The sequence below is a fragment of the Dermacentor variabilis genome, chromosome 8, assembly GCF_050947875.1.
Source record: "Dermacentor variabilis isolate Ectoservices chromosome 8, ASM5094787v1, whole genome shotgun sequence".
In the NCBI taxonomy this organism is placed as follows: domain Eukaryota; kingdom Metazoa; phylum Arthropoda; class Arachnida; order Ixodida; family Ixodidae; genus Dermacentor; species Dermacentor variabilis.
Genome location: NC_134575.1, coordinates 25,594,148 through 25,716,043, shown reverse-complemented (window position 1 = coordinate 25,716,043; position 121,896 = coordinate 25,594,148). Strand labels below are relative to the sequence as shown.

General features: G+C 44.9%; 1 protein-coding gene across 14 annotated transcripts; it reads left to right on the top strand.

Moving 5' to 3' along the window:
• The first annotated feature begins 2,978 nt into the window (after window positions 1-2,978).
• Window positions 2,979-115,730, top strand: LOC142589858 (uncharacterized). 14 transcript variants are annotated; one of them, XR_012829991.1, is made up of 20 exons: window positions 2,979-3,300; window positions 5,109-5,257; window positions 9,887-10,115; window positions 11,222-11,288; window positions 14,065-14,147; window positions 16,418-16,510; window positions 18,766-18,858; window positions 23,962-24,054; window positions 24,660-24,740; window positions 33,752-33,844; window positions 34,449-34,529; window positions 39,170-39,262; window positions 43,725-43,805; window positions 45,420-45,512; window positions 66,722-66,814; window positions 67,418-67,498; window positions 72,371-72,461; window positions 78,944-79,029; window positions 79,686-79,768; window positions 106,213-106,301. XR_012829991.1 is itself a non-coding variant. In XM_075701491.1 (19 exons), exons 5-18 carry the CDS (start codon window positions 14,091-14,093, stop codon window positions 114,213-114,215), a joined length of 1,239 nt encoding a protein of 412 aa, XP_075557606.1. In that variant the 5' UTR covers window positions 2,981-3,300; window positions 5,109-5,257; window positions 9,887-10,115; window positions 11,222-11,288; window positions 14,065-14,090; the 3' UTR covers window positions 114,216-114,257; window positions 115,644-115,730. The 14 variants fall into 14 exon arrangements, 4 of the variants coding, with proteins under 4 accessions (XP_075557606.1, XP_075557609.1, XP_075557608.1 ...); XR_012829988.1 differs by having other exon boundaries at window positions 2,980-3,300; window positions 78,944-79,036; XR_012829985.1 differs by lacking the exons at window positions 66,722-66,814; window positions 67,418-67,498; window positions 72,371-72,461; ... (1 more) ...; window positions 79,686-79,768; window positions 106,213-106,301 and adding exons at window positions 49,946-50,042; window positions 50,470-50,552; window positions 54,763-54,819; ... (1 more) ...; window positions 56,868-56,935; window positions 57,514-57,580 and having other exon boundaries at window positions 2,980-3,300.
• The last annotated feature ends 6,166 nt before the right edge of the window (window positions 115,731-121,896 follow it).

Here is a 121,896-nt window from a genome sequence, read left to right as displayed (position 1 = left end):
TCAGGCAAACACACGCATGCATCCAACAAGTGCAACCAGTCTGGCGGAGGTTCCTGCGCAGCGCACACACTTCTTACATAAGCAGCACTTTCGCGAAAGAAGGATTTTGTAGATCACGGGCTTTCGGCATGGTGATCACACAGTCTACTTCTCCATAGGCTATGTAAACCAAGTACTATGAACATGTCATAGGGAGGACCACCCGTAACCTTAAACGGTAGAAACCTAATTGAATATGGAGTCATGTCACTGCCCTCTTTAAGCGTCCGTTGGAGAATGTCCCAAAATATACAGCGTCCCTACAGACTATGAAACAGTAATCTATTGTTACGGCACGTGGACAGAGTCGACAGTTTGTTGACCACGGCACAAAGCAACCCCTCGAATTCGACCAAGTTTTAACAGAGACTGTTTCCGGATGTAATTTAAAGAAAAATGTTTTTACTCCAGTAGGTACACACATTTTTCGGACGCGCTTAAGTACGTCCTGATAAGGTCGGCTTAAATAATGTGCACGGTACAAATGATCTGGGAAAATAGAGTCCACCAGTGCCGCAGAAATTGCTTTTCGACTCGCAGTGAACACGTACTCCAGGCTGAATCTAACTTTCAAGAAAAAAAAATGGGTCAACAACCTCCTTGAGAAAGCCCCAAGGAGCCTGTGGGACATCTTTGGCATTTGATGACACTACTATATTAGGAACATAATGAACTAAACTGAGTTGCAATATTTCACGCAAAAACGGATGGTCACTGTCTCGCAAGAAAAACAGGCGAGAAACAATTTGCCTGACGAAGAGGTGGACTAATCCTAGACCACCATGTTCAAGGGTGAGGAACGCATTGTCGCGCCACATCGATTCACAACTCGAATTCCAAATAAATGTTGCAAATACGCGATGCAGTGCCTGAAGGTGAAGTCGTGAGCAGTGCAGTACTTGCAGCACATACATAAGAAGGGAAGCTAAGAACACGTTGCACACTTCAGCACGAATGAACATTGACAAATTCCACCCTCGCCGTGAAGTCACCTTACGTTGAATTTTGTCAACATCTCCCGACCAATGAGCGTTGGTATTTCTATACTGTGAGAGAGGCACACCTAAATAACGCAGATCTTTCCTTTGAATGTGAATTTCCAATGTGATGGCATTGTGGCCCATAATCCAAACCAAAAGCCTGAACTTTTTTCAAAGCTATCTCTTGCACCAGAAGCCGCACAAAATTCTTCTGTAATTACAAGAGCAGTGTTTACGCTCTTTTTATCGGTACAAAAAAGGCCACGTCGTCTGCATAAGCAAGAACCCGAACCTCATTAGTCAGTAATTTAAACCCTTGGAAATTTTATTCTTTAAGAATGCTTATTCAAAGTGGCTCTAAATACAATTAGAACAGAAGCGGTGACAAAGGGCATCCTTGTCGTACTGATGATACAAGCCTAATCGGATCGGAGAGAGATCCATTCACTATCGGCCTCGTTGAGCCATTAGCATAATATATCCTGACACCTCTAAGGAGCAGGGATCCAATATTTATATGCTCTATCGCAGTAAACAGGAATGAGTGACTCACCCTGTCGAACGCCTTAGCCAGATCTAGCTGTACCATTGCCACCTGTCCAATCCCCTCAGCTACACACTCTAGCACCGATCTGGCAACATGAATGTTCGTCTGAATGGACCGGCCCCTGATGCCACATGTTTGATGATCACCGGCCACTGATCCTATTACAACTTGCAAATGGTTAGCTAATACTTTAGCAAACTTTTTATAATACGCATTGCATAAGGATATAGTTCGATATCCGTCAACTTTTAGCAATTTAGTTTCATCATCGCTTTTGGCTATAAGCACGATGTGGCCCTTCGTACGTTGTGGCAGTTAGGTACCCTAGTTCCAAGGCCTCACGGTACAGCTGAAGTAAAATTGGTGATAATAGGGAACGACAACACGGATAAAATTCGGCAGTAAGGCCATTCGGGCCGGGTGTCTTGCCCTTCTCTAACGAATCGATGCATGCGATGATCTTATTAATATCAATGTTTTCATGTGTATAATCATAATGATCCTGACTTAGCTGGGGCAGCAACGATACATTTTTTTGGCAGCATCTGTATCCAATGGCTTATGGCCTCGAAATAGTTTTTGATAAATGTTCGAAAAATGCTTTAGTTATTAGAGTAGGCTCATTAACAATGATTCCCCATACTCTATATCTAGTATTTGTTTAGACAGCGCGTGTCGGCGCTCATCCCCAAGGGCCCTACTGCAAGGCTGTTCTTCCAGGAAACGCTTCTCTCACGCGCACACTAGTGCAGCTCTGTATATTTCTGCGTTCAAATTTTGTAACTGTGCCGTGACCTTATGAATATCGTCAATATATTGAACCGGATGTAGGCATTCAAGCTCATGCAATTCACTCAGAAGTCTATACAATGCTTTGTAATTATTTTTTTAAGAGGCCAACATTGATGATTCTTCGATAGCTATCATTTTAGCTTCCTGTTTGAATAATTCCCACACAGCAAAGAGTGGCAAGTCCTTACGGCATGACACATGAGCTATAAGCTCAGTAATACGATTTTAAAAACACTCAAACGAAATAATTGGTTATTAAACTTCCACGGCTCCCAGAACATACGCCGACTTCTGTACCGACGGCTGCCAAACGATGCTGAGCCTAGGCAATGTTCACTAAAGAATACAGGGTGCACAGTGTAAACATAAATAAGAGGTAGTGCGATAACTGGCATGAGCCTACAATGGCTCATACCTACGATGGGGAACTGTTTCACTGAATGTGATAAGAACTACACACTGCGAGTACCGACAAAAGGAAGAAACAATGCAAGAAAATCAAGGAACGAAAAAAAAAAACAGACACGTTGGGTAGTATGAGACAACAGAATTTAGATGCGACGTAGCTCACGAAGGATGAATGACATGAAGTTTTAATTCAGAGAAGGGGCTGCCCTACGTCGCGGAAAAAAAATTAATAAAAACAAACTGCAGATTTCCTGGAAAGGGAAGACGACGAAGTGACGACGCTGAGCTCGCGTCTCGGCGCGCGCCCGTGAGCGCGAGGAACGCTGTCGACGTGGCCATAGAACCGTCTGGAAAGGCGCAGCTGCCCGCAGAGCTGTCCTGACGTGGCATCGGACCAGTCGCGTAGTGGCTGGAACTGCGGGTCGGACGCCAGTTCTAGCTGGACCAAGGACTGCTGTCCGTGGCGCTGACCTAACACGGAAACATCGTCGAGAACACCAAGCCGATGCCGGATGCCAGACATTCTCGATTAAGGTATGCTGTTGCTTGCTGCAGTATTTACTCCGTCATCTCCTAGGCCTGCTGAGTGTTCACAAGTAGGGAGGAAGCTTTTGTTCTTGCCCCTGTAGGACTATATAAAGCGACTGTTCGTTTACACATGCTCTACTGCGATTCGGCTTTCAGAGGCAGCTTTTGGATAGCGCTTTTGGTCGCGTAGTAGGTCAGCGCATTGAAATGTTTCCTAGGCGACTGCTAAGCCTACTCAGTATTTGTCGGCTGCGTATTGAATTACTTTCCAGGAAATTGCTAAGCCTACTTAGTGTTCGCAAGTAGGAAGATTGTTTTTGTTCTTTTCGTGTATATGACTATTGACTGCTAATTTAAACGTGCTCTGCGATTTGGCTTTCAGAAGCAGCTTTTGGATAGCGCTTACGGCTGGTCACGTACGGGAGCGTATTGAATTATTTCCTAGGCCACTGCTAAGCCTACTCCGCGTTCGTCGGCTGCGTATTATGTTCCAGGACATTGCTAAGCCTACTTAGTGTTCGCAAGTAGAAAGATCGGTATTGTTGTTTCCTGTAGGACTAGCGACTATATATAAACATGTGCAATTCGGCTTTCAGAAGCAGCTTTTCAATAGTGCTTGCTAGCTTATTAGCAGCGTACCGAAATATCTCCCAGACCACCGCTAAGCCTACTTAGTGTTAGTCGCAGGAAGGTTAGTGTTCGTCGACATGAACGCACATCTTTTCTTTTTATTTTCTCTGCGTGGCATTCCCCCTTAGTTTTCTTTTTTCGGTAGACAGTTTTTTTTCCTATTTTCCCCTAGGATTTGTAACTATTACTAAATAGGTGGTTCGTCTTTCAAACGCTGCCTTGAACAGACATGCAGTCCACTGAACGCGCACACCATGGTGCTTTAGAAGTAGCGTAACCAAAATATTTATGGTACCCAAATATCCAAACACGGTCTTGGTTTTCTGACTGATTTTGGCTTCTTTTACGACTTTCGTCCCTCCGAACGGTCGATAGCGTCCCATAACTAATGTTTTGCTTTCAGAACTGCTCATTAAACCGCCGAATCAGTGTGTCGGTTAAAGGAACGTCAACCGACCGTATTAATTGTTCATTCTATTGCACACACTGAATGTGCATTGCATTACGACGAAGATAAGCAGTGGCAACATTATTCACGACCACGGTCTGCCGTCAGTGCTGTCGTCTACGACTAGCCAGACGCTCACGGCGTCTTCCTTGCTCGCGGCATATGTCCTCCGTTTGCCCTGCGCGTTCCAGCGAGCCACTATTCGCCGGGATTGAAAAAACGAAAAAAAAACGAAAATTGGCAGTTTCGTCTGAAACGCCACTTACCGGTAGCGATAGCAAGGTTAATAATTAGTGCTGCGATCGAGCTTCTCGAACGGCGTTCTAACAACGAGGGGGTCGCACGCTGGCCCAAACGCTGCGCTCCCGACTTGTGCTGCTGAAACAGCTTCAGACGCCCAGGCAGCTCTCAAGGCTGTGCTGATCAAGGAACGCCTGCGACGGCATTGCAGGCCGTCGCATCTCGTTCTCCCACTTCTCCGCGCTCCGTGCTGTGTATCCACCACGGCTCATTGCCGGCACGACCGTTGTTGTGGGCACACACTACCGTTCCTGTGGAGCAGCCGATGCGCGTTCCAAGGCAGAACGCGCTGCCCCGACTGCGCTGCAGATTTGATTGATTGATTGATTGATTGATTGATTGATTGATTGATTGATTGATTGATTGATTGATTGATTGATTGATTGATTGATTGATTGATTGATTGATTGATTGAAACACCTTTATTCCTCGAAAGGGTGAAGATTCTCGGAGACCTCCGTGGTTGGCACACCTGCTGGTCCAGGGCGCCAGCGGCTTCTGCTGCCCGGCGAGCTCGCTCGCTCGCTCGACCAGCTTGAGCTGATCGTCGACTTCAGAGCTGGACAGCGGAAGCGGAGCGGTAGGGTGAGTGTACTCCACTTCGTTCTTTTTTACAGCCAATTAAGCACACCGCGCGTCGTTCACGTGTCAATACATTCTGCCCTGGAGCCGCGTTCGAGCCGCGTTCGAGCCATCGATATACCATAGTAGCAAGGAGGAGAATGCGCCAGGATCGTCCGTAAAATTACTATTGCAATAGTGTAGCGTAGGCACGAGCAGTGTGACTACAAAAAAAAAGTAACAACGCTCACGGCGTCGACATTTGCAATGGCTGCGCTGGAAAGCAAGCAATGGTATACAGCGAGATTTACGGCGTCTAATACGGGTGTCACACGGCGCGCCTCTGATCCCGATCAAAAGCTCGATCCGCATCGAATTTCTCGGTCGCGATTGGTTTCCTCGCGCAAGCTGCGACAGGGAGCCAATCGCGGTCGAGCATTTCGATCCGCATCGGGCTCGATCGCGATCGAAAGTGGTCGTGTGACACCCGTGTTATAACAAGTGTTTCTGACGTCTGCTTCCGCGGTCTCGCAAGGCAGCGCCATTTGGGCTAGAAATGTGTACGAGGCCGTTCCGCGGGCGTCTACTTTCCACTTCGCTTGCTTTTTCAGGTCGGTGCTTCGTATAACGTTGTAAGGATGTGTTCGTTTTTGCCTTTTTCTCGCTTCGAGGCTGAATTTATCGGGAATCCTTTTTGCACGGTTGGCTTTAAACGGGTATACATAGTATGCACGTACGTCATTCAACGATACTCCGCGACTTCCGGTTTACGGCAGCGCCATCTTGTGGAACCTGTAGGCCTATGCGCGCGCCTGTTGATAAGGTACCCCAAGATGGCGGAAGGTAGCAGAAGCAGACGACAGCAGTGGATGTGACGTCACTTGCAAGCTTCCTATACATAGTATAGGAAGCTGCAAGCTTTCCAGGGCTAATCCAGGGCTAGCTACTACGGAGACGACCACCGCGCCCCACCCTATCCGAGGCTGTAATTTCCTTGCATGTCTGAAGCAGCACGCAAGAGCCCCGAACATGTGGTCGTAGTGCACGCCATAGACTGAATGATTACACGGACGGAATGTGCACCCTGTTCTTCGATCATAGAAGTGTTTGCTTGCGTTGTTCCTCGCCATACGCTGCCAGCGGTTGCCTCGGCCATGGCGGTGGACTTGGCAACCGCCTGTTAGGAAGACGTGAGAGCGGGCTAGATCGTATTCCGTTGTATTACCAGCGCGATAGTAGACAGGGAACACGAAAAGAAGCGACAAGCGCCGATTTCCAACTGGCGTTTATTTCAAAGAAGCATGAATATATAGCCTCGCGCACGTGATCACAGCCACATATCATAGTGCAAGTTAACGAGGCCACCAGAAATCAACAAAACTCTTGGCGTGCGCTCTTGTTGGTTTATGGTGGCCTTGTTAACCTGAAGAATTATATATATGTGGCTCTGATCGCGAGCGTGAGGTTATATGTTCATGCTTCTTTGAAATGAACGCCAGTTGGTAGTCAGCGCTTGTCGTTGTCGCTTCTTTTCGTGTTCCGTGTCAACCAGGTAATATCAGCTTGCTAGGAAACGAGTCGCGGTACTTGTGAGACGTCTTAGCGCGGTTTCGCAGTGCTGAGGTGGTGGAGCCGTAGAGTTTGCTATTGACATTACTGCAGGGAACCCTGGTGCTTCGTCGTTATGTCAACGATAATGGCGAGCAGCGTACAAGGCGTTGACACGAACCCGATTAAAAAAAGTCGCGAGTATGACTGTCGCGCTGAAAGATTTGGCTGCCGGACTCATGTGGACGTTAGCCGCTTGGACAGAAGTAACACCTTCTAGGACCATCCTAATTGGCTCTCGGAGGCCCGATTTCCGTGGCGAACTGTGGTAGTGAGGAGTTCACAAAGCTTTCCCACACACAGTGCATGCGACCTCGGCGGCCTGATTTCCGATGGAGCCGCAATGCGAAAACACCCGTGGACTTAGATACAGGTGCACGTGAAAGAAGCCCCGGGTTCCTCCAAATTTCCGCAGTCCCCACCTGCGGCGCGTTTCATAGTTAAAACTTGGTTTTTGGCACGTAAAACCCCATAATTTGTTAATAAAACATAAGCTCGCGAGTACAACAGAGAACATATGACGACGAGTGTCGCCCTATTGGTTGTGCACCCGACGTGATAAAGGCTCATGCACCCGACGATTTGCCCAAAGTAAACGAAGGAAAGCACGCACGGGTGTTTTTCACAAAGCCAAGCCAAGACAAGACACGCTGTGGTCCATGGAGTGCCTCAAGGAGGAGTTCTCAGCCCGACTCTTTTCAATGTTGCCCTTATTGGCCTTGCGGAAATAATTCCTGATACAGTACGCATCAGTACCTACGCAGACGACATATGCATATGGGCATCCGCAGTCACGCGACCGCAAATTCGTGCCAGGTTGCAGCGAGCTGTTTCTTTAACGTCTCAGTACCTGCAGTACCAAGGACTGCAACTGGCCCCAGACAAGTGCGCTGCGATAGCGTTCACACGGAAGCTTATGCATTGGTTTCCAATTATTATCAATGGAAATGCCATCCCATATGTCACCCACCACAAATACCTAGGCGTTGTCATTGACCGCGGTGTTTCATGGTCGAAACATGTGGCAATGTTAAGGAAAAAACTAACTGGGCTTGCTCAAGGTTTTCGCTTTCTTGCCGGTATGAAGTGGGGTCCATCTGAGCATTCGTTACTCCGGCTGTACCAGGCTCTCTACGTTGGATACATTCGGTATAGTCTGCCAGTTTTGTCAAGTATGAGCCCTTCATGTTTGCGTACGCTGGAAAGTGCCCAGGCACAGATGCTGAAAGCATGTCTCGGTGTTCCACGTTGCACCTCAACCCACGGAACAATTGAGGAGGCTGGCGTCACCCCTTTACCTCTCTATCTACGATGCGAGCCTCTTCGAGTATTCCTGCGACTGCTTTGCCGTCATGGAAGCCATCCCTTATCGACATTACCCGATATACGGCCGGACTCCACTTTTTCAAGAGCCGTTAAATGCCAAGAATCTGCGATACCAGCATACTTTGCCCCGGCTGACCTTCCACATATGCCCCCATGGGTAATGTCCAAAATACCGGTACGTCTATCCATTCCCGGAATTTCTAAAAAATCGCGAGTACCTACCGTCGGCCTCAGACATTTAACACTTGAATATGTGTTGAAAGAATATGGCTCCTCGGTGAGCGTGTATACAGACGGATCGGTCTCGTCGTATGCGTCTGGTACGGCTTTCGTCGTGCCTGCGCATCAAGTCATTCGACGGTTTCGTCTGTATAACAAGACGACTACAACATCTACAGAACTAGTGGCAATCAGAGAGGCCGTTCACTATATTTCGCGACAGCCTCCTCAAATATGGACAGTCTTCAGTGACGCAAAATCGGCTCTTCAACTACTTAGAGTGGTGTTGAAAGAAAGCGCTTACAGAGTGTTGGCTCTTCAAACTGCCGAGCTCTACACTTTAGCGCAAGAAAACGGTCACCACATCACATTTCAGTGGATTTTCAGTCACTGTGGTATACAAGGCAACGAGCTGGTTGACGCCGAAGCGAAGAAAGCACTCTGAACGAGAGTCACTGCTTTCAATTCCTTTTTCAAGAGCGGACGCCAACTGTCTCCTCTCCAGTGTCATCTGAAAATTGACAGCAAAGCACTCGGACAATCCGGATAATCGCCACAGACGACTCCAGAGATTGGAACCTACCATGAATTTTAGGCTACCACCGAAAATTCAACGAAGCTGTGCCTGTCTTCTGCACAGGCTAAGGCTGGGGGTAGCGTTTACGCGCGGATACGTGCACCTCATGCGACGCACCGAGTCTCCACACTGAGGTGTGCAATGTGACTGAGACTATAGGTCATGTGCTTTGTGACTGCCCTAAGTACGTGGAAGAGTGTGAAAGGTTGGACAACGACCTTAAGCGTCTGGACAGCGCACCGTTGTCGGAGGATGTTATTTTAGGCCCTTGGCCAGATGCTCAGTCGAGTTTGAAGGCCATCCAGGCATTACTGAATTTTTTAAAAATTACTGGCCTGGATTGCAGACTTTGAGCATGCCAAACTGCTTGCCATATCTTCTACATCTTCCTTCTATCGTCATCGTCACCCATCATGCACCTCTTTCTTCCCTTTTTCTTTCCCTCTTCCCCTTCCTCCAATGCCGAGTAGCTGTCTAGAGGAATATACCTCAGGCCGACCTCTCAGCATTTCGTATCATTAAACTTCTCTCTCTCTCTCTCTCTCTCTCTCTCTCACAGCGAGCTTTTTCATTCCAACTGGGAAGCTTTACTACTCAAAAAGAAAGGCTGCATTGTCTTCGTAATTTCATGTAACTGCAGTCGGGATTTCTCCGTTTAAGTACAACACGTAACGCGTACCGACTTCTACGCGCCCGGAATGCATCGTTCTCACGCTGCCAAATGAAAACAGTTACCCGTAGTTTGAACACTAATTCTATGGGCTGATAAGCACAAAGGTCGTCAATGAAGGACGTATAAACAACGTACGAGATTGACGCGTAATCAAAAAAAAAAAAAACTACACGGATCAGGTCACCGCAAGAACACGCTTGAAGTGCCTCACACAGGTTAAAAATTCTCCCCGCGCTTTTTTTTCTTCTAGGTCTCGATCACCTTTGTGGCGTCATCGGTCACCCGCAGAGCCATCATTCCAGGAGAGGCATCCGTGTCGGTCAATTAGTCACCAGGGACCCGGAATGCTTGCAGACTTCACATGGGCGGAGGTGTTCCCATTCGAACGGTGAACGACGCCATGCGCACAACCGACTGCATGCGCATGCGCATGCAGTCGGGTGCACGTCGGCCTTGCATTCCTCGGCGCGAACAACACCGTAAGATCATCGTGAATTTCATGCGACAAGCTGCAGTTTTGACTTACACGTGTCCCGTTTTTGTGCAACGCTCACGCGAGGCTGTAGTATATATGGTAATCGATGTTACTATACGATTGTCGGCATACGCTACAGTCTTTACAGTCTGGTTAGGTTATAGCGAAATAGAGTGACATTTGTCCTCGATAAAATGTCACAAGAAGCCGGGCCCTCATTCCGGTCTTCCCTTGGTTATTGAGCTTTTTTCGCATCCGTTCATTAAGACATCTCGTCTGCAGGATGCCACTTCACCCAGGTTATATACAGCGGATGTTTCTATTTATAGGTTAGGAGTAAAACGCCGTAAACGATTTACTCTTAAGGGCTATTAAGGGTGTAAATTGGTTTAAAACTCGAACCCTTACACCAGCCAGGGTAATAAGTAGCCGTGACTTATAAACGCAAATTGCCCTTAAGGGTATAAAATTCAGAACCGATTGATTTACACAGATCATATTTGCAGCATAAGCCCTTAAGAGTGGTAATCGTAGTTCACTCCTTTACACCCGTAAGGAACAAAACGTGTCAGTCATAAACAAAAAGCAGCCTTAAGGGCGTGAATCGGTTTACAGTGTAGCTTTGGCCTCTTATTGGTGTACGCCTTTGTATGTACCTGCCACGTGCGTAGTGTGACGTTAGATTGACCTTGTTAGTAGTGCAGTTGAAATAAATTTCGCCAGTGTTCGTTCTCCCCAACGCAGAGAATATTTAAAGCCAGGCATAGTTTCGTTTTTGGTTGCACTAGAAGGAACCCCGCTGCCACGTGTACTGCAGGTACAAGAAGTCAGCGCGAACATTATGGATTGCACGTGGATTTGTCTAAACGTTTCGCTTCAAGCATTCATCTGGCTTTACTTTCTTTTAAAGTAATTTGTTGTCGTAATTCCCTTGTACTGCAAGGATCAATCTCACGTAACCATTCTTACATTTATTATAATAACGTTCTTTATTTGGGTATATAATGTTGAAGTTTGACAGGAGTTATATTATTAAAACGATTGTCTATTCAAAATGTCTAGCCGCGCTCTTTTGCAACGAGTGCAGAGGAATCGTCTCGGCCTTTGCAGGAAGTACGCGCCGTTCTCGATGTGACCCGTGCTCCCTTCTGGTCTGCCGCTGACCATGCATCACGTGGTAAGTTCTTACTTGGTGCGCGTTGCTTAACGCGTTTACTGGCGAACCTGTGTTGCAGCACCACTTGAGATATTCGAAAACAAGACGAATGTAAATATTAGCGCACTAAAATTTACCTTTATCCAGCCAGAGAGAGAGGGGGAGAGATACAAGCTTCAGTGATACATCATCGTTACCCTAACACAGCATTCGTGATATGCGAACTACGTATAATGACATCCAAAAATGATTGAGCAACGGCAGATACACGTCTCTGCGTATAAGACTGCTAATGCCGAGTCTTCCAGGAACAGTCGTAAGTACTATCTTAAGAAAATACGATCGAGGTGGCAGCATCGAAGAAGTCTGCAACAAGGCAGGTTACTTTGTGGTCTAAGCAAGCAGAAGATATAGACGAGTCGTGTTGTGGAGGGCCGGTGGACGCCTAATGGGCATGGTTAACGACACCTAACCACTCTGTTGAAGGCCCGTAGACGTGACTAGTGTGTGAAACAGTAGAAAGTTGATTTTAGTCTAGAGAAAGAAAACATGCTTAGGAAGGTGACGTTCGAGAGTCTTAAAACTGTGTGGGACTGGCGTAGGTCGTCTGCACTGATGCGGACTAGAAAGCAATATAATACCAAATAAAAAAGTCTGTGAAATCCTTTCTTCTCTCTTATTTCCATTTTTTTTTGTATTTAAAGTCAGAATAAGTTACACAGGTGAATATCAACCATGTGCGTAAGGATGTATTAGTTAAGGTATTAGATTTCGTAGGCAAATTTAGGTTAGCTATGCTCGTTCTGAAGGTGAGGCCACATGAGCTTAGCTGCGTTTATCTGACTAACGCACGCATTAGGTTATGTTTAGGGTCATGAAGTCAACTAATTTATTGACAACTACTGCTCACTTGAGTTTGATTTTACGGCTTACAGCACCATTCATTCCGTTCTCAATGGTTATTATCTCAGCTAGAAGTAGGCGCACTCTACTGTGGCTTCCACGTTGCTGATGACGAACTATTCACGACAAAGACTTCGCGCCAGAAGGCACTGAAATTGAGAACGGGCCGCCGTATTGCTTTCCTGCAGGAGCGCCTGCCACACTCGTCTAGCAGCAGCAGTGTTCAGTATAGTTCTTTAACTCGCCTCGCAAGCTTGGCCAAATTCGTTTTAATAGTCCGTTATAGGGAGAGATGCTTTGAGGGATATTCAACTGCGGCTCGCCTCAGAAAAACAAGATCGATCGAAGCCCTGGTCGTCCCATTGATTGGTCCGTTGCTTTAAGTAAACAGCGTCTAATAATGCGAAGGCTTGAATATAATGTGTCAATACCATCATTATATATTCAAGGGCATATTGCGTTTCAAGACAATTTTGTACAATCCATTGGCACGCCATGAAAGCGAAGAAAAAATAATGTAACTACCGTGGTTGCTGGCTAAGAGCAGAATCTGAATACACTTGGACAAAGTACAACCTTCTCTTGGTGTTCGGATGTAACATCGTGTGTTGAGGTTGGGCCGTAGGGTCTGCTGGGTTTGAATATCAACCGCGGTATTCGTGGTAGACCTCCCTGGTACTTTTATTGGCCTGTGACGACAAACCAGTGCAGGTAAAATTAATGTCTATTTGATCGAACACTGACCGCGCGCTTACGACTAAACCACTTCGATGCGACTTCTGGCATCTGACTTGATGTTTGGAAGAACACTTAACGTAATCGTTTCGGAGTCCAGATGTACAAGATTACACAATAATAGCTACAAATCCAGTTTGCATTTTAGCCATTGCAAGCAACTCGCCGTGCACTTCCCATAAGCACGAAATAAGCGAAACGTTCTTTTAGCAGTGAGCTGTGTTAGAGACCGGGCCATTTCGCTAACTTAAAGAAGTGTGTTCATCCGAACACGGAAAGGTACACGGAAAGGCTTGCAAAGCCCACATCAAGGAATAAGATATTTAGTCGATACCATCACGAACGAAAATCAGAAATTAGACTGGTTTGGCGCAAGGCCACAGTCCATAGTAAAACCCCGCATAATTTTAGTAAAATGTATATAACCGTCCCACATACACACGGCGCATACACATAGTATCAAGGCTCTTTATCTCTCGTCACTTGCATGAAAACAATACAAAGAAATAACCGTAGAAGTGCCTGCAAGTGTGCGTTGTACTAGTGCGTAGGATGTTCGCCCTGCGCTAGCGTGTTATTGACGATGATAGCTTAACGGTAGTGGCATGTTTTCATTGTGGGCTTTGCACAAGTACACACAACTAATTCCAGCGGACGCTCCGCAGGTACTTACCGTAATCATTTCAAGCGGCTAAGCTCCCCAGACAAAATTCGCTAAAAGTTATTCCACTAACGTGAATTTCTCTTCCTTCACTATCGCCTATACATTTCGCGAAAGGCGAAGTAAGACTTCAGATCACCTAAGAAATGACGCAAGTGGCACATGGCATGAAAGCCTGGTGTGGAAAAAAGATTACCGAAATTATACCCAACGTTGTTTACATTCACATTTGGTGCGCCAAGGCCGATGCGCCACAAGGCCGCAGAAAATTAAATGTGCATGATCTTCAATACGTTTATGTGAATTGAACATCGTGCCCGGCTATGGCTGTTTGGTAACGTCGCACCGTGCTTCTTTTTTGCCGTTTGTCTGACTAGCATTGTGTATCTTCTTTGCCTTCGTGCAGTCGAATCAGATCACCGTGGGTTGACAGACACGTGACCGTTCCTTTTTTTCTGTTCTGTCCTTTTGTCTTAATCTTGCTTTCGATCTCTGCAGCACTCGGTGGCTACCGGGATTCCTCCATGTCACACCATGCCAGGAGGGGTTGCAGACCAGAACTATACGTGGTAAACCTAGTGGTAAGCTCTCACACAGTTCCTTACAGCGCTTCCTAATTAACCAATACGATGAAGTCGTTACATTACCCATTAGTACAAATCTTATCGATAGATTATGTTAAATTGCAACGAAAACCTATTATAACTAGAGGGCGTTACGAAATGAAGATACGAAATGTTTTGACAATGTAGAAGATGCCATAATTATTCGCTTTTGACACGATTGCGTTTACCACAGAGGCATGGTACCACAGAGGTACTAGACAAGTACTAATTATGAAACTGTATGACTGACTTTTAACTGCCAAGTAAAAACGATTGAACCTTAAAGCAAGACTTGAAGCTCCACATCCATGGAGTTCGCAAACCAGTTCTATACATGCAGCAATTCAACTAAGAAACCCAAGAACGAACCTCCGTACACTCTGTGACGTCTTCCATATATGCTGCACGAAGTGGAATGGATTCTTGCATTTTCTGTTTAGTTTAATTAGTTTTTTTTCTTTCATCAGTATTGCTAGCATGAATTTTACGCTTTACCTTTGCGTCGGAGCTTGGATGCCAGATAGCGAAGGGTGTCTAGGTGTGTTCGCATTCGAATACGCGAATTACTGCAGCTGGACGTCGAGTTAGTTTTGCTTGGTGAAACGAATTGGCAGGCACCCTTTATTGACAACACACGCGCGCTTTCTTGATTCTTGAATACGGAACGGTAAGAATTATTTTCTTTGTCAGCACATAAACCGTACCCTACGAACACATAATCGACAAATATAGACATGGAGGGAAGTTTTTTCGTCATGACAGGGACCCAACTGCTGAGCTGACCGCCGCTGACGCTCGCGGGAACGACACTTCAGGCCTTCTTGACAATTCTCCTTAGCTGCGTTTGTCCCAAGAAACTGCGTGAGCTGTAAAATATACACCATTAAATGTGAATCAGGGTGTAAATCGGTCTATACCTCGCAACTTTGCGCGAATAGGTCTAAATGTGGGAGTAATAGACCAGTTTGGTGCCCTTATTCCCTTCTTAAGGGTGTAAATCCTTTTACAGTCTGAGACGCAAAGGTTTAAGAACGAACGCAGTGTCACGGCAATTCTTTTTTTCTTTTTAGGCACCACCCACTTTTCAGTGGAAAAATTTTACGCTTCTTCACGCACAAATTGAGTAATGTTGCTCCCATATGGGAGCAATTAACTCATAAATTCCGGGCAGCGGAGCAAGAGACACTAAAAAAGTATACGCCATTTCGGAGGGTGTATCTTGTCCTGAAACAATGATTGTTGCCTGTCTCGCTTGCACCTTCCTTCTTGAAAGCTCTACGCGCGCGACCTTTCTGCGAAGAGGGCCGTGTCACGTGATAGCGCATGGCCGTTGCTTGAAAGGGAAGGAAGGCGCGCATTAATATAAATTATCGCTGCTGTCCCTCCGGAATCAGAACAGCCACGTTTGTACAATTGAACGAAGAGGCAAAAAGAAAACGAAACTTGCATCTGTGGTAAGGAATGAATTTCTAAGTCTCGCTTTGCAAAATGCGATGCAGAGGAAAAGCAGTCCGATAAATTAGTAGCGGGGATAGTGTACTCGAAAAGCCTCGACCCACCACACAAACAACGAAGCAACCAATTTCCGATCATTTCTTTTAGGCAGGCTCAATATCAAAATTTTGCCCCCTAGAGTTGGCACAATTTTACTTTTCTCTCTCTGAGGTTCAACAATTTCGTTCGCATCGCTTCCGCGGATTTCTCAGGGAACCATCTTTCCGCTTTGTATAGGCGGACTTTTCGTCTAAATTTCCGTAGTGTCCCCCATTACAGCGTGCCTGATAATCAAATCGTGGATTTGGCATGTAACGCGCCAAAAGTTATTTAGTATGCGGAATCACAAACAGCCCTGTTTCCTGTTAAACAGGCACCCTCATTCCTCGCTACCTTTCACAGCGCCTATTACTGTAGCATCCACGGCCGTCACGTGACCGCAATCCACCCGGACAGTGCGTAGTCGACGTGCAATCCCGTCCCGCTCAAGACGCGAGTTTCCCGTACACGCCGTCGGCGTCGCCTCTATCCATCGATGGTGGCGCCACCCTAGCGTTAGCGGCAGACGCGCGATCTCATTATAATTGTAGCCTCAGAAACACAATGTTTTCTCTTCAATTCAAGAAATTCCATTCACATTAGTCCAGGGGTTGTCTCATAACAAGGATTTCAGCGTTTCACGCGCATTTGAACACACGGAATTGCAGTTGGCCCCGAGTTAATGCTTCCTCTTTCGTGGTTGCGGTTCGCAGCGCGGTCTACTGTGGCATCCACGGCCGCCTTTGACCCAGACAGCCGGCGTCGTACGAAGGACCATACGCCGGCAGCGGGCCCTAATGTATGCGGTAAGAGCAGACGTCGAATTCACCTATAGCAGTGTTCAAACCAAATGAAAAGGAAATTTCATTACACACTAATATGAAAAGTGCGCACAAGGTTATTTGGTCCCATAGCCTAAAGCTGCTAGTGATGGCTCCTATAAAAAAAATGTATTGCAATTACTATACAAACAAAATCGTATACAAACAAAATAGCGAAAGTATCATACATAAGCCGTAAATACAATATATAATTACATGTGCGCTAAAAATGAAGAAAACAAAACAAAACTCAAGAACATGCTTGGTAAGAAGTTGCATTTGCATGTGTTGTCAAAATTTCTTCAGAGTTTTATTTCAAGAGGCAAATTATTCCACAGCCTGACACCAGGGAATTGAATTCATCTTTCGCCGCACACATTCGAACAGAAAGGGAGATTAAGATTACCGTTGCGTACATGCCGTGTGTTTAACGAAAGAAACGTGAAAATGGTACGCGGCAGAGCTGTGTTGGTGTTATTATTTTATTTACTAAGCAGGAAACCCTGTAGTCCCGTATGAGTAAACGAAAGTATACGAAGCCTCTGAAAGAGAGTATTTGAGGGATGACGCAGCGAGGAGAACGTAATCGCCCGAACAGCCCGTTATTGTAATCGCAATAACGGAGTAAGGTATGTTATGTACGTTTGGCCCCACGACTCACAACAATAGGTAAGGTGGCAGTGAAGTAGGGTTAAATATAATGTGCGTAGAAGTGTCGAATCAAAGTATTGAGGTGCCCGTATGAGAGTGTAGCAGTTGAATGACAACTTATTGCAAACGGTATTGATTTGGTCTCTCCAGTTAAAGTTACTGTCGAATATAATGCCTAGATATTTATTTGCCGGTATACATACAATGGTTCGATTCCTTAATGATATGCTAAGTGAAACGTAGTTGAGAGTTTTCATTCGTGAATGGAAAATACCGTATTTTGTTTTAGCGGCATTTAATAATAGTTAATTTTCACGAAACCACATTGCCACAGCTAGTAGTTTATTGGGTACAGTATATTGTAAGTTTTCAAGTGAACTACCTGTGAATAGAATTGCAGTATCATCCACATACAATAATGCTTTAGATGATTGCAGAATTCGCAATAAATCATTAAACGTATAAAGCGAATAAAATGGGACCCAATACGGATTCTTGCGGAGCACCACATGTGACATTCCTAGATTCGGATAGAAAACCATCAATTAGTACTTTCTGCTTTCGGGATGTGAGATAACTGGAAAAGAAGTCGTGAGTGTCATCGATAATACCATAGCGCTTCCATTTTTTCAGTAGCACCGAGTGACAAATGGTATCAAGCATCTTTCTTATGTCGATAAAAATTCCAATAACAATCTTTTAAAGGCTGAGCGCAGAGTTCAGTATTTGAAAAGTAAGCACAGCTGTTGATGTGGATTTCACTGGGATGAACCCATGCTGTTCCGGGCAAATGTTTTTTTTTCTCCGCCCACTCTTTCGTGGAGCATCCTTTCTCTTCTTCATGCTCAAATTGAGTAAACTTGCTCCCACTTGGGAGTAAAATAACTCCTAAACACTGAGCAGTGGTAGAATACACGCTCTAAAGAAGTATACACCGCTTGGGACGGTGTATCTTGTTCCGAAACAATGAGTGCTACCTGTCTCGCTTGCGGATTCTTTCTTGAAAGGTCTACGCTCCCGATTTTTCCCTAAAGAGTGTCATGTCACGCTGATAACACGCCACGCTTGTACGACTGAACGAAATGACAAAAAGAAAACAGAAGTGACATATACCATAACGGATAAGTTTTTTGCACTTGGGAGCCCAGAATACAATTTATTTTAATTTAGTATGCGCAATCGGAAGCAGCCCCGAGCAAAAGATTCCTTTTAAGCACGCAACTGCTTTCATCGCTACGTCTTGTACGCGGGTTACTGCGGCTTCCACGGTCGTCACGTGACCGCAATCCACCCGTACTATGCACAGTCGACGCACAACCCGGCCCCGGTCAACACGCGAGTTTCCCGTCAACGCCGTGCGCGGCGCTTCTAACCAGCGATGGTGGCGCCGCCCTAGAGTTAAAGGTGCAGGCACGCTCTCATTACTGTTGCTCCAAGAATAACGTTTTCTCTCAAATCCAAGAAATTTCATTCTAATTTGTCCACGGTTTCTCTCGTAAAAGCAGTTCTACCTCTTACATGTATTTCAACATGGGGAATCTCCGTTGTCCCCGAGCTAAACGCTCCTCTCTCCTGGTTACGGTTTGCAGCGCTGTCTACTCTGGCATCTACGACCCTCGCATAGCCGGACCTCCAACGTCGTACGAAGGCCCGTATGTCGGCAGCTGGCCCTAATGTATGCGGTAAGAGCAGACGTGGAATTCACCTATAACGGCCTTAATTAGAATTCAAAGACGAATAGTTAATTAGCCCTTAAAGAACAGCAAACTTCCGCCTTCACCCAAAGGGTTTTATGGTATTTTGTCAAGTACATGACTAATACTTGTTTGAAGACGAAACGGTCATGTTGCGCCGTTCCATCATCTCAACGCTCATCGACGCGTCGCGTTAACGATCTAATGTGGACTGGACGCGTTCCAAGCGCATTCTTCGATGCGCATTCGCGATTCCAGTTGAAACGTCTTCACGGTGCTCGACGCTACTTGTACTAGGCATTTACCGTAATTTTACCCAACGTTTCTTACATTCATTTCCTTAGTAGATGCGCCATGAGGGAACAATGAAATGTGCACGATCTTCGTACGTTTGTCAATTAAATATACGCGCATGTATATGACCATCTGGTAGCGTGGCTCTGTGCTTGTCTTCTGGAATTTGTCTTAATAGTGATGCAGATATAGATTTTCTTGTATTCGAATCAATAATGCAATCAGTTGCATACGCGGGACAGTTTCTTTTTTTCTCTGTTCTACCATTTTGTCTTAATCTCCCTTTTGATCTCTGCAGCACACGTGGAGCATCGGGATTAATCCATGTCACCGGCAACCTGGGTGACTGCCCAGCACAGCACGCTGTAGACCTTGTGGTAAGCTGTCGGTTTCCAGAAGCGTTTTACCGATGCAATGAAGTCGTTACGTTAACTATTAGCACAGATCTTATCGATATATTTCATTCAGTTATTGCCGCGAAAACTTGTTGTAATTACAGGGCGTTACGAAAAGCCTCATCGAATTGTCTTAATGTAGAAAATTCTACAATTACATGATTTCATCGCGTTTGCCTTTATGACAGGGATTCATATGGCTAATAAGACTAGAGGTACTAAACAGACAAGTACTGTTTATGAAATTCAGAGAATAATTTTTAAGCCCCAAGTCGGACGAGTGAACCTAATGCAAGATCTGAAATCTAACATCCGAGGTGTTCATAACCGGTTATAGACATGCAGAAAGCGCATGCTGCTGTACAATTTCTGCAGGGTAATAAATTCTCGCCAATTCAAAAAACCGCAAAATCCAAAAAGGACCACCGTACGCCCTGTCACGCATTTGGCATACGCCCGTGAGCAAAGCCACTGTTTTAGAATATTTGACTACTTCTAGATAGCTTAAGAGAACTGTAGCACATCCTTTCTTCTTAAAAAGTATACAACATTTGGGAGGGTGTATTTTGTTCTGAAAAAAAGATTGCTGCCTGTCTCGCTTGCACCTTCCTTCTTGAAAGCTCTACGCGCGCGACCTTTCTGCGAAGAGGGCCGTGTCACGTGATAGCGCATGGCCGTTGCTTGAAAGGGAAGGAAGGCCCGCATTAATATAAATGATCGCTGCTGTCCCTCCGGAATCAGAACAGCCACGTTTGTACAATTGAACGAAGAGGCAAAAAGAAAACGAAACTTGCATCTGTGGTAAGGAATGAATTTCTAAGTGTCGCTTTGCAAAATGCGATGCAGAGGAAAAGCAGTCCGATAAATTAGTAGCGGGGATAGTCTACTCGAAAAGCCTCGACCCACCAAATAAACAACGAAGCAACCAATTTTATCATATTTTTTTATTCAGGCTCAATATGAAAATTTTGCCCCCTAGAGTTAGCACAATTTTATTTTTCTCTCTGTCTGAAGTCCAACAATTTCGTTGGCATCGCTCCAGCGGTTTTCTCAGGGAGCCATCGTTGCGCTTTGTATAGGCGGACTTTCCGTCTGAATTTCCGTAGTGTCCCCCATTACAGCGTGCCTGATAATCAAATCTTGGATTTGGCATGTAACGCGCCAGAATTTATTTAGTATGCGGAATCACAAACAGCCCTGTTTCCTGTTAAACAGGCACCCTCATTCCTCGCTACCTTTTACAGCGCCTAATACCGTCGCATCCACGGCCGTCACGTGACCGCAATCCACCCGGACGGTGCGTAGTCGACGTGCAATCCGGCCCGTTCAAGACGCGAGTTTCCCGTCAACGCCGTCGGGTCCGCCTCTATCCATCGATGGTGGCACCGCCCTAGCGTTAGCGGCAGACGCGAGATCTTATTATAATTGTAGCCTCAGAAACACAATGTTTTCTCTTAAATTCAAGAAATTCCATTCACATTAGTCCAGGGGTTGTCTCATAACAAGTATTTCAGCGTTTCACGCGCATTTGAACAGATGGAATTGCAGTTGGCCCCGAGGTAATGCTTCCTCTTTGGTGCTTACGGTTTGCAGCGCGGTCTACTGTGGCGTCCACGGCTGCCTTTGACTCTGACAGCCGGCATCGTACGAAGGACCGTACGCCGGCAGCGGGCCCTAATGTATGCGGTAAGAGCAGTCGCCGAATTCACATATAGCAGTGTTCAAATCAAATGAAAAGGGAATTTCATTACACAATAATATGAAACGTGCGCACAAAGATATTTGGACCCATAGCCTAAAGCGGCTAGTGATGGCTCCTATACAAAAAATGTATTGCAATTATTATACAAACAAATCGTATACAAACAAAATAGCGAAAGTATCATACACAAGCTACATAAGCGGTAAATACATTAGAGTGTGACTGCGGTTATCGCTTTCCGTAAACTAGCGTGTGTTATGAAGATTAATTCATTAGACGCCGCTGATTCCGAATTAGAGTGTGAATTTTACGGCTCGTAGGCCTAACACGGCTAAGCTTGGCTGATGAAGGCACGTAAAGTTGGGTTTGTTGCTGAAAACTAAGCGCAACTTATTGTTTGCTGCTCGAAGAAAAACCTCTAAATTGTAATTAAACGCGAATACACGCAAGTCAAACTTACTATTCCTATCATAAAGCGGTATATTTTATTTATTTCAAATAGATTTCCTTAGACGCCGTAGTGGCGCTGTCAGCGCAAGACGCTATCCGCAAACGCAAAGCCCTATTCTAAATCTCTTCACTCCTGCGTGCCCCAAGGCCAACGCTCGCAAAGCTCTTTGGGGCCCCAAAATATTGGGGCCCCTATTCTAAATATCTCTCATATATAATCACATAACTGCGCTAAAAATGAAGAAAACAAAACAGGCTGAAGAACATGCTCGGTAAGATGTTGCATTTGCATGTAATGTCAAAATTTCTTCCGAGTTTTATTTCAAAAGGCAAATTATTCCACAGCTTGACACCAGAGATTTGAATTCATCTTGTGCCGAACACATTCGAACAGAAAGTGAGATTAAGATTACCGTTGCGTACATACCGTGTGTTTAACGAAAGAAACGTGAAAATCGTACGCGGCTGAGCTGTGTTGGTGTTTATTATTTTATTTACTAAGCAGGAAACCCTGTAGTCCCGTATGTCAGTAAACGGAAGTATACGAAGCCTCTGAAAGAGAGTATTTGAGGGATGACTGAGCGAGGAGTACGTAATCGCACGAACAGCCCGTCTTCGTAATCGCAATAACGGAGCAAGGTATGTTATGTACGCTTCGCCCCACGACTCGCCACAATAGCTAAGGTGGCAGAGAAGTAGGGTTAAATATAATGTGCGTAGAAGTGTCGAATCAAAGTATTGAGGTGCCCGTATGAGAGTGTAACAGTTGAATGACAACTTATTGCAAACGGTATTGATTTGGTGTCTCCAGTTAAGGTTACTGTCCAATATAATGCCTAGATATTTATTTGTCGGTATACATACAATGGTTCGATTCTTTAATGATATGCTAAGTGAAACGTAGTTCAGAGTTTTCATTCGTGAATGGAAAATACCATATTTTGTTTTAGCGGCATTTAATAATAGTTAATTGTCACGAAAACACATTGCCAGAGCTAGTAGTTTATTGGATACAGTATATTGTAAGTTTTCAAGTGAACTACCTGTGAATTAAATTACAGTATCGTCCATATACAATAATGCTTTAGATGATTGTAGAATTCGCGATAAATCATTAAACGTATAAAGCGAATAAAGTGGGACCCAATACGGATTTATGCGGTGCGCCACATGTGACATACCTAGATTCGGATAGAAAACCAACGATTAGTACATTCTGCTTTCGCGATGTGAGATAACTGAAAAAGAAGTCGTGAGCGCCATCGATAATACCATAGCGCTTCATTTTTTTAGTAGCACCGAGTGACAAATGGTATTAAGCACCTTTCTTATTTCGATAAAAATTCCAATAACAATCTTTTAATGGCTGAACGCAGAGTTCAGTATTTGAGATAAAGTAAGCAAAGCTGTTGATGTGGATTTCGCTTATATGAACCCATGCTGTTCCGGGCAAATATTTTTTTTCTCCGCCCACTCTTTCGTGGAGCATCTTTTCTCTTCTTCATGCACAAATTGAGTAAACTTGCTCCCACTTGTGAGTAAAATAACTCCTAAACACTGAGCAGTGGTAGAATAGACGCTCAAAAGAAGTACACACCGCTTGGGACGGTTTATCTTGTTCCGAAACAATGAGTGCTACCTGTCTCACTTGCGGATTCCTTCTTGAAAGGTCTACGCACCCGATTTTTCTCTAAAGAGTGTCATGTCACGCTGATAACACGCCACGTTTGTACGACTAAACGAAATGGCGAAAAAAAAACAGAAGTGACAAATGCCGTAACGGATAAGCTTTTTGCACTTGGGAGCACAGAATACAATTTATTTTAATTTAGTATGCGCAATCGGAAGCAGCCCGAGCAAAAGATTCCTGTTAAGCACGCATCTGCCTTCATCGCTACGTCTTGTACGCGGGTTACTGGGGCTTCCACGGTCGTCACGTGACCGCAATCCACCCGTACTATGCACAGTCGACGCACAACCCGGCCCCGGTCAACACGCGAGTTTCCCGTCAATGCCGTCGGCGGCGCTTCTAACCAGTGATGGTGGCGCCACTCTAGAGTTAAAGGTGCAGGCACGCTCTCATTACTGTTGCCCCAAGAATAACGTTTTCTCTCAAATCCAAGAAATTTCATTCTAATTTGTCCACGGTTTCTCTCGTAAAAGCAGTTCTACCTCTTACATGTATTTCAACATGGGGAATCTCCGTTGTCCCCGAGCTAAACGCTCCTCTCTCCTGGTTACGGTTTGCAGCGCGGTCTACTGTGGCATCCACGACCCTCGCATAGCCGGACCTCCAACGTCGTACGAAGGCCCGTATGTCGGCAGCTGGCCCTAATGTATGCGGTAAGAGCAGACGTCGAATTCACCTATAACGGCCTTAATTACAATTCAAAAATGAATAGTTCATTAGCGTTTAAAGAACAGCAAACTTCCGCCTTCACCCAAAGGGTTTTATGGTATTTTGCCAAGTACATGACTAATACTTGTTTGAAGACGAAACGGTCATGTTGCGCCGTTCCATCATCTCAACGCGCATCGACGCGTCGCGTTAACGATCAAATGTGGACTGGACGCGTTCCAAGCGCATTCTTCGATGCGCATTCGCGATTCCAGTTGAAACGTCTTCACGGTGCTCGACGCTACTTGTACTTGGCATTTACCGTAATTTTACCCAACGTTTCTTACATTCATTTCCTTAGTAGATGCCCCATGAGGGAACAATGAAATGTGCACGATCTTCGTACGTTTGTCAATTAAATATACGTGCATATATATGACCATCTGGTAGCGTGGCTCTGTGCTTGTCTTCTGGCATTTGTCTTAATAGCGATGCAGATATAGATTGTTTTCTTGTATTCGAATCAATAATGCAATCAGTTGGCATACGCGGGACAGTTTTTTTTCTCTGTTCTACCATTTTGTCTTAATCTCCCTTTTGATCTCTGCAGCACACGTGGAGCATCGGGATTAATCCATGTCACACCGGCAAGCTGGGTGACTGCCCAGCACAGCACGCTATAGACCTTGTGGTAAGCTATCGGTTTCCAGAAGCGTTGCCTAATTTACCGATGAAATGAAGTCGTTACGTTAACTATTAGCACAGATCTTATCGATATATTTCATTAAGTTATTGCCGCGAAAACTTGTTGTAATTACAGGGCGTTACGAAAAGCCTCATCGAAGTGTCTTAATGTAGGAAATTCTACAATTACATGATTTCATCGCGTTTGCCTTTATGACAGGGATTCATATGGCTAATGAGACTAGAGGTACTAAACAGACAAGTAATGTTTAAGAAATTCAGAGAATAATTTTTTAGCCCCAAGTCATACGAGTGAACCTAATGCAAGACCTGAAACCTAACATCCGAGGTGTTCATAAACGGTTATAAACATGCAGCAAGCGCATGCTGCTGTACAATTTCTGCAGGGTAATAAATTCTCGCCGATTTCCAAAAACCGCAAAATCCAAAAAGGACCACCGTACGCCCTGTCACGCATTTGGCATACGCCCGTGAGCAAAGTCACTGTTTTTGAATATTTGACAACTTCCAGATGGGTTAAGCGAACTGTAGCACATCCTTTCTTATTCTTAAAAAGTATACACCATTTGGGAGGGTGTATCTTGTCCTGAAACAATGATTGCTGCCTGTCTCGCTTGCACCTTCCTTCTTGAAAGCACTACGCGCGCGACTTTTCTGTGAAGAGGGCCGTGTCACGTGATAGCGCATGGCCGTCGCTTGAAAGGAAAGGAAGGCGCGCATTAATATTGCTACGGCACAATATGTGCGATCACGAAAGGCGAGCAGTGTGAAGACGACGACGACGATTAGAAGCTAGCGCGGGCTGTTGCCTCTTGGCCAAGCGCAGCGTATTGCCTTGTAGCCTTGTAAATATACTTGTAAATAGTTTTTCGTCGGTGTCTTCCTACGTAACATATCTGGTGGAGGTGGACGTTCCCTGTACGTCGTCACGGAGCTTCGCAGTGGACGGTACGTCGTGCCTTCCTTCATGGCTCCCGGCGACGACAACCCGACTCCGCCGGCTCCGACACCTGCTGCCACTTCGACGACCTACATTACTCTCCCCGCTCCCCGTGATCCTGGCGTATTGTCAGGCAAAGATGGGGAAGACGTCGATGACTGGATCAGCCTGTATGAACACGTCAGCCGCAATAACCGGTGGGACCCTACTATTATGCTCGCCAACGTAGTCTTTTACCTCGGTGGCACACCTCGAGTTTGGTACCGCACGCACGAAGATGAGCTCACCAGTTGGGATTCCCTTAAGACACAGCTTCGAGACTTGTTCGGCAACCCCTACGGTCACCAACTTGCCGCGCAGAAGGCACTTTCCGGCCGTGTGCAGACGTCAACAGAGCCCTATGTCACGTACATTCAGGACGTCTTGGCTCTGTGCCGCAAAGTTGACACCCACATGACTGAGTCAGACAAGGTTTCCCACATCCTCAAAGGCATTGCCGATGACGCCTTCAACTTGCTCGTGTGCAATAACGTAGCGACGGTGGATGCTGTTATAAAAGAGTGCCGCCGCCTGGAACTCGCCAAAAGCCGACGTATTGACCCGAAGTTTGCCCGTCTGCCCAACACCCCAGCGACATCTTCCTGTGCCGACGCTCCTCGTCCCAACAACACTGCTGATGTTACCAGGATCGTCCGGCGTGAGATCGAGGCCGCCTATCCGGCTGCCTTCGACTCCAGTCCCACTAACACATCTGCAGTCACGGTCTCACTGATCCAGGCAGTTGTCCGCCGGGAGTTCGAAAACATGGGTCTTCACTCCATCTGCTCGGCCCATCACCCTGATACCCGCCCGGCTTCTTCCATTCCGCCCCGTCCCGCATCTTCTTACCCTCCACGTTTCCGCAACCCATCTGAATGGCGCACTGCTGACGACAAGCCCATTTGTTTCTACTGCCATCGAATCGGGCACATTTCTCGGCACTGTCGCAGTCGCTGGAGTTCCCCGATCCGATCTACTTACACTGCCTCCTCTCGCTCCCCAGGTGGCCCTTCTCGTCCCTATGCCGTACCTTCCGATAATGCCGCCACTGATTCTCCTGCAACGAACCGCCCCTATTCTCGTTCGCCTTCGCCCCAACGACGACAATCTCGCTCTCCCCAGCCCCGTCGCTCCTATTCGCCAACTCCCTTCGGACGCCGCTCCCAGCCGGAAAACTAGACGATGCAGCGCCTCGAGGTGACGCTGCATTGCTCCCTACGCCGCCAAATCCTCTACTGACGTTGCCCACTCATCTGAACCTTCTTGACGTGCAAGTCGACTGTGTTTCTGTGTCTGCTCTCATAGACACTGGGGCGCATTTGTCCGTAATGAGCGCTGACCTTCGTAACCGACTCAAGAAAATTATCACGCCCGCCACGACGCCTGTTGTCCGTGTCGCCGATGGTGGAACAGCCCCCGTTATTGGTATGTGTACCGCCCGCGTCTCCTTCGCCGATCGCTCAACAATCGTGCTATTCACAGTCATCGCCCACTGTCCCCACGACATCATCCTCGGCTTAGACTTCCTCTCCGCACATTCTGCTCTCATCGATTGTTCCGCCAGTACTCTCCGCCTTGACCTGCCTGTTCTCGATCCTGCTGAACCACACCCCAGTCGCCTCAGTTCCGCCGACTTCGTTCGCTTGCCACCTTCGGCACTGACCTACGTTGACCTAGTGTCATCCCCACCAGTCCCCGACGGTCACTACATCGCGGCTCCTATGCAAGACGTCCTCCTTACACACGGGATCACAGTACCTCATACAGTTTTATCTATTACGGCGAATTGCGTCTGCCTGCCAGTGGTCAACTTTGGCTTGACGACACAAGTGCTGCCACGTGGGATGTCTCTGGCCCACATTTGCTCATTCGAGGATCACTCAGTAGCATCCATTGCAGTTGACGACACTTCATCCGATACTCCTCTACCATCGCAGTCGGCAAATTGTACCATCGCTGACTTCCAGAAAATGATTGCCCCCGACTTGCCGTCCGAGCACGCTCGTGAACTCTACCGCGTTCTGTTTTCCTACCACGATATTTTTACTTTAACGATCGTCCTTTGGCCCAAACTACAGCTGTCAAACATCGCATTAATACCGGCGATGCCCCTCCTATTCATCGCCGCCCGTATCGAGTGTCACCAGCTGAGCGTCAAGTTATTCACGCAGAAGTTCGCAAAATGCTTGCCAAGAACATTATTGAACCATCACATAGTCCATGGGCGTCACCTGTAGTACTGGTCAAAAAGGATGGCTCATGGCGCTTTTGCGTGGATTATCGGCACCTTAATAGGGTTACCAAAAAGGACGTGTATCCCCTACCTCGGATTGATGACGCCCTTGACTGCCTCCACGGTGCTCGCTATTTCTCCTCTATTGAACTTCGCTCCGGCTACTGGCACATTGCCGTGGACGATCTCGACCGCGAGAAGACTGCTTTTGTCACACCCGACGGTCTTTATCAATTCAAAGTGATGCCGTTCGGTCTATGTAACGCCCCTGCCACTTTTGAACGCATGATGGACTCCCTTCTTCACGGATTCAAATGGTCCATGTGCCTGTGCTACCTGGACGACGTTATCGTCTTCTCCCCAACGTTCGCTACGCACCTCGAGCGCCTCTCAGCAGTCCTGGACGTTTTTCGTCGAGCCGGTCTGCAACTCAACGCATCCAAGTGCCAATTCGGCCGTCGCCAGATTACCGTCCTTGGACATCTCGTTGACGCGAACGGAGTGCAACTGGACCCAGGCAAGATCCATGCTGTTGCGCACTTCCCTGTTCCAAAGTGTGTCAAGGATGTGCGCAGCTTCATCGGCCTTTGTTCGTACTTCCGCCGTTTCGTGAGAAATTTCGCCGCCATAGCACGACCACTAACCGAGCTTTTGAGAAAAGACGCCCCTTTCCAGTGGGGCGATAACGAGGCCTCTGCATTCTCACATCTAATCGACATTCTCACAACGCCTCCCGTTCTGGCCCATTTCGATCCTTCTGCGCCTACCGAAGTCCGTACTGATGCCAGCGGTCACGGAATTGGCGCGGTACTGGCACAACGCCAGCGTGGCCTCGACCGGGTTATCGCTTACGCCAGCAGGCTCCTCTCACCCGCGGAGCGCAACTATTCCATCACTGAGCGTGAGTGTCTGGCCCTAGTTTGGGCGGTTGCGAAATTCCGCCCATACTTATATGGCCGATCCTTTTCCATTGTCACAGACCATCACGCGCTTTGCTGGTTATGCTCACTGAAAGATCCTACAGGCAGACTTGGTCGCTGGGCCTTACGCCTCCAAGAATATTCGTATACTGTCACCTATAAATCTGGCCGACTACACAAGGACGCTGACTGCCTGTCTCGCTACCCGGTCGACGAGCCTGACGACGCCGACAGTAGTAGCGCCAACTGCATTTTCTCTGTGTCTGCCTTCGCTAACATCGCCGATGAGCAGTACCGAGACCTATCGCTGCGAGCACTTATCGAGCGTCTGCGTTCTACACCTACCGACGCATCCGTTCGCCGATATGTCCTCCAGGGCGGCATTCTGTATCGAAGGAACTTCCTCCCTGACGGCTCTGACCTTCTTCTTGTCGTGCCAAAACAGCTACCTCAGACTGTGCTCTTTGAGATGCATGACGCACCCACTGCAGGACATCTTGGGGTAACCCGCACGTACGACCGCGTCCGCCGCCGCTTCTATTGGCCTGGTCTCGCTCGCTCCGTTCGACGCTATGTTGCTGTCTGTGATCCCTGCCAGCGTCGGAAAACACCTCAGGTGCTACCTGCCGGTCATCTCCAGCCGATCACCATCCCTGTGGAACCGTTCTTTCGTGTTGGATTAGACCTACTCGGTCCCTTTCCCACGTCATCCTCTGGGAACAAATGGGTAGCCGTCGCGACTGATTACGCCACCCGATACGCTATCACTCGGGCTCTCCCTACCAGTTGCGCCACTGACGTCGCGGACTTTCTCTTGCGTGACATTATCTTGCTTCATGGCGCCCCGCGACAGCTCCTTACTGACCGTGGTCGAAACTTTCTCTCGAAAGTTATCGCTGACATTGTGCGTTCCTGCTCCATTCAACACAAACTGACTACCTCATACCATCCTCAAACCAATGGCCTGACAGGACGGTTAAACCGTACTCTTACCGATATGCTGGCCAAGTACGTTTCCAAGGACCACCACGACTGGGACATTGCCCTTCCTTACGTAACATTTGCGTACAATTCTTCCCGGCACGACACCGCTGGATTTTCTCCCTTTTATCTACTGTACGGTCGCGAACCTACCTTGCCCTTAGACACGGCACTTCCTCCTGCTTCGGTCTCAACAAGCGAGTATGCGCGCGACGCCATCGCCCTCGCCGACCATGCACGCCAGCTTGCCCGTGCTCGACTGACGGCCTCACAAACCACTCAGCAGTGCCAGTACAACGCCCGCCATCGTGACGTACAGTTTTCGCCTGGTGCGCTCGTGCTCCTGTGGTCGCCCACTCGTCACGTCGGACTCTCAGAGAAGCTCCTTTCGCGATACACAGGGCCCTACCGCGTGCTGCGCCAGGTGACGCCTGTGACTTACGAAATTGCTCCTGTGGGTTCAACCTCGTCCTCTCCTCTGGCATCTAGTGATGTCGTACACGTCAGTAGGCTCAAGGCCTACTACACTGCTTCCGAGTCCGATCTTTAGTCGCTCCGGGACGGCGCTTTTGCCGCCGGGGGTAGTGCTACGGCACAATATGTGCGATCACGAAAGGCGAGCAGTGTGAAGACGACGACGACGATTAGAAGCTAGCGCGGGCTGTTGCCTCCTGGCCAAGCGCAGCGTATTGCCTTGTAGCCTTGTAAATATACTTGTAAATAGCTTTTCGTCGGTGTCTTCCTATAAAATATAAATATAAATGATTGCTGCTGTTCCTCCGGAATCAGAACCGCCACGTTTGTACAATTGAAGAGGCAAAATGAAAACGAAACTTACATCTGTGGTAAGGAATGAATTTCTAAGTCTCGCTTTGCAAAATGCGATGCAGAGGAAAAGCAGTCCGGTAAAATTAGTCGCGGTGATAGTGCGCTCGAAAAGCCTCGACCTACCACACAAACAACGAAGCAACCAATTTTCGATCATCTTTTTTTATTCAGGCTCAATATGAAAATTTTGCCCCCTAGAGTTAGCACAATTTTACTTTTCTCTCTCTGAGGTTCCACAATTTCGTTCGCATCGCTCCAGCGGATTTCTCAGGGAACCATTTTTCCGCTTTGTATAGGCGGTCTTTTCGTCTAAATTTCCGTAGTGTCCCCCATTACAGCGTGCCTGATAATCAAATCGTGGATTTGGCATGTAACGCGCCAGAATTTATTTAGTATGCGGAATCACAAACAGCCCTGTTTCCTGTTAAACAGGCACCCTCATTCCTCGCTACCTTTTACAGCGCCTATTACCGTAGCATCCACGGCCGTCACGTGACCGCAATCCACCCGGACGGTGCGTAATCGACGTGCAATCCGGTCCCGTTCAAGACGCGAGTTTCCCGTCAACGCCGTCGGGGCCGCCTCTATCCATCGATGGTGCCGCCGCCCTAGCGTTAGCGGCAGAGGCGCGATCTCATTATAATTGTAGCCTCAGAAACACAATGTTTTCTCTTAAATTCAAGAAATTCCATTCACATTAGTCCAGGGGTTGTCTCATAACAAGGATTTCAGCGTTTCACGCGCATTTGAACAGACGGAATTGCAGTTGGCCCCGAGGTAATGCTTCCTCTTTGGTGCTTACGGTTTGCAGCGCGGTCTACTGTGACATCCACGGCCGCCTTTGACCCAGACAGCCGGCGTCGTACGAAGGACCGTACGCCCGCAGCTGGCCCTAGTGTATGCGGTAAGAGCAGACGCCGAATTCACCTATAGCCGTGTTCAAATCAAATGAAAAGGGAATTTCATTACACACTAATATGAAAAGTGCGCACAAGGTTATTTGGTCCCATAGCCTAAAGCTGCTAGTGATGGCTCCTATAAAAAAATGTATTGCAATTGCTATACAAACAAAATCGTATACAAACAAAATAGCGAAAGTATCATACATAAGCCGTAAATACAATATATAATTACATGTGCGCTAAAAATGAAGAAAACAAAACAAAACTCAAGAACATGCTTGGTAAGAAGTTGCATTTGCATGTGTTGTCAAAATTTCTTCAGAGTTTTATTTCAAGAGGCAAATTATTCCACAGCCTGACACCAGAGATTTGAATTAATCTTTCGCCGTACACACTCGAACAGAAAGGGAGATTTAGATTACCGTTGCGTACCTGCCGTGCATTTAACGAAAGAAACGTGAAAATCGTACGCGGCAGAGCTGTGTTGGTGTTTATTAACGTAATCGCCCGAACAGCCCGTTTTTGTAATCGCAATAACGGAGTAAGGTATGTTATGTACGTTTGGCCCCACGACTCACAATAGGTAAGGTGGCAGTGAAGTAGGGTTAAATATAATGTGCGTAGAAGTGTCGAATCAAAGTATTGAGGTGCCCGTATGAGAGTGTAGCAGTTGAATGACAACTTATTGCAAACGGTATTGATTTGGTCTCTCCAGTTAGTTACTGTCGAATATAATGCCTAGATATTTATTTGTCGGTATACATACAATGGTTCGATTCTTTAATGATATGCTAAGTGAAACGTAGTTGAGAGTTTTCATTCGTGAATGGAAAATACCGTATTTTGTTTTAGCGGCATTTAATAATAGTTAATTTTCACGAAACCACATTGCCACAGCTAGTAGTTTATTGGGTACAGTATATTGTAAGTTTTCAAGTGAACTACCTGTGAATAGAATAGCAGTATCATCCACATACAATAATTCTTTAGATGATTGCAGAATTCGCGATAAATCATTAAACGTATAAAAACAATAAAATGGGACCCAATACGGATTCTTGCGGTGCACCACATGTGACATTCCTAGATTCGGATAGAAAACCATCAATTAGGACTTTCTGCTTTCGCGATGTTAGATAACCACAAAAGAAGTCGTGAGCGCCATCGATAATACCATAGCGCTTCATTTTTTCAGTAGCACCGAGTGACAAATGGTATCCGGCACCTTTCTTATTTCGATAAATATTCCAATAACAATCTTTTAATGACTGAGCGCAGAATTCAGTATTTGAGATAAAGTAAGCACAGCTGTTGATGTGGATTTCACTGGGATGAACCAATGCTGTTCGGGGCAAATTTTTTTTTTCTCCGCCCACTCTTTCGTGGAGCATCCTTTCTCTTCTTCATGCTCAAATTGAGTAAACTTGCTCCCACTTGGGAGTAAAATAACTCATAAATAACTGAGCAGTGGTAGAATACACGCTCTAAAGAAGTATACACCGCTTGGGACGGTGTATCTTGTTCCGAAACAATGAGTGCTACCTGTCTCGCTTGCGGATTCTTTCTTGAAAGGTCTACGCTCCCGATTTTTCCCTAAAGAGTGTCATGTCACGCTGATAACACGCCACGCTTGTACGACTGAACGAAATGACAAAAAGAAAACAGAAGTGACATATACCATAACGGATAAGTTTTTTGCACTTGGGAGCCCAGAATACAATTTATTTTAATTTAGTATGCGCAATCGGAAGCAGCCCCGAGCAAAAGATTCCTTTTAAGCACGCAACTGCTTTCATCGCTACGTCTTGTACGCGGGTTACTGCGGCTTCCACGGTCGTCACGTGACCGCAATCCACCCGTACTATGCACAGTCGACGCACAACCCGGCCCCGGTCAACACCCGAGTTTCCCGTCAACGCCGTCGGCGGCGCTTCTATCCAGCGATGATGGCGCCACCCTAGAGTTAAAGGTGCAGGCACGCTCTCATTACTGTTGCCCCAAGAATAGCGTTTTCTCTCAAATCCAAGAAATTTCATTCTAGTTTGTCCACGGTTTCTCTCGTAAAAGCAGTTCTACCTCTTACATGTATTTGAACATGGGGAATCTCCGTTGTCCCCGAGCTAAACGCTCCTCTCTCCTGGTGACGGTTTGCAGCGCGGTCTACTGTGGTATCCACGACCCTCGCATAGCCGGACCTCCAACGTCGTACGAAGGCCCGTATGTCGGCAGCTGGCCCTAATGTATGCGGTAAGAGCAGACGTCGAATTCACCTATAACGGCCTTAATTAGAATTCAAAAACGAATAGTTAATTAGCCTTTAAAGAACAGCAAACTTCAGCCTTCACCCAAAGGGTTTTATGGTATTTTGCCAAGCACATGACTAATACTTGTTTGAAGACGAAACGGTCATGTTGCGCCGTTCCTTCATCTCAACGCGCATCGACGCGTCGCGTTAACGATCAAATGTGGACTGGACGCGTTCCAAGCGCATTCTTCGATGCGCATTCGCGATTCCAGTTGAAACGTCTTCACGGTGCTCGACGCTACTTGTACTTGGCATTTACCGTAATTTTACCCAACGTTTCTTACATTCATTTCCTTAGTTGATGCGCCATGAGGGAACAATGAAATGTGCACGATCTTCGTACGTTTGTCAATTAAATATACGTGCATGTATATGACCATCTGGTAGCGTGGCTCTGTGCTTGTCTTCTGGAATTTGTCTTAATAGTGATGCAGATATAGATTTTCTTGTATTCGAATCAATAATGCAATCAGTTGGCATACGCGGGACAGCTTTTTTTTTCTCTGTTCTACCATTTTGTCTTAATCTCCCTTTTGATCTCTGCAGCACACGTGGAGCATCGGGATTAATCCATGTCACACCGGCAAGCTGGGTGACTGCCCAGCACAGCACGCTGTAGACCTTGTGGTAAGCTATCGGTTTCCAGAAGCGTTGCCTAATTTACCGATGCAATGAAGTCGTTACGTTAACTATTAGCACAGATCTTATCGATATATTTGATTAAGTTATTGCCGCGAGAACTTGTTGTAATTGCAGGGCGTTACGAAAAGCCTCATCGAAGTGTCTTAATGTAGAAAATTCTACAATTACATGATTTCATCGCGTTTGCCTTTATGACAGGGATTCATATGGCTAATAAGACTAGAGGTACTAAACAGACAAGTACTGTTTTTGAAATTCAGAGAATAATTTTTAAGCCCCAAGTCGGACGAGTGAACCTAATGCAAGACCTGAAATCTAACATCCGAGGTGTTCATAACCGCTTATAGACATGCAGCAAGCGCATGCTGCTGTACAATTTCTGCAGGGTAATAAATTCTCGCCAATTCAAAAAACCGCAAAATCCAAAAAGGACCACCGTACGCCCTGTCACGCATTTGGCATACGCCCGTGAGCAAAGTCACTGTTTTAGAATATTTGACTACTTCTAGATAGCTTAAGAGAACTGTAGCACATCCTTTCTTCTTAAAAAGTATACACCATTTGGGAGGGTGTATATTGTTCTGAAAAAAAGATTGCTGCCTGTCTCGCTTGCACCTTCCTTCTTGAAAGCTCTACGCGCGCGACTTTTCTGTGAAGAGGGCCGGGTCACGTGATAGCGCATGGCCGTTGCTTGAAAGGGAAGGAAGGCGCGCATTAATATAAATGATCGCTGCTGTTCCTCCGGAATCAGAACCGCCACGTTTGTACAATTGAACGAAGAGGCAAAAAGAAAACGAAACTTGCATCTGTGGTAAGGAATGAATTTCTAAGTGTCGCTTTGCAAAATGCGATGGAGAGAAAAGCAGTCCGATAAATTAGTAGCGGGGATAGTCTACTCGAAAAGCCTCGAACCACCAAATAAACAACGAAGCAACCAATTTTGATCATTTTTTTTTATTCAGGCTCAATATGAAAATTTTGCCCCCTAGAGTTAGCACAATTTTATTTTTCTCTCTGTCTGAAGTCCAACAATTTCGTTGGCATCGCTCCAGCGGTTTTCTCAGGGAGCCATCGTTGCGCTTTGTATAGGCGGACTTTCCGTCTGAATTTCCGTAGTGTCCCCCATTACAGCGTGCCTCATAATCAAATCGTGGATTTGGCATGTAAAACGCCAGAATTTATTTAGTATGGGGAATCGCAAACAGCCCTGTTTCCTCTTAAGCAGGCACCCTCATTCCTCGCTACCTTTTACAGCGCCTAATACCGTAGCATCCACGGCCGTCACGTGACCGCAATCCACCCGGACGGTGCGTAGTCGACGTGCAATCCGGCCCGTTCAAGACGCGAGTTTCCCGTCAACGCCGTCGGGTCCGCCTCTATCCATCGATGGTGGCACCGCCCTAGCGTTAGCGGCAGACGCGAGATCTTATTATAATTGTAGCCTCAGAAACACAATGTTTTCTCTTAAATTCAAGAAATTCCATTCACATTAGTCCAGGGGTTGTCTCATAACAAGGATTTCAGCGTTTCACGCGCATTTGAACAGATGGAATTGCAGTTGGCCCCGAGGTAATGCTTCCTCTTTGGTGCTTACGGTTTGCAGCGCGGTCTACTGTGGCGTCCACGGCTGCCTTTGACTCTGACAGCCGGCATCGTACGAAGGACCGTACGGCGGCAGCGGGCCCTAATGTATGCGGTAAGAGCAGACGCCGAATTCACATATAGCAGTGTTCAAATCAAATGAAAAGGGAATTTCATTACACAATAATATGAAACGTGCGCACAAAGATATTTGGACCCAAAGCCTAAAGCGGCTAGTGATGGCTCCTATACAAAAAATGTATTGCAATTATTATACAAACAAATCGTATACAAACAAAATAGAGAAAGTATCATACACAAGCTACATAAGCGGTAAATACATTAGAGAGTGACTGCGGTTATCGCTTTCCGTCGACTAGCGTGTGTTATGAAGATTAATTCATTAGACGCCGCTGATTCCGAATTAGAGTGTGGATTTTACGGCTCCTAGGCCTAACACGGCTAAGCTTGGCTGGTGAAGGCACGTAAAGTTGGGTTTGTTGCTGAAAACTAAGCGCAACTTATTGTTTGCTGCTTGAAGAATAACCTCTAAATTGTAATTAAACGCGAATACACGCAAGTCAAACTTACTATTCCTATCATAAAGCGGTATATTTTATTTATTTCAAATAGATTTCCTTAGACGCCGTAGTGGCGCTGATAGCGCAAGACGCTATCCGCAAACGCAAAGCCCTATTCTAAATCTCTTCACTCCTGCGTGCCCCAACGCCAACGCTCGCAGAGCTCTTTGGGGCCCCAAAATATTGGGGCCCCTATTCTAAAGATCTCTCATATATAATCACATAACTGCGCTAAAAATGAAGAAAACAAAACAAGCTCAAGAACATGCTCGGTAAGATGTTGCATTTGCATGTAATGTCAAAATTTCTTCAGAGTTTTATTTCAAAAGGCAAATTATTCCACAGCTTGACACCAGGGAAATGAATTCATCTTTCGCCGCACACATTCGAACAGAAAGTGAGATTAAGATTACCGTTGCGTACATACCGTGTGTTTAACGAAAGAAACGTGAAAATCGTACGCGGCTGAGCTGTGTTGGTGTTTATTATTTACTAAGCAGGAAACCCTGTAGTCCCGTATGTCAGTAAACGGAAGTATACGAAGCCTCTGAAAGAGAGTATTTGAGGGATGACTGAGCGAGGAGTACGTAATCGCACGAACAGCCCGTCTTCGTAATCGCAATAACGGAGTAAGGTATGTTATGTACGCTTCGCCCCACGACTCGCCACAATAGCTAAGGTGGCAGTGAAGTAGGGTTAAATATAATGTGCGTAGAAGTGTCGAATCAAAGTATTGAGGTGCCCGTATGAGAGTGTAACAGTTGAATGACAACTTATTGCAAACGGTATTGATTTGGTGTCTCCAGTTAAGGTTACTGTCCAATATAATGCCTAGATATTTATTTGTCGGTATACATACAATGGTTCGATTCTTTAATGATATGCTAAGTGAAACGTAGTTCAGAGTTTTCATTCGTGAATGGAAAATACCATATTTTGTTTTAGCGGCATTTAATAATAGTTAATTGTCACGAAAACACATTGCCAGAGCTAGTAGTTTATTGGATACAGTATATTGTAAGTTTTCAAGTGAACTACCTGTGAATTAAATTACAGTATCGTCCATATACAATAATGCTTTAGATGATTGTAGAATTCGCGATAAATCATTAAACGTATAAAGCGAATAAAATGGGACCCAATACGGATTCTTGCGGTGCACCACATGTGACATACCTAGATTCCGATAGAAAACCATCAATTAGTACATTCTGCTTTCGCGATGTGAGATAACTGGAAAAATCGTGAGCGCCATCGATAATACCATAGCGCTTCATTTTTTTAGTAGCACCGAGTGACAAATTGTATTAAGCACCTTTCTTATTTCTATAAAAATTCCAATAACAATCTTTTAATGGCTGAACGCAGAGTTCAGTATTTGAGATAAAGTAAGCACAGCTGTTGATGTGGAATTCACTGGGATGAACCCATGCTGTTCCAGGCAATTTTTTTTTTCTCCGCCCACTCTTTCGTGGAGCATTCTTCTTCATGCTCAAATTGAGTAAACTTGCTCCCACTTGGGAGTAAAATAACTCAAACACTGAGCAGTGGCAGAATACACGCTCTAAAGAAGTATACACCGCTTGGGTCGGTGTATCTTGTTCCGAAACAATGAGTGCTACCTGTCTAGCTTGCGGATTCTTTCTTCAAAGGTCTACGCTCCCGATTTTTCCGGCAAAAAGAAAACGAAACTTAAATCTCTGGTAAGGAATGAATTTTCTAAGTCTCGCTTTGCAAAATGCGATGCAGAGGAAAAGCAGTCCGATAAATTAGTAGCGGGGATAGTCTACTCGAAAAGCCTCGACCCACCACACAAACAACGAAGCAACCAATTTTAGATCATTTTTTTTATTCAGGCTCCATATGAAAATTTTGCCCGCTAGAGTTAGCACAATTTTATTTTTCTTTCTCTGAAGTCCAACAATTTCGTTGGCATCGCTCCAGCGGTTTTCTGAGGGAGCCATCGTTGCGCTTTGTATAGGCGGACTTTCCGTCTGAATTTCCATAGTGTCCCACATTACAGCGTGCCTCATAATCAAATCGTGGATTTGGGATGTAAAACGCCAGAATTTATTTAGTATGGGGAATCGCAAACAGCCCTGTTTCCTGTTAAGCAGGCACCCTTATTCCTCGCTACCTTTTACAGCGCCTATTACTGTAGCATCCACGGCCGTCACGTGACCGCAGTCCGCCCGGACAATGCACAATCCACGTACAGCCAGCAGCCGGTCAAGAAGCGAGTTTCTCGTCAACGCCGTCGGCGTCGCTTCTATCCATCGATGGTGGCGCCGCCCTAGCGTTAGCGGCAGACGCGAGATCTCATTATAACTGCAGCCTCAAAAACATAATTTTTTCTCTTAAATTCAACAAATTTCATTCACATTAGTCCAGGGGGCATTTGAACAGAGGGAATTGCAGTTGGCCCCGAGCTAATGCCTCCTCTTTCGTGCTTACGGTTTGCAGCGCGGTCTACTGTGGCATCCACGGCCGCCTTTGACCCAGACAGCCGGCGTCGTACGAAGGACCGTACGCCGGCAGCTGGCCCTAATGTATGCGGTAAGAGCAGACGTCGAATTCACCTATAGCCGTGTTCAAATCAAATGAAAAGGGAATTTTATTACACAATAATATGAAAAGTGCGCACAAGGATATTTGGTCCCATAGCCCAAAGCGGCTAGTGATGGCTCCTATACAAAAAATGTATTGCAATTACTATACAAACAAAATCGTATACAAACAAAATAGCGAAAGTATCATACATAAGCTACATAAGCGGTAAATACAATAGAGAGTTTGAGTCTTGGGACCCCTAAGAAATAGCGTCGAAGCCACTGCGCATGCGCGAGACGGAAACTGCGTTTCGGTTTTGCGTTGGGAGCGCTATTTCACCGCTTTAGCGGGAGCCCGAATAGCGGTCCCAAAAGCTTTGCGTCAACAAACATGGCGGCACCCATCCAAGCGACGGCTCTAACCTAGCACCAAACTGGGTTTGAGTAGCGGTAACGCGGGAAGTTCGCAAGCTAGAAGTGACTGCGGTTATCGCTTTCTGTCAACTAGCGTGTGTTATGAAGATTGATTCATTAGACGCCGCTGATTCCGAATTCGAGTGTGGATTTTACGGCTCGTAGGCCTAACACGGCTAAGCTTGGCTGGTGAAGGCACGTAAAGTTGGGTTTGTTGCTGAAAACTAAGCGCAACTTATTGTTTGCTGCTTGAAGAATAACCTCTAAATTGTAATTAAACGAGAATACACCCAAGTCAAACTTACTATTCCTATCATAAAGTGGTATATTTTATTTAATTATTTCAAATAGCTTTCCTTAGACGCCGTAGTGGCGCTGTCAGCGCAAGACGCTATCCGCAAACGCAAAGCCCTATTCTAAAACTCTTCACTCCTGCGTGCCCCAAGGCCAACACTCGCAGAGATCTTTGGGGCCCCAAAATATTGGGGCCCCTATTCTAAAACTCTCTCGTATATAATCACATAACTGCGCTAAAAATGAAGAAAAACAAAAAAAGAAACCTCAAGAACATGCTTGGTAAGAAGTTGCATTTGCACGTGTTGTCTAAATTTCTTCAGAGTTTTATTTCAAGAGGCAAATTATTCCACAGCTTGACACCAGAGATTTGAATTCATCTTTCGCCGTACACATTCGAACAGAAAGGGAGATTAAGATTACCGTTGCGTACATGCCGTGTGTTTAACGAAAGAAACGTGAAAATGGTACGCGGCAGAGCTGCGTTGGTGTTTATTTTATTTACTCAGCAGGAAACCCTGTAGACCCTTATGTCAGTAAACGGAAGTATACGCAGCCTCTGAAAGAGAGTATTTGAGGGATGACGCAGCGAGGAGAACGTAATCGCACGAACAGCCCGTTTTTGTCATCGCAATATCGGAGTAAGGTATGTTTTGTACGTTTGGCCCCACGACTCGCCACAATAGGTAAGGTGGCAGTGAAGTAGGGTTAAATATAATGTGCGTAGAAGTGTCGAATCAAAGTATTCAGGTGCCCGTATGAGAGTGTAACAGTTGAATGACAACTTATTGCAAACGGTATTGATTTGGTCTCTCCAGTTAAGGTTACTGTCCAATATAATGCCTAGATATTTATTTGTCGGTATACATACAATGGTTCGATTGTTTAATGATATGCTAAGTGAAACGTAGTTCAGAGTTTTTATTCGTGAATGGAAAATAAGTATTTTGTTTTAGCGGCATTTAGTAATAGTTGATTTTCACGAAACCACATTGCAATAGCTACTAGTTCCTTGGATACAGTATATTGTAATGTTTCAAGTGAACTACCTGTGAATAAAATTAGGTTAACATACGCGTACATTGTTGCTTTAGATGATTCTACAATTCGCGGGAAATCATTAAACGTATAAAGCGAATAAAATGGGACCCAATACGGATTCTTGCGGTGCACCACATGTGACATTCCTAGTTTCGGATAGAAAACCATCAATTAGTACTTTCTGCTTTAGCGATGTGAGATAGCTGCAAAAGAAGTCGTGAGCGCCATCGATAATACCATAGCGCTTGATTTATTCAGTAGCACCGAGTGACAAATGGTATCAAGCATCTTTCTTATGTCGATAAAAATTCCAATAACAATCTTTTAATGGCTTAGCGCAGAGTTCAGTATTTGAGATAAAGTAAGCACAGCTGTCGATGTGGATTTCACTGGGATGAACCCATGCTGTTCCGGGCAATTTTTTTTCTCCGCCCACTCTTTCGTGGAGCATCTTTTCTCTTCTTCATGCACAAATTGAGTAAACTTGCTCCCACTTGTGAGTAAAATAACTCATAAACACTGAGCAGTGGTAGAATACACCCTCTAAAGAAGTATACACAGCTTGGGACGGTGTATCTTGTTCCGAAACAATGAGTGCTACCTGTCTCGCTTGCGGATTCTTTCTTGAAACTCTACGCTCCCGATTTTTCTCTAAAGAGTGTCATGTCACGCTGATAACACGCCACGTTTGTACTACTGAACGAAATGACGAAAAGAAAACAGAAGTGACATATGCCATAACGGATAAGTTTTTTGCACTTGGCAGCCCAGAATACAATTTATTTTAATTTAGTATGCGCAATCGGAAGCAGCCCCGAGCAAAAGATTCCTGTTAAGCATGCATCTGCCTTCATCGCTACGTCTTGTACGCGGGTTACCGCGGCTTCCACGGTCGTCACGTGACCGCAATCCACCCGTACTATGCACAGTCGACGCACAACCCGGCCCCGGTCAACACGCGAGTTTCCCGTCAACGCCGTCGGCAGCGCTTCTAACCAGCGATGGTGGCGCCACCCTAGAGTTAAAGGTGCAGGCACGCTGTCATTATTGTTGCCCCAAGAATAGCGTTTTCTCTCAAATCCAAGAAATTTCATTCTAATTTGTCCACGGTTTCTCTCGTAAAAGCAGTTCTACCTCTTACATGTATTTCAACATGGGGAATCTCCGTTGTCCCCGAGCTAAACGCTCCTCTCTCCTGGTTACGGTTTGCAGCGCGGTCTACTGTGGTATCCACGACCCCCGCATAGCCGGACCTCCAGTGATGCCCAAATGAACATCAGGAGGTACGCAGTGGCAATCGTCGACACGAAAGCACAGCAACAATTTACGGCTTCCGTTAGGGCAGGTACTCCCGCGGCTGCCGAAACTTTTGCCGTGGCAATGGCCCTCGCTCACGCGGAACGCACGCAAAAGAGCGTCACCATAATAAGATTCACAAGAAGCATGTCGCCTTTTTCTCAAGGGCCACGTGACCAAAACATGTCACTCAATAATACCGACGAAATTTGCCCATCATCACCGGATCCTATGGTGTCCAGGTCATACAGGCCTTGAGGGGAACGAACTGGCCGATTCGCTAGCCCGAGGTATTATTAACCGGGCCGACTCGACTGGGGCGCTCCCAAGTAGCCGCTGTAATGACTCCAATCCAACGAATGCCCGGGAGATTCTCGCTCATCAGCGTGCAACCAGAAAAAAGTACCCTCCCCCTCACCCACAACTCAGTGGAGAGGAAGCCGCCAGCTGGCGCAAAATTCAGACTGGGGTATTCCCCCACCTTAAATTGCAGAATGCCACGTTTCCCATTCGCTACAGGCCCGACTGCCCGTGGTGCGGAGGCATACCGACACTAAACACATTACTTGGGATTGTGAATCACACCCGTTTGATAAAACACACCACACAATGGAGCAATGGGAGGCACAGCTAACCAGCTCAGACCTGGCGGGACAACAGTCCTTCATAAGACAGGTCAAGCTGGCGGCCGAGGCCAGCGGGGCCTTGGACTAAAGGGTCTCCGACCACTGCACGTAAATAGTTTGTCAATAAAAGTTTCTCTCTCTCTCCAACGTCGTACGAAGGCCCGTATGTCGGCAGCTGGCCCTAATGTATGCGGTAAGAGCAGACGTCGAATTCACCTATAACGGCCTTAATTACAATTCAAAAACGAATAGTTAATTAGCCCTTAAAGAACAGCAAACTTCCGCCTTCACCCAAAGGGTTTTATGGTGTTTTGCCAAGTACATGACTAATACTTGTTTGAAGACGAAACGGTCATGTTCCGCCGTTCCATCATCTCAACGCGCATCGACGCGTCGCGTTAACGATCAAATGTGGACTCGACGCGTTCCAAGCGCATTCTTCGATGCGCATTCGCGATTCCAGTTGAAAAGTCTTCTCTGCGCTCGACGCTACTTGTACTTAGCATTTACCGTAATCTTACCCAACGTTTCTTACATTCATTTTTTTTAGTAGATGCGTCATGAGGGAACAATGAAATGTGCACGATCTTCGTACGTTTGTCACTTAAATATACGCGCATGTATATGACCATCTGGTAGCGTGGCTCTGTGCTTGTCTTCTGGAATTTGTCTTAATAGTGATGCAGATATAGATTCTTTTCTTGTATTCGAATCAATAATGCAATCAGTTGGCAAACGCGGGACAGTTTTTTTCTCTGTTCTACCATTTTGTCTTAATCTCCCTTTTGATCTCTGCAGCACACGTGGAGCATCGGGATTAATCCATGTCACATCGGCAACCTGGGTGACTGCCTAGCACAGCAGGCTGTAGACCTTGTGGTAAGCTGTCGGTTTCCAGAGGCGTTTTACCGATGCAATGAAGTCGTTACGTTAACTATTAGCACAGATCTTATCGATATATTTCATTCAGTTATTGCCGCGAAAACTTGTTGTAATTACAGGGCGTTACGAAAAGCCTCATCGAAGTGTCTTAATGTAGAAAATTCTACAATTACATGATTTCATCGCGTTTGCCTTTATGACAGGGATTCATATGGCTAGTAAGACTAGAGGTACTAAACAGACAAGCACTGTTTATGAAATTCAGAGAATAATTTTTTAGCCCCCAAGTCGGACGAGTGAACCTAATGCAAGACCTGAAATCTAACATCCGAGGTGTTCATAACCGGTTATAGACATGCAGAAAGCGCATGCTGCTGTACAATTTCTGCAGGGTAATAAATTCTCGCCGATATTCAAAAACCGCAAAATCCAAAAAGGACCACCGTACGCCCTGTCACGCATTTGGCATACGCCCGTTCCAAAGTCACTGTTTTAGAATATTTGACTACTTCCAGATAGGTTAAGCAAACTGTAGCACATCCTTTCTTCTTAAAAAGTATACAACATTTGGGAGGGTGTATATTGTTCTGAAAAAAAGATTTGCTGCCTGTCTCGCTTGCACCTTCCTTCTTGAAAGCTCTACGCGCGCGACTTTTCTGTGAAGAGGGCCGGGTCACGTGATAGCGCATGGCCGTTGCTTGAAAGGGAAGGAAGGCGCGCATTAATATAAATGATCGCTGCTGTTCCTCCGGAATCAGAACCGCCACGTTTGTACAATTGAACGAAGAGGCAAAAAGAAAACGAAACTTGCATCTGTGGTAAGGAATGAATTTCTAAGTGTCGCTTTGCAAAATGCGATGCAGAGGAAAAGCAGTCCGATAAATTAGTAGCGGGGATAGTCTACTCGCAAAGCCTCGACCCACCAAATAAACAACGAAGCAACCAATTTTGATCATTTTTTTTTATTCAGGCTCAATATGAAAATTTTGCCCCCTAGAGTTAGCACAATTTTATTTTTCTCTCTGTCTGAAGTCCAACAATTTCGTTGGCATCGCTCCAGCGGTTTTCTCAGGGAGCCATCGTTGCGCTTTGTATAGGCGGACTTTCCGTCTGAATTTCCGTAGTGTCCCCCATTACAGCGTGCCTGATAATCAAATCGTGGATTTGGCATGTAACGCGCCAGAATTTATTTAGTATGGGGAATCGCAAACAGCCCTGTTTCCTCTTAAGCAGGCACCCTCATTCCTCGCTACCTTTTACAGCGCCTAATACCGTAGCATCCACGGCCGTCGCGTGACCGCAATCCACCCGGACGGTGCGTAGTCGACGTGCAATCCGGCCCGTTCAAGACGCGAGCTTCCCGTCAACGCCGTCGGGTCCGCCTCTATCCATCGATGGTGGCACCGCCCTAGCGTTAGCGGCAGACGCGAGATCTTATTATAATTGTAGCCTCAGAAACACAATGTTTTCTCTTAAATTCAAGAAATTCCATTCACATTAGTCCAGGGGTTGTCTCATAACAAGGATTTCAGCGTTTCACGCGCATTTGAACTGATGGAATTGCAGTTGGCCCCGAGGTAATGCTTCCTCTTTGGTGCTTACGGTTTGCAGCGCGGTCTACTGTGGCGTCCACGGCTGCCTTTGACTCTGACAGCCGGCATCGTACGAAGGACCGTACGCCGGCAGCGGGCCCTAATGTATGCGGTAAGAGCAGACGCCGAATTCACCTATAGCAGTGTTCAAATCAAATGAAAAGGGAATTTCATTACACAATAATATGAAACGTGCGCACAAAGATATTTGGACCCATAGCCTAAAGCGGCTAGTGATGGCTCCTATACAAAAAATGTATTGCAATTATTATACAAACAAATCGTATACATACAAAATAGCGAAAGTATCATACACAAGCTACATAAGCGGTAAATACATTAGAGAGTGACTGCGGTTATCGCTTTCCGTCGACTAGCGTGTGTTATGAAGATTAGTTCATTAGACGCCGCTGATTCCGAATTCGAGTGTGGATTTTACGGCTCGTAGGCCTAACACGGCTAAGCTTGGCTGGTGAAGGCACGTAAAGTTGGGTTTGTTGCTGAAAACTAAGCGCAACTTATTGTTTGCTGCTTGAAGAATAACCTCTAAATTGTAATTAAACGCGAATACACGCAAGTCAAACTTACTATTCCTATCATAAAGCGGTATATTTTATTTATTTCAAATAGATTTCCTTAGACGCCGTAGTGGCGCTGTCAGCGCAAGACGCTATCCGCAAACGCAAAGCCCTATTCTAAATCTCTTCACTCCTGCGTGCCCCAACGCCAACGCTCGCAGAGCTCTTTGGGGCCCCAAAATATTGGGGCCCCTATTCTAAAGATCTCTCATATATAATAACATAACTGCGCTAAAAATGAAGAAAACAAAACAAGCTCAAGAACATGCTCGGTAAGATGTTGCATTTGCATGTAATGTCAAAATTTCTTCAGAGTTTTATTTCAAAAGGCAAATTATTCCACAGCTTGACACCAGAGATTTGAATTCATCTTTTGCCGAACACATTCGAACAGAAAGTGAGATTAAGATTACCGTTGCGTACATACCGTGTGTTTAACGAAAGAAACGTGAAAATCGTACGCGGCTGAGCTGTGTTGGTGTTTATTTTATTTACTAAGCAGGAAACCCTGTAGTCCCGTATGTCAGTAAACGGAAGTATACGAAGCCTCTGAAAGAGAGTATTTGAGGGATGACTGAGCGAGGAGTACGTAATCGCACGAACAGCCCGTTTTTGTAATCGCAATAACGGAGTAAGGTATGTTATGTACGCTTCGCCCCACGACTCGCCACAATAGCTAAGGTGGCAGAGAAGTAGGGTTAAATATAATGTGCGTAGAAGTGTCGAATCAAAGTATTGAGGTGCCCGTATGAGAGTGTAACAGTTGAATGACAACTTATTGCAAACGGTATTGCAAACGTAGTTCAGAGTTTTCATTCGTGACTGGAAAATACCGTATTTTGTTTTAGCGGCATTTAATGATAGTTAATCTTCACGAAACCACATTGCCACAGCTAGTAGTTTGTTGGGTACAGTATATTGTAAGTTTTCAAGTGAACTACCTGTGAATAAAATTACAGTATCGTCCATATACAATAATGCTTTAGATGATTGTAGAATTCGCGATATATCATTAAACGTATAAAGCGAATAAAATGGGACCCAATGCGGATTCTTGCGGTGCACCACACGTGACATTCCTAGATTCTGATAGAAAACCATCAATTAGTACTTTCTGCTTTCGCGATGTGAGATAACTGGAAAAAAAATCGTGAGCGCCATCGATAATAACATAGCACTTCAGTTTTTTTTTTTCAGTAGTGTCGAGTGACAAATGGTATCAAGCGCCTTTCTTATGTCGAAAAAAATTCCCATAACAATCTATTGAAGGTTGAGGGTAGAGTTCAGTATTTGAGATAAAGTAAGCGCAGCTGTTGATGTGAATTTCCTTGGGGCGTAACAATGCTGTTTCTGGGAAATTGTTATTCTTGCCACGGAAGTTCTTCGCCTGTTGAGCGATTTTTCAGATATTGTTCACTATACTCAATACGGATATCGGCCCGTAGTTGCTGGGCATAATAGCGTTGCCCATTTTGTATATTGGTACAACATTGGCCATTTTTAATACATCTGGATTGGAATTCGGATTTAATGAATGGTTAAATAAATTACAAAGTGGATCACTCAAAATATCTGGATTGCCTTTCAGTACCCTAGCTTGTATACCATCAGTTCCTGTGGCTTTGTTCAACTGTAGCTTTTTTAGAGCAGACGTCACCGGCTCTTCTGTTATGAAAGCTAAATCTGTTTTCACTTTTTTCAACATAAGTGGTGGGCCATGCCGTACTAAATTGTTTCGTAATCTTTTCACGAACCGTGGCAAAGTAATCATTAAAATCATTTGTAAGGCTTAATGAGAATGAAAAAAAAAACTTAATAGTTCATCATCATCAGCAGCAGCAGCCTAGTTACGCCCACTGCAGGGCAAAGGCCTCTCCCATACTTCTCCAACTACCCCGGTCATGTACTAATTGTGGCCATGTTGTCCCTGCAAACGTCTTAATGTCATCCGCCCACCTAACTTTCTGCCGCCCCCTGCTACGCTTCCCTTCCCTTGGAATCCAGTCCGTAACCCTTAATGACCATCGGTTATCTTCCCTCCTCATTACATGTCCGGCCCATGCCCATTTCTTTTTCTTGATTTCAAATAAGATGTCATTTACCCGCGTTTGTTGCCTCACCCAATCTGCTCTTTTCTTATCCCTTAACGTTACACCCAGCATTCTTCTTTCCATAGCTCGTTGCGTCGTCCTCAATTTCAGCAGAACCCTTTTCGTAAGCCTCCAGGTTTCTGCACCATATGTGAGTACTGGTAACACACAGCTGTTATACACTTTCCTTTTGAGGGATAGTGGCAACCTGCTGTTCATGATTTGAGAATGCCTGCCAAACGCCCCCCGACCCATTCTTATTCTTCTGGTTATTTCAGTCTCATGATCCGGATCCGTGGTCACTACCTGCCCTAAGTAGATGTATTCCCTTACCAGTTCCAGTGCCTCGCTACCTATCGTAAACTGCTGTTCTCTTCCGAGACTGTTAAACATTACTTTAGTTTTCTGCAGATTAATTTTCAGACCCACCGTTCTGCTTTGCCTCTCCAGGTCAGTGAGCATCCATTGCAATTGGTCTCCTGTGTTACTAAGCAAGGCAATATCACCAGCGAATCGCAAGTTGCTAAGGTATTCTCCATCAACTTTTATCCCCAATTCTTCCCACTTCAGGTCTCTGAATACCTCCTGTAAACATGCTGTGAATAGCATTGGAGAGATCGTATTTCCCTGTCTGACGCCTTTCTTTATTGGGATTTTGTTGCTTTCTTTGTGGAGGACTACGGTGGCTGTGGAGCCGCTATAGATATCTTCCAGTATTTTTACATATGGCTCATCTACACCCTGATTCCGTAATGTCTCCATGGCTGCTGAGGTTTCGACTGAATCAAACGCTTTCTCGTAGTCAATGAAAGCTATATATAAGGGTTGGTTATATTCTGCACATTTCTCTATCACTTGATTGATAGTGTGAATATGGTTTATTGTTGAGTAGCCTTTACGGAATCCTGTCTGGTCCTTTGGTTGACAGAAGTCTAAGGTGTTCCTGATTCTATTTGCGATTACCTTAGTAAATACTTTGTAGGCAACGGACAGTAAGCTGATCGGTCTATAATTTTTCAAGTCTTTGGCGTCCCCTTTCTTATGGATTAGGATTATGTTAGCGTTCTTCCAAGATTCCGGTACGCTCGAGGTTATGAGGCATTGCGTATACAGGGTGGCCAGTTTCTCTAGAACAATCTGACCACCATCCTTCAACAAATCTGCTGTTACCTGATCCTCCCCAGCTGCCTTCCCCCTTTGCATAGCTCCTAAGGCTTTCTTTACTTCTTCTAGCGTTACCTGTGGGATTTCGAATTCCTCTAGGCTATTCTCTCTTCTACTATCGTCGTAGGTGCCACTGGTACTGTATAAATCTCTAATAGAACTCCTCAGCCACTTGAACTATCTCATCCATATTAGTAACGATATTGCCAGCTTTGTCTCTTAACGCACACGTCTGATTCTTGCCTATTCCTAGTTTCTTCTTCACTGTTTTTAGGCTTCCTCCGTTCCTGAGAGCCTATTCAATTCTATCCATATTATAGTTCCTGATGTCCGCTGTCTTACGCTTGTTGATTAACTTAGAAAGTTCTGCCAGTCCTATTCTAGCTGTAGGGTTAGAGGCTTTCATAGATTGGCGTTTCTTGATCAGATCTTTCGTCTCCTGCGATAGCTTACTGGTTTACTGTCTAACGGCGTTACCACCGACTTCTATTGCGCACTCCTTAATGATGCCCATGAGATTGTCGTTCATTGCTTCAACACTAACGTCCTCTTCCTGAGTTAAAGCCGAATACCTGTCCTGTAGCTTGATCCGGAATTCCTCTAGTTTCCCTCTTACCGCTAACTCATTGATTGGCTTCTTGTGTACCAGTTTCTTCCGTTCCCTCCTCAAGTCAAGCCTAATTCGAGTTCTTACCATCCTATGGTCACTGCAGCGTACCTTGCCGAGCACGTCTACATCTTGTATGATGCCAGGGTTCCTGTCACTTGCTGCCACTTCTACCTGCCACTTCTACCCAACTCGCTTCCAAGGTATTTTGCCCAGTACATCTCCGGCACTTCTTCGCATTGGACACGGTCATGTTCCGCCGCTTCCTCATAGCTATGAGTAACGACGCGTTCCAAGCCTGTTTTCGTTGTGTATTCCAAGCTACTTAGCGTTTACAGTAATTCTACCCAACGTTGTCAATATACATCTTCCTTAGATGCGCCATCAGGGCATAGATCATGAAATGTGTATGATCTTCATACGTCTATGTGAATTAAACATCGTGCATGCATATGACCGTTTGGTAACGTGGCACTGTGCTGGCCTTCTGCCACTAGTCTAACTAGCAGAGTATATGCAGATCCCTTTCGTGTAGTCAAATCAGAATGCAGTCACTTGGCACATACGGGAGAGTTCTTTCTTTCTTTCTTTTCTGCGCTTTTGTCCCAATCTCATTTTCGATCTCTGCAGCACACGTGGGCTGTCGGGATTGTTCCATGTCTCACCATGCCATGCTGGCCGACAGCCCGGCATTGCGCGTGGTCAACTTCATGGTAAGCTCTCACGCAGTTTCCTGCAGCCTTGCCTAATTTAGCGATACGATGAAATCGTTACATTAACTATTAGCACGAATTTCATCGATAGATATCGGTTAATTATTGACACGACAACTTGTTATTATCCGAGCGCGTTAAGAAAGGCTATACGAAATGCCTTAACAATGCAGAATATAATATAACTGTTTACTTTCGTCATGATTGCCTTTACCACAGAGGCATGAATAATACTACATGGCTAGAGGTAGTAAACGGACAAGTACTAATTATGAAACTTGGAACAATATCTTTGAAAAAAAAAAACGCCGGACGATTGAACCGCAATGCAAGACGTGAAACTCGACATCCGGGAAGTTCGCAACCAATTCTAGAAATGCAACATTCTCACGCTGCTATAAAACTTCTGCAGCGTAATAAATCCTCGCCGATTTCTAAGAGAAAACCAAAAATGAACTGTCGTATACGCTAGCACGCCTTTGGCATACGCCCATCAGCGAGGTCACTGTTTTAGACGATTTAACTTTTTCCAGATATCTTACATTTTCTTCTTAGTTTTATAGTATATTCTCACGAATATTACTGGCGTGAATTTTACGGTTTACCTTTACATCGGAGCCTGGATGCCAGATAGCGAACGGTGTCTAGGTGTGTTCGTATTCCAATGCGCGAACAAATGCAGTAAAACGCCCAAGTTACACAGCTTTTCTTGGTGAAACGAATTTGAAGGAACCCTTTATTGACAAAACATTCACGCTTCGTTGTTACTTGTTATCGGAAGCGTAATACTAACATTTCTTTCTTAGCACACAGGTGATGTCCAACGAACATATAGACATTGTCAAATAGAAAAAATTCTAGGCTTTGTTTTTTCGTCGTGACAGTTATCTAGCTCCTAAGGTGACCGCCGCTGACGTTCCGCAATGACACCTCAGGCCTTCTTGACAATCCTCCTTAGGAGTCTTGTGTCCCATCTCACTGCGTGAGCTGTAGATTACACAACCTTAAAAGTGGGTAAGGTGCCAAATTGCTCTATAATTCATACACAGGTGTAAGTGTGCGAGTGGAATGTCCGGTTTACACCGTTATTCACTGCTATGGTGTAAATTATTTTGCAGATTAAAACGCAAACACTTAAGAACTGACGCAGTGCCACGACAACCTTTTTTTCACCGCCTACTTTCTCGTGGAGAATGTTTTCTCTTCTTTATGCACAAATTGAGTAAAGCTGCTCCCACTTGGGAGTGAAATAACCCATAAACACAGTGGTGCAATATACGCTCTAAAGAAGTATACTCCATTTCGGAGGGTGTATCTTGTTCCGAAACAATGAGTGCTACCTGTCTCGCTTGCAGATTCTTTTTGAAAGCTCTACGCTACCGATTTTTCCCTAAAGGGTGTCATGTCACGCTGATAATAAACCACATTTCTCTTCGTGGCCGGAATTTCCCGGGCATATGGCTTTAAAAAAAAGGGACGGTATGCATTATAGTGGTTGTATGTCCCGAATCTGAACCGCCACGTTTGTGCGATTGAACGAAATTACGAAAGGGAAACAAGTCACATCTGCAGTAAGGGATAAATTTCTCGTGCAATATACGATGCAGAGGAAAAGCGGTCCAATAAACAGGTGGCTGGAATATTCCAAAAGTATTCGACCCTTTATACACGCAACGCTGCAACCAATTTTCGATAATCTTTATATATTTCAGGCCTAAAATGAAAATTTCGCTTGCTAGAGTCAGTGCAATTTTGCTGTCTCAGGTACGACAATGTCATTCCGATTTCAATGCGGTTTTCTCAGGGAATAATTTCTGAATTTTGTATGCGCTTAAGTAAGCGAAATTTCGGTCTAAACTTCCGGAGTCCCCCAGTGAGCCGTACCTCATAATGAAATCGTGGTTCTTGCACTTGGGAGCACAGAATATAATTTATTACGCGGATTTGGAAACAGCCCCGAACTAAAGATTCCTGTTAAACACTGCTTCCATTGCTACGTTATATACGCGGGTTACTGTGCTTTCCTCGGTCCTCACGTGACCGCAATTCGCCCGCGCAATGCACTGCCGACGCACAACCAGGCCCCGGTCAACACGCGAGTTTCCCGTCAACGCCGTCAGCGGCGCTTCTAACCAGCGATGTTTTATTAGAATGTGAAGACGTCTACCCAGCGGTCGATTCAGGCACCACCGGCCTCCTTCAAGCCCTTGGGTTCAGCGGGAGCAGTGGTAAAGCAAACATGTCCGCAATAAGCATTAGTAATAGGCAATTGGAGCATTGGTGGAAGAAAAGTAGGGAAACGACAAAAAAACGGAGACGTACAAAAGCACGGTTCGCATTCGTGGTTCAGAAAATTTGGGCGTGGTAGTTCATAGCGTATTTTTTCCTTTTTCATAGTTTAACCTAGGGTAGGGCATTAGGCAGTATAATAGCAAGAGTTTGGTGACGCAACCCACCGCCCCGTTCCAAAGGGGACGCTCATAACAACCACCCATCCATCCGGTGGCGCCACCCTAGAATTAAAGGTGCACAAACGCTCTCATTATTGTTGCCCCCAAGAATAGCTTTTTTTCTCTCAAATTCAAGAAATTTCGTTAAATTGGTCCAGCGTTTCTCTCGTATATTTGAACACGGGGAATCGCAGTTGGTTCCGAGCTAAATCTTCTCTTGCCTGGTTACGGTTTGCAGCGTGGTCTACTGTGGCATCCACGGCCCTCACTTGACCGAACCGTCCGACGTCTTTATACTCCTTTAAGGGTGTAAATTTAGTCTGGGACGCCATGACTGAAGAACCAAAGCACTGCCACAGCCCTTTTTCTTAAACTTCCTCGTACACTACCGTGGAGAAAGTTTAGCCTTGTTTATGCACGTGCTGCTCCTTCCATTTGGGGAGTAAGATATAACTCGGGAAGTATACGCGCAGTGACGGAAACGTGCACCACTTGAGTGAGTGTAGCTTGTTCCCAAACAGTGATTGCCGTCGGTCTCGCTTGCGTTTCAGAAGGTAATAGGTTTTGACATGTTGTATAATGGAACCCGTGGTGCAATATAAGAACAAAGAACAGGTCGAGACATGACAAGCGTTCGTTCTGTCTCGACACGTGCTTTGTTCTTGCTGCGCTAGCTATTCTGTACATCGCTTGCGTTTCCTGTCTTGTAAGCTCTGCGCTCGCTACCTGACTTTCGAGAGTGCTGTGTCACGCCTGTATACGTGCGGGCCGTTCGTGCTCGGAATGTTTTTGGGCGTAGGGCTTCACAGCAAAGGCGAGGCAGCACGCTGAGTACATATGCGTTGTTTGAGGCGAACCAGAACCGCATCGTTCCTTATAGGACCGAGCGAAGCGAGAAAGAGAAAACGGAAGTAACACGTAAAGTATGAATTTCAAAGTCTTACTTTGTAAGATACGATGGAGAGGAAATGCGGTCAGATAAAAGCGCGCCAGGCATGTTTATTCGAGAAGCCTCTCACCCTTCACATATATAACGGGCCGACTTACCAATTTTCGTAAAGTGTTGTAAGGGCTTCAGGCCCTTAATGAAAAATTTGCTTGGTATATTAGTCCCAAGAAATTAACTTACTCAGCCAAGTTTCCATTCACACCGGTTCAGCAGTTTTCTCAGTCAAGCATGCTTGCCTTTTGTATGCGTTTAAGTAGAAGGAATCGCAAACAGCGCCGAGCTAAACACTCCTGTTAAGCAAGCGCCTGCTTTCCTCGCTACGATTTACAGCGTATGTTACCGTGCCATCCACAGTCGTCACGTGGCCGCAATCCAGCCGGACAATGCACAGTCGGCGTACAGCTAGCCCCCGGTCAAGTCGCCAATTTCCCGTCAACGCCGTCGGCACCGCTTCTATCCAGCAATGGTGTCGCCGCTCTAGCGTTAGCGGTGCGCGTATGATAGTAAATTATTATAGTCCCAAGAATATAAATGTTTCTCCCGAATTCAAGAAATTTCATTAACATTAGTGCAGGGATTGACTCATGAAAAATATCTCTATTGCAAATGAATTTAAACAGGCGGAATCGAAGTTGATAGTAAATTACTGTAGTCCCAAGAATATAAATGTTTCTCCCGAATTCAAGAAATTTCATTAACATTAGTGCAGGGATTTACTCATGAAAAGATCTGTATTGCAAATGAATTTAAACAGGCGGAATCGAAGTTGGTCCCTAGATAAAGATTATTCTTTCCTGGTTGCGGTTTGCAGTGCGGTCTGCTGTGGCATCCACTGTGTCAGCGGACTCGCCGCCGGTGTCGTACAAAGGTCCGTATGCCGGCAGCTGGCCCTAGCCTATGCGGTAAGATTCGACGTTGTATTCACGTATACCGGCCTCAACTATATTTTAAGAATCAAACTAATAGCTAACAATCCTTAAAAAAACAGTAAGCTTCTACTTTTGCACAAATTGGCTTCAAAGTGTTCTGCCCTGTACACATATAGTACTTGTTTGCACTCGACACGGTGATGTTCCGCCGTTACGTCATCGCTACACCTATCGGGCATCTTGTTAACCATCAATACTGTACTCGACGCGTTTCAAGCCAGTTTTCGGTGTGCGTTCCCGCTTGTAGTGGAATCTCGGTCCTCGATGCTACTTAGCGTTTACTTCAATTCTTCCCAACGTTGTATATATTCATTTTTTTTTAGATGTGCCATCTGGCCACAGATAGCTAAATGTGCATGATCTTCATACGTTTATCTGAACTGAACATCGTACATGCATATGACTATTTAGTTATGTGGCACTGTGCTTGTATTCTGCTATTTGTCCAACTAGCAATGTATATATAGATTCCTTTCGAGTAGTCTAATCAGAATGCCGTCGGTTGACATGCGTGGGATGGTTTGTTTGTTTGTTTGTTTGTTTGTTTGTTTGTTTGTTTGTTTGTTTGTTTGTTTGTTTGTTTGTTTGTCTGTTTGTTCTGCCCTTTTCGTCGTGATCTCGCTTTCGACCGCTGCAGCTCACGTGGGCTGTCGGAACACTTCCATGTTACACCGGCCTGATCGTTGACTGCCAAACCTTTCACCTGGTCCCCCATCGTGGTAAGCTGACACGCTGTTTCCAGCAGCGTTGCCTAATGTACAGATACCAGAAGTCGTTGCGTTAATTATTAGTACAAATATCAAGAGATCTCGTAAAATTATTGTCGCGTAAATTTGTTATAATAAAATGCACTACGAAAAAATGTCTTCCAAATGCCTTAACAATGGAGAAGATGATATAACGGTTTGATTTCGTCGCGCTTGCCTTTACCAGAGAGGCATGCATATGACTACACGACTAGCGGTAGTAAACAGATAAGTAGTAATTTTTAACCCACAAGTTGGACGATTGGACCAAAATACAAGACTTGAAACTTTACATACGAGGAGTCCATAACCAAATGTAGACATGCAACAGTTTCGGGCGGCTATGTATATCCTTGCAGCGTAATACTGGTCTAAAATCACCAGAAACAAAATAAATGAGCTACTGCATGCGCTGTCTCGTCCTTGGCATACGCCCTTCATACAAATATCACTGTTTCAGACTATTTAGCTATTTCCACATTGTTTACACGAACTGGAATAGATTCGCGAAAACGTGCCAATTCCAAAGCAGAAGCCATAAGTGTGGAACAAATATCATTGGTCGTCTACTTTTCCTTCAGTATTGTTACTCATACAACACAAGTTAAAAATGGCCTGCAAATTTATAGAACCATCCAAATGGCACCAGGTCTGCTGTAGAGTTGGCGTGTTCGACAGGTGAATTTGTTGTGAAATAAAACAAAACAAATAAAATCTCATATATCCGCTCAGTGCTTGCCGCCTACAACGTAGTATGCGACAAAAGATACTTTCTTTTAATGCCTACGTGACTGTCAAAAATGCAGGAAAAGGGGTTTTCTTAGTGTCATGAACACGCTGTTTCCAAAGAGCGGACCAAAGGGCCTAGAGCTTCCTTTGTCTTACGACCTAGTCGCGTTCCACACACGTTTCGCCGACATAGTGCAAACTGCAAAAAAAAAAAATGTGTTCCACGATGCGCGAATGTATACGCATTCCCGTCGGGACACCCACCCGTAGTGCGATCCTTGACGTGGTCTAATTACTCTACCTTGACTCGCACTAAGGCGTGCGCCTCTATGGTCTTCAAAACAACCTTGAAAAATTCATCCTATTCCCTTATGGCCCATTCCCTCCTATATTAATATGAAAATTTTGCCCGCTAGAGTCAGTACAATTTTAAATTTCTCTCTGATGTTCAACAATTTCATTCGCATTGCTCCAGCGCTTTTCTTAGGGAAACATTTTTGCGTTTTGTATAGGCGGACTTGCGGCATAAATCTCAGGAGTACCCCACTACAGCATGCCTCATAATCAAATCGTGGATTTGGTAAGTAAAACCGAGAATTGAATTTTATTTATTTAGTATGCGGAATCGTAAACAGCTCTGTTAAAGTTTCCTGTTAAGCACGCACCCCTTTTCCTCGCTACGTTTTACACCGCGTATTACTGCAGCATCCACGCCTGTCACGTGACCGCAATCCACCCGGACAGGTTTCAGTAAATTATTGCCCCAACTTGCTACTAGAGCGCGTTACAAAAAGACTATACTTAACAATGCATAGTTTCGTTTTTCGTTGTACTAGAAGGAACCCCGGAGCCACGTGTACCACAGCTCCAGGAACGCAGCGCGAAAATTAAGAATTGCACGTGGATTTGTATAAACTCTTGGCTTCAAGCATTCATCTGGCATTTTTTTTTCTTCTGACGTAATTTGTTGTCGTAGTTCCCTCGTACTGCAAGGATCACTCGCACGTTCCCATAATTATATTTATCACAATAACATTCTTTATTTGGGTATATAAAGCTGAACTTTGACTAGCTATATCATTGAAATGATCATCTATTCAAAATGTCCACCCGCAGTCTTTTGCAACGAGTACACAGGAATCGTCTCGGCCTTTGCAGGAAGTACGCGCCGTTCTCGATGTGACCGGTGCTCCCCTCTGGGCTGCCACTGACCATGCATCACATGGTAAGTTCATACTTGGTGCGCGTTATTTAACCCGTTTACTGGAAAATCAGTGTTGCAGACACACTTAACAAGATCTTCGAAAACAAGAGAAATGTAAATATTAGCGCACTAAAATTTACCTTTATCCAGCGAGAGAGAGAGAGAAAAGGGGGAGATACAAGCTTTAGTGATATGCTGGAGAATATTGCCGTTACCCCAACATGGTATTCGGGATAGACAAACTACTTATAATGATATTCAAAAATTATTGAGCACCAGCCGATACACTTCTCTGCGTATAAGACAGCTACTTCCGCGTCTTCGAGGAACAGCCGTTAGTAGTATCTTAAAAGGAGAAAATATGGTCGAAGTGGCAGCATCGAACAAGTCTGCAACAGGGCAGGTCTGAGCAAGCAGAGGATACAGACTAGTGGTGTTGTGGAGGGCCGCTGAATATCTAATGGGCGTGGTTAACGACACTTAACGACTCTGTTGAAGGCCCGTAGACGTGACTAGCTTCTGAAACCGTAAACAGTTACTTAATGCATACTTAGGAAAGTGACGTTTGCGAGTCACAAAACTGTCAGACTGTCATAGGTCGTCTGCACTGACACTGGCTGGGAAGCACTATGATACCAAATCAAAAAGTCTGTGCAATCCTTTCTTCTCTTTTCTTTCAAATTTTTTTTAAAAGTCAGAATAGGTTACACAGGTGAATATCAACCATGTACGTAAGGCTGTATTGGTTAAGGCAATAGATTCCGTAGGGAAACTTCGGTTAGCTGTGCTTGTCCTGAAGGTGAGGTCACATAAGCTTACCTGCGCTTATCTGACTAGCGTACGCATTAGGTTATGTTTAGGGTCATGAAGTCAACTAATTTATTGACAACTACTGCTCACTTGAGTTTGATTTTACGGCTTACAGCACCATTCATTCCGTTCTGAATGGTTATCGCAGCTAGAAGTAGGCGCACTCTACTGTGGCTTCCACGATGCTGACGACGAACCATTCACGACAAGGACTTCGCGCCAGAAGGCACTGAAATTGAGAACGGGCCGCCGTAGTGCTTTCCTGCAGAAGCGCCTGCCACACTCGTCTAGCAGTAGCAGTGTTCAGTATAGTTCTTAAACTTGCGAGCTTTGCCAAATTCGTTTTAATAGTCCGTTATAGGGAGAGATGCTTTGAGGGATATTCAACTGTGGCTCGCCGCAGAAAAACAAGATCGATTGAAGCCCTGGTCATCCCATTGATCAGTCTATTGCTTCAAGTAATCAGCGTATAATAACGCGAAGTTTTGAATAGAATGCGTCAATACCATCATTAGATATTCAAGGTCGTATTGCGTTTCAAGTCAATTTTGTACAATCCATTGGCACGCCACGAAAGTGAAAAACAAAAAAAAAACGACGAATACAGTTTACCCTTTAGTCATTGATAACAACTCGCCGTGCACTTCACACTAGCACGAAATAAGCGAAACTTTCTTTTAGCTGCGTGAGAGACCGAGCCATTTCGCTAAATTATAAAAGTGCGCTCATGCGAACATGGATAGGTACAGGATAAGGATTGAAAAGCTCACATCAAGGAATACGATATTTAGTCGATCCCATCACGAACGAAAATAAGAAAATAGACTGGTTTGGCGCAAGGCCACAGTCCATAGTAAAACACCGTATAAGAATTTATTCAGTAAAATGTATACAACCGTCTCACATACACACGGCGGGTACAGATAAAGCTCTTTATCTCCTATCACTTGCATGAAAAGAATACAAAGAAATAACCGTAAAAGTGCCTACAAGTGTACGCCGTACTAGTGCGTGTTATTGATGTGCGCTTAACGGTAGCGGCAAGTTTTCATTGTGGGTTTTGTACACGTGCACATAGCTAATTCAAGCGGCGCTGGTACTTACTGCAATCATTTCAAGCGACCAAGCTACCCAGACAAATTTCGCTAAAAATTATTCCACTTACGTGAATTTCTCTTCGTACACTATGGCCTAGACATATCGCGAGAGGCGAAGTAAGACTTCAGATCAGCTAAGAAATGACGCAAGTGGGACATGGCATGAAAGCGTGGTGCGAAAGAAAAATCACTGTAATTATACCCAACGTTGTTTGCATTCACATTTGGTATATGCGCCACAAGGCCGCAGAAAGTTAGATGTGCACGATCTTCAACACGTTTATGTGAATTGAACATCTTGCCCGCCTATGACGATTTGGTAACCGGGCACCGTGGTTGTCTTCTGCCGTTTGTCTGACTAGCATTGTATATATAGTTTCCCTTCGTACAGTCGAGTCAGATCATCGTGGGTTCACAGACACGTGACCGTTCCTTCTTTTTTTTTCTCTTGTGTCCTTTTGTCTTAACCTCGCTTTCGATCTCTGCAGCACTCGGTGGCGACCGGTATTTCTCCATGTCACACCATGGCACGCTGGGTTACAAACCAGCACTATACGTGGCAAAGCTCGCGGTAAGCTCTCACGCAGTTTCTTGCAACGTTGCCTAATTTACCAATACGATGAAGTCGTTACACTACCCATTATTACAGATCTTATCAATAGATTAATTTGTATTGCCACGAAAGCTTATTAAAATTAGAGGGCGTTACAAAATGTATATTCGAAATGCCTTAACAATGTAGACGATGGTATAATTATTCGCTTTTGTCACGATTGCCTTTACCACAGAGGCATCGATATGAACTACACGGCTAGAGGTGGTAGACAAGTACTAATTATGAAACTATATGAACTATATTAAACCCTAACGCAAGACTTGAAACTCGACATCCGGGGAGTTGTAACCTGTTCTAGACATGCAGCAATTCAGCTAAGAAACCCAAGAATGAACTTCCATACACTCTGTCACGTCTTTCGATAAACGAAGTCGCGGTTTTAGATTATTCAACTACTTCCATGTGCGTTACACGAAGTCAAACTGATGCTTGCACGTTCTTTTTAGTTTAATGAGTTTCCTCATGAATATTGCCAGAATGAATTTTACGACTTAGCTTTCGTCGGAGCTTAAATGCCCGATAGCGAACAGTGTCAAGGTGTGTTCGCACCCGAATACACGAAATATCGCAGTTGGACGTCGAGTTAGTTTGCTTGGTGAAACGGTTCGGAAGGCAGCCTTTATTGACAAAACGCGGACGCTTTGTTGTTTCTTGTTCTGGGAAAGGTAAGAATTAATATTTGGCACAGAGGTCATGCGTTACGAACACATAAGAGATTGAAAACGGAGAAATGGTAGGTGGTTTTTTCGTCATGACAGTGACTCAGCTGCTCAAGTGACCGCCCCTGGCGCTCGGCAACGACACTTCAGGCCTTCTTGACAATTTGGTCAAGCTGTAAAATATATACCGTTAAAAGTGAATAAAGGTTTAAATCGGTCTACAACTTGCACCTTAGCAGGTGTAAATATGGGCGTAATAAACGGTTCGGGCACGCTTATTCAGTTCTAAGGGTGTAAATTATTTTACAGTCCGGGACGCAAAAGTTTCATACCGAGCGCAGTGTCACAGTAACTTCTTTTTCTTCTTAGGCTACTCTCCCGTTTAGCAAGTTTACTCTCCTTTGTGCACAAGTTGCGTAAGCTCACCCATTCGGCAGTAAAATAACTCAACTTCCTGGCAGTGGTCCAACAGACACCTTACAGAAGTATACACCTTTTGGGAGGGTGTATCTTTTTCCGAAACAGTGATTGCTGCCTGTCTCGCTTGCACCTGCCTTCTTGGAAGCTCTGCGCGCGTGACTTTTCTTTGAAGAATGCCGAGTCACGTGATAACGCGCATGGCAGTTTGTGACCGGAATGTCCAGGCGGTGCAGCTTTAAAGGAAAGGGAAGGCGCGCAATATATGTAAATGATTGTTCTTGCTTGTCCCGAATCAGAACCGCCACGTTTGTACAATTGATCGAAGTGTCAAAGAAAACGGAAATTACATTTGTGGTAAGGGATGATTTCTAGCTCTCGCCTCGCAAGATGCGATGCAGGGGAAAAGCAGTCCGATAAATAAGTAGCGGGGATAGTGTGCTCGAAAAGCGTCGACTTTTTTCGAAAAGCTTGGACTGGGATTTTACTTTTCTCTCGTCGAAGTTCAACAACTTCATTCGCATCGCTCCAGCGGTTTTCTCAAGGAAGCATTTTTGAGTTTTCTGTTGGCTGACTTTCGGTCTCAATTTCCGGAGTCCCCCACTACAGCCGGCCTCGTAATCAAATCGTGCATTTGGCACGTAATACCACAGAATTTAATTTTATTTTATTTAGTATGCGGAATCCCAAACAGCCTTGTTATTGTTTCCTGTTAAGCATGCACCAGCTTTCTTCGCTACCTTTTACAGCGCCTATTACTGTAGCATCCACGGCTGTCACGTGACCGCTATCCACCCGGACAAGACGCGAGTTTCCCGTGAACGCCATCGGCCTCGCCTCTATCCATCGATGGTGGCGCCGCCCTAGCGTTAGCGGCTGATGCGCGATCTCGTTATGATTGTAGCCTCAGAAACATAATTTTTCAACAAGGTTCATTTACATTAGTCCAGGGGTTGTGTTATACAAAGATTTCAGTGTTTCACCCGTATTTGAACAGGCGTAATTGCAGTTGGCCCCGAGCTAAAGCTTCCTCTTTTGTGGTTACGGTTTGCAGCGCGCTCTACTGTGGCATCCACGACCGTCCCTTGCGCAGACTACCGGCGTCGTACGAAGGACCGTACGCTGACATCTGACATCTGGTAAGAGCAGACGTCGAGTTCGCCTATAGCGATCTTAATTAGAATGAAAAAGAAACTAATAGTTCACTAGACTTTAAAAATAAACCTGCCACTTTTACCCAACTCGGTTTCAAGGTATTTTGCCCAGTACATGTTTAGCACTTCTTTGCATTAGACGGGGTTATGTTCCGCCTTTACTTCATCAGTATCCATTACGACTCATCGAGTTGACCATAAAGGTGCAGTCGACGCGTTCCAAGCCAGTTTTCGGTGTGTATTCGCGCTTCTAGGTGAAAGTCTATCTCGAAGCTCGATGCTACTTATTAGCGTTTACCGTATTTCTAGATGAGATTGTATAGATACATTTTCGTAGATGCGGCATCAGGGCATAGATTGTGAAGTGTGCATGATCTTCAAACGTTTATGTGAATTAAACATCTTGCATGCATGTGACTATTTGGTAACCGAGCACTGTGCTTGCCTTCTGCTATTTGTCTAACTAGCAGTGTATATACACATCCCTTTTCTTTTCGGCCCTATTGTCATAATCTCGCTTTCGATCTCTGCAGCACACGTGGGCTCTCGGGATTGTTCCATGTCACACCATGGCATGCTGGCTGGTATCCCAGCATTGAGCATGGTCAACTTCGTGGTAAGCTCTCACGCAGTTTCCTGCAGCCTTGCCTAATTTACCGGTACGATGAAATTGTTATATTAACTATTAGTACAAATCTTATCGATAAAAAATTAAATAATTGGTTTGTACGTGATAAAACCACTTTCTGATTATGAGGCACGGCGTAGTGGAGGACTCCGGAAATTTCGACCACCTGGGGTTCTTCAACGTGCTCCTAAATCTGAGTACACGGCTGCTTTCGCATTTCGCCCCCATCGAAATGCGGCCGCCGTGGAAATCTTATCGATAGACTTTGTTAAATTATTGCAACGAAAATTTGTTAGTATTAGAGTGCGACAGAAAAACTATAAGAAATGTCTGAACAATGCAAAAGATGCTATAACTATTTTCTTTCGTCACGACTGCCTTTACCACAGAGGCATGAATATGACTACATGGCTAGAGGTATTAAACGGATAATTACTAGTCACGAAACTTGGAAGAATATTTTTTGGAAAACAAGTCGGACCATTGAACCGTAATGCAAGACGTGAAACTCGACATCCGGGAAGTTCGTAACCAGTTCTAGAAATGCAACATTCTCACGCTGCTATACAATTTCTGCAGCGTAATAAATCCTCGTCTATTTCTACAAGAAAAGCAAGAATGAACAGTCGTACACGAGGTCACGACTGTTCGTAGCGTAGTCACTGTTTTAGACTATTTAACTACTTCCGGGTATCTCGCATTTACTTTTTGGTTTAATATATTTTCTCACAAATATTCCTGGCATCACTTTTACGGTTTACCCTTTAGTTGGAGCTTGGTTGCCAGTTAGCGGAAGATCTCTAGGTGAGTTCGTATTCCAATGCGCGAACAAGAGCAGTTAGACGTCCATGTTACACGGCTTTTCTTGGTAAAACGAATTTTAAGGAACCCTTTATTGACAAAACATGCACGCTTCGTTGTTGCTACTTGTTATCGGAAGGGTAATATTTACTTTTCTTTTGTTAGCACAGAGGTGGTGCCCAACGAACACATAGACATCGCAAATTACAAAAAAAAAATTCTAGGCTTTGTTTTTTCGTCGTGACAGCGACAGAGTTCCTAAGGTGACCACACCCGACGCTCGTCGCATTTACTTTTTGGTTTAATATATTTTCTCACAAATATTCCTGGCATCACTTTTACGGTTTACCCTTTAGTCGGAGCTTGGTTGCCAGTTAGCGGAAGATCTCTAGGTGTGTTCGTATTCCAATGCGCGAACAAGAGCAGTTAGACGTCCATGTTACACGGCTTTTCTTGGTAAAACGAATTTTAAGGAACCCTTTATTGACAAAACATGCACGCTTCGTTGTTGCTACTTGTTATCGGAAGGGTAATATTTACTTTTCTTTTGTTAGCACAGAGGTGGTGCCCAACGAACACATAGACATCGCAAAATACAAAAAAAAAATTCTAGGCTTTGTTTTTTCGTCGTGACAGCGACAGAGTTCCTAAGGTGACCACACCCGACGCTCGGCAATGACACCTCAGGCCTTCTTAACAATCTTTTATGACTATGTGCCCCATCTATCTGCGTGAGCTGTAATATATACCCCTTTAAAGTGAGTAAGGCGGTAAGTCGCGCTATAATTCATACAAGGGTGTAAGTGTGGAAGTGAAAAGTCCGATTTACACCCTTATTCACTTCTAACGGCGTAAATTATTTTGCAGACTAAGATGCATAGACTTAAGAACGAATGCAGTGCCACGGCAAGTTTTTTTTTTTCACTGCCTACACTCTCGTGCAGCATGTTTTCACTTCTTTATGCACAAATTGGGTAAAGTTGCTCCCACCTGGGAGTAAAATAACACATGAATCCCGAGCAGTGCTGGAATATACGCTCTAAAGAAGTATACACCATTTGGGAGGGTGCATCTTGTTGCGAAACAATGAGTGCTGGCTGTTCCACTTGCGGATTCTTCTTTGACAAGTCTACGCTCCCAATTTTTATCTAAAGTGTGTCATGTGTCATGCCACGCTTATAACCCGCCCATCTGTTCGTGGCAGGGATTTCCCGAGCATATAGCTTTAAAGGAAAGGGAAGGCAAGCATATTATATATATATATATATATATATATATATATATATATATATATATATATATTGTTGTGGTTGGATGTCCCGAATCTGAACCGCCACGTTTGTACGATTGAACGAAATGACTAAAAGAACAGGGAAGTGACATGTGCAGTAAGGGATAAAGCTCTAAGTCTCGCCTTGCGAACTACGATGCAGAGGAAAAGCGGTCGCATAAAGCAGTGGCGGGAATATTGTATTCGAAAAGTCTCCGGCCCTTCATACACGCAATGCTCCAACAAATTTACGATAATTTTTATATAGTTAAGGCCTAAAATGAAAATTTCGCTTCTAGAGTCAGTAAAGTTTTACTTTTCTCTCTCAATTTGTCAGAGGCCAGCGGTGGTACAAGCCGTAGAAGCCATGGACATGCTCGGCTACACCAAATTTCAGTATGCATGCAAGTGCACTATTTCTAGTTTGGTGAACTTGCTAAAACTTTATCTACAGGGTGCGTTTATCGAATATGATGACACCTGACGATTATTTGGTGTGCATAAAAGAAAACCAGAACGAACCAGGAAGCGTAGAAACTGTCATCAGCACGTTCAAGAAAGCGCATGAAGGTCTAGAATTCACGTACGACACTTCCACCGAAGGTGCATTGCAGTCCCTTGACATGAACATTACTGGACTTACTGGTACTAAGCATTACTGAAACATTACAAATTTGGAGGAGTAGAAATCCCGAGGTATGACTCTTGCCATTCTAAAATCATAAAAAGGGGCATCGCCAAGGTTTGCATCAGTCAAGCAGTTGAAAAGTCATGCTACCATGCTGTGAGGGAGAGCATCGATTTGCAAATAAGCCGTTTAAGAAACAGTGGGTACCAAAACAGTAAGGTGGTGCAAATCTGAAAAAAATTTGCCCCATATCAGAGCCAACAGGAAAAGGCAAAAAACTGATTAAAGAATTTACAAAAACGCGTGGTGCTATTTAAAAAAAGACGCGTGGTACTGCCTTACATCCATGGCTTGTCACATAGGATAAAAAAGGCAGCCCAACGCTATGATGTAAAGTACTGTTCTCCGCTTCGCAAAAACTAAAAAGCATTTGCAAGAGGGTGAACGCAGGATCCAAAGAGGGCAATCCAAGTGCTACGGTCTGTCAGACTAAGGACGTGAAAAAGTACGTGGAATGTTCTACTCCAGTGGTTTACCGAATCCCACTAGATTGCTGGAAAGTGTACACTGAGCAAACTGGACATTGTCTAAATGATAGGTTACGGCAGCACAAATACACGTGCCAAATTTTGACAGCACCTAGCAACTTGGCTGCACATTGCGAACAATGCAAGTGCTCTCGGCTACTAGAAAGCACCACATTCATTGGCACATCAAAAATAAAAACGGAGCGAGAAATATGGGAGGCGCTTGTCATATATTTTCATATCTCCCCCCCCCCCGCGCCATATCTCCTTGTATACAAGCGCTTTCTTTAACAGTATTAAACAGTTTTTAATTTGCGCTACGTACTACCACGTGCTGTCCTTCGCTTAATCGTCAGTGTAACACAAAGCGCAATATAATCATGAGCTCGTTATTGTTTCCCCAAGAATAAAATTTTCTCTAAAATTCAAGAAGTGTAATTCAAGTTAGTCCACGGTTTCTCTCGTAAAAGCACTTCTACCTCTTACATGTATTTGAGCATGGGGAATCCCAGTTGCCACGAGCTAAAGCTTCTCTTTCCTGGTTACGGCTTGCAGCGCGGTCTACTGTGGCATCCACCGCCCTCGCTTGGCCGGACCGTCGACGTCGTACGAAGGCCCGTATGCCTGCAGCCGGCCCTGATGTATGCGGTAAGAGCAGACGTCGAATTCACCTTACTCAGAATTCAAAAACTAATAGTTAACTCGCTTTTACAAAAAACCTTTACCGAAAAGCCACCTTTACCGAAAGGAGTTTTATGGTATTTTGCCAAGTACATGACTAATACTTCTTTGAACTCGACACGGTCATGTTCCGCCTTTTTCACGTCCCGACTCTCGTCCACGCGTCGCGTTAACGGTCGAATGTGCACTAGACGCGTTCCAAGCCAGTCTTCGATGCGCATTCGCGCTTCCAGGGGAAACGTCTTCTCGGTGCTCGGCGCTACTTATACTCAGCGTTTGCAGTAATGCTACCCAACATTTCTCATATTAATTCTTAGTAGATGCGCCATGAGGGAACAGACAATGAAATGTTCACGATCTTCTTACTGTTGTCAGTTAAACATCGTGCATGTATATGACCATGTGGCAACCTGGCACTGTGCTTGTCATCTCGGATTTGCATAACTGGCGATGCATGTACAGATTCCTTTCGTGTAGTCGAACAAAATGCAATAGGTTAGCACACGCGAGACGGTTTATTTTTTTCTTTGTTCTACCATTTTGTCTTAATCTAACTTTCGATCTCTGCAGCACACGTGGGGCATCGGGATTATTTCATGTCACAACGGCAGGCTGGGTGACTGCCGAGCACAGCACGCTGAAGACCTTGTGGTAAGCACTCAGTCTGTTTCCAGCAGCATTGCCTAAGTTACCGACGCGATGAAGTCGTTACGTTAACTATTAGCACTAATGTGATCGATAAATATCATTAAGCTATTGCCGCGAAAACTTGTTGTAATTACAAGGCGTTACGAAAAGCTTCGTCGAAGTGTCTTAATGTAGAAAATGCTACAATTACATGACTTCATCGCGATTGCCTTTACTGCTTAATAAGACTAGAGATAGTAAACAGAGAAGTACTGATTGTAAAATTGAGAGAATAATTATTAAACCCCAAGTCGGACCAGTGAACCCTAATGCAAGCCCTAAACCTACATCCCAGGTGTTCATAACCAGTTCTGGACAAGGAGCAATCTCATGCTGTTGTACAATCTCTTCAGGGTAATAAATTCTCGCCGATTTCTACCGCGAAATCCCCCCTGTCACGCATTTGGCCTACGCCCGTGAGCAAAGTCACTGTTTTAGACTATTGACTTGCAGATAGGCTAAGCGAAGTGTAGCACATCCGTCTAAAATTTTCGATTTTGCCCATTTTTAAAAAAAATTGACGACTTCATTTAACAATTCGAAACCAACAGTCACTAGATCTTAAGTTTTTCTTTCAAACGCAACAAACCTCGTCAGATTTGGTGCACTGGTTGCCGAGAAAAACGGAATTCTCTTTTGACATATACTTAAAAGCACCCGCGCTAAAGCTTCCTGTTAATCCCTTTTTCGATCTCTGCAGCACACGTGGGCTGTCGCGATTGTTCCATGACACACCACGGCATGCTGGGTTACTGCCCAGCACTATACGGGGTCATCTTCGTGCTAAGCTCTCAACGCAGTTTCCTACAGCATTGCTTAATTTACCGATATGATGAAGTCGTTAGGTTAACTATTAGTACAACTGTTATCGACATATTTTGTTTAATAATTGTCAAGCAAGCTCATTAGCATTTGATTTCCTCGCAATTATCTTTATAGCAGATGCATGCATATGACTGTATGACACCCGTGTACTTAGAATAAGGTGCAGATAAAAGAAACTAAGGTGGTCCAAATTTCCAGACTCCCTCTCTACGGCGTGCCTCATTATCAGGTCGAGGTTTCGGCACGTAACCCAACATAATTTATTATGAAATTGAGATAACTGTTAACCCAGAAATCGCTCAATTTCACCCAAATGCAAGACGAGCAATCGTAAGAAATTGAGGCCTATTTCAACCAGGAAAACAAGAATAAACTGTTGTACGCGCCTTCATACCTTTGGCATACGCACATTCCTAAATTCACTGTTCTAGTCTGACTACTTCTAGATAAGTTACACGAAGTGGAACAGATTTGCAAAAAAAAAAAGCATTCCACTTGCAAAGCAGAACCCGAAGTCAGAAACAAATGTCCTTGGTCGCCAGCCCTTCCTTCTTTATCGCCACTCTTACTGTTTCTCAAAATGTTGTTTTAGTTAGGTTTCTCAAAGTAAATGGAACATCTTAAACACGTGTTCCGCCGACTTAGTGTAACTTAACTGCAAAAATCTTCCACGAGATGCGAATGATCTCCTCGCCATCGGTAGACCGTACGATACCTTATGTCGATGAGGGTTTTTCTCGATTACCTCTTCCAGCTTAAAAGCCGCTCTAATTACGATGACATCTCTAATCACTACGCGGATTCACATTGTACGCATCCATGGTAAAAGCAATTTCGAAAAATTCCCTTCATTCTTGTACTTTCCATAATAATGAAGAAATCGGCCTCGCTTCCGGAAACGCCCCCTACACCGCAAGGCCTGATTAGACGCCAGGAAGTAGAGCTGATAACAGGGGACCTTTCCGGAATGCACATCGGGTGTCGCACGTTAATATCTCGTTGTAGCGATGGTGACACACCAAACACAGCTAAACATTATAAAGGCAAAAAAGAAGGGAAAAAAACCTGATCTGTATTTCTCAAACACGAAGAGACTACCAGAAAACTCACTGCCACCAAAAATAAACGGTCATACTAAACACAGGGGAGTGTTTACCGCCCGGAGATACTGCAGGTGTGAGATTTACCTAGCTCAAACAAAAATCTGAACCAAGGTAAAAAAGGACAAAGGACATGACGCCAGACTTCAACTGAATCTTTAGCCAACTACAACACAGAATTCGAGGCATGAGCAGAACTCTGGCGCAAAATAAAAGTAACCGTGACTTTTTGCACTATATATAAGAGCTTCATGTCTGGAAAAGGCTACAAACAACCCTTCTCCAATTTAAGCATTCGCAGCTTTAGCTCGGGCCCAACTCCGACGCGGCCTATTCAAATACATGTAAAACGCAAAAACATTTTTCTGAGATAACACCTGCACCGATCCTAATGAAATCTGTTGCAATTGAGGGAGAAAGTTAAATTCTAGTGACTGCTGGAAGCGGAATGTTGAATTAGGCCCTGAATGTTGTTAAAAAATTTTTCGAATTCGGAAAGGTTGAAAAAGACTTGGAACCACAAAATTTACAAATTAATAGCTCTGAATCAAGAACAGATATCGCGGTTCTGTATCCACTAGACCGCTCAAAGCGGACAAATTTGATATGTCGATTTATATATTACGTGAATTTGTTACGTTGTGTACAAGGGTTATGCAAACGCTGTATTTCCATATTACTAAAATTTCATTAAATTCATGTGTAACATATCAATTTTGTCCGCTTTAGAGGTACTATTAGTTGCAATTCACATAATTGTGATGTCACTTTCCATTGTCGAGTTACTGAGTTGTAAACCTCATAGTTTCGTTTCCTGAAAGTTTTGGATTTTTGCAATATTTAATAAAAAATTGCCGACCTAAATAAAAATTTAAATCCAACAGTCACTACATTTTAAGTTTTTTCCTTTAAACGCAACAAACGTCGCAAAATTTGGTGCAGTGGTTGCCGACAAAAAAGAGAATTCTTTTAAAAGCATTTAGGTAGGAGCACCGAGCTTAAGAGGAAGCTTTAGCTCTGGCCCAACTCCGACGCGGCCTATTCAAATACATGTAAAACGCAAAAACGTTTTTATGGGATCACCCCTGTACCGATTTTGATGAAATTCGTCGCATTTGAAAGAGAAAGTTAAATTCTAGTGACTGTTGGAAGCGGAATTTCGATTTAGGGCTTGAATTTTCTTAAAACGATTTTCAAATATTTGACCGTTAGAAAAAAATAGAATCACGAAGTTTACAAATTCATAGCTTTGCATCAAGAACTGATATCGCGGTTCTGTAAACGGCATTCATTAGATCATTCAAAGCGGACAAATTCAATATGTCATTTTACATCTTACGTGAATTTGTTACGTTGGTTACAACGGTTTTGCAAAAGTTGTATTTCCCTATGATTAAATTTTTTATATTCATTTGTAACATATCAATTTTGTCCGCTTTAGATGTACTATTAGATGCAATTCACAGAATTGTATTATCATTTTTAGTGGTTAAGTTACAGAGTTGTAAACTTGATAGTTTCGTTTTTTGAAAATTTGATTTTTGCCAATCTTTAATAAAAAATTGACGACCTAACTCAAAAATTCGACACCAACAGTCACTAGATTTTAAGTTTGTCTTTTAAATGCAACAAACGTCGTCAAATTTGGTGCAGTGGTTGCCGAGAAAAACGAATTCTCCTTTTACATGTATTTAGATAGGAGCACTCGAGCTAAAGCTTCCTCTTAAGCTTCCTCTCAATGGCTACGCACGGAAGCAGGGATATCATGTCTTTCATCAGTAAGAATGAACATGGCCCCACTCGTCGATACATGACTACTGCTTTTGGTCTACAATGGATGAATTAAGATAAGCGTCAGGCATGTCAAATTTAATGACAAATTTAAGTTTCAATTTCTACGATTTCTTTCAATTTTCTACGAGTTCGTCATTGACAGCAAGCCATTCAGAAGCACTGTTTGAAAAATTGGCGAATTACAATTAATTACCTACTGAAAGGCTTCAGCAAATCAATTACTGGCGTCTGCTCTACTCGACTATGTACAATATCCAAAATTTGATTATCCCTGCGTAGAATGTCCCGTGTGTTTTTTTTATAAAAACGCGATGGTGACAGCTATTATTTCGATCCGTTTACTTGCCTTAATGAACAGATTTATTTTAACGAAATGCGCCAAGAATGTATATGTTCTATTTACGTTTTCTTTTTGTATATGTATTATTTAAAAGTTTCGAATATGACTTTTGATTCACGACCTGGAAGAATGTTCATATGTTTATGTGAACTGAATAGCGCGCTTGCTTGTTCTTTAACGTTGCACTGCTTTTGGGATCTCGTTGTTTGTCTAACTACGAACGTTTACACATTTTCTTGTGCGTTTATCGGAGATAACCATCGCTTAAGATGCATGTACCGTTTCTTCTTTTTCATGTGCTTTTGTTTTAATTTCGCTGCCGTTTTCTGCAGGAGCGTGGGCTGTTCGGGTGTTTCCATGTCGTACCGCCAGTAGTGCGATCGCCGAACACCAGACGTCGCCAAAGTCGAAAGTTCGCGCGTTCTTAGGCCGTGCGTTCTTACGAAACCTTAAAACCTGTTATTAGCATTCATTTTCTTGCGTGAGCATAACATTACATAACAACTGCAGACAAAAGATCTGTTAATGGCAATCTACGAACATCTAGTGGCAATGCGTTCCAATGTTGACGCTCCAAATTCACTTTTACAATGTTCACAGAGGTTCGAAATTATCGGTTAGATTTGTCCCTGTCGAAAACAAGGTTGGGTAAGTTGTACGTGAGCAATTAAGAGTATATTTCTTTTTGTTGGAAACAGATTCCTGTCGCTGAAGGCAATATAATGATACCCGAGACTTATTCACATATCGATTTCGCTTGTCTGTCCATTAATGCAGGAATTCTGCGCAGTTTCGGATGTCGTGACCCTTCGGAACGATCGGGAGGAACGGCAACTGGTGGTCTGGTTTTCATTTCAGGAACTTCGGGGTAAGCTGATACAGCTAGTTGTATAGGATGTCTAAAATATATATTCTTGAAAAAGATGGACCATGGCAGGTTGTGCAATCCTAGTCTTGAACCGGATTACCCCGAGGGGTTTCCATTGAGAAATGAACTGAATTGTGTACATCAACCGATTTCGCTATTATGCTAACGACTGATGTAACTTTAGGACACACGTTGACATTTGGGAAATTATGCAGCGCTCTCGACCGCTCGTCCGAGCGTCGCTTATCGGGGACGACGGCGCTTGCTTTCCGTGTGCCACCGCCAAAGATGCTGACTCAATGCCAAGCCGACGCCCAGAGCCGCGACCGCTCGCTTCGCCACGGTCCGCGCGCCCGGTTCTTTCGCGCGAAGCGAGGTTCAGAACCCTGCGATACGATAGCCCAGGAACGTAGTCACATGGCTATATTTCGTATTTCGATGGCTTTCCTTAAACGCAAAAAAAGTAACCGCGCAGCCAAGACAGCTTCGTGTTGTCCCTTTCTTCGAGCCCCGTGTTTTCTTGCGGTAACTCCCCAAAATCATGGAATGACCAACTGGCCTACACCCACACTCTGCCATGCAGCGTTTACGCTTCCACAAAAAGTTGGATCGGTTGTCTCAGAATCCCCTCTACAACGCAACGAAAAGCAATCGACCCTTAAAGGGCCCCTGAAACGGTTCGGACAAATTTTGTAGACGCGTAGGGTACAGCTTAAGTAGAACATTCGCACCACAATTTAAGTGAAGCGTTACGTATTACTGGAGCTACAAGCGATTAGAAGTTACCCTCCTCCCCATCCACGCTTTTCCTCCTCAACTCGTTCGCCGAGCGAGCGGGGCGATGCTCCGCCTTCACTAGTCCTGCGTCACGATGCTACGTCACATCGTCCACTTCCGGTTGTTTTGGAGCCCGCCCCCGCCCGTGCGAGACCTCTCCGATCGAAGCAGCGTGCGTTGCGAGCATTCTGTCGTAGCGCCGAACGTGTCTGGTATTCCGTTAACCACAGGCAAGCTGGTCATTTCGGCAAATCACTGGAGGCATAAACTCAAGCTGATGAAGGAACTTTGGCGTAGACGTACGTGAGCGGCCTGATCGGTCTACACGGTTCAGACACTTGTTGGCGCAGCGCTTAACCAGCCAAACAAAGCGCTAATATTGCTCTAACCAAGTGTAAAACATTTTAAATATTTATAAAAACAACGTGTCGATGATTACACACCTGCGAAAAATACGCACCAGCAGCAAAGAAGAATACGCTTCGTTGCTGCTACTGTGTATGGTTGCGCTTTATGCCACCAGGTAGCTGCACCGTGCAGACCATTCACATTTGCCCTTCTGCTCATCTCGGCTCATCCCGTTACGGCACAGTCAAGCGGCCAGACCCTGTCCCCTTGCGCTTACGTTTGCCCTAATACGGGACTCGCGAAACGCTGTTCCGTTAGTAATCGTCCGGTGTAAAGTGACGGCCACAAACGCGCAAATCCTGGCGCCGATCGGATAGCGGTAGTCCGATGCGCAGCAGCCAGTTCGCTCGTACGCTGCCTTGCAGAGGGACACGATGTCGCAGCTTGACATATTGCCAGTCGCTACGTTTGCAGTCCACAAGGCAACAAAGTCGAATCATGGTGCTCGCGAAAAGACTGAGACCAACTGTGAGCGCGGAGCTCTCGTCAAAATGGAGTACGTTGTAACACAAGCAGACGACACTTGCTGTGTGCCGGAAGTGCTTAATGTACTGAAAAATTGTTCTTGGGCATTCTCTTTATGCTACTTTCTTTTCATAAAAACAAATTAACTAGTACATTCCAACTATTACGAAGATCATTTGTTTACCATAAAGTTGGAAAAATTATCGATCACGCGCCCTGGTCAGCCAATCGCATAGCTCGCCCCACTGACGTAATATGGGTGATTTTGGTCATATGGGTAGGGGCGGCTTAAAATTCCGCCGAGCAGTGCGCTGCGATCGGCAGCGATGTGCATTTTTAAAACCTTATAATAAATTAGACGCTTTACGCAGAGCACTTAGATGTGTAAATTAATGATCAGAAGGACCTACTCTAACGACTCAGTACGTTTGTAGAAAATCGTCAAAAGCGTTTCAGGGTCCCTTTAAGTTAATATAGAAATGTTTCTATAATTCATCTTAGTTAATTGACTAATTAGGCGGAATATAAACAAATATACTCTAACAACGAGCGCCACATGATGGCAAACCATATGCCGTTGGTTTCAAATAGCTGCGGCTAATTTCTTAAGTCCTTGGTTCAAGTTACGTGAAGCAACCTGTATTTTAATCTCATCAAATCCGTTCCTTTATAGGTATACGAACACCCATGCGTAACAAAATCAATGCCAACAATAACAAACGTAAAGAATAACACTGTTAGCTGCAGTCTCCCGCAGATACAACTCGTGAAGCGGTATTTAGCATGTGCCTTTGCTCTGTTGCCCTTACGTCACGAGTATTCGCCTCCACCTCCTCCGAAAGCAAGCGCCGTTCTCAATGTAACTCGTGGTTCCTCCCCGGCGGGAACTGGAATTCGGCGTGGGGTGGTGAGCTTGTTTCTCCGCACTGCTCGTTAATCAAATAGTCAGTGCACGACAACAAGCTCTTGGTTTTCCCACAACTTTCGTTACTCTCTCGTTGAACACTCTTGCACTTGGTTACGCACAAGTGGAGTGAACGTGCTCTTAAATAAAAGCTCCGTGGGAGCTTTACACTGAACTGCGTGGTAACCACAACAGCGACGCTATCTCTATTATTAAACGTGGGTGGCAGAGGGCAAGTCGGAAGAGGCTTCACAAATTTTTACACGCCTAAAGACGTACTTCAGAGAAATTGCAACGCGCTTAAGAAAATTGTCTTGGTCTCACCTCACCACATGCTGCGCTTGCAAATTTCCGTCAAGTCCTTGCTCACATGGTAACACCGACCAATCAGCTAGGACACAAAGTGATCCTGCGATATTTACATCGCTCGGTGAGCTCGGCAGCGACGGGTTCCTGAAGCAGGGCCAACCGTGGGGGTGTTGCATAAGGACAACGCGCGAATTACGTCGCAATGCTATCAGCAACTGGTCCACAGGGATGTAGCCGTCCTGTTTTCCAGATTATGTGTATACTGAACATACTTTTACTCCCCGAGCGTAAGGCGCTTATCAGGAGTGACCGTTCTGAAGGTTTGGTTGCTGTCAAAAGGGCCGTAACGAACCCCCCCCCCCTTCTTCCGGATAAATCCATCCAGCAATGACGGGGAATTACTTTCAAGGTAATCGATACTCATGAGGTAGTTTGTGAGTCAAGAGGTTGAAGAAGCGCACTTGAATTACGCTTCCACGCACACTTAAAATGTGTGTGTCCTCCTTGATGTCTGTGTGAACGTGTATAATATTATATACACGTTCACACAGACGTTATATAACGTATATAGGTTATACGTTATGTAGTATATAGAGTTACTGACGAGGAAGCACGCTTCCTCGTCAGTAACTTCAAGGGGGCGCAATCTAGTTTCCAGTCGACACCAGCCCACCTAGATTTTAAGACTCCTATATCTCTTATTTTGGCGCAGTACAAAAGCACAAATACTTGTAAAAATTGACATTCAACGATGGGTGACATGAAAGTGGTCATTCACGTAATTAACAAGCACGCGAAATATTAAGAACGTGCCTTTACCACAGCCATCCAATTTCCCCTAGCTGTCTCTACAAATCTTCAAGGTTCGCACGACCTAATCCTCGGTATTACTGGGAATGTTCTCGCGATCCCGAAAACTGCCTGTACCAGTTGGCTGGCAACTTGGCTGCTTGTGACGAGATTGTAACGAGATTCCACGAGATAGTGGCGAGATCATAAATTTCCTGATGCAGGCAGTGCAATTATATTTGGCTCACATGTTCACAAAGGCCTCATCTACAGATCAGCAACTTTTGCTATTATGTTCAAGAAAGTGTTTCAGGGCCCCTTTAAGCGGCAGCAGCAGTTGCATGAACAAAAAGGCAGCCGTGAAAACATCGTGTTTGGCTTGTCGAATGTCGAACTTAAAAAGCGACCTCCGAGATATGTTCATGAGTTTTCTATTCTGGGAATCGCTAAGCTTTTGCCAGTTGTATTACACAAAAAATGTTCTACACAATATAACCACGCCTGTTACACAGACCCGCTAATGGCATGATCTGACATATAACGGACCATTTTTATCACTTCTAATTGTATTATCACGAGGTGCTTTTAAATGGATGCAGACGTGAGGATCTTTTGCCTTATTCTTTTGCTTCAAACGAAGGTTCAATACTTCTAAACGGCTGTGAAAACTATTAAGCCTCGCCTCGCCCATAATAACCTAGGATAATAGCTTCTAAAATTGGTCGAGATTATTTGGTCGTGCATATAGGTTGATGGCTCAGTTCTAGTAACATTTCGTATGAACAAAAGAAAGGTTCACCTATATTCGAGTAAATACGGCAGCTTCGAAACTATCGCGTACGGCGCTCCAAAAACAACCCGTGACGATCGCGAAAGGCGTAGTTTTGATAACGCTTTATTTCTCACCCCCCCCTCCCCGTATCGATTCCCGGAAAAGAAAAAAAAATATATAGGCTGCTATTCGCGGCGTCCGAAAGTGCACGATGCAGCCGAGCCGTTTCACCTGCAGTGCGGTCCAGCATCACTGCCGTGCCCAGCACAACCACCAGCTCCACGTAGGAGCCAACGGGAGCGGCGGCCACCGAACCGCCTGTCATATGAATAATCAGCAACTTCATCAATGCAGGCTGAATGGACCGACCAGCAGGTGAACGGGACCGTCTCGTTTTCTGAAAATTCTCGATTTTTTGCTTTCTTCAATTGACAATTAATTGACGACGAAATCGATAATTCGAAACCTACAGTCACTAGATCTCAAGTTTTTTTTTTTTTAATGCAACAAAGCAAGTCAATCTGGGTGCACTGATTCCAGGGAAAAACAAATTCCCCTTTTAAATGTACTTAGATAGGTGCACCCGAGCTAAAGCTTCCTCTTCATTGACAAAACGTAGTTGAATTTATTTACACAGATGTGGTGCCTTACGAACACGATCATTTTTATGCAGGGAAATGATAGGCTGTTTTCTCGTCGTGACAGTGACCAAGCTCATGAAGGGAACGCCTCCGACGCTCGGCAACGACACCTCAGGCCTTCTTAACAATCCTCCTTAGGTGTGTGTGTCCCCCTCTGACTGCGTGAACTGTAATATGTACGCCCATAAGAAATAACGGTGTAAAGCGTTCTAAACCTTACATTTACGCAACAAAGGTGTAAATTTGTGGGTAATACTACGCCTTAAACTCTTTTTCGCTTCTAAGGATGTCAATTATTTTGCAGTGTAAGACTGGAAGATTTAAGAACGAACGTAGTGCCACGGCAACATTTCTTTTTTTCACCGTCCACTCTCCAGGGGAGCAAGCTCGCTCTTATTTATGCACAAATTTAGTAAAGTTCCTCCCATATGGGAGTAAAGTAATTGATAAATTCCCAGAAGTGGTGAAATACACGCTCTAAAGAAGTATACCCGAATTGGGAGGATGTATCTTTCGCATGAAACGTTTGACTCCTGCCTGTCTCGCTTGCGCCTCCTTTCTTGAATACTCTGCACGCGCGGCTTTTCTGTGAATTGTGCCGTGTCACGTGATAACGCGCATGGGCGTTTGCGGCCGGAATGTCCCCGCTAGGCAGCTTTACAGATTTTAACGGTAAAAAGAAGGGAAGGCACGCAATATATATATATATATATATATATATATATATATATATATATATATATATATATATATATATATATATATATATATATATATATTGGCGGGAATATCGTATATTCTCAAAGCCTCTGACCCTTCATATACACAACGCGCAAACCAGTTTTCGAGAATTAAAGTTTTCATGCCTTAAATGAAAATATTCATTCATTTTTCATAGTCAGTACGATTTAACTTGCTCTCTCAACGAGAATTTCATTCGTATAGGTCCTGTGGTTTTCTCAATGAAGCATTTCTCCCTTTTCTATGCATTAAAGTAGGCGGAATGGAAAACCGCCCAAGTTGAAGTTTCCTGTTTAGCACGAACCTGGGCTTTCATCTCTGCGTTTTACAGCGCGAGGTCTTTTGGAATCTATGGCCGTCACGTGACCGCAATCTAACCCGGACAATGTGCAGTCAACGTGCAAACAGGCTCCGGTCAAGACGAGGCTTTTCCCCTCGACGCCGTCTGCGGCGCCTCTAACCAGCGATGGTGGCGCCGCCCTAGCGTTAGCTGTGCGCGCACGATCTCGTTACTACAGCCCCAAGAATATAACTTCTCTCAAATTCCACAAATTTCATACAAATAAGTCCCGCAGCTATCTCGTAAAAGGCGTACTGCTTTTTACATGTATTTGAACAGGCAGAATATCAGTTGGCTAAGAGCTAAGCCTTCCTCTCTCCTGCTTACGTTTTGCAGCGCGACCTACTCTGGCATCCACGGCCGTCACGTGACCGGTCCTAAGGCGTCGTACGAGGGTCCATATGCCGGCAGCTGGCCCTAATGTACGCGGTAAGAGCAGACGTCGAATTCAAGTATAGCGGCCTTAACTATAATTAAAGAACAAACTAATAGTTAACTAACCCTTCATAAAACAGAAAACTGCCATTTTTACACAAGTCGGTTAAAGGTATTTTACCCGGTACGTGTTTTGCACTTGTTTGCACTCGACAATGTCATGTTCCGCCATGACGTCATCACTATATGTATCGACGCGTCGCGTTCACCATCAAATATGCACCAGTCGCGTTCCAAGCCAGTCTTCGGTGTGCACTCCCGCTTGCAATGGAAACCCGATCTCGGTGATCGATGCTACTTAACGCTTACCGTAATTCTACGCAACGTTGTTTATCCTCCTTTCTCGAAGACAAAACATCATGACAGATATCCTGAAATGTGCATGATCTTCAGTACGTTTATGTGAATTGACAGATATCCTGAAATGTGCATGATCTTCAGTACGTTTATGTGAATTGAACAAGGTGCTTGCATATATGACTATTTGGTAACGTAACACTGTGCTTGTCTTCCGCCATTGGTCTAGCCGGGTAATATAGGTCCCTTTCGTGTAGTCGAATCAGAATGCAATCGGTTGGCATACGCGGGACGGTTTTTTTTCTTTTCTGCCCTTTCATCTTAATCCCGCCTTCGATCTCTGCAGCACACGTGGGCTGTCGGGATTCCTCCATGTCACATCATGACAGGGTCGCTTTCAGCACCGCTCTGTACGTGGTCAACTTCGTGGTAAGCTCTCGCGCAGTTTCCAGCAGCGTTGTCTAATGTACAGAGACGATGACGCCGTTACATTAACTATTTGTACAACTCTTATCCACAGCTTTCGTGAAATCATTGTTACGAAAGCTTACGGTAATGACAGGAGGTTTCAAAAAGTATCATCGAAATGTCTTAACAATGTAGATGCTATAATTATTCCATGTCGTCGTGATTGCCGTTATCACAGAGACGTGCGTATGACTATAATTAAACCCTGATGCAAGACCTCAAACCTGACATTCGAAGAGTTCATGACGAGTTTCAGGCATGAAACAATTTCGCACTGCTATACAATTTCTGCAGCGTAATAAATCCTCGCCGAATTCGACAAAAAAAAAACAATACTGAACTGCCGTACACGGTGTCAGACCTTTGGCATAAAGTCACTGTTTTTGGCTATTCAACTACTTCCAGATAGGTTACTCGAAGTGGAACTGATTCTTTCATATTGTTTGCAGTTTAGGGAGTTTTGCCGTAAATATTGCTGGCATGAACTTTACGGTTTACGGTTGCGTCAGAGCATGAATGCTGGACAGAGAGCGGTGTTCCGGTGTGTTCGTATTCCAATGCGCGAATTAGTGCAGTTTAACGGCCAAATTGGAAAGCTTTGCTTGGTAATACGGAGTGGAAGGCACCCTTAATTGACAAAACATACATTCTTTTTTTTTTGTTCTTGTTCTCGGAAATGCAAAAATTGTTTGCACAGAGGTACTGCCTTACGAACACATACTCATTGTCAAATAGAGGAGTGCTAGACTGTTTTTTTCGTTATGGCGGTGGTCCAGCTCCGGTGGTGATTGCCCCTGATGCTCGGCAACGACAAATCGGGCCTCCTTCACACGAGAATGGTTTGGCAAGGCCACAGTCAATAGTAAAACACGGTATGATAACGAACAACTATTTCAATATGTATTCAACGGCCCCACGTACACACGGCGGGTACACATACTAGCAAGGCTCTTTATCTCTCGACACTCGCGATAGCTGGCGAACTCGGTAACACGTGGTTTCTGTGATGATCCATGGACTGCTGCATTGTAAACCTACGCGTTTCTTCGCTAGAAAGCGGGCACCTTTCATGTAGTGCATGATTGCCGATGTTTGTTTGAAAAAGAAGGGGGTAACGTTAAATGAGCGATGAGCAGCCATGTTAAATGTGTTGTCTAAGTGGAGTAGCTTTGCGTGAAAGTATGCATATAAGTGCGCAGGACGTTCGCTTGACGCCATGGGCTAGCGTGTTATTGACGATGTGCGCTTAACGGTGGCGGCATGTTTTCATTGTGGGCTTTCTACACGTGCATATAGCTAATTCAAGCGGCAGCTCCGCAGCAACTTACTGCAAGCATTTCAAGCGACTAAGCTACCCAGATAAGTTCTATCATTACAAATTTCGCTGAAAAATACTTTATTTACGCGTATTTCCCTTTGTTTACTATGGCCTATACATTTCGGGAAAGGTGAAGTATAGTTGAAATCGCCTAAGTATTGACGCAAGTGGCACATGACATGAAAGCGGGGTGCGAAAATAATTTCCGTAATTCTACCCAACGTTGTTTACGTTCGCATGTGGTAGATTCGCAATAAAGCTGCAGAAAATAAAATGTGCGTGATCTTCAATACGTTGATGCGAATTGAAAAACGTGCCTACCTACGACTATTTGGTAACGTGGCACTGTGCTTGTCTTCTCCCATTTGTCTGACTAGCATTGTATACTTTCCTTTCGTGTAGTCGAATCGGTTCACCGTGGGTTAAGACACGTGACCGCTCCTTTTTTCGGTTCTGTCCTTTTGTCTTAATCTCGCTTTCAATCTCTGCAGCACTCGGTGGCTACCGGGATTCCTCCATGTCACACCATGGCAGGCTGGGTTACAAACCAGCACTATACGTGGTAAGGCTCGTGGTAAGCTCCCGCGCAGTTTCTTTCAGCGTTGCCTAATTTACCAATAAGATGAAGTCGTTACATTACCCATTAGTACAAATATTATCCGTAGAATATGTTAAATTGCCACGAAAAGTTATTTAATTAGAGGGCATAACAAAATGTCTGTACAAAATGCCTTAACAATGTAGACGATGTTATAATTATTTGCTTTCGCCACGATCGCCTTTACCACAGAGGCATGAATATGACCACACGGCTAGAGGTAGTAGACAAGTACTAATTATGAAACTATATGAACTATATTAAACACTAACGCAAGACTTGCAAGACGACATCCGGGGAGTTTGTAACCAGTTCTAAGCATGCAGTAATTCAGCTAAGAAACTCAAGAATGAACTTCCGTACACTCTGTCACGCATTTCGATCAGCGAAGTCACTGTTTTAGGTTATATTCAACTACTTCCATATATGTTACACGAAGTGCAACAGATACTTGCATTTTCTCTTTAGTTTAATGACTTTTCTCATCAATATTGCTAGAATGAATTTTGCGGTTTAGCTTTCGTCGGAGCGTGGATGCCAATTGTCGAACGGTGCTTAGGTGTGTTCGCATTCGAATACGCGAAATATTGCAGTTGGACGTCGAGTTAGTTTTGCTTGGTGAAACGGGCTGGTAGGCACCCTTTATTGACAAAACGCGCAGCTTTGTTGTTTCGTGTTCTCAGAACGGTAAAAATTATTTTCTTTGTTAGCACAGTGGTCATACGTTATGAACACAGATATTGACAAATAGAGAAATGGCAGGTTATTTTTTCGTCATGACAGTGACCCAGCTGCTGGGACGACCGCCCCTGACGCTCGGCGACGACACTTCAGGCCTTCTTAACAGCCCCGCTTATCTGTGCGTGTCCCCTCAAACGGCGTGAGGTGTAAAATATACTCCCTTAAAAGCGAATAAGGGTGTAAGTCGGTTTATAACTAACACTTTTTGCGCAAATAGGTGTAAGTGCGGGAGTAACAGACGTGTTTACACCTTTAACTTGTAAAGGTGTAAATCATTCTACAGTACGCAACGCAAATGATTAAGAACGAACGCAGTGTCACGGCAACATTTTTTTTCTTTTTAGTCATCACCTACTCTCCCAGCTATGGAAAGAAGAATGATAGGTGTAACGTTAATGGATAAGAAAAGAGCAGATTGGGTGAGGGAACAAACGCGAGTTAATGACATCTTAGTTCAAATCAAGAAAAAGAAATGGGCATGGGCAGGACATGTAATCAGGAGGGAAGATAACCGATGGTCATTAAGGGTTACGGACTGGATCCCAAGGGAAGGGAAGTGTAGCAGGGGGCGGCAGAAAGTTAGGTGGGCGGATGAGATTAAGAAGTTTGCAGGGACGGCATGGCCACAATTAGTACATGACCGGGTTGTTGGAGAAGTATGGGAGAGGCCTTTGCCCTGCAGTGGGCGTAACCAGGCTGATGATGATGATGACTCTCCCATTGAGCAATTTCACGCTCCTTTGCGCACAACTTGAGTAAACTCGCCCATATCGGAGTAAAGTAACATAAATTCCGGGCAGTGGTGCAATAGACACCTTACAGAAGTATACACCTTTTGGGAGGATGTATCTTTTTCCGAAACATTGACTGCTGCCTGTCTTGCTTCCACGTGCCTTCTTGAAAGCTCGGCGCGCGCGACTTTGAAGAGTTCCGTGTCACGTGATAAGGCCCATGGCGGTTTGTGCCGGAATGTACATGCGGTGTAGCTTTAAAGGGAAGGGAAGGCACGCAATGTATGTATATGATTGTTGTTTTGTCCGGAATCAGAACGGTCACGTTTCTACGATTGAACGAAGTGGCAAAAAGAAAACTGAAGTTACATTTGTGGCAAGGGATTAACTTTCGTCTCACGTTTGGAAGATACGATGCAGAGTAAAAGCCGTCCGATAAAAAAAGTGGCGCAGATAGTGTCCTCGAAAAGCCTCGACCCACCACACAAGCGATGCGCCAACCAATTTTCGATAATTATTTTTATTATTTCAGGCTCAAAATGAAAATTTTGCCCGCTAGAGCCAGCACCATTTTACTTTCTCTCTCTCTGAAGTTCAACGATTTCATCATGCATTCGCTGTTTTCTCAGGGAACCATTTTTGCGCTTTGTATTGGCAGACTTCTGGTCTAAATTTTCGGAGTCCCCCATTACAGCGTGCCTCGTAATCAAATCGTGGAGTTCGCATGTAAAACGCCAGAATTTAATTTATTTGGTATGCGGGATCGCAAACCGCCCTGTTTCCTGTTAAGCACGAACCCGCATTCCTCGCTGCTTTTTACAGCGCGTATTACTGTAGCATCCACGGCCGTCACGTGACCGCAATCCACCCGGACAGTGCACAGTTGACGTGCAACCCGGTCCCCGTCAAGACGCGAGTTTCCCGTCAGCGCCGTAGGCGTCGCTTCTATCCGTCGATAGTGGCGCCGCCCTAGCGTTAGCGGCAGACGCGCTATCTCATTAAAATTGTAGTCTCAGAAACATAACTTTTTCTCTTAAATTCAACAAAGTTCATTCACATTAGCCAAGGGGTTGTCTCATACAAGGATTTCAGCGTTTCACGTGCATTTGAACAGGCGGAATCGCAGTTGGCCCCGAGCTAAAGCTTCCTCTTTCGTGGTTACGTTTCGCAGCGCGATGTATTGTGGCATCCAAGGCCGTCCCTTGCACAAAGGGCCGGCGTCGTACGAAGGACCGTACGTCGGAAGTTGGCCCTAATGTATGCGGTAAGAGCAGACGTCGAATTCACCTATAGCGATCCTAATCAGAATGAAAAAAAAACTAATAGTTAAGGACAGATCCCTTTTGTGACGTCGAATTAGAATGCAGTCGGTTGGCTTACGCGCGACAGTTTTTTGTCCTACCATTTTATCTTAATCTCGCTTTCGATCTCTGCAGCACACATGGGCAGTCGGGATTGTTCGATGTCACACCATGGCATGCTGACCGACAGCCCAGCATTGCGCGTGGTCTACTTCGTGGGAAGCGCTCACGCAGTTTCCTGTAGCGTTGTCTAATATACCCATAAGATGAAGTCGTTACATTTACTATTAGTACAAATGTTATTGATACTTTTCAATAAATTATTGCCACGAAAACTTGTTATTATTAGAGCGCGTTACAAAAAGACTATACGAAACGTCTTAACAATGGAGAAGATGCTATAAATATTAGCTTTCGTCACTATTGCCTTTACCACAGAGCCATGGATATGACTGCATGGCTAGAGGTAGTAAACGGACAAGTACTTATTATGAAACTTGCAAGAATATTTTTGAAAAACAAGTCGGACGATTGAACCCTAATGCAAGACGTGAAACTCAACATACGGGCAGCTCGTAACCAGTTCTAGAAATGTAACATTCTACGCTGCTATACAATTTCTGCAAGAATGAATGGTCGTACACGCTGTCACGCCTTTGACGCACGCCAATCAGCGATGTCACTGTTTTAGACTATTTAACTACTTCGAGATATCTTGCATTTTCTTTTCAGTTTAAGGACTGCACGAATATTGCTGGCATGAATTTCACGGTTTAGCTTTTCGTTGGACCTTGGATGCCAGATAGCGAACGGTGTCTAGGTGTGTTCGCAGCCCAATTCACGAATTAGTGCTGTTAGACGTCCAAGTCACACAGCTTTTCTTGGTAAATCGAATTTGAAGAAACCCTTTATTGACAACACATTCGCACTTCGTTGTTACTTGTTATCGGAAGGGTGAGATTTACTTTTTGTTAGCACAGAGGTGATGCCCAGCGAAGACAGAGGCATTGTAATATACAATAAATTATAGGCATTGTTTTTTCGTCGCGACAGTGACCTAGCTCCTAAGGTGATCGCCCCTGACGCTCGGCAATGACACCTCAGGCCTTCTTGACAATCCTTCTTAGGAGTATGTGTCGCATCTAGCTGCGTGAGCTGTAATATATACACCGTAATATATATATATATATATATATATATATATATATATATATATATATATATATATCATCATCATCATCATCATCAGCCTAGTTACGCCCACTGCAGGGCAAAGGCCTCTCCCATACTTCTCCAACTACCCCGGTCATGTACTAATTGTGGCCATGTTGTCCCTGCAAACGTCTTAATGTCATCCGCCCACCTAACTTTCTGCCGCCCCCTGCTACGCATCCCTTCCCTTGGAATCCAGTCCGTAACCCTTAGTGACCATCGGTTATCTTCCCTCCTCATTACATGTCCGGCCCATGCCCATTTCTTTTTCTTGATTTCAACTAAGATGTCGTTTACCCGCGTTTGTTGCCTCACCCAATCTGCTCTTTTCTTATCCCTTAACGTCACACCCATCATTCTTCTTTCCATAGCTCGTTGCGTCGTCCTCAATTTCAGCAGAACCCTTTTCGTAAGTCTCCAGGTTTCTGCCCCATATGTGAGTACTGGTAACACACAGCTGTTATACACTTTCCTTTTGAGGGATAGTGGCAACCTGCTGTTCATGATTTGAGAATGCCTCCCAAACGCACCCCAGCCCATTCTTATTCTTCTGGTTATTTCAGTCTCATGATCCGGATCCGTGGTCACTACCTGCCCTAAGTAGATGTAGTCCCTTACCCCTTCCAGTGCTTCGCTACCTATCGTAAACTGCTGTTCTCTTCCGAGCCTGTTAAACAATACTTTAGTTTTCTGCAGATTAATTTTCAGACCCACCCTTCTGCTTTGCCTCTCCAGGTCAGTGAGCATGCATTGCAATTGGTCTCCTGAGTTACTAAGCAAGGCAATATCATCAGCGAATCGCAAGTTGCTAAGGTATTCTCCATCAACTTTTATCCCCAATTCTTCCCACTCCAGGCCTCTGAATACCTCCTGTAAACATGCTGTGAATAGCATTGGAGATATCGTATCTCCCTGTCTAACGCCTTTCTTTATAGGGATTTTGTTGCTTTCTTTGTGGAGGACTACGGTGGCTGTGGAGCCGCTATAGATATCTTCCAGTATCTTTACATATGGCTCATCTACACCCTGATTCCGTAATGCCTCCATGACTGCTGAGGTTTCGACTGAATCAAACGCTTTCTCGTAATCAATGAAAGCTATATATAAGGGTTGGTTATATTCTGCACATTTCTCTATCAGTTGATTGATAGTGTGAATATGGTCTATTGTTGAGTAGCCTTTACGGAATCCTGCCTGGTCCTTTGGTTGACAGAAGTCTAAGGTGTTCCTGATTCTATTTGCGACTACCTTAGTAAATACTTTGTAGGCAACGGACAGTAAGCTGATCGGTCTATAATTTTTCAAGTCTTTGGCGTCCCCTTTCTTATGGATTAGGATTATGTTAGCGTTCTTCCAAGATTCCGGTACGCTCGAGGTTATGAGGCATTGCGTATACAGGGTGGCCAGTTTCTCTAGAACAATCTGACCACCATCCTTCAACAAATCTGCTGTTACCTGATCCTCCCCGGCTGCCTTCCCCCTTTGCATAGCTCCTAAGGCTTTCTTTACTTCTTCTGGCGTTACCTGTGGGATTTCGAATTCCTCTAGGCTATTCTCTCTTCCACTATCGTCGTGGGTGCCACTGGTACTGTATAAATCTCTATAGAACTCCTCAGCCACTTGAACTATCTCATCCATATTAGTAACGATATTGCCGGCTTTGTCTCTTAACGCACACATCTGATTCTTGCCTATTCCTAGTTTCTTCTTCACTGTTTTTAGGCTTCCTCCGTTCCTGAGAGCCTGTTCAATTCTATCCATATTATAGTTCCTGATGTCCGCTATCTTACGCTTGTTGATTAACTTAGAAAGTTCTGCCAGTTCTATTCTAGCTGTAGGGTTAGAGGCTTTCATACATTGGCGTTTCTTGATCAGATCTTTCGTCTCCTGCGATAGCTTACTGGTTTCCTGTCTAACGGAGTTACCACCGACTTCTATTGCGCACTCCTTAATGGTTCCCATGAGATAGTCGTTCATTGCTTCAACACTAAGGTCTTCTTCCTGAGTTAAAGCCGAATACCTGTTCTGTAGCTTGATCCGGAATTCCTCTAGTTTCCCTCTTACCGCTAATTCATTGATTGGCTTCTTGTGTACCAGTTTCTTCCGTTCCCTCCTCAAGTCTAGGCTAATTCGAGTTCTTACCAACCTATGGTCACTGCAGCGTACCTTGCCGAGTACGTCTACATCTTGTATGATGCCAGGGTTCGCGCAGAGTATGAAGTCGATTTCATTTCTAGTCTCACCATTCGGGCTCCTCCAAGTCCACTATCGACTAACCCGCTTGCGGAAAAAGGTGTTCATTATCCGCATATTATTCTGTTCTGCAAACTCTACTAATAATTCTCCTCTGCTATTCCTAGAGCCTATGCCATATTCCCCCACTGACTTGTCTCCAGCCTGCTTCTTGCCTACCCTGGCATTGAAGTCGCCCATCAGTATAGTGTATTTTGTTTTGACTTTACCCATCGCCGATTCCACGTCTTCATAAAAGCTTTCGACTTCCTGGTCATCATGACTGCATGTAGGGGCATAGGCTTGTACCACCTTCAATTTGTACCTCTTATTAAGTTTCACAACAAGACCTGCCACCCTCTCGTTAATGCTATAGAATTCCTGTATGTTACCAGCTATTTCCTTATTAATCAGGAATCCGACTCCTAGTTCTCGCCTCTCCGCTAAGCCCCGGTAACACAGTACATGCCCGCTTTTTAGCACTGTATATGCTTCTTTTGTCCTCCTAACCTCACTGAGCCCTATTATATCCCATTTACTACCCTCTAATTCCTCCAATAATACTGCTAGACTCGCCTCACTAGATAGCGTTCTAACGTTAAACGTTGCCAGGTTCAGATTCCAATGGCGGCCTGTCCGGAGCCAGGTATTCTTAGCACCCTCTGCAGCGTTACAGATCTGACCGCCGCCGTGGTCAGTTGCTTCGCGGCTGCTGGGGACTGAGGGCCGGGGTTTGATTGTTGTATTCATATAGGAGGTTGTGGCCAAGTACTGCACCAGGGTGGCCAATCCTGCTCTGGTGAGAGAGTGCGTTACCGGTTCTGGTCACCGGGATCAGGCCGCACTCCAGGCCTGTTTGTGCAATTTCTCAACACATGGTTTTTTTTTTTTTTGTATTTCCCGGAGGAGAATTGCGCGGCACCGGGATTTGAATCACGGTCCCCTTGCACTGGAGACGGATACTCTACCGTCCCCGCAGGAGTTAAATTAAAATTTGAATTATGGTGTTTTGCGTGACAAAAACCACTTTCTGATTATGCACGCCGTAGTGGAGGACTCCGAAAATTTCGACCACCTGGGGTTCTTTAACGTGCACCTAATTCTAAGTACACGGGTGTTTTCGCATTTCGCCCCCATCGAAATGCGGCCGCCGTGGCCGGGGTCCGATCCCGCGACCTCGTGCTCAGCAGTCTAACACCATGACCACTGAGCAACCACGGCGGGTCCCGCAGGAGTTGTACGCCTCATTTAACCTACAGTGGCGCCCTATTTGATCAGTCAAGGTGGACCAATCTGAGCTCGGTTATACCGCATGGATGGCACTCGGCTAGAGAACCTGGTATTTATGACCTGCACATGTGTGGCCACACATAATTGAGGATATATAATTTTTTTTTTTAGGAGGGTTTCCGTACAGTGATAAAAGGAAGGAAAATACATTAAAAGGAAAAAAAAAAGGAAAAAAAAGGAACATAACATGTGATTTGAACTCGTGATCCTTCAATGTTGCCCGGAAAGGTAGCTCAGTCGGTTGGTTCGTCAAGCCAGCGGTTACTTTCAAGCGCTATAGCTCCTGCTCCGAGCCTCATACTTATGTGGAAAGGGGCTGGTGTTGTCCGCGACAGTCGATTTTTGCTGATTCTGAGTGGTTGGAAGGCATTATTTCTTGGAAAAATGGCCGCCAGAGGAGCTGCGTGAACTCGAGCGGCTTTAGAGACTAGGAAAACTGCCTTACAATATTTAGACTTGAGGGGAAGCTTCGTTAACAAACTATAACACGGCAATGAGCACTCGAATACGACGAGAGAAATAATTGAGACGTGGAAAATTCCCTCGAAATAAATCTGGTTTGCGAGACAAAAGCTTGTATGTATTGAATCTCTTAAAAGATGAGGGGGGAAATATGCGCTCACCGAGAGGGCATCGTCCGCACGAGACCACCGCCAGGCTCCTTACGGGGATGTGGAGAGCTTCGCGGCCGGAACGAAGCCCCCCCTCTCCGCCGACCAGGCGTGGAAAACGCGCTTTCCGATCGCTCAAGGTTGCGTAGGAATGGTATAGTTCTAGCGTCTAGGGAAAGTTTTAACAGGTGCGAGGACGGCACGCATAGCGTGGGAAGCTAGCCGCCGGAATAGCTATCTTCGAGAGCTATTCTATATTATATTATATTATACTTCGAGAGCTATGACTGATGCTTTTCTATATATATGTATTCATCTCATCTATGCGATCGCATGCGCGTGCTGTTTCTTTGTCTCTGCGTGTAGTAGTTAAGAGAGTCAGTTTAAGGGCGGAGAAGAGGGAAGGAAAGGAAAGCAAACTTGCAGCGCCGTGGTTTTAAAGCGCAACCGTGGTAGAGAAACGGAAAGGCGATATAAGCATTCGTGGCCATGATACGCACACGACAAACTGCCTTAAGGTATTTAGAATTGAGGGGTAGTTTCGTTAACGAACTATAACACGGCAATCAGCACTCGAATATAATTATAACCCTAATAATAATTGTAAATATTCATCTCATCTATAGTATCTAAAGCGCGCGTTGTTTCTTGCCTCTGCGTGTAGTAGTTAAGAGAGCCAGTGTAAGGGCGGAGAAGAGGGAAGGAAAAGAAAGCAAACTTGCAGCGCCGTGGTTTTAAGGCGCAGCCGTGGTAGAGAAACGGAAAGGCGATATAAGCATGCGTGGCCATGATACGCACACGACAAACTGCCTTAAGGTATTTCGAATTGAGGGGTAGTTTCGTTAACAAACTATAACACGGCAATCAGCACTCGAATATAATTATAACCCTAATAATAATTGTAAATATTCATCTCATCTATAGTATCTAAAGCGCGCGTTGTTTCTTGCCTCTGCGTGTAGTAGTTAAGAGAGCCAGTGTAAGGGCGGAGAAGAGGGAAGGAAAAGAAAGCAAACTTGCAGCGCCGTGGTTTTAAGGCGCAACCGTGGTAGAGAAACGGAAAGGCGATATAAGCATGCGTGGCCATGATACGCACACGACAAACTGCCTTACAATATTTAGACTTGAGGGGAAGCTTCGTTAACAAACTATAACACGGCAATGAGCACTCGAATACGACGAGAGAAATAATTGAGACGTGGAAAATTCCCTCGAAATAAATCTGGTTTGCGAGACAAAAGCTTGTATGTATTGAATCTCTTAAAAGATGAGGGGGGAAATATGCGCTCACCGAGAGGGCATCGTCCGCACGAGACCACCGCCAGGCTCCTTACGGGGATGTGGAGAGCTTCGCGGCCGGAACGAAGCCCCCCCTCTCCGCCGACCAGGCGTGGAAAACGCGCTTTCCGATCGCTCAAGGTTGCGTAGGAATGGTATAGTTCTAGCGTCTAGGGAAAGTTTTAACAGGTGCGAGGACGGCACGCATAGCGTGGGAAGCTAGCCGCCGGAATAGCTATCTTCGAGAGCTATTCTATATTATATTATATTATACTTCGAGAGCTATGACTGATGCTTTTCTATATATATGTATTCATCTCATCTATGCGATCGCATGCGCGTGCTGTTTCTTTGTCTCTGCGTGTAGTAGTTAAGAGAGTCAGTTTAAGGGCGGAGAAGAGGGAAGGAAAGGAAAGCAAACTTGCAGCGCCGTGGTTTTAAAGCGCAACCGTGGTAGAGAAACGGAAAGGCGATATAAGCATTCGTGGCCATGATACGCACACGACAAACTGCCTTAAGGTATTTAGAATTGAGGGGTAGTTTCGTTAACGAACTATAACACGGCAATCAGCACTCGAATATAATTATAACCCTAATAATAATTGTAAATATTCATCTCATCTATAGTATCTAAAGCGCGCGTTGTTTCTTGCCTCTGCGTGTAGTAGTTAAGAGAGCCAGTGTAAGGGCGGAGAAGAGGGAAGGAAAAGAAAGCAAACTTGCAGCGCCGTGGTTTTAAGGCGCAGCCGTGGTAGAGAAACGGAAAGGCGATATAAGCATGCGTGGCCATGATACGCACACGACAAACTGCCTTAAGGTATTTCGAATTGAGGGGTAGTTTCGTTAACAAACTATAACACGGCAATCAGCACTCGAATATAATTATAACCCTAATAATAATTGTAAATATTCATCTCATCTATAGTATCTAAAGCGCGCGTTGTTTCTTGCCTCTGCGTGTAGTAGTTAAGAGAGCCAGTGTAAGGGCGGAGAAGAGGGAAGGAAAAGAAAGCAAACTTGCAGCGCCGTGGTTTTAAGGCGCAACCGTGGTAGAGAAACGGAAAGGCGATATAAGCATGCGTGGCCATGATACGCACACGACAAACTGCCTTACAATATTTAGACTTGAGGGGAAGCTTCGTTAACAAACTATAACACGGCAATGAGCACTCGAATACGACGAGAGAAATAATTGAGACGTGGAAAATTCCCTCGAAATAAATCTGGTTTGCGAGACAAAAGCTTGTATGTATTGAATCTCTTAAAAGATGAGGGGGGAAATATGCGCTCACCGAGAGGGCATCGTCCGCACGAGACCACCGCCAGGCTCCTTACGGGGATGTGGAGAGCTTCGCGGCCGGAACGAAGCCCCCCCTCTCCGCCGACCAGGCGTGGAAAACGCGCTTTCCGATCGCTCAAGGTTGCGTAGGAATGGTATAGTTCTAGCGTCTAGGGAAAGTTTTAACAGGTGCGAGGACGGCACGCATAGCGTGGGAAGCTAGCCGCCGGAATAGCTATCTTCGAGAGCTATTCTATATTATATTATATTATACTTCGAGAGCTATGACTGATGCTTTTCTATATATATGTATTCATCTCATCTATGCGATCGCATGCGCGTGCTGTTTCTTTGTCTCTGCGTGTAGTAGTTAAGAGAGTCAGTTTAAGGGCGGAGAAGAGGGAAGGAAAGGAAAGCAAACTTGCAGCGCCGTGGTTTTAAAGCGCAACCGTGGTAGAGAAACGGAAAGGCGATATAAGCATTCGTGGCCATGATACGCACACGACAAACTGCCTTAAGGTATTTAGAATTGAGGGGTAGTTTCGTTAACGAACTATAACACGGCAATCAGCACTCGAATATAATTATAACCCTAATAATAATTGTAAATATTCATCTCATCTATAGTATCTAAAGCGCGCGTTGTTTCTTGCCTCTGCGTGTAGTAGTTAAGAGAGCCAGTGTAAGGGCGGAGAAGAGGGAAGGAAAAGAAAGCAAACTTGCAGCGCCGTGGTTTTAAGGCGCAGCCGTGGTAGAGAAACGGAAAGGCGATATAAGCATGCGTGGCCATGATACGCACACGACAAACTGCCTTAAGGTATTTCGAATTGAGGGGTAGTTTCGTTAACAAACTATAACACGGCAATCAGCACTCGAATATAATTATAACCCTAATAATAATTGTAAATATTCATCTCATCTATAGTATCTAAAGCGCGCGTTGTTTCTTGCCTCTGCGTGTAGTAGTTAAGAGAGCCAGTGTAAGGGCGGAGAAGAGGGAAGGAAAAGAAAGCAAACTTGCAGCGCCGTGGTTTTAAGGCGCAACCGTGGTAGAGAAACGGAAAGGCGATATAAGCATGCGTGGCCATGATACGCACACGACAAACTGCCTTACAATATTTAGACTTGAGGGGAAGCTTCGTTAACAAACTATAACACGGCAATGAGCACTCGAATACGACGAGAGAAATAATTGAGACGTGGAAAATTCCCTCGAAATAAATCTGGTTTGCGAGACAAAAGCTTGTATGTATTGAATCTCTTAAAAGATGAGGGGGGAAATATGCGCTCACCGAGAGGGCATCGTCCGCACGAGACCACCGCCAGGCTCCTTACGGGGATGTGGAGAGCTTCGCGGCCGGAACGAAGCCCCCCCTCTCCGCCGACCAGGCGTGGAAAACGCGCTTTCCGATCGCTCAAGGTTGCGTAGGAATGGTATAGTTCTAGCGTCTAGGGAAAGTTTTAACAGGTGCGAGGACGGCACGCATAGCGTGGGAAGCTAGCCGCCGGAATAGCTATCTTCGAGAGCTATTCTATATTATATTATATTATACTTCGAGAGCTATGACTGATGCTTTTCTATATATATGTATTCATCTCATCTATGCGATCGCATGCGCGTGCTGTTTCTTTGTCTCTGCGTGTAGTAGTTAAGAGAGTCAGTTTAAGGGCGGAGAAGAGGGAAGGAAAGGAAAGCAAACTTGCAGCGCCGTGGTTTTAAAGCGCAACCGTGGTAGAGAAACGGAAAGGCGATATAAGCATTCGTGGCCATGATACGCACACGACAAACTGCCTTAAGGTATTTAGAATTGAGGGGTAGTTTCGTTAACGAACTATAACACGGCAATCAGCACTCGAATATAATTATAACCCTAATAATAATTGTAAATATTCATCTCATCTATAGTATCTAAAGCGCGCGTTGTTTCTTGCCTCTGCGTGTAGTAGTTAAGAGAGCCAGTGTAAGGGCGGAGAAGAGGGAAGGAAAAGAAAGCAAACTTGCAGCGCCGTGGTTTTAAGGCGCAGCCGTGGTAGAGAAACGGAAAGGCGATATAAGCATGCGTGGCCATGATACGCACACGACAAACTGCCTTAAGGTATTTCGAATTGAGGGGTAGTTTCGTTAACAAACTATAACACGGCAATCAGCACTCGAATATAATTATAACCCTAATAATAATTGTAAATATTCATCTCATCTATAGTATCTAAAGCGCGCGTTGTTTCTTGCCTCTGCGTGTAGTAGTTAAGAGAGCCAGTGTAAGGGCGGAGAAGAGGGAAGGAAAAGAAAGCAAACTTGCAGCGCCGTGGTTTTAAGGCGCAACCGTGGTAGAGAAACGGAAAGGCGATATAAGCATGCGTGGCCATGATACGCACACGACAAACTGCCTTACAATATTTAGACTTGAGGGGAAGCTTCGTTAACAAACTATAACACGGCAATGAGCACTCGAATACGACGAGAGAAATAATTGAGACGTGGAAAATTCCCTCGAAATAAATCTGGTTTGCGAGACAAAAGCTTGTATGTATTGAATCTCTTAAAAGATGAGGGGGGAAATATGCGCTCACCGAGAGGGCATCGTCCGCACGAGACCACCGCCAGGCTCCTTACGGGGATGTGGAGAGCTTCGCGGCCGGAACGAAGCCCCCCCTCTCCGCCGACCAGGCGTGGAAAACGCGCTTTCCGATCGCTCAAGGTTGCGTAGGAATGGTATAGTTCTAGCGTCTAGGGAAAGTTTTAACAGGTGCGAGGACGGCACGCATAGCGTGGGAAGCTAGCCGCCGGAATAGCTATCTTCGAGAGCTATTCTATATTATATTATATTATACTTCGAGAGCTATGACTGATGCTTTTCTATATATATGTATTCATCTCATCTATGCGATCGCATGCGCGTGCTGTTTCTTTGTCTCTGCGTGTAGTAGTTAAGAGAGTCAGTTTAAGGGCGGAGAAGAGGGAAGGAAAGGAAAGCAAACTTGCAGCGCCGTGGTTTTAAAGCGCAACCGTGGTAGAGAAACGGAAAGGCGATATAAGCATTCGTGGCCATGATACGCACACGACAAACTGCCTTAAGGTATTTAGAATTGAGGGGTAGTTTCGTTAACGAACTATAACACGGCAATCAGCACTCGAATATAATTATAACCCTAATAATAATTGTAAATATTCATCTCATCTATAGTATCTAAAGCGCGCGTTGTTTCTTGCCTCTGCGTGTAGTAGTTAAGAGAGCCAGTGTAAGGGCGGAGAAGAGGGAAGGAAAAGAAAGCAAACTTGCAGCGCCGTGGTTTTAAGGCGCAGCCGTGGTAGAGAAACGGAAAGGCGATATAAGCATGCGTGGCCATGATACGCACACGACAAACTGCCTTAAGGTATTTCGAATTGAGGGGTAGTTTCGTTAACAAACTATAACACGGCAATCAGCACTCGAATATAATTATAACCCTAATAATAATTGTAAATATTCATCTCATCTATAGTATCTAAAGCGCGCGTTGTTTCTTGCCTCTGCGTGTAGTAGTTAAGAGAGCCAGTGTAAGGGCGGAGAAGAGGGAAGGAAAAGAAAGCAAACTTGCAGCGCCGTGGTTTTAAGGCGCAACCGTGGTAGAGAAACGGAAAGGCGATATAAGCATGCGTGGCCATGATACGCACACGACAAACTGCCTTACAATATTTAGACTTGAGGGGAAGCTTCGTTAACAAACTATAACACGGCAATGAGCACTCGAATACGACGAGAGAAATAATTGAGACGTGGAAAATTCCCTCGAAATAAATCTGGTTTGCGAGACAAAAGCTTGTATGTATTGAATCTCTTAAAAGATGAGGGGGGAAATATGCGCTCACCGAGAGGGCATCGTCCGCACGAGACCACCGCCAGGCTCCTTACGGGGATGTGGAGAGCTTCGCGGCCGGAACGAAGCCCCCCCTCTCCGCCGACCAGGCGTGGAAAACGCGCTTTCCGATCGCTCAAGGTTGCGTAGGAATGGTATAGTTCTAGCGTCTAGGGAAAGTTTTAACAGGTGCGAGGACGGCACGCATAGCGTGGGAAGCTAGCCGCCGGAATAGCTATCTTCGAGAGCTATTCTATATTATATTATATTATACTTCGAGAGCTATGACTGATGCTTTTCTATATATATGTATTCATCTCATCTATGCGATCGCATGCGCGTGCTGTTTCTTTGTCTCTGCGTGTAGTAGTTAAGAGAGTCAGTTTAAGGGCGGAGAAGAGGGAAGGAAAGGAAAGCAAACTTGCAGCGCCGTGGTTTTAAAGCGCAACCGTGGTAGAGAAACGGAAAGGCGATATAAGCATTCGTGGCCATGATACGCACACGACAAACTGCCTTAAGGTATTTAGAATTGAGGGGTAGTTTCGTTAACGAACTATAACACGGCAATCAGCACTCGAATATAATTATAACCCTAATAATAATTGTAAATATTCATCTCATCTATAGTATCTAAAGCGCGCGTTGTTTCTTGCCTCTGCGTGTAGTAGTTAAGAGAGCCAGTGTAAGGGCGGAGAAGAGGGAAGGAAAAGAAAGCAAACTTGCAGCGCCGTGGTTTTAAGGCGCAGCCGTGGTAGAGAAACGGAAAGGCGATATAAGCATGCGTGGCCATGATACGCACACGACAAACTGCCTTAAGGTATTTCGAATTGAGGGGTAGTTTCGTTAACAAACTATAACACGGCAATCAGCACTCGAATATAATTATAACCCTAATAATAATTGTAAATATTCATCTCATCTATAGTATCTAAAGCGCGCGTTGTTTCTTGCCTCTGCGTGTAGTAGTTAAGAGAGCCAGTGTAAGGGCGGAGAAGAGGGAAGGAAAAGAAAGCAAACTTGCAGCGCCGTGGTTTTAAGGCGCAACCGTGGTAGAGAAACGGAAAGGCGATATAAGCATGCGTGGCCATGATACGCACACGACAAACTGCCTTACAATATTTAGACTTGAGGGGAAGCTTCGTTAACAAACTATAACACGGCAATGAGCACTCGAATACGACGAGAGAAATAATTGAGACGTGGAAAATTCCCTCGAAATAAATCTGGTTTGCGAGACAAAAGCTTGTATGTATTGAATCTCTTAAAAGATGAGGGGGGAAATATGCGCTCACCGAGAGGGCATCGTCCGCACGAGACCACCGCCAGGCTCCTTACGGGGATGTGGAGAGCTTCGCGGCCGGAACGAAGCCCCCCCTCTCCGCCGACCAGGCGTGGAAAACGCGCTTTCCGATCGCTCAAGGTTGCGTAGGAATGGTATAGTTCTAGCGTCTAGGGAAAGTTTTAACAGGTGCGAGGACGGCACGCATAGCGTGGGAAGCTAGCCGCCGGAATAGCTATCTTCGAGAGCTATTCTATATTATATTATATTATACTTCGAGAGCTATGACTGATGCTTTTCTATATATATGTATTCATCTCATCTATGCGATCGCATGCGCGTGCTGTTTCTTTGTCTCTGCGTGTAGTAGTTAAGAGAGTCAGTTTAAGGGCGGAGAAGAGGGAAGGAAAGGAAAGCAAACTTGCAGCGCCGTGGTTTTAAAGCGCAACCGTGGTAGAGAAACGGAAAGGCGATATAAGCATTCGTGGCCATGATACGCACACGACAAACTGCCTTAAGGTATTTAGAATTGAGGGGTAGTTTCGTTAACGAACTATAACACGGCAATCAGCACTCGAATATAATTATAACCCTAATAATAATTGTAAATATTCATCTCATCTATAGTATCTAAAGCGCGCGTTGTTTCTTGCCTCTGCGTGTAGTAGTTAAGAGAGCCAGTGTAAGGGCGGAGAAGAGGGAAGGAAAAGAAAGCAAACTTGCAGCGCCGTGGTTTTAAGGCGCAGCCGTGGTAGAGAAACGGAAAGGCGATATAAGCATGCGTGGCCATGATACGCACACGACAAACTGCCTTAAGGTATTTCGAATTGAGGGGTAGTTTCGTTAACAAACTATAACACGGCAATCAGCACTCGAATATAATTATAACCCTAATAATAATTGTAAATATTCATCTCATCTATAGTATCTAAAGCGCGCGTTGTTTCTTGCCTCTGCGTGTAGTAGTTAAGAGAGCCAGTGTAAGGGCGGAGAAGAGGGAAGGAAAAGAAAGCAAACTTGCAGCGCCGTGGTTTTAAGGCGCAACCGTGGTAGAGAAACGGAAAGGCGATATAAGCATGCGTGGCCATGATACGCACACGACAAACTGCCTTACAATATTTAGACTTGAGGGGAAGCTTCGTTAACAAACTATAACACGGCAATGAGCACTCGAATACGACGAGAGAAATAATTGAGACGTGGAAAATTCCCTCGAAATAAATCTGGTTTGCGAGACAAAAGCTTGTATGTATTGAATCTCTTAAAAGATGAGGGGGGAAATATGCGCTCACCGAGAGGGCATCGTCCGCACGAGACCACCGCCAGGCTCCTTACGGGGATGTGGAGAGCTTCGCGGCCGGAACGAAGCCCCCCCTCTCCGCCGACCAGGCGTGGAAAACGCGCTTTCCGATCGCTCAAGGTTGCGTAGGAATGGTATAGTTCTAGCGTCTAGGGAAAGTTTTAACAGGTGCGAGGACGGCACGCATAGCGTGGGAAGCTAGCCGCCGGAATAGCTATCTTCGAGAGCTATTCTATATTATATTATATTATACTTCGAGAGCTATGACTGATGCTTTTCTATATATATGTATTCATCTCATCTATGCGATCGCATGCGCGTGCTGTTTCTTTGTCTCTGCGTGTAGTAGTTAAGAGAGTCAGTTTAAGGGCGGAGAAGAGGGAAGGAAAGGAAAGCAAACTTGCAGCGCCGTGGTTTTAAAGCGCAACCGTGGTAGAGAAACGGAAAGGCGATATAAGCATTCGTGGCCATGATACGCACACGACAAACTGCCTTAAGGTATTTAGAATTGAGGGGTAGTTTCGTTAACGAACTATAACACGGCAATCAGCACTCGAATATAATTATAACCCTAATAATAATTGTAAATATTCATCTCATCTATAGTATCTAAAGCGCGCGTTGTTTCTTGCCTCTGCGTGTAGTAGTTAAGAGAGCCAGTGTAAGGGCGGAGAAGAGGGAAGGAAAAGAAAGCAAACTTGCAGCGCCGTGGTTTTAAGGCGCAGCCGTGGTAGAGAAACGGAAAGGCGATATAAGCATGCGTGGCCATGATACGCACACGACAAACTGCCTTAAGGTATTTCGAATTGAGGGGTAGTTTCGTTAACAAACTATAACACGGCAATCAGCACTCGAATATAATTATAACCCTAATAATAATTGTAAATATTCATCTCATCTATAGTATCTAAAGCGCGCGTTGTTTCTTGCCTCTGCGTGTAGTAGTTAAGAGAGCCAGTGTAAGGGCGGAGAAGAGGGAAGGAAAAGAAAGCAAACTTGCAGCGCCGTGGTTTTAAGGCGCAACCGTGGTAGAGAAACGGAAAGGCGATATAAGCATGCGTGGCCATGATACGCACACGACAAACTGCCTTACAATATTTAGACTTGAGGGGAAGCTTCGTTAACAAACTATAACACGGCAATGAGCACTCGAATACGACGAGAGAAATAATTGAGACGTGGAAAATTCCCTCGAAATAAATCTGGTTTGCGAGACAAAAGCTTGTATGTATTGAATCTCTTAAAAGATGAGGGGGGAAATATGCGCTCACCGAGAGGGCATCGTCCGCACGAGACCACCGCCAGGCTCCTTACGGGGATGTGGAGAGCTTCGCGGCCGGAACGAAGCCCCCCCTCTCCGCCGACCAGGCGTGGAAAACGCGCTTTCCGATCGCTCAAGGTTGCGTAGGAATGGTATAGTTCTAGCGTCTAGGGAAAGTTTTAACAGGTGCGAGGACGGCACGCATAGCGTGGGAAGCTAGCCGCCGGAATAGCTATCTTCGAGAGCTATTCTATATTATATTATATTATACTTCGAGAGCTATGACTGATGCTTTTCTATATATATGTATTCATCTCATCTATGCGATCGCATGCGCGTGCTGTTTCTTTGTCTCTGCGTGTAGTAGTTAAGAGAGTCAGTTTAAGGGCGGAGAAGAGGGAAGGAAAGGAAAGCAAACTTGCAGCGCCGTGGTTTTAAAGCGCAACCGTGGTAGAGAAACGGAAAGGCGATATAAGCATTCGTGGCCATGATACGCACACGACAAACTGCCTTAAGGTATTTAGAATTGAGGGGTAGTTTCGTTAACGAACTATAACACGGCAATCAGCACTCGAATATAATTATAACCCTAATAATAATTGTAAATATTCATCTCATCTATAGTATCTAAAGCGCGCGTTGTTTCTTGCCTCTGCGTGTAGTAGTTAAGAGAGCCAGTGTAAGGGCGGAGAAGAGGGAAGGAAAAGAAAGCAAACTTGCAGCGCCGTGGTTTTAAGGCGCAGCCGTGGTAGAGAAACGGAAAGGCGATATAAGCATGCGTGGCCATGATACGCACACGACAAACTGCCTTAAGGTATTTCGAATTGAGGGGTAGTTTCGTTAACAAACTATAACACGGCAATCAGCACTCGAATATAATTATAACCCTAATAATAATTGTAAATATTCATCTCATCTATAGTATCTAAAGCGCGCGTTGTTTCTTGCCTCTGCGTGTAGTAGTTAAGAGAGCCAGTGTAAGGGCGGAGAAGAGGGAAGGAAAAGAAAGCAAACTTGCAGCGCCGTGGTTTTAAGGCGCAACCGTGGTAGAGAAACGGAAAGGCGATATAAGCATGCGTGGCCATGATACGCACACGACAAACTGCCTTACAATATTTAGACTTGAGGGGAAGCTTCGTTAACAAACTATAACACGGCAATGAGCACTCGAATACGACGAGAGAAATAATTGAGACGTGGAAAATTCCCTCGAAATAAATCTGGTTTGCGAGACAAAAGCTTGTATGTATTGAATCTCTTAAAAGATGAGGGGGGAAATATGCGCTCACCGAGAGGGCATCGTCCGCACGAGACCACCGCCAGGCTCCTTACGGGGATGTGGAGAGCTTCGCGGCCGGAACGAAGCCCCCCCTCTCCGCCGACCAGGCGTGGAAAACGCGCTTTCCGATCGCTCAAGGTTGCGTAGGAATGGTATAGTTCTAGCGTCTAGGGAAAGTTTTAACAGGTGCGAGGACGGCACGCATAGCGTGGGAAGCTAGCCGCCGGAATAGCTATCTTCGAGAGCTATTCTATATTATATTATATTATACTTCGAGAGCTATGACTGATGCTTTTCTATATATATGTATTCATCTCATCTATGCGATCGCATGCGCGTGCTGTTTCTTTGTCTCTGCGTGTAGTAGTTAAGAGAGTCAGTTTAAGGGCGGAGAAGAGGGAAGGAAAGGAAAGCAAACTTGCAGCGCCGTGGTTTTAAAGCGCAACCGTGGTAGAGAAACGGAAAGGCGATATAAGCATTCGTGGCCATGATACGCACACGACAAACTGCCTTAAGGTATTTAGAATTGAGGGGTAGTTTCGTTAACGAACTATAACACGGCAATCAGCACTCGAATATAATTATAACCCTAATAATAATTGTAAATATTCATCTCATCTATAGTATCTAAAGCGCGCGTTGTTTCTTGCCTCTGCGTGTAGTAGTTAAGAGAGCCAGTGTAAGGGCGGAGAAGAGGGAAGGAAAAGAAAGCAAACTTGCAGCGCCGTGGTTTTAAGGCGCAGCCGTGGTAGAGAAACGGAAAGGCGATATAAGCATGCGTGGCCATGATACGCACACGACAAACTGCCTTAAGGTATTTCGAATTGAGGGGTAGTTTCGTTAACAAACTATAACACGGCAATCAGCACTCGAATATAATTATAACCCTAATAATAATTGTAAATATTCATCTCATCTATAGTATCTAAAGCGCGCGTTGTTTCTTGCCTCTGCGTGTAGTAGTTAAGAGAGCCAGTGTAAGGGCGGAGAAGAGGGAAGGAAAAGAAAGCAAACTTGCAGCGCCGTGGTTTTAAGGCGCAACCGTGGTAGAGAAACGGAAAGGCGATATAAGCATGCGTGGCCATGATACGCACACGACAAACTGCCTTACAATATTTAGACTTGAGGGGAAGCTTCGTTAACAAACTATAACACGGCAATGAGCACTCGAATACGACGAGAGAAATAATTGAGACGTGGAAAATTCCCTCGAAATAAATCTGGTTTGCGAGACAAAAGCTTGTATGTATTGAATCTCTTAAAAGATGAGGGGGGAAATATGCGCTCACCGAGAGGGCATCGTCCGCACGAGACCACCGCCAGGCTCCTTACGGGGATGTGGAGAGCTTCGCGGCCGGAACGAAGCCCCCCCTCTCCGCCGACCAGGCGTGGAAAACGCGCTTTCCGATCGCTCAAGGTTGCGTAGGAATGGTATAGTTCTAGCGTCTAGGGAAAGTTTTAACAGGTGCGAGGACGGCACGCATAGCGTGGGAAGCTAGCCGCCGGAATAGCTATCTTCGAGAGCTATTCTATATTATATTATATTATACTTCGAGAGCTATGACTGATGCTTTTCTATATATATGTATTCATCTCATCTATGCGATCGCATGCGCGTGCTGTTTCTTTGTCTCTGCGTGTAGTAGTTAAGAGAGTCAGTTTAAGGGCGGAGAAGAGGGAAGGAAAGGAAAGCAAACTTGCAGCGCCGTGGTTTTAAAGCGCAACCGTGGTAGAGAAACGGAAAGGCGATATAAGCATTCGTGGCCATGATACGCACACGACAAACTGCCTTAAGGTATTTAGAATTGAGGGGTAGTTTCGTTAACGAACTATAACACGGCAATCAGCACTCGAATATAATTATAACCCTAATAATAATTGTAAATATTCATCTCATCTATAGTATCTAAAGCGCGCGTTGTTTCTTGCCTCTGCGTGTAGTAGTTAAGAGAGCCAGTGTAAGGGCGGAGAAGAGGGAAGGAAAAGAAAGCAAACTTGCAGCGCCGTGGTTTTAAGGCGCAGCCGTGGTAGAGAAACGGAAAGGCGATATAAGCATGCGTGGCCATGATACGCACACGACAAACTGCCTTAAGGTATTTCGAATTGAGGGGTAGTTTCGTTAACAAACTATAACACGGCAATCAGCACTCGAATATAATTATAACCCTAATAATAATTGTAAATATTCATCTCATCTATAGTATCTAAAGCGCGCGTTGTTTCTTGCCTCTGCGTGTAGTAGTTAAGAGAGCCAGTGTAAGGGCGGAGAAGAGGGAAGGAAAAGAAAGCAAACTTGCAGCGCCGTGGTTTTAAGGCGCAACCGTGGTAGAGAAACGGAAAGGCGATATAAGCATGCGTGGCCATGATACGCACACGACAAACTGCCTTACAATATTTAGACTTGAGGGGAAGCTTCGTTAACAAACTATAACACGGCAATGAGCACTCGAATACGACGAGAGAAATAATTGAGACGTGGAAAATTCCCTCGAAATAAATCTGGTTTGCGAGACAAAAGCTTGTATGTATTGAATCTCTTAAAAGATGAGGGGGGAAATATGCGCTCACCGAGAGGGCATCGTCCGCACGAGACCACCGCCAGGCTCCTTACGGGGATGTGGAGAGCTTCGCGGCCGGAACGAAGCCCCCCCTCTCCGCCGACCAGGCGTGGAAAACGCGCTTTCCGATCGCTCAAGGTTGCGTAGGAATGGTATAGTTCTAGCGTCTAGGGAAAGTTTTAACAGGTGCGAGGACGGCACGCATAGCGTGGGAAGCTAGCCGCCGGAATAGCTATCTTCGAGAGCTATTCTATATTATATTATATTATACTTCGAGAGCTATGACTGATGCTTTTCTATATATATGTATTCATCTCATCTATGCGATCGCATGCGCGTGCTGTTTCTTTGTCTCTGCGTGTAGTAGTTAAGAGAGTCAGTTTAAGGGCGGAGAAGAGGGAAGGAAAGGAAAGCAAACTTGCAGCGCCGTGGTTTTAAAGCGCAACCGTGGTAGAGAAACGGAAAGGCGATATAAGCATTCGTGGCCATGATACGCACACGACAAACTGCCTTAAGGTATTTAGAATTGAGGGGTAGTTTCGTTAACGAACTATAACACGGCAATCAGCACTCGAATATAATTATAACCCTAATAATAATTGTAAATATTCATCTCATCTATAGTATCTAAAGCGCGCGTTGTTTCTTGCCTCTGCGTGTAGTAGTTAAGAGAGCCAGTGTAAGGGCGGAGAAGAGGGAAGGAAAAGAAAGCAAACTTGCAGCGCCGTGGTTTTAAGGCGCAGCCGTGGTAGAGAAACGGAAAGGCGATATAAGCATGCGTGGCCATGATACGCACACGACAAACTGCCTTAAGGTATTTCGAATTGAGGGGTAGTTTCGTTAACAAACTATAACACGGCAATCAGCACTCGAATATAATATATAATATATATATATATAATATAATATATATATATATATATACAGACATTTCAGGGCCGAAAGGGTCAAGTGTGTAAGGCGCTAAATTGCTCTATAATTCATACACAGGTGTAAGTGTGGGAGTAAGACAAGCTTATACCCTTATTCACTTCTATGGGTGTAAATTACTTTGCAGAATAATACGCAAATACTTATGAACGAACGCAGTGCCACGGAAACATTTTTTTTTTCATCGACTACTCTCTCGTGTTCTCTCTTCTTTATGTACAGATTGAGTAAAGCTGCTCCCGCTTGGGAGTAAAATAACTCATAAACAATGAGCAGTGGTAGAATATACGCTCTAAAGAAGTATACACCATTTGGGAGGGTGTATCTTGTTTCGAAACAATGAGTGCTGCCTGTCTCGCTTGCGGTTATTTTCTTGAAACCTGTACGCTCGTCATTTTTCTCTGAAGAGTGCCATGTCTCGCGGATAACCCACATGTCTGTTCGCGGCCGGATATTCCCGGCCATATAGCTTTAAAGGAAAGGGAAAGCACGCAATATATATATATATATATATATATATATATATATATATATATATATATATATATATATATATATATATATTCAGAACCGCCACGTTTGTACGATTGAACGAAATGACGAAAAGAAAACAAGTCACATCTGCAGTCAGGGATAAAGTTCTGTCTCGCTTTGCAAAATACGATGCAGAGGAAAAGCGCTCCGATAAACAGGTGGCTGGAATGTTTGAAAAGTATTCGACCCATCATACACGCAACGCTCCCACCAATTTTCAATAATTTTTATATATTTCAGGCCTAAAATGAAAATTTCGCTTGCTAGAGTCGATGCAATTTTGCTGTCTCAAGTACAACAATGTCTTTCCAATTTCAATGCGGTTTTCTCAGGGAAGAATTTCTGAATTTTATATGCACTTAAGTAAGCGGACTTTCGGTCTAAACTTCCGGAGCCCCCCCCCACTGAGGCGCGCCTCATAATGAAATCTTGGGTCTTGCACTTGGGAGCACAGAATATTATTTAATTTATTACGCGGAATTGGAAACAGCCCCGAGCTAGAGATTCCTGTTAAAAGACGCACCTGCTTCCATTGCTACGTTGTATACGCGGGTTACTGTGCTTTCCACGATCGTCACGTGACCGCAATCCACCCACACAACTCACAGTCGACGCACAACCAGGCCCCGGTCAACAGGCGAGTTTCCCGCCAACGCCGTCGGCGGCGCTTCTATCCAGCGATAGTGGCGCCGCCCTAGCGTTAGCTGTGTGCGCACGATCTCATTACTACAGCCCAATGAATATAACTGCTTCGCTCAAATTGCCCAAATTTCATACAAATAAGTCCAGTAGCTATCTCATAACAGCATTGCTGCCTTTTGCATGTATTTGAACAGGCGGAATTGCAGTATGCAGCGGTTTGCAGCGCTGCCTACTGCGGCATCCACGGCCGTCACTTGACCGGACCTCCGACGTCGTACGAAGGACCGTACGCCGGCAGCTGGCCCTAATGTATGCGGTAAGAGCAGACGTCGAATTCACCTGTAGCGGCCTTAATTACAATTCAAGAACTAATTGTTAACAAGCCTTTTAAAAACAGAAAACTTCCCCCTTTCCCCAAAAGGGTTTTATGGTATTTTGCCAAGTACATGACTAATACTTGTTTGAACTCGACACAGTCGAGTTCCGCCGTTCGCTCGTCTCAATATATATATATATATATATTTAGAAGATGCGCCATGAGGGAACATACAATGAAATGTGCACGTTCTTCGTACGTTTGTCAGTTAAGCATCGTGCATGTATATGACCACCTGGTAACGTGGCACTGGGCTTCCTTTCTGGCGTTTGTCTAACTAGCGATGTATACATAGATTCCTTTCGTGTAGTCCAGTCAGATAACTGTTGGTTGAGACACGCGACCGTTCTTTTTTTTTTCTGTTCTGCCCTTTTCTCTAACTCTTCGCTTTCGATCTCTGCAGCGCACGTGAAGCATCGGGATTTCTCCATGTCACACCGGCAGGCTGGGTGAATGCCCAGCACAGCATGTCGTAGATTTTCTGGTAAGCTCAGTTTGTTTCAAGCAGCGTCGCCTAATTTACTGATGCGATAATATCGTTACGTTAACTATTACAACTCTTATCGATATATTTCATTATTGCCGCGGAAACTTGTAATAATTACAGGGTGTTACGAAAAGCCCCATCGAAGTGTCTTAATGATTCTACACTTACATGATTTCATCGCGATTCCTTTTATGACAGAGGCATTCATATGGCTGATAAGACTAAAGGTAGTAATCAGACAAGTGCTGATTATAAAATTGAGAGAATAATTTTTAAGCCCGAAGTCGGACAAGTGAACCCTAATGCAAGACCTGAAACCTAACTTCCGAGGTGTTCATGACCAGTTCTAGACATGCAACAATCGCATGCTGCTGTACAATTTCTGCAGGGTAATAAATTCTCGCCGATTTCAACCGCAATATCCAAAAAGGACCACCGAACACCCTGTCACACATTTGGCATACGCCCAAGAGCAAAGACACTGTTTTGGACTATTTGACTACCGCTAGATTCCCTTTATTGTAATGAGTTTCCTAATGTCTATTGCTGACATGAATTTAACGGTTTACCTTTGCATCAGAACATAAATGCCGTATGCTAACGGTATCCAGGTGCGTTTGTATTCCAATGCACGAATTAGTGCAGCTAAACGTCCAAGTTAGAAAGCTTTGCTTGGTAAAAGGAATAAGAAGGCATCCTTATTTTGTTGACAAAACGCGCATTCTTCGTTGTTCCCGATTCTCGGAACTGTAAACATTGCTTGCATAGAGGTGGTGCTTCACGAACGGATAGTCATTGTCAAATTGAGATATTGTAGGCAATGCTTTTTTCGTCATGACAGTCACCCAGCCCCTGAGGTGACCGTTCCTTCGGGCCTTCTAAACAGGCCTCCTTAGTTTTATGGGTGCCATCGTACTAAGTGAGCTGTAAAATTTAGACATTTATAGGGGAATAAGGGTGTCAATTGGTCTAAACTCACACCCTTACAAAACAAGGATATATCTGTGAGACTAATAAAGCGATGGTGCAACGATGGCGTACAGAGAGCATCTGCCTCGCGTGCAAGAGGTCCGTGGTTCGAATCCCGGTGCTGCGCAATTTTCCAACGGAATAAATTTTTTTTTAAGTCGGCGTGATGATAAAATTGCATAAACAGGCCTGGAGTGCGGCCTGGTCCCGGTGACCAGAACCAGTAACGCACTCCCTCACCGGAGCAGGATTGGCCACCCTGGTGCAGTACTTGGCCACAACCTCCTATATGAACACAACACTAAACCCCGGCGCACAGTCCCCAGCAGCTGCGAAGCAACTGATCACGGCGGTGGTCAGACCTGCGACGCAGCAGAGGGTGCTAAGAATCCCTGGTTCCGGACAGGCCGCCACTGGAATCTGAACCTGGCAACGTTTAACGCTAGAACGTTATCTAGTGACGCGAGTCTAGCAGTGCTATTGGAGGAATTCGAGGGCAGTAAATGGAATATAACAGGGCTCAGTGAAGTTAGGAGGACAGAAGAAGCATATACAGTGCTAAAAAGCGGGCACGTTCTGTGGTACCGGTGCTTAGCGGAGAGACGAGAACTAGGAGTCGGATTCCTGATTAATAAGGATATAGCTGGTAACATACAGGAATTCTGTAGCATTAACGATGGGGTGGCAGGTCTTGTGGTGAAACTTAATAAGAGGTACAAATTGAAGGCCGTACAGGTCTACGCCCCCACATCCAGTCATGATGACCAGGGCGTCGAAGGCATCTACGAAGCCGTGGAATCGGCGATGGGTAAAGTCAAAACAAAATACATTATACTGATGGGTGACTTCTATGCCAGGGTAGGTAAGAAGCAGGCTGGAGACAAGTCAGTGGGGGAATATGGCATAGGTTCTAGGAATAGCAGGGGAGAGTGATTAGTAGAGTTTGCAGAACGGAATAATATGCGGATAATGAAAACTTCTTCAGCAAGCGGGATAGCCGAAAGTAGACGTGGAGGAGCTCCAATAGCAAGACTAGAAATGACATAGACCTCATACTCTGCGCTAAACCTGGCATCATACAAGATGTGGACGCGCTCGGCAAGGTGCGCTGGAGTGAGCATAGGATGGTAAGAACTCGAAGAACGGAAGAAACTATATAATCAGATGCATATTGCACTTTTTTCTTTTCGTTATTTCGTTCAATCGTACAAACGTGGCGGTTGTGAATCGGGCCAAAGAACATCAAAGATATATATATATATATCTTTGGCCCGATTCACAACCGCCACGTTGTACGATTGAACGAAATAACGAAAAGAAAACAAGCGCAATATGCATCTGATTATCATTGCGTAGAATGGCCCGCATTTTTTAAAAAACGCGACGGATGACACCCTACTATTTCCAGACGTTTACTTGCCTTCATGAATAGATTTATTTTAACGAAATGCGCCAAGAATGTATATGTTAATTTACGTTTTCTTTTTGGATATGTTTTATTTACGATTTTCGAACAAGACTTTTTATTCACGAACTAGAAGAATGTTCATGTGTTGATGTGAATTCAATAGCGCGCGCTCGTTTATTCTTTAACATCGCACTGCGTTTGGCATCTCGTTATTTGTCTAACTACGAAAGTTTATTGATATTCTTGTGCGTTTGCCGTACACAACCATCAGTTAAGATGCGTGTACAGTTTCTTTTTTTCACGAGCTTTTTTTTTTAATTTCGCTCTCCTTTTCTGCAGGAGCGTGGGCTGTTTGGATGCTTCCATGTCATACTGCCAGCAGTGCGATCGCCGAACACCAGATGTCGCCAATGTCATGGTAAGCTCGCACATTCTTAGGCCGTGCTTAGAGCGTGAAACCTTAAAACCCGCCAGTGGGATTCATTTCATTGCGTTAGCATAACATTACATATCAATTACATACAAAAGATCTATTAATTGCAATCTACGAACATCTCGTGGCAATGTGTTTTAATGTTGACGCTCCAATTCGCTTTTACAATGTTCACAGAAGTTCGAAATTTTCAATTAGATTTGTCTTTGCCAATAACAAGGTTGGAGAAGTTATACGTGGGCAATTAAGAGTATATTTCTTTTTGTTGGCATCAGATTCCTGTCAATGGAAGCAATATAATACCTTGCCTTGGGCTCATGTCGATGTCGCTTGTCTGTCCATTATTGCAGGAATTCTGCGCAGTTTCGGATGTCGTGACCCTTCCAAACGATCGGGAAGAACGCCACTGGTGGTCGTGTCTTCATTTCAGGAACTTCGGGGTAAGCTGATACAGCTGGTTGTATAGGATATCTAAAATTCTTGAAAAAAATGGACCATGGCAGGTTGCGCAGTCCTAGTCTAGTAACCGGATTACTAGCAGGGGTTTCGCTTGAGAAATAAACTGAATTGTGCACATTATATCAACCTATTTCGCTATTATGCTAACGACTGATGTAACTTTAGGACGCACGTTGACATTCGGGAATTTATGTAGCGCTCTGACCGCTCGTCCAGCCTATCGCTTATCGGGGACGACGGCGCTTGCTTTCCGCGTGCCACCGCCAAAGATGCTGACTCACTGCCAAAGATGCTGACTCACTGCCAAAGATGCTGACTCACTGCCAAAGATGCTGACTCACTGCCAAAGATGCTCACTCACTCCCAAAGATGCTCACTCACTGCCAAAGATGCAGACTCACTGCCAAAGATGCTCACTCACTGCCAAAGATGCAGACTCACTGCCAAAGATGCTCACTCACTGCCAAAGATGCTCACTCACTGCCAAAGATGCTCACTCACTGCCAAAGATGCTCACTCACTGCCAAAGATGCTCACTCACTGCCAAAGATGCTCACTCACTGCCAAAGATGCAGACTCACTGCCAAAGATGCAGACTCACTGCCAAAAGATGCTGACTCACTGCCAAAAGATGCTGACTCACTGCCAAAAGATGCTGACTCACTGCCAAAGATGCTCACTCACTGCCAAAGATGCTCACTCACTGCCAAAGATGCTCACTCACTGCCAAAGATGCTCACTCACTGCCAAAGATGCTCACTCACTGCCAAAGATGCTCACTCACTGCCAAAGATGCTCACTCACTGCCAAAGATGCTCACTCACTGCCAAAGATGCTCACTCACTGCCAAAGATGCTCACTCACTGCCAAAGATGCAGACTCACTGCCAAAGATGCAGACTCACTGCCAAAGATGCTGACTCACTGCCAAAGATGCTGACTCACTGCCAAAGATGCTGACTCACTGCCAAAAGATGCTGACTCACTGCCAAAAGATGCTGACTCACTGCCAAAAGATGCTGACTCACTGCCAAAGATGCTGACTCACTGCCAAAGATGCTCACTCACTGCCAAAGATGCTCACTCACTGCCAAAGATGCTCACTCACTGCCAAAGATGCTCACTCACTGCCAAAGATGCTCACTCACTGCCAAAGATGCTCACTCACTGCCAAAGATGCTCACTCACTGCCAAAGATGCTCACTCACTGCCAAAGATGCTCACTCACTGCCAAAGATGCTCACTCACTGCCAAAGATGCTCACTCACTGCCAAAGATGCTCACTCACTCCCAAAGATGCTCACTCACTCCCAAAGATGCTCACTCACTGCCAAAGATGCTCACTCACTGCCAAAGATGCTCACTCACTGCCAAAGATGCAGACTCACTGCCAAAGATGCAGACTCACTGCCAAAGATGCTCACTCACTGCCAAAGATGCTCACTCACTGCCAAAGATGCTCACTCACTGCCAAAGATGCTCACTCACTGCCAAAGATGCTCACTCACTCCCAAAGATGCAGACTCACTCCCAAAGATGCTCACTCACTGCCAAAGATGCTCACTCACTGCCAAAGATGCTCACTCACCGCCAAAGATGCTGACTCACTGCCAAGCGGACGGCCAGAGCCGCGGCCGCTGACTTAACCACGGTCCGCGCACACGGTTCTTTCGCGCGAAGCGAGGTTCAGAACCCTGCGATACGAATAGCCCAGGAACGTAGTCACATGGCTATATTTCGTATTTCGATGGCTTTCCTTAAACGCAAAAAAAAAATAACCGCGCATCAAGAATGCTTCATGCTGTCCCTTTTTTGAAGTCCCGTGTTTTCTTGCGGTAACTGCCCAAAATCATGGAATGACCAACTGGCCTACACCCATACTCTGCTATGCAGCGTTTACGCTTCCACAAAAGGTTGGATCGGTTGTCTCAGAATCCCCTCTACAACGCAACGAAACGCAATCGACCATTAAGTTAATATAGAAATGTTTCTATAATTCATCTTAGTTAATTGACTAATTAGGCGGAATATAAACAAATATACTCTAACAACGAGCGCCACATGATGGCAAACCATATGCCGTTGGTTTCAAATAGCTGCGGCTAACCACTTTTCTTAAGTCCTTGGTTCAAGTTACGTGAAGCAACCTGTATTTTAATCTCATCAAATTCGTTTCTTTATAGGTATACGAACACCCATGCGTAACAAAATCAATGCCAACAATAACAAACGTAAAGAATAACACTGTTAGCTGCGGTCTCCCGCAGATACAACTCGTGAAGCGGTATTTAGCATGTGCCTTTGCTCTGTTGCCATTACGTCACGAGTATTCGCCTCCACCTTCTCCGAAAGCAAGCGCCGTTCTCAATGCAACTCGTGGTTCCTCCCCGACGGGAACTGGAATTCGGCGTGGGGTGGCGAGCTTTTTTCTCCGCACTGCTTGTTAATCAAATAGTCAGTGCGCGACAACAAGCTGTTGGTTTTCCCACAACTTTCGTTACTGTCCCGTTGAACACTATTGCACTTGGTTACGCACAAGTGGAGTGAACGTGCTCTTAAACCAAACTCTTCAATAAAAGCTGCGCGGGAGCTTTACACTGAACTGCGTGGTAACCACAACAGCGACGCTATCTCTGTTATTAAACGTGGGTGGCATAGGGGAAGTCGGAAGAGGCTTCACAAATTTTTACAGGCGTAAGAAATGTACTTCAGAGAAATTACGTGATTATACTCCGTAATAGAGAAAATTCTGGCTTGGTATCAGCTCACCACATCCACATGTTTGCGAATTTCGCGGTTCACATGGTCAGACCGACCACTCAGCTAGGATACAGACAGATCCTGCTACGTTTAGATCGCTCGGTGAGCCAGCAGAGACGGGTCCCTGTAGCAAGGCAAACCGTGGCTGGTGCATAAGGACAACGCACCAATAACGTCGCAATGCTATCAGCACGGTCCACAGAGATGTAGCCGTCCTGTCATCCCGATTCTGATTATGCTGAGTATTCTTTTACTCCCCGAGCTTTAGGGGCTTATCAGGAGTGCCAGTTTTGAAGGCGTCGTAGCTATCCAAACGACCGTAACAACGCCCCCGCCCCCACCCCCGCCCCTCTCCAGATGAATCCGTCCAGCAGTGCATCTAGTCGTGGCGTAGGAAGACGCAAAAGTGTCACAACGGAGGGGAATTACTTTCGAGGTAGTCGCTACCCGTGGGGTAGTTTGTGAGTCATGACGTTGTAGCAGCACACTTTAATTAGACACATTTACGCACGCATGAAATGTACGTGTCCTCCTCCTGATTTGCGTGAACGTGTCTATTTCAAGCACCCTTCCTCGTCAGTAACTTTAAAGGGCTTTAAGAAGGGACATTCAACGATTATGTTCAAAAGAGTGTTCCATAGCCCCTTTCAGTTGCAGCAGCAGTTGCATGAACGAAAAGGCAGCTGTGGAAACTTCGTCTTTGGCTTTGCTAAGGTGGTGCCAGTTGTATTTTAGAAATATATTCTTTATACAATAAAAGTACGCCCGTTACAACAGACCCGCATATCGCATAAGTTGGGATATAACCGACCATTTTTCTTCTACCTGTATTACCGCTACAATAATTTCTGCTTCTAAAAGGGTGCAGACATGATATTTTTGTCTGATCTTTTGCTTCAAACGAAAGCTCAGTACCTCTAAACAGCTACTGTTAATCCTCGCAGCGCCCGTAATAATTTATTAGAATAGCTTTTAAATACAGGTCGAGAGTATTTGGTCGTGCATATAGGTTGATGGCTCATTTTTGGTAACACTTCTTCTCAACAAAATCAAGGTTTGCCTATATTCGAATAAATGCGGTAGCTTCGAAACTATAGCGTACGCGGCGCTTCAAAAACAACCCGAGACAATCGCAAAATGCGTAGTTTTGATGACGCTTTATTTCTCATCGTATCGATTGCACGATGCAGCCGAGCCGTTTCACGTGCTGTGCGGTGCAGCGTCACTGCCGTGTCCGGCACAACCACCAGCTCCTCGAAGAAGCAAACGGGAGCGGCGGCCACCGAACCGCCTGACTTATAAATAATCGGCAACTTCATCAATGCAGGCTGAGATGACCGACCAGCAGGTGAATGGGACAGTTTCGTTTTCTGAATATTCTCGATTGTTGTCAATCTTTGATAAACAATTGACGACCTAGATAAAAAAATTCCCTACCAACAGTCGCTAGATTTAAGTTTTCCTTATAAATGCAACCAACACGTCCAATTTAGTGCAGGGGTTGCCGAGAAAAACTAATTGCCGTTTTACATGTCTTTAGATATGAGCACCCGAGCTAAAGCTTCCCCTTAATGGACAAAACGTGCAGGCTTCGTTGTTATTTGTTACCAGAAGGATAAAAATCTTTCTTTGCACAGAGGTGGTGCCTTACGAACACACAGTGCTTTTTTACATAGAGAAATGTTAGGCTGTTTTTTTTTTTCGTAATTAGTGACCACGCTTCTGAGGTGACCGCCTCTGACGCTCGGCAATGACGCCTCAGGCCTTCTTAACAATCCTCCTTCGGTGTGTGTGTCCCGTCTAACTTCGTGACCTGTAGAATGTATACCCATAAAAAATAAGGGTGTAAACCGTTCTACACCTCACCCGTTTACGCAAAAAAGGTGTAAATGTGCGGGTCATACTACGCTTTACTCTTTCTCACTTCTAAGGATGTCAATTATTTGGCAGAACAGGCAGAAGATTTAAGAACGAACGCAGTGCCACGGCAACATTTTTTTTTTTTGCACGGTATACTCTCCCGGGGAGCAAGCTTACTCTTCTTTATGCATAAATTTAGTAATGTTGCTGCCATATCGGAGTAAAATAATTCATAAATTCCGAGAAGGGGTGGAATACACGCACTAAATACCCAAATTCGGTGGGTGTATCTTGTCCCGAAACATTGACTGCTGCCTGTCTCGCTTGCACCTCGTTTCTTGAAAGCTCACATCAATACAATTTCATGAACAACGGTCCATTGGTTTCTCAATGAACAATTTCTGCCTTTTCTATGCATTCATGTAGGTGGAATCGGAAACAGCCCCGAGCTGCAGTTTTCTGTTGCGCACGAACCTACTTTAATCGCTACGTTATATAGCGCGGCCTACGGTGGCGTCCATGGTCGTCATGTGACCGCAATCCCCCCCCCCCCCCGACAACGCGCAGTCAACGTACAAACAGGCTCCGGTCAAGACGAGAGTTTTCCCGTCAACGCCGTCGGCGGCGCTTCTAACCAGCGATGGTGGCGCCGCCCTGGCGTAGATCATCTAGGGGCTCTAGTTAGCTGTGCGCTCAAGATCTCATTATTACAGCCCCAAGAATATTACTTTTTCTCTCAAATTCGACAAATTTCCTACAAACAAGTCCGGCAGCTCTCTCATAAAAAAGATTTCTGCCTTTTACATATATTTGAACAGCCGGCATTGACGTTGGCTACGAGCTAAAGATTCTTCTCTCCTGGTTACGTTTGCAGCGTGGTCTACTGTGGCATCCACGGCCGTCACGTGACCGGAGCTTGGGGCGTCGTACGAGGGTCCATATGTCGGCAGCTGGCCCATGCGGTAAGAGCAGGCCTTGAATTCACGTATAGCGGCCTTAATTATAATTTGAGAGCGCAATAATAGTTAACTATCCTATAAAAAAACAGGAAACTGCCACTTTACACAAGTCGGTTTCAATGTGTTCTGCCCGGTACCTGTCTAGTATTTGTTTGCCCTCGACACGGTGATGTTCCGCCGTTCCCTCATCTCAATACGTAGCGACGCATCTCATTGCCCATCAATAGTGCACTCGACGCGTTTCAAGCAAGTCTTCGGTGCGTATTCGCCCCTTCAGCTGAAACACCTTCTCGGTGCTCGATTCTACTTCGAGTTTACCGTAATTCTACCCAACGCTGTTTATATTCATTTTTCGTAGAGACGCCGTCAGGGCACAGACGTCGTGCATGCATATGACTATATTTAGTAGCGTGGCGCTGTGCTTGTTTTATGCCATTTGTATAACTAGCAATGTTGATGTAAATTCCCTTCGTGTAGTCGATTCAGATAGCCGTCTATTGATCGACACGCGATGGTTCTTTTTCTTTGTCTCTGTTCTAACATTTTGACTTAATCTCAGTTTCGATCTCTGCAGCACACGTGGACTCTTGGGATTCCTCCATGTCACGCAATGTCATTCTGGGTGACAGCCCAGCATTTTACTTGGCCAATTTCGTGGTAAGCTCTCACGCAGTTTCCAGCAGCGTTGCCTAATGTACAGATATGATGGAGTCGTTGCGTTAACTGTTCGCACAAATCTTATCGACAGATTTCGTGAAACATTGTAACCAAAGCTGACGGTAATTATGGGAAGTTACGAAAAGTCTCATCGAAATGTCTTAACGATCTATGTGTTATAATTATTTGATTTCGCCGTGATTTCCTTTATCACGGAGACGTGCTTACGACTATATGACTAAATTAAATCCTGATGCAAGACCTGAAACCTGACATCCGAAGAGTTCATTACCAGTTCCAGACATGCAACATTCTCGCACTGCTATACAATTTCTGCAGCGTAATAAATCCTCGCACAGTTCGACTAGAAATCCAAGACTGAACTGCCGTACACCCTGTCACGCCTTTGGCATACGCCCATCAGCGCTCTGTTAGACTATTTAACTACTTCCAGATAGGTTATACCGAAGTGGAACTGATTCTTTCCTCTTCTTAGTAGCTTAGCGAGTTTTGCTGTAAATATTGCTGCAATTAAAGTTACGGTCTACGGTTGCGTCGGAGCATGAATGGCGGACAGCGAGCGGTGTTCCGGTGTGTTGGTATTCCAATGCGCGAATTAGTGCAGTTAAACGCCCAAGTTGGAAAGCTTTGCTTGCTAATACGGAGTTCAAGGCATCCTTTATTGACAAAACAGGCATTCTTCGTTGTTCCTTGTTCTCGGAAATGCAAACAATTGTTTGCACAGAGGTACTGCCGCACGAACACATAGTCATTGTCACATATAGAAATGGTAGACTGTTTCCTTTTTTTTTTTCGTTATGAGAGGGAACCAGCTCCGGTGGTGATTGCCCCCTGACGCTCAGCAACGACACCCGAGGCCTTCTTAACGGGCCTCCTTAGCTGTACGTGTCCCGTCGAACTGCGCGAGCGTGAGGTGTGTAAATCGGTGTGTAAACCACACCCTTACACAATACGAGATTAAGCGCGGGAATAATACATCGATATATAGACCTTATACTCCTTTAAGGGTGTAAATTTAGTCTGGGACTCCATGGCTGAAAAACGAAATCACTGCCACAGCCCTTTCTTTTTAACTTCCTTGTATACTATTGTGGAGCAAGTTTAGTCTTGTTTATGCACAATTTGGTTGCTTCCATTTGGGAGTAAAATAACTCGGGAACTACGGGCAGTGATGGAAGAGTGCGCCGTTCGTGCGAGTGTAGCTTGTTCCCAAACAATGATTGCCGTCGGTTTCGCTTGCGTTTGAGAAGGCAATAGGTTTGGGCATGTTGTATAATAGGATACGTGGCGCAATATAAAAACAAAGAACAGGTCGAGACATGACAAGCGTTTGTCCTTTCGTGACCCGTCATTTGTTCTTGCTGCGCTAGGTATTCCGTATATCGCTTGAGTCTCCTTTCTTGAAAGCCCTGCGCTCGCTACTTTTGAGGGTGCCAAGGCACGCCTGCAACGTGCTTGCCGTTCGTGCCCGGAATGTTTCGGGCGTAGAGGTTTAAAAGCAAAGGGAAGGCGGCAGGGAAGACGAACCAGAACTGAGAAAAAGAAAAACGGAAGTGACACGTGTAGTAAAGTGCGTATTTCAAAGTCTGACTTTCCAAGATACACAACGCACCAACTTACCGTTTTCCGAGAAATTTCGTAAATATTTCACACCCCTAAATAAAAAATGTGTTTGCTATTGTAGAGTCAGTACAAATGAGCTTTCTCTCCAAAGTACGGCACTTTCATTCACGTCGTTCAAGCGGTTTTCTCAGTCATGCCTTTTTGCCTTTTGCATGTATTTATGTAGAAGCAGTCGTAGAAGAATCGTAGAATTTGCGTAGAAGAAACAGCGCGCATTCCTGTAAAGCACACACCCGCTTTCCTCGCCATTTCGCTAATTTAAAGAAGTGCGTTAATCCGAACACGGCGAGGTACAGAGAAAATCTTGAAAAGCTCACATCAAAAAATGAAATGTTTGGTCGATTCCAGCACGAACGAAAAGAAGAAAATAAAGGAGAATGGTTTGGCAAGGCCGTAGTCTGTAGTAAAACACGGCACAACAACGAACAATTTATTCAGTAAAATATTTTTAACCGTCCCACATGTACAGGTGGCTATACGTATTAGCAAACCTCCTTATGCCTCGACACTCACGACAACTGCTGAACTCGGTGACACGGTGTTTCTGTGTTGATCCATGGATTGCTAACACTGTAAAGCTACGCGTTTCTCCGCGAGAAAGCGGACACCTTTCATGTATATACACTGTAAAATAATTTACACCCTAACGAATGAAAAAGGGTGTAAATGTGTCTATAACTCACACCCCTTAGGGTGTCCATTATATAGATAACACCCTAAGGGTGTGAGTTATAGACATATTTACACCCTTTTTACTTTTTAGGGTGTAAATTATTTTACAGTGTAGCACGTGATTGCCGACGTTCGTTTGCATAGGAAGTGGGTAACGTTAAACAAGTGATGGGCGGCCATGTTAAATGGGTTGTCTAAGTGTGCCAGCTTTGCATGAAAAAAAAAATAAGAAATGACCGTAGAAGCGCTTGCAAGTCTGTGTTGTTTAAGTGCATAGGACGTTCGCCCGGCACCATGCGCTAGCGTGTTATCGATGGTGTGCGCTTAACGGTAGCGGCACGTTTTAATTGTGGGCTTTGTACACGTGCATATAACTAATTCAAGCGTCCGCTCCGCTGGAACTTACTTGCAATTATTTCAAGCTACCCAGATAAATTCTTCTGTCATTGGAAATTTTTCTAAAATTGTTTTATTTATGTGAATTTCTCTTCGTGTATGATGGCCTATACCCACTCCGGTAAAATTGAAGTAGGAGTTGAAATCACGTAAGAAATGACGTAAGTGGCACGTGGCATGAAAGCGTAGTGCAAAAAAAAAAAATTACCGTATTCTACCCAACGTTGTTTACATTCATATTTGGTAGATGCGCCTTCAGGCCGCCGAAAGTGAAAAGTGCAGCATCATAAATACGTTTATGTGATTTGAACATCGTGCCTGCCTATGACTATATGGTGACGTTGCACTGTGCTTGTCTTTTGCCATTTATCTAACTATAGACCCATTTCGTGTAGTCGAACAGACACGCGACGGTTCTTTTTTTTCTTTCCAGCCCTTTTGTCTTAATTTCGCTTTCGGTATCCGCAGCACTCGGTGGCTACCGGGATTCCTCCATGTCAATCAATGGACGGAATGCCCAGCACTGCACTTCATCAACTTCATGGTAAGTTCTCAGGCAGTTTCTAGCAGCGCTGGCTAAGTTATCGATACGATGAAGTTGTTCAGTATTCGTAAAAATATTATCAATAGATTTCGTTAAACTATTGCCACGAAAACTTGTTATAATCAGAGGGCGTTACGAAAACTCTTCTTCGAAATCTCTTAACTATGTAGAAGATGCTGCAATTATTCGTTTTCGTCACGATTGCCTTTACCAAACAGGCAGGCATATGACTACATGGAAGTACCAATTATAAGACTTGCAGAACAATTTTTAACCCACAATACAGTCCATGGAACCCTAATGCAAGACCTAAAAACCGGCATCCGAGAAGCTCATTGCCAGTTCCGGACATGGAACAATCTCACGCTGCTATACAATTGCTGCAGCATAATACATTCTCGTCGATTTCAACTACACGACTTGTTCAACTACATGAACTGCCTTACGCGCGGTCACGTCTTTGGCATACGCCCATCACCAAAGTCATTGTTTTTGATTTGACTATTCAACTATTTCCACTTAGTTCAGTGATATTTCTTATGAATATTGCTGTTCACCTTTGCGTCAGGGATTCGATGACAGATAGCGAATGGCGTTTAGGTGTCTTCACATTCCAGTGCACGAATTAGTGCTATCAGAGGTCACGTTAGACAGCTTTGCTTGCTAGAAGAATCGGAAGACACCTTTCATTGAAAAAACGTGCGCGCTTCGTTATTTGTTACCAGAATCGTAAAGGTCCTTTGTTTGCACAGAAGCGGTGCCTTACGAACACACAGTCATTGTCACGTAGAGATATGGTTGGCTGTTTTTTTTCTTCACGAGTGACCCAGCTCCTGAGGTGACCGCCCCTGGCGCTCGGCAAAACACCTCAGGCCTTCTTAAGAACCCTCCTTAGGTGTATCTGTCCCGTGAAACTGCGTTGGCTGCAAAATGTGCACCCACAAAAAAAAAATGAGTAGGTGGGTAAATCATTCTATAACTCATGTTTACGCAACAAAGGTGTAAGTGTGCAAGTATTATTCCGCTTTTGCACCTCTTTTATACCTCTAAAGATGTAAATTATTTTCCCGTCTAAGACGCAAATGCTTAAGAACGAACGCAGTGCCACGGCAAAGATTACTCTTCCTTATGCGCAAATTGAGTAATCTTGCCGCCATATCGGAGTAAAATAATTCCAAAATTCGGAGAAGTGGTAGAATACACGCTCCAAAGAAGTGTACACCATTTGGGACGGTGTATCTTCTCCCGAAACATTGACTGCTGCCTCTTGCGCCTCCTTTCTTGAAAGCTCCGCGCGCGCGACTTTTGTGTGAAGAGTTCCTTGTCACGTGATAACGCGCGTGGCCGTTTGTGGCCGGAAAGTCCCCAGACATGCTGCTTTAACGCGTAACAGGCCCGCTATCTCTGTTATTAAACGTGGGCGGCAGATAGCAAGTCGGAGGAGACTTCACAAATTTTTACAGGCGTTAAGACGTACTTCAGAGAAATTACAACGTGATAATAGTGCGTAATAGATGAAATTATGGCTTGGTCTCAGCTGACCACATCCTGTTTGCAATGTGTCGAGTTCTTGCTCACGTGGTCAGACCGACCAATCAAGACGTTTACATCGCTCGGTGAGCCAGCAGAGACGCGTCCCTGTAGCAGGGCAAACCGTGGCTGGTGCCTAAGGCCAACGCCCCAATTACGTCGCAATGCTATGCAGCAACTGGTCCAGAGGGATGTAGCCGTCCTGTCTCCAGATGCTGATCATATTGAGTGTTCTTTTACTCCCCAAGCTTGATTCTGATTATAATGAGTATGCTTTTACTCCCCAAGCTTACAGGGGTTATCAAGAGTGCCAGTTTTGACGGTTTGGTTGCTATCGAAAGGGCTGCAACAAACCACGCCTCCCCCCCTTCCGGATAAATCCTTCCAGCAATGGAGGGGAATTACTTTCAAGTTTCACCTATATTCGGATAAATACGGCAGCTTCGAAACTATAGCACACACCGCTTCAAAAACAACCCGTGACTATATATCGCGCAATGCATAGTTTTGATAACGCTTTATTTCTCATCGTATCGATTCGCGCAAAAAAAAAGATGAGATAATCTGCTATTCGCGGTGTCCGGATGTGCGTGATGAAGCCGAGCCATTTCACGTTGCAGCACAGTCCAGCATCACTGCCGTGCCCAGCACAACCACCAGCTCCTCGTAGGAGCCAACGGGAGCGACGTCCACCTAATCGGCTGACTAATCAATAATTGGCAACT

Excerpts from the sequence above, each read along its gene's own strand:
- LOC142589858 (XM_075701490.1), top strand. Across the intron at positions 24,055-24,659 it reads AGCTGGCCCTAATGTATGCG|CACACGTGGAGCATCGGGAT; the intron begins GTAAGAGCAGAC and ends TGATCTCTGCAG. Across the intron at positions 110,132-114,099 it reads TTCATTTCAGGAACTTCGGG|CCGAGCCGTTTCACGTGCTG; the intron begins GTAAGCTGATAC and ends TGCACGATGCAG.